This window comes from Mytilus trossulus, chromosome 6, assembly GCF_036588685.1.
Source record: "Mytilus trossulus isolate FHL-02 chromosome 6, PNRI_Mtr1.1.1.hap1, whole genome shotgun sequence".
Taxonomy (NCBI): domain Eukaryota; kingdom Metazoa; phylum Mollusca; class Bivalvia; order Mytilida; family Mytilidae; genus Mytilus; species Mytilus trossulus.
In genome coordinates this window covers 10,534,547-10,664,978 of record NC_086378.1, presented here as the reverse complement: position 1 = coordinate 10,664,978, position 130,432 = coordinate 10,534,547, and the positions used below count along the sequence as shown (strand labels likewise).

The 130,432-nt window shown below is 32.2% G+C and overlaps 3 protein-coding genes and 1 long non-coding RNA gene across 4 annotated transcripts; 1 reads left to right on the top strand and 3 right to left on the bottom strand.

Annotated features, from left to right (window-relative positions):
* Positions 1-8,003: 8,003 nt before the first annotated feature.
* LOC134720772 (adenosylhomocysteinase B-like) lies at positions 8,004-15,517 on the bottom strand. The gene is made up of 8 exons (XM_063583256.1): positions 15,380-15,517; positions 13,946-14,265; positions 13,354-13,453; positions 11,747-11,859; positions 10,446-10,653; positions 9,732-9,937; positions 9,026-9,220; positions 8,004-8,549 (listed from the first exon to the last, which is right to left on the bottom strand). The coding sequence occupies exons 1-8, from the start codon at positions 15,405-15,407 to the stop codon at positions 8,418-8,420; spliced, it is 1,302 nt and encodes a 433-aa protein (XP_063439326.1). The 5' UTR covers positions 15,408-15,517; the 3' UTR covers positions 8,004-8,417.
* Positions 15,518-25,810: 10,293 nt separating this feature from the next.
* Positions 25,811-29,151, bottom strand: LOC134720771 (uncharacterized). Its single transcript, XM_063583255.1, has one exon. It carries the CDS (start codon positions 29,147-29,149, stop codon positions 25,988-25,990), a length of 3,162 nt encoding a protein of 1,053 aa, XP_063439325.1. The 5' UTR covers positions 29,150-29,151; the 3' UTR covers positions 25,811-25,987.
* A 9,140-nt stretch (positions 29,152-38,291) lies between these two features.
* Positions 38,292-121,628, bottom strand: LOC134720769 (uncharacterized). The gene is made up of 6 exons (XM_063583254.1): positions 121,346-121,628; positions 121,197-121,229; positions 85,728-86,153; positions 79,347-79,460; positions 56,996-57,168; positions 38,292-45,549 (listed from the first exon to the last, which is right to left on the bottom strand). Exons 1-6 carry the CDS (start codon positions 121,368-121,370, stop codon positions 44,983-44,985), a joined length of 1,338 nt encoding a protein of 445 aa, XP_063439324.1. The 5' UTR covers positions 121,371-121,628; the 3' UTR covers positions 38,292-44,982.
* LOC134720770 (uncharacterized) lies at positions 100,944-105,421 on the top strand. The gene is made up of 2 exons (XR_010107792.1): positions 100,944-101,007; positions 105,196-105,421. It is a non-coding gene; the product is annotated as an uncharacterized LOC134720770 (long non-coding RNA).
* Positions 121,629-130,432: the final 8,804 nt, after the last annotated feature.

The window sequence follows — 130,432 nt, the reverse complement described above, 5'->3', positions numbered from 1 at the left end:
TGCGATGCATTTGGTACAGTTTAGGTACATTGATCACGTGGTACTAGTTGTACTGTTATTATTTCTTACTCGGAGATTCAGTCTGATTTTCAGGCGCCAACATTACATGCTCATGGTAGTAAGTCGCCAGACATTTCATCTTAATCATTTTATCGGAGAAACGCAGAAACGCGTTGGTTCGTAAAATGGATATATATATCACTATATACCTAAAAAAATTATTTCTCGGTTTTAACTTTACATTTCGTCTTCAATTTGGTTGGTCAACAATCTTGTAATGTGTATATACGATCATCTTTTATTAAACATACAAGTGTGGACACAGATGAGTGTGGATAGTATGTTTGGATGTTCGACTGTGTCTTATGACAATAAAGTTCTATGTTTTTCCTATATTGTGTTAATAACTGTGTTGCACGGTGATAACTGATCTGAGCATTAGGAGTGTTATTTATTTGATATTTTTTTATGTTCAATACAGACATGGGGAGACAGTAATTACATTAGTTATCAAATGATAATGATAGAACATGTTCTACATCTTTGGTTTTGAATACATTTTGTAGCTGGGAATTGTTAATTTCTGTGTCGATTTGGTCTCTTGTGGAGAATTGTCTCATTGGCAATCATACCTCATCTTTTTTTATATGTATTTGCTTACTATTGGTATGGTTCTATTTACATTACTTTGTGGTGGATCGTCAGTATCATTAGTAAAATTTTTTGTTAAAATGTCGAATTTCTTCCTCAGATTAGAATACATTTATTGGTTTTAAGTAATGACAATGGCTTATGTCTGACATGATTATTGGGGCTAAATAAGATAGGAAGTAAACCTTTGTGCTGATTTATATCAATTCTTTATATCTCCTCCAAAGCTGGTCCAAGCAAAGACAAATTTTGTTAAACATAATACGGTTTATATTAATTTAAAATAGTACATTTCTACTGACAGAATTGTTTGCAGGCGATGTAAATCCGGATTTATGTTTAAATTATTGAATGCATTAGTAAACCGCTGTTTTGTACAACGGTAAAATATAGAATTAGAGCCTATAATTAACTTGATCAGTAATGGAATGATCACATTCGTTACTTTTGTTATAAAAAAAATATGTATTATACTATAAACAGTGTTGATTCGACCGATAATGCGAAAACAAAACCCAAAAGACATCTAGTGATCAAATGATATGATTCATAGGTGGATCCAGGGATGGGGGCCTGGGCTCCCCTTACGTTGGAAATATTTGGTTGATTATATAGGGAATCACTGAAGCATAACTGGAGCGCCCCCTCCCTTTAGGTCAGGCAGAGGGCCCCCTTAGGAAAAGTTCTGAATCCGCCACTGTGATTTCCAATCGGAGACATACATTTTGTACCAAAGGACAAGGCTGTAAATAACAAACAGGTACTTGTAACCAAAAACATCTATGTTGAGTCATTGTGGTGAATTGTATGTATATTTATAAACTAGAGAGTAATGCGTGCGGCTAGCGCGGGTACGAAGGACTTTAAGTAAAGAATACAACTGAGTCATCTTATCTTCTCTGAATTTTACCGAAAATGAATTTACCAGTTTAATATAAAAAATCTTTACTTGTATTGAGAGATAATATTATGAAAATTGAATTTTCCCGCCAGTCTATAATGGGTCTAATTGGGGTCTAAGCGTGGCGCGGAAGCGATGTGACACGTGAAAGTAAAATATTTTTGCGCGAAAACGGTTGAGTAAGTTGGGCGAGACAAGACAGTTACGAGCGCCATTATTGCAACAAACAATCAACGATCATAAACATGACCCAACATCACACCCACTCTATAGTATATTGACGCAAAGGTGGACAATACTAATAACAAATGATTATATAGGAAATGACTACAGCATGACTGGAGCACCCCTCTCCCTTTTAGGTCAGTCAATGGCCACCCTTAAGAAAAGTGCTGTGGTAAATTTACACCGACCGTATACTATAGTAGTAGGTCTCTCTATAATGAGCGAACGCAGTCTATCAGTTCCAAAACAATGGTCCTTGAATTGGAAATCGGTAGCGGTTTTACTATCATCTCGGCAGCTATATACATATCTATTGGGTTTGTACGGTCTCTACATATGCTTTCTCTAAGTAAGTGGCGTATAAAGAATAAAATTGGCAATGCTGCAATCATTTTATAAATACTTAAGATAATCGTAGGAGTGGTCGTAAGTATTTTTTTGACACTTAAGGAGACTCGCGGGTATAAAATTTTCAGAAAAAAAATAAACGTTTATTTTTTCATTACAAATTTTATTAATTACTTTGTCATATGGTACAAAAATTATTCCAAAAAATCAATACGTGTTGGCCCAAGGTAACTTTTAAAATGTAGATATCATTGAAAAAGCTCCAAATTATCTGCCTTTGGTGCAAAAATACCATTTTTTGGCATTAAAATTTAAATATCATTTTTAACTCATCGGTAACCTATATTTTTTATTGTTATTTTCGAAAAAGCTGTACATAAACTTAATAATTGTAAAATTTTAGCCATTTCTGTAATTTAGTTCTTTTTTAATTTCTATATTACCGCTTTTTCTCCTATTAGTTCAACAGAAAAAAAGGACATTAGCAAAAATGTATGCTTTTTTCGAAGGCAGATTGTGAGCGTAAATGAACGGTGACCCCATTTTTTTATTTCATTTTTCTCTTAGGTATAAGATAAAGTTAATTTATAGAAAAATATAGCGAAATCTTATATTAAATAAACAAATTGATTTAGACCCGCGAGCCCCCTTAAGTGTGGATAGAGACACTCTTAACTTTACGACCAAAGTTGGTCGTAAGTTTTGACGTAAGTTCTTTTGTGAAATTATAGATTACACGGAATACCAACGGAAAAGGATGATCAAGGATATAACAGAAATATCAAAATTCTTCATCGTTAACTGAAAAAACAACAGATTGTTCATCGTTAAAAAAAGAAGTAGAAAAATGTACCTTCTATATAAACTAGCTGTTGCTAAGGCTATAATGTGATAATTCATCTTTTTTGCTTAACAACTATATACAATTTAATGCTAATTGAAGCGGATATTGAAATTCAGTTTTTCTTCGTAACGAAAACCCTTAAAAGTCTTAAAATCGTTTGAATTAGATAATATTTTGTACTTTGAAATCTACCACGGAATGTCCTGAATTGTAATGATTTTTTTCAGATTGAATCTTTCCTTCAAAATTTATCTGTTTTTGTATGTATTAACTAAGCTGATTTTTAGTTTTTCCGTGGAGGTTATCCTTAGTTTCCCCTACATATATTTTGTCTATGCAACTGAGCGATTCTAGGATTTACAAGACACATTTTTAATAATCATGTTTAGAAACATATGGAAAATTTGCATAGGAGGAAATTGTATATAGTTTATATATATATATTTATATATGTCTGGTAAATCTTTATGATTTCTATGTCGATATCCATTATTTGGAAATAGATTACTAGGTCAAATTCTTCCTGTAAGTAAATCATATCATTTTGCTGGAGGTGACATTTTTAGAAGAACAGATTAAACACCTCTATTCGTCTTACTTAAGATAGTTAGGTGTTGAAATTCCGCCAATCTGTCTACAAAATATTTCGGAAGTTATAGCGTTTTCTGATGACTTAATTTGCACTATTCAAATGCCTATATTTGTAGAAATAAAGGTATATTGCGATGCATATTTCATGCAAGGAAAAGAAACATCTTGTAACAGTATTGATTTATGACCATGATCGAATGAATCACCCGTAGCTGAATATTTCGATATATTAGATTCTTGAATATATCATTTAGTATTGATATGTTCAGTAAAGCAGGGAGAAGATACAAATGGTACAATATGATCTTGTCGAATTAAGACCACGTCCAAAGGGAAAAGAACGAACAGACAAATATCGATTCACAACTTTACGCAGGTTACGTATATATTTTATTAAAAAAAACTGTTTTACAACCCCCTCTAAAAAACTAAAAAAACGGGGTTTGACTATTTGATTATAAGCAAGGTGAAATTTATTATTATTAAATAAACATTAAAACTCCAAGAAGAAAATAATTGATCCAAATGATTCAATACTAAGCTAAAAACTTTTAAAAGTCGTATAAAACAAATTGTATAAAATTTCATATACATTGTAAGGGATCAATTGACGATTTTTGTCATTAACTTTTTTATAAATCTTACTTTGCCAATAATATTCAAGATAATAACCAAAAACTGCAAAACTTCCTTTAATAATTTACCAGTGGCAGCAACCCAACAATGGGTTCTTCAGTCAAGTTGTCTGTAAATTTCAGGGCTGATGGAACTTGATCTATTTACATTTCTACCCCGTCAGATTTAATCTAAATGCTTTAAATTTTTAGTGAAACAAGTCAAAGACTGAATTTGATCTCAATGTTCTATTTTTAGCCATGGTGGTCAGGATTGTTGAAAGGATAAACAAACCAGTCAGGGAGGATTTTGTTTTGTCCATCCACCCACAGTGGGAGTGGGCATGCAATTTGTTTGGTTGAATCAAAAGACTTACAAGTACATTTAATTGAAACCAGATGCTTCGCAGGGCGCAGCTTTATACGACCGCAGATGTCGAACCCTGAACGGTTGGGGCTAGTATGGACACAACATTCAAATTGGATACAGCTCTGAATATGGATTGTGATTAAATAGTTGACACAGCATAGGTTTCTGACACAGAATGAATGTGGTCTAATGAACTTAAAATGTTTTGTTTTTTTGTTTTTGGGCAATTCAGTATGCCTTTGAATATTAATCCTTTGATATTTGAAGAAATTTTCTTTTTCATTTCTGAAATCTGAAATAAGAAAAATTGAACCCCAACAATTTTTTTCACCTCCCCTTTCCTTTATTCCAAAAATGATCTCAATTCAAATTTCTCATGGAGTTTTCAACAATAACTACTCATTTAAATACATCATTAATCATAAAATGTCATAGTCATGATTTAAGTTAATTTATCTACTATTCAAAAAATGCGACACAGTTATAAACGCAATAATTTAAACTCGCATTTTGAAATATTTTATATAAATTAATCAGAACTTTTCTCAAAATCGTAAAAATTAAAATTGCATTTAAGTCTAAAATGACAAAATCGCAATAATAAATGCACGCAATAAATTCTGAATTTACAGTACATAATTTATTAAATAGCAGTTTAGGTGAAACCCCAACATTTTTTTCCACCTCCCCCTTTCCCTTATTCCAAAAATGATCTCAATTCAAATTTCTTATGGAGTTTTCAACAATAACTACTCATTAAAATACATCATAAATCATAAAATGTCATAGTCATGATTTAAGTTAATTTATCTACTATTCTGGACAAAGAAAGATAACTCCAATGCAACATTTTATATTGGCAAATTTCCAATGAAGTTCATCAACCTAAAGTTTTTGGCAAATTTCCAATGGAATTTATTAATAATAAAGTTTTTGGCAAATTTCCAATATACATAATTTATTAAAGAGCAGTTTAGGTGAGATATTAAAATGAGTATCAATTTCCATCCTTACACTGCTTTTAAATTATGTTTGTAATTGTCAATTAACCTGCATGGAAACCCTTTTCTCCCCTTATTCCTTAACGGTTAGAGCCATAAGTCCCAAAGACAATTCTTACCATCCCTTTGTGGTATTCCAATATCCAAAATCTATATACATGGTTAGATTCATCATATCAAAGAACCCCAAGTATTCAATTTTTGATGAAATCAAATAAAGTTCAATTTTGGACCCTTCAGACCTCAATGTGAACCAATTAAATAACTGGTCCTAAATATTGAAAATGTAAATGCATGGTTAGATTCGAAGAACCCTATAAATTGAATTTTTGTTGAAATCAAACAAAGTTTAATTTTGGACCCTGAATTGGACCAACTTGAAAACTGGGCCCATAATAAAAAAACTGAGTACATGTTTAGATTCAGCATATCAAAGAATCCAAAGAATTCAATTTTTGTTAAAATCAAACTAAGTTTAATTTTGGACCCTTTAGACATAAATGTAGACCAATTTGAAAAAGGGACCAAAAGTTAAGAATCTAAATACCTGTTTAGATTTGGTATATCCGAGAACCCAAATAGTTCAATTTTTGATGAAATCAAACTAAGTTTAATTTTGGCCCCTTTTGGCACCTAATTAGATGGAATCAAAACTCCTGAAATCAATCCCAACCTTCCTCTTATGGTCATAAACCTTGTGTTTAAATTTCATAGATTTTTATTTACTTATACTAAAGTTATGGTGTGAACACCAAAAAAAATGCATATTTGGGCCCCTTTTCCCTAAACTGATGGGACTTCAACTCCCAACCTTTCTTATGGGGCCATAAACCTTGTGTTTAAATTTTATTGATTTCAATTGACTTATACTCAAGTTATTGTGTGAAAACCAAGAATAATGCTTATTTGAGCCCTTTTTTTGCACCTTATTCCTAAACTGTTGGGAACAAAACTCCTAAAATCAATCCCAACCTTCCTTTTGTAGTCATAAACCTTGTGTCAAAATTTCATACTTTTCTATTGCCTTAAACTAAAGTTATAGTGCGAAAACAAAGAAAATGCCATATTGGGCCCTTTTTGGCCCCTAATTCCTAAACTGTTGGGACCAAAACTTGCAAAATCAATCCTAACCTTCCTTTAGTGGTCATAAACCTTGTGTTCAAATTTCATTTTTTCTATCGACTTATACTTAAGTTAGAGTGCGAAAACTAGAAGTATTCAGACGCCACAAAGACGACAACGCAGGCGTGATACCAATATACAACCAAAAAAATTTCAAGAGATTAAAGCTTGAGTGGGGATGTGGAAAAAGTAAAATCTACATGGCCTGTTGTGTACCTGTACAATGTACATGATGATTTTTTTGGCTGAATACCTCCTCGCAGTTGGAATAAACTAGATATCCTAACATTCAGTTAAAAGTTTGAAGGTATTTGGTCCAGAAGTTTAAGAGAAGTTTCTGGAAATAGTTTACAACTAGAGACACCAAGTGATGGCATAAGATAACTTGGCCCTGTGGGCGGTGAACTAAAAACCAATAACAGCTTTTAAAATGAAAATAAAGCTTATTATCGCTATTTTGTGCATTTTCCTTTGATGTTTTTTTGTGATAATTTTCATATCATGCTTCTCGCTTGAGATGGAAAAATTATCGCTAGAAACTAAGGAGACCATGTGGCATTGCTAACAAAATTGACATTGAAATTGACAACGTCGTCATAGGTAAAATAGCGATAAACAGATTATCATTGGTCATCTCAACACGATTGCTTTTCACACTTTTGCTGTCCCAGCTCAAGCGAGAAAATCAATCTTGTTGAGATAATCAACGATAATCTTTAAATCTTGTTCAAACCCGTTGTTTAGTTCCAATTAAAACTGAAAATCCTACTTCTGGGTCAATACTGATGTCCCGTCGGTACCATACTCTATGGTTTAAATGAACCATACTTGGTTAATTTTCAATCGTTTTCAAACTAGGACTCATTCTAAACAAATGATTGTGCACACAAATAGAAATGTAAAATGCAGTTAGTGACAAAGCTTACAGCAAATTGTAAATTCTACAATTTTAGCAATGTTCTTTTTTAGAGAAAAAAAAACATTGATGTTGTGTTTTAAACACATTACAAGATGATATGCGAGATTTCAGCTTTGTATTACAGGTTGTTTTATATGTCAAAATGCACTGTTTTTATGTTATTTCTATGTTTTTATATTCGGCCAAAAGCTCCTTAGAGCTTGTGTTGCTTATTTGTACTTATGTTATGTTAAAGTTTTCTTATCTTATCGCTGTTGCAAAAATAACTTGCACTTTGAATTTTGAGAGCATTACTTGTATGCAGCATATCCTAAAATCTCAATAATAATTTTCACATTGTTGTCCTTTGTTCAGCAATCTCATTCATCAATTTACACCTTTAAAGTACTTGGTACTAATTGAGAAAATAACTAAAAATCCATACATTTTTTTTTAATCTCTATAACGGGTGAAAACAGCAATTTTCTATAGGAATGAATACAGCTTTTTGTAAATACAAATTTGACCATAATCAATCTTAAAAATCAAATATCAATTAAGTATGTAGCATGATTGACCTTCATAAAACATGACCTTGAGCAATAAATATGAAATGTAAGACATTAATAATTGATATCTAACAAAGCAAAACATAATGGTCAAATAAATTAACAATTAGAGACAAAACCATTTGTCTGCTGATAAAAGTTCTTTCATAAGTTCCACCATTTTTGATGGTTGTATTATTCCCATATAAATCTCAACTGTTCATCACTATTGTCCCCAACTAATGATTGATACAACAATAAAAAATCCCATGTAAAAAAATGTCCCCCATGGTAGCTGGATTTCTCAATATCTGTAAATGTCTGGTTTGAATGGTCCATCTTTAGGTAAACCTAGATAGCTGGCTTGTTCGTCTGTAAGCTTGGTCAATTTGACTCCAAGATGGTCTAAATGAGCTGCAGCAACAGCCTCGTCCAACTGAAAAACAATAAAAGGAGTTACTTAATGAATAGAAAAGGTTTTGAAATAGAATAAGCAATATAAAACATTACTAAAAAAAAATATTTTAATGTGGTAAAAAATTATGATGCACTTTTAATAGTCTTTTTTTAATCTACAAATGTACATGTAATGTAATTATGCACTTTCAATTTTTTCTTTTTAATCTTAAGGTATATGTAATTTTTATTCAAATTAAGTTACTTTAAGAATTACATTCTTTTATTTCATCTTGCCAATCATAGAAGAAATTGATCATATAATTTCTGTGAAAAAAAAAATGATTACGAATAGCATTTAATTCGACATTGAGCAAAGATTTGCTTCGCAATAAGCTTAATTAGGTAAATCATTAAAAACTTGTAAACTTTTGAATTAACTGGTAACACAAAGCAGCATTTACATATGTACATGTCATAATATTAGTTTGAAGTATAAACTTATATAAAACATACCTTCTTGGGTAATACTTCAACACCAATCTTATGTTGTCCTTTTTTGGTCCACAGTTCAATTTGTGCAAGTACTTGATTTGTAAATGAATTACTCATGACAAAACTAGGATGTCCATGTGCACACCCAAGGTTAACCAAACGACCTTCAGCTAACAGAATTACATGTCTACCATTCTTCATTGTGTATCTGTCAACCTAAAAATTAAAACATGGAATAAGTAGGAGTCTACAAATTATTTAAAAATCAAATGAAATGGGATGTCTAGTTTTGGACTTAACGACTTCTTTTAAACTGAATTAAACGGTGCATTCTGCTGTGTGTATGTTAATTCAACATTGGCCAGAGATACACGAGATAGGGGGTGTGTTGTTTGAGAACACACAAAACATGTTCAACCCTGCAGCATTTGTGCACATCCCAAGTCAGGAACCTCTAGCAATTGTTAGACTTATTGTTTTTTTTTAAATTTGGGTTCATTTGTATGTTTTTGAGTTAAGTGTGGCGTCCACTTTGTTTAACTAAGATTGAAAAAATGCCCTTGATGTTGTCTGCAATTAAAGGTGGATGTGCCAAAACTAATGGAATTTTTTTTATCAACAATGTAAACCTAATTGATCAATGCGTTGAATATTGTACAAGAAGGCAAAGTCCAGTGGTAACTAATCCTGTGTGGCTTTCATGGACACAGGTAAAAATAAAAAGTACCTGTGGTTTGATTTGTTCTTTCTTTGCACAGTTTTCATTAATCCATTTGACCTCTAATTCACAATCAAAATGTCCAATATTGCACACAATAGAATCTTCCAACATCTGCTCAAACATGTTACCATGGATAATTGAGGCACATCCTGTGGCTGTTACAAATATTCTACATTTGGGTATACATTCCTCTACTGTTGTTACTTCAAAACCTGAAATATGTGTAAATGGTTAAACTATTATATGAACTAATTTTTACTACAAGTCCTTAAAGATGATATCAGCTAATTTCTCTTACAAAACCTACAAGATGTGTGGAGGGTTAAAATATTCTTTCAACTATTTCTATTGCAATATAAAATATATTTTTTCTTTTCAATTCTTGTAAAAGTAAAGATGTGAAAATGTAATGATTGATTGTTGGCTAGGGACAGTAATTGTGCCTTGTAACCTACCGACCGAAGGGCAACATTTTAAGTTTACGGCTAGGGACATTAATTGTGACTATCAAAATATCTATTCAAACTTAAATAAATTACGTAAACCCTGCTTTTTTACTCTTTTAAAAACGACTATAATACTGCCTTATATTGAAGCAGAGTTTATAATCTTGGACATATTTCTCAAAGAGAAATGAGATTTATAGATCCCTCTCAAAAAGTCCATGAATATTTGTTCAGTTTAATACGTTTTCTGAGATACAAAGCTTATGATATATACCTTCCATAGCTGCTTGCAGAGCAGTGATTGGATCAATTTCTACGATCATGACACGGCAACCGAAGGCTCGGAGAGCATGTGCACAACCTTTTCCTACATCTCCGTATCCGGCTACCATGGCAACTTTACCGGCTAACATGACGTCTGTTGCTCTTTTGATTCCGTCAACTAATGACTCTCTGCATCCATATAAATTATCAAATTTACTCTGAAAAAAGAAAAATTACTTCAAGGTGTTAATTAAACATATTTATAAATACATCTGCTTCCTCAGTCAAGTGTTTTATAATTTCATTACACTATCATTTTCTACAGCAAAGAGATAGCCAGATATCAAATGTATCTCTATTCCACAGGATCTGATTATGTCTGCTCGAAGAGTTGACACTTGTGAAAAAAATCCAAACATTTGAAAAGTTTTAAAATGCTGCACAAAAAAGTAAACAATATCATATACAATTGTATAGGTGTTTAAAGAAAAAGAACAAAAAATCATCAAAATTGAAAATTAAATCTACATTCCCAAAGATGCAATAGATAAATAATTTGGTAACAAGACAGAAATGGGAAGGCGATTTCTAACATCTACAAACTAGTAACCTCTTATTCTTTGATATTCTGTATATCCCGAGTCCTTAATATCAGTTATTTTAAACCCAACATATGATTACCATAAATATGATAGAAAATATGTTCAACCACACTCTCTTTGTAACAATTAAGAATAATCTAAATTTCCAATGGTTACTGGAACAACCAATAAAATACTAGATTTGGTGGTTCTTTCACAAATAGTCTAGTCTTATGATTTAAAGGGCAGTACAAATTGTTGTTTTCCAATTATTTAATTTAATTATGCAATAGTTGTGTTATTAAATAATCTACTTTAAGTAAGTCATTGTGTTATACCTTTGTGACTGTAGTAGTTATACCTATAAAATATTCTGCTCTAAGTGACTAAGTCATTATATTATACCTTTGAGATTAAGTCATTATGTTATACCTTTGTGACAGTCATAATGTTATACCTTTGTGACAGTCATTATGTTATACCTTTGTGACTAAGTCATTATGTTATACCTTTGTGACTGAGTCATTATGTTATATGTTTGTGACTAAGTCATTATGTTATACCTTTGTGACTAAGTCATTATGTTATACCTTTGTGACTAAGTCATTATGTTATACCTTTGTGACTGTAGTAGTTATACATATAAAATATTCTACTCTAAGTCATTATGTTATACCTTTGAGATTAAGTCATTATGTTATACCTTTGTGACTAAGTCATTATGTTATACCTTTGTGACTGAGTCATTGACATTAATTGCTGGCATCTTCAGTTTTCCGTCTTTCAACATTTTGTGCAAGTTATGTACACCAGTTGTTGTTTCTTCTGATAAACCAGCAATTCCTGTAAAATTAACAAACTCATTTCAAAAACTGCACATTTATTAAATATTGTTTAGGCCACACCAATTTGATTCCTTGTTCGACGGACCCGCCCGCACCTATTTTTTTCAAAACAGAATTTTTATATTTTTATTATATTCCCTCTTCCCGCATCCGGAAATGAAATCATGTCCATTTCCCGCACCGTTTTTTTGTAAATATTATAAAAAGATAGCAACATTTGTTTATAAAATCTCAGTCTAGCCTTTCTATAATGATTTAAAACCTATCAGTACCCCCACAACACTGTAAATATCTGCGAGAATATTTGTTTCAGCATGAAACCAATTTATTTCACCTGGAGTGCTCCGATATAACCGGAAATACCAGTACAGATCAAAACGTTAATTTCTTTCCCCCTAACTTGTATTCCCTATAAAAAATGTTTGTTGTTAAAATAAAGTACAAAGAACTTCTGAAGGATTTGCCTTCAACTGCAATTATAATGTATGGTGACGATCATACCCGCTGCAGGTTTGTGCACCTGTCCAGGTTTATTCAAGGACCTGTCGTTCAGCCGTTATCGTTTGTTGATGTGGTTCATTGGTATTTTACCGTTTGGAAATATAAATTGGTTTTCCTGTTCGAATTGTGTACAAAACTAAGTTGTGGTCCCTTAAAGGTTGCTGATTGGTCGGGATAAAAGCTCTGTGTAAAAGGCCGTACTTTGACATATGTTTGTTATTATTTACAAAAAAAATATATTATAACTTATATAATGACCCCTCATAAAAGGGATATTCATAACATTAAGGGGTTGTTCTGAACCTGATTATGACTTGGATGAAGAATTGTCTCATTGTCAGTCACACCATGGAAGTAAATATTACTTCCATGCACATACATAGACCAGATTTAATTATTCAATTATTTCTTGTTGAACAGCATGAACAGGGGAAAAATATTTCATAAATTAAAGAAATGTCAAGGTACAAGTGATAAATCAAGTTTTAATATAGTCAAAACCTACTATTTTATGTTTACAAAAAAAAATTATAATCGCTCGCCTCTACTTTTTAAGCTTCGCCTCAAAAATTGGCAAATTAAATATTTTTTTATTAAAATTTTCAAATCGCTCGCTCGCCCCAATTTTTGAAGTCCAAAAATCCGTAGAACAAGAAATTAAATTGGTGTGGCCTTATTCTAAAATACTATATTACCTAAGACCATGGCAAAATAAACATTCAGTCTTTCAGTCAAAGGGAACTAACTCAAATAACTTAAAGGTGGAAGTACAGAAATGACTTATTTACTTTCTTTAGATACAAGAAATTAATTTCCATCTGACCAAAAGTGCAACTTTCTTTTAAAATTGACTTGCCCTCAATGGAATTAACTTGCTCTATAGATAGTATAGCTACATTAATTTCACTGGCCATTCAAGAGAGACCTCTTTTTTGACCCCAGTAAATTCAGACAGAGAATGATTATGTAGTCCTGAAGCTGTTTATATTACCTGGTAAGTATTGTGGGAAACGTTCATGGACCAAGTTTGTTAGATCACCACCATCATCTAAGATTAAGTTTAATGGTTGTCCATCTGGGAAGACTAATGTCTGCAAAAAACAAATAATCAATTATTTATTATTGCTTGAAGGATAAAAGACGAGCCACAATTATATATTTTACTACCTTTATATATTCTTTTTCTTTTGCAGGACAATGCTATGTTAGGCTAGTTGCATGCATTTATATCATAAAGAGTGTAGAAATGCCCTTTACAGTTAAGTGACCATTTAGTTAAGTGTCAGACAGACATATGGTCACTTTGTCTACCATTAGGATCAAATTGGTTAAAATTTATTGTGATTGCCGATTGGCAATTATACCACATACATCATTTGGCAAGAAATATTACCATTATTCGTTATAAAGGTATCAACATACCCCACTTACTCTTACAAACGGTGACTTCGTTAGAGAGTTGGCTCATACCACATCTTCTTATATCTATAGAGTGTGACTTGAATGGAGAGTTGTCTCATTGGCACTCGTACCTTATTTTTTTATATCTACTAATAAGTCTTAAAAATCATAATATCAGTTACCTGTTCAATACACCAGATGTATTCCTCATCAGTTTCTCCTTTCCATGCATAAACAGGCACACCTGTCTTGGCAATGGCTGCTGCTGCAAAATCTTGGGTGGAGAAAATGTTACAACTGCTCCACTGGACCTGAGCCCCTAGTGCTGTGAGGGTCTCGATCAGAACAGCTGTTTGTGTGGTCATGTGTAAACATCCTGTGATACGTGCTCCCTTCAAAGGTTTGGATTCTCCATACATTTTTCTCATCTGCATGAGACCGGGCATTTCATTTTCAGCAATTTCAATGCATTTTCTGCCCCAATCGGCCAAACCGATGTCAGCTACAAAATAATTAATAACCATAAGGTTTCAACGAATATTGATGTCAATTGTTAGAGCAATTTTCCAGTCCCTATTTTATTTATAAACAAAATTGGTTTTTTTTTAAATTAAGATATATACGTACACTTGGTATATTCAATCAACTGAATTTACCAACAACCTCACAGCTTTTCAACCATTCACTTTATTCAAGTTAAGTTGAATTACCAGGTATAATCCATCAATACTTTAAGGCCGATTAAAAAATTCATAGAATCCGGTAATTTTTTTATCATTTGCAGAGGGAGTGGCTTGAGGGTGAATTTAATTGTTTCTAATTTGGGTTTTTTTCCCTGCTCAACTCTAGCAAAATACAACAGCCTGAAATTAAATTGTTTTACTTTAAATTTTTAGCACTATGACATTTATATATTCTCATCCATTCCATTGCTTAATTGAAATATTTGTTACTGGACATTTAGCCAGCAAGAATCAATAAGTCAAATAAATTTGGACTAAGGAAAATTACATATTTTTAAAAATCATGACAATTGGTATAAATATCAATTTACAATATTAGATACATGTACTTGATACTACAGTATGTGCACAAATAAAAAGTGATGTGCCACAGCATCTAAAAAAAATCTGCATCACATAAATGTTAAAGATTAAACAGGTGCTCTTACAACCTGCCAACATGCATATAATGGACACTTGTTTAACAAACTACATGTATGTCATTATATATAATTCTATTTTAAACCTAGAGATAAATTAAAGCTTGAAATGAAAGTTCTGTAAGCTTGAGATAATTTTATAACTCCAGTCCCATATAACCACTTTCTTTCACTGCAGTTGTAAAATATTAGCTTACAGTAATGGTTAAAAGGGGAGTAAATCATGTTTGCTTTTTTATCAGCCTTCTTATTCACAAAGGTTCAGATGATCAGCATCATTTACAAAAATATATTTAAAAATTAGGGTCATTATCTAGGACCAGCCGGCATCCACTGTTTCAATGCTTGATCTTTTATATAATCACCATTATCAGGGGAAATTAAAAAAAGACAGCCTGCAAATATCTCTCATACAATGGTTGTTTAAATATATTAGCCTTAGGTTTATACTTACCAACTTTGTATGTAGGTTTAGCTGTCATGTTGATTTTGTTTGTTAATTTGACACACGTTCGTTTACTACGACCACGTTTTAAAAAAGAGACCGATTATCGACATCACTTTATATTTATGCAAAATTTAAACCAATCATATAACCTCTTAAAACAGAGCTTTCCATTTGTCATGAGTGATGAAAGTAAACCAATCAAATTTAGAGTAACATTTTCATCTGAAAGAAAGTATGATAGCCCAACCGGATCATTATTAATCTGATAAAATACTCTCAGGTTGATTTTGTAATATCACACAAGTCAATTGTCAATTATCTATAAGTCTTTTTATCCAGGAAGGATTAAACAGACCAATATGTACTAGATTTTTATCTCTATACTAATGTAATTTGGTTTGTTGAGAAATAAAGATATACAGAACAGATCTAGAAGACAATAAAATAATTACTGAAAAGCTATTTAGGAGGGGGGGATAATACTGCTTTGAAGCTGAGACAACTATGAAACATAATATAATAGCTCAAAAAAAGGGGTGGGAGTTACAATACTGCTTTGAAGCTGAGACAGCTATGAAATACAATGTAGTAGCTCGGAAAAGGGGTGGGTGGGTTGGAGTTGCAATACTGCTTTGACTGAGCTGAGACAACTACGAAACATAATATAGTAGCTCGGAAAAGGGGGGGGGGGGGTACAATACTGTTTTGTAGCTGAGACAACTATGGCATATAATATAGTAGCTTGGAAGTGGGGGGTTACAATACTGCTTTGTTACTAAGACAACTTTGGCATATAATATAGTAGCTTTGAAGTGGGGGGTTACAATACTGTTTTGTTACTGAGACAAATATGGCATATAATATAGTAGCTTGGAAGTGGGGGTTACAATACTGCTTTGTAGCTGAGACAACTATGGCAAATACTATAGTAGTCTCAGTGTGTATATAGTACACCATTTGATGACTTGACTTTATTCCAAATTATAATAAAAAAAAAAAATTTAAATATCGTAAAAGTACCTTCAAAGTAAACATTATCATAACTTCTGGAAAACTCTAGACTACACTACGTTCATCGGGGCCCAACATAAAAAAGACAAAATGCATGCATATATAATTTGATTAACATATAAAATTATAGTCAATTAGCTATTTACAGACGACCATTTACTGTTTGTAGAAGGTCAAATCGAATCTAGTGATATGATATGAAATAGTAGTAAACTGACATGTCAAGGCTCCGTCTTGAAGGCCGTACTGACATAAAATTGTTCACTTTTTATACATTGTGACTTGGAAATGATACTAAGTTGTCTCATTTGCACCCATACCATACATTTTATTAATTGATCAATTCGGGGCATACAAATCTTTCAATAGAACTGGCATGTTCTAAAGATATGGAGTGAACCGTATTTAGAAGTTTTGCATAAAAAAAGAAACTCATTGGGTCCACTAAATCATAGTATTTTTATTTAGTTTTAATCTTGGAAAGGAGTTGAAGACCGTACTTTGACCTATTATGGTTTACTTTTACAAATTGTGACTTGAATGGAGAGTTGTCTCATTGCCACATCTTCTTATATCTACATACATACAATGTATGTTGCAGTACGTGTCAATATAATTATAGATCTATGATTTGTCATCCTCGTACGAGCACGCGTGTTGATAAAGATGTGAATTTTAATTAGATATCATTTTGGTAGGTTTAAATTAGTTTTTAAAGATAACAATCCGGTACCTTTTTAATCTAAAAAATGTTTGTATCCTTAATTATTGTGATGTGTGTGTGCTTGCAGGACAATAGAAATGTCAAAACAATTACAGTTATCCTATTTATTTAACAGATATTGGTTTTACAAATCCAAATATATCCTTCTAAAGTCAATTTTCAACCCGGTTGTTGTCTCGCATTATCCTTTTTAATCCTGAGTACCCAAAACAACTGTACACCACTGCTTTCCGGATATCGTATACTTACACTGATAATATCTAAGTCGAATTAAAAAATAAAATGTGAAAACGTTACGACAAGAAATACATACACAACCAAATGAATAATAATAATAAAATGTTTTTTTTTTTTTAAATATAACTAAAGGAGTAGGTCCGTTAAGGACGGATTTTTGCCTCAACTGATTTCAAGTTCATCTGACGAAACTTGATTTTGAACACTTTTTAAACACTTAAGTGTCTATTTGATTTTCATTTGATTCAATTAGTTCATAAGAAAGATTTTAACTAATTGAGTCATTAAAAACGATCCAATTTAGGCTCAAATATGAAAAATCTACAAAATATGCGGCGAAAAATGTAACTTTTCACTGATGGTTTTTGAACAGATATATCATGTTATGGAGGGGTATTTGCGAAAAATACAAGTCGAGGGACTTAAATTTCTCGAGCCGAATAGATTTTAATTTAAACCGTGCTCTCTGTACTAGGAAAAGGAAATGTTTATTTGAGGACATGCAAGTATATCCTGGTCCCCGGGACTACGTTCCAGGTATTAGCTATTAGCATACTCTCTCACGAGGTATTGGTATATGTGTAACATACTTAATATTGCGATCGGGAACCAGTCTAATGCAAGTACTATCATAAAATATACCGCGGGAACTATACATGTACTTATATGAGTCTTTATGTAACGTCATATCAGAAAAAAAAATTGGCGGGAAGATGCTCGCGAGGGTAAAAAAGGAATATCCAAAATGGCAAATACCATGGTATTTGAGGCATATTCACCGGCAGTGGTGAAAACCCGTCAGATTTGTTTGAAATGAGAAAAAATGTAAGAATATTCCCAATAAGCGAAAAATACACTGGCTATCAGCCAATCAAAAGCTGGCATTCTTATATAAGGTGTAATTATGTCAAAAATGAAAGTGGCCGCATCCGTGTTCATCCTCAACCTTTATATATGTTATGTATTATCATCAAATACAACTTACATTTCAATATTAAGGATGAACACGTTTTACACGGAACCGTCTAAAATTTAACTAAAATGCTAGAATTGTGAAGATTTCAGTAATCTAGCATGACTTTATGGTCACGGTGCTAGTACCCGATATATGTGCATTGATTGTCAAAATGATAGCACATATTTATGTAGCAGAAGCATTCTACTGTTAAGAAATAACTAAAAGTTTACATTTAAACAATTTTGTAAAACTGCTATATTTTGGGCCAAAAAGGGGTCTTACTGGACCTACTCCTTTATCTATCAAATGCATTATTAATATCATGTATTTATATGCATATGCATCATGATTCATAATCATGGATATTTTGAGCAATGTACGTATATCATTCAGTTTGTCTGTTTTCAGGGAAGTTTGTTTACATCAGGTTGTAGATTGTGCAAGGATATGTCCTGAGCAGATCGTCATGTGTAAACGAAAATTTAAACAAAAACCCATAGATAAAAAAAAAGCAAGAGTACAAACGCTTTTACAAACTTCTAGCCTTCTTTACTAATCATTGATATTATATTGATAGTCTTAACTATGCAGTTTTATTACAACTGTCACATAAACTTAACATTAACCAAGAAAACTATACATTGACCAATGAACCAGGAAAATGAGGTCAAGGTCAGATTAACCATGCCAGGCAAGCATATACAGCTAACAATTCTTCCATACAACGAATCTAGTTGACATATTGCTTATAGTTTAAGAAAAACAGACCAAAACGCGACAACCAGAGCAATGAACCATGAAAATATAAAATATATTTAGCTTTTAAGAAGTTAGCTTACGCCGCCGCCGGATCACTATCCCTATGTCGAGCTTTTCGCAACAAAAGTCGCAGGCTCGACAAAAAATCATACAATTTTAATGCCTGTTAATTATCACGAAAGATTCTAAATTCTATGTTTTCCTCACTCACTGGTATTTCTAATGATAACTTTACAGCTTAAATCGGTATGCAACGTGAACAGCTGAAAAACATGAAAACATATATCATGAGTAACGAGAAAGGAGGGATACAAATCATGACAAAAAATCTCCTACTGATATTTATCACATGCACATCATACAATAACAATTGCACGTTCTATATATATAATGTCGTTTCCATCTCAATTCAAGATATAATTATACCAAACAATTGAAAAAACACATCATATATAGAGAACATTAATATTATTTATAAGACAGTTTTGGAGTCCCATACTTATTAGTGTTACGTATGCGGGTATAGAAATAGAAAATTGAAGATAGCAAACATTTTGAGAATTGAAAACCCACAAACGGATATGATATAGAAACCCCAAAGGAAAGACATCAGAATCGCTGTTTATACTGAAAGTACACCAAGAACACAATTAAGTTGAAAATTAACAGAAATTTTGATTTAAAAAATTAAACGCCAAACATGAAGTGGGTCAATTTCTTTAACTCCTGTGATAAATTATATAAATGCATATAGTCTATATAGATATATCAAAGATCAAGGACACCGTCAAAATGAACTGTTATGTAATAAATATAATCTCTTGCTCATATATATCTAAAGTAATTAAGATACCAGTAGAAATAATTTAAAAGTACTTTTGTTACTTCCGCTACATGTATAACATATACTTATTAATTTATCAGTAATAGTTCATTTCCCATCATTCCGTTCATGTATTTGGCTCTACCATTGACTTCTTCATGTTAAACCCCACCCGCGGTGATGATGCCAATGAAACAACTGTCAACCAAAGTTCAAATCGACTTGATGATGTAAGCAATTAATCATGATAGGCAATCGTACGGCCTTCAACAATGAGAAAAGCCAAAGCGCATAGAGGCCTTTAAAAGGCCCCGACATGAAACTGTGAAAAAAATCAAGTGATGAAAACTAACGGCATGATTTATAACAAAACACGCATTTTTCGAAAAACAAATATGGCAGACATGAACCCACGACATCCACTGATCGAAACTACAGGCTGCTGTCTCAATTAGAATAGACACATACACATACACATACAGAATGCATCAATGTGGCGGGGGTAAGCAATACTTGTGGGCGCTCAATCCTCCAGTTGGAATGGTGATGCTAAACCGATATAAGTGCCACATATGCTCTCTGTACGCAAAATAATTATATATATATATATATCAGGATTGCAGCACCTCTCTGCATGAGTGGTACGTATGTGGCAATACAATGTACAAAACTTCCATGATCCATCATATTCCAAAAGCCGAATCCAAATGCCAATACCTTATACTTCCGTCCTGTCGACCTACTTAGTACCTTGCGCTATACCCACTTATTTGATTCATTGCTATTTAAAAAAAAACAGTAAAAAAATCCATTCAAGTAAGATGGTTATTTTAAATACGTGCATTTTAACGTTTTTATGTTGGCTACCGTCTGTAGGTGCATGTGTAACGTTAGCTGACACCAGTATCGTGCGACGTTTCTCTGAAGATGCCATCTATACAGAATTTATTTATCCAGTATTTATCTCATTTGCACTAATCTTTATTCCTCAAATCTTTTAAAACTTCATTCTCTGAGGTTGGAAAACACTGACATTCAAACCAATGCAAACTAACAGCTACCATCTCGAATCTATACTATTAAACGAGAAGACCTCATTTTTGGTGTCGCTTCTCTTCCTTCCACAAAAAATCAATCATCATGCCTCTGTGTCCTATAGGTAACATGCTTAGTCGCATTTGTCATCCATGCTTATGATTATTCAGATTGAGTTATTTTGGGAGAAAAACGACAAAAAAGGAGTCCGGAAATGATTCCGTCATCAGACTGACTTTTAGTCATAGATAAGACTTCCTGTTTGAAACATGCACAAATACAACAAATCGTATGATAGATAACAAAACAGAAAAATAGATAAGCCAATCAGAGCGTTCTCCATTTCATGGTGTTTATATTGCAAGAACCACAACTATTATACCTCCTTAGAGAGGACAATTATTGTTCGCGTTTATCTACATGTAAACTACGATTATACTTCTTTAATATATATAAAGAATCCGTCTGTATTCTGTCTACTATTTTTTTTTAAATGTTTACTATTCAGGGGTCATACCAGTTGCATTTATATTAGAATAGTAAAACATGTGACACAAGTACAACCAATCGTAGAGCGTTCTCCATCATGTCACGGTGTTTAGATCGCAAAAATCACAACTATTATATTCTTTAGAGAGGACAAATATTTTCGCGTTTACGATTATACTACTTTAATATATAGAGACTATATATATTTCTACATATAATTTATTGTTAAAAGGGGAAATAGTGATTTGGCAAAAAAGAAAGTAAGGTAGAGATTAATGGAGGAGGCAGGACCTTTTTCGGGGCGTCAGGATCTGGTGTTTTTAAGCTCGGGATTATATTTTTCGATTTCTGGATATGAATTCCTTTAAATTCTGCATCTCGGAATTTCATGGTTTTAAGCCCGGGATTTCGGGATCAGGACCCCTCCGATCGACAATCCCTCAAATTAGCCTTAGTCGGTATTAATCATTTATACTTGATTCCGTTTGAAATCCTACCATTGGCACATTAATAAGGCTCTAAAAAAGCACTGATGGATTGTCATAGAAGCATATTTTTTAGACTAATAATGGTCTATATATTAGCAGTTACATTTATTTCATGTTTGAAACGGTGCAATTTTTTTATATGATTTGACTTTTACCAAAAGAATCATGTAGCAAAGGAGAAGAATAATTGTGGTCGTAAACTTGAAACACGAATATAATTGAATTTAACAGCTAGAAAGGAAACAAATATCGGACTTTGGAAAAAGGGAGATACCTTTTTTGTAATTTTCAATACATAATATATTTGACAAAAAATCATCCTACAACAGTTCACAAGCTTTATATGCCCGCGATTTCGCGGGTGTTTTCTAGTACTAATAAAATTGAGAATGGAAATGGTGAATGTTTCAAATAGACTACAACCCGACCAAAGAGCAGACGAAGGGCGCCAATGGATCTTTAATGCAACGAGAAACTCCTGCATCGGGAGGCGTGCTTCAGCTGGCCCCTTAACAAAAAAATATACAACGGTTCAGTGATAATGGACGTCAAAATTAACTCCGAAGTATACACAAGAAACTTAAAATTAAAAATCATACAATTAGGACTATCAAAGGCCAGATTCCTGACTTAGTATTTCAAGTCGCAAACTTTTCAGACCGGTTCGTATTGAAAAAGAAGAAAAAGAGAAAATATCCTTTCTTAAACTCTTCTTTGCTGATAAAAGTATCAATGACATCAATATTGGCAATATCCTTCTTCAAAAATCTGTTTACTCGAAGATACATTCCTATACTTTAAAGATCAGTCTGTACCTATCATCTCTAATACTTATACAAAACCAATCGCAACGTTAATATTCCATTACAAACTTGCTGCAGGATCTCAATATTAATGATGTTAGGTCTCAACCTCCTATTCAAATATGACCCAGTTGGTCACGTTAAATCTGATGATAATGAATATAGTAAATAACACTTTTCTGTGAAATATGTTATCCCAAGGCCCGAAATATACTAGCGAGCCTAAATCCAAAAGTTGCAGATTTGTTTATTTTGCTATCTTCTGCAGACTGGAAAAAAATGCACATCAAAATGCAGGTAAGTTTTTAATTTTCTGAAACGTAGACTTCATATAACTTTTATATATCTAGTTCCTGCCATGCCTTAAAACTTAAAGGATGTGGATTTTCTATAAAAATCTTTGTTTATTTGCCACAAAGTCCTCTTTTTCTATTAAATGCAATGAAAGAGTACATGATAATGGTTTGCATCAAGTTTCCCCTTGGTATATTGCAGAATGGCCTATCGCTATTATTCATTATATCTGTAGTTTTGTTACAATTGAAGTTTGAAAAGTTCGTACAAAAATGGCCACAGGAGGGGTCATAAACCTTAACGGACACCATTGCGGCTTAGCTAGCCGTCATGGAATATTTGTTTCACTGACGTTTCAAGTGTCGTAAACACAATCCCGTATTCTTTTCCTCGAACGTGACCTGACCTACCGAATAAGACTTATCACTGGGTTTGTACAGTCGGAAACCAGGTTGAAATAGAACAAAAGAATCGAAGCTCTTTGTTAGAGAAGGCGATAAATCTGTACTGTTTACTATAGTGACAAATTTTTAAAAAGTAAATAGAAACAAACAAAATTTTCTTCTCAATTACGAGGTGTTTTATTTTAAAAATACCATTTGCATAAGTTTTCAATTTATCTAGTATATAGTTAAGCAAAACAACGACATGGGTATCTTTCAAATTGGATGAAGAAAATGGATAACCTCCGATTTTTTTTGAAAAAATTACCACGGACGGAAAACATCAATCTTTTAGTTCAGTAATTTTTGTGTCTGCCCTTCCATTATGTGACTGAAGAAAAAAATCCAAAAAAATAGGTAACAATTGTATCGAAAAGAGAAAATCGTGTGCACCTTTTTTTTGTTAGGGCGTGTTTGAGTTGAGTGTTTTGTCTTGATATCGTACTAAGTAAGAATATTTCATACATCGTTTCGCTTCAGATTCTATCATTTTTATATATTAAAGCTGCAGGTTGACTTTATAACACAGAAAAATAACCGTACTAAAAGATGAAATATATGGGTCAAGAAAAAAACCTATCTAATGAATCACAAAAACAGAGACAGTGTGTTTTTACTGAAAGTACTTGACGACAGACTTTCTAGTTGGATGATGAAAATGCATATCTTCGAAAAATTCTATTTTTTTGTTTGTGATAATTAGGGTTTATAGTCTTTATACACTAAAAAAATCTAGTCTGCACTTCCATGAAATATTCAATTATAATTTATTTATATGTTTATGAATTTTCGAAAATTCCACCTGAGAACTGATCAGACAATAGTTTTAATTTGAATCAATGCAGACAAGATCATTAACTGATGCTCATTAGCTAGTTGATACATTTGTCTTTTAAAATATAACTGACATATAAGGATCGTAATGGTGCAATGTGGATAAACTTATCGGTTTCTACGATTGTGAAAATGAACTGGCGTAATGGGGAGATAATTTTGACGAAGTAGTATCCTGACTGTGTACCTCCATCAGCAACATGACGGTACCACACGTAGAGCAGGATAAGCTTACCCTTCTGAGGCACCATATAATACCCCGGTTTTTGGCGGGGTTCTTGTTCGTCAATCTTTAAGTTTCTGTGTTGATGTTTTGTATACTGTTCGTCTCTCCTTTAAGCTTTTTTGCCATTGCGTTGTCAGTTTTATTTCCACCTATGAGTTTGAATGTCCCTTTGGTACATTTCGCCTCTTTTCTTCGGCTTTTCGTCTCTGGGTGAGAGTTGTCTCATTGGCAATCATACCACTTCTTATTTTTATATTTGTTGTTATTTTAAAATCTTGTCTTAATTAGCACTTCAACCTCATTTGGTGAAACCAGGTACATGACACATTCATCTCTATAAATACTTTTTATGATAAAACACTCCATGTTCTAAAACTGAGGTGGTTTTGCAGACAGCACACACATGAACATTTTCTTTCTTGTGTTTTAAAAAAAAAATCCAAACATGCATTGTCCTGATAAGATTGTCTTGCATCTTCTGGATTATCAGAGTATTAAAGAGGCTTATAAGCAGATTATTGCCTGTCTGGTGGTGCATGCATAGTAGGAGCATCTTATTGAGTTGGATGCTATGAATGCTCCCCCCCATTTTATTTGGTCCATTTTTCTGCAACCAGTAAACCCTATTCAGATCCTCTTTTGTTAAATTTATGTTTGCTGTGTCCATGCATAATAAACTATCATCTACTCTTCAAAATGTATAATGTCGATTTCGTTACGTATGAGACATGTTCGCTATGCTACAATTCACATTAAATTACAGCTGTGCAACGAGCATTTGATGCGACAGTCTTTGACAATGTCATGGCCTTGGGTGAAACAGTTGCGAAGTTCTCGCCACGCTCACCTGACACGGAGAATATTTATTCGTGGGGGAAATACTATTGTTGATAACAGACAACAACCAAAATCGAATATTTATTATCTTGTTAATTTATACGTTCATATCATTTTGCTCTGGAAATCTGGTATATGCGAAACCTTAATAAACTATAGAGTGAAACCCCGAAATTTGATTGGTAACATTGACAGGGGATAGAACCCATATACCCTGTGAATACCAAAATGATAATTAATTCCAAAACCAGGGTACTCCAGTATTATACAATTGTAATTCGGGCTACACATTGTATATATATGGGTCATATTTCCTGTTTGTGTCCTATATCCAACTAGTTTTACGACTCAAAGGACCAAGCTTGACACACACAGTACACGAAGAAATTTTGTTATAAATATATGTGTTCAATGTATGCAAGTAACTTGAGGGATCTATTGCTGAAGCCTTTCAAAAAAAAATATGGACAAACAAATGATAATAAATGATATTTTTTCCGAATGATACACCAGATATATTTTTTAACGATTATGGAAAACCCTTACATGCACACACCTCTGAGGTGATATGGGTTTCTTATTTCCGGTTAGTGCTTTCCATTCCATGAGTAGTACTAGAAAGATGCAACATTATAATGTCATCAGATTAAGTCTTAAGAAGTAACCGGCTTAGGTGGTTTATAATCTGCGACAGGAGTAAAGTTAACAGGATATCCAAAAGCATGTGGTCCAACTACTTCCAAAGCTCTTGGTGTCTTCATGATATCTGCTACTGGCAGCACCAAAACAGAGCATCTAAGCCCATAACGAACCATTTCGGTAGTAATTGGTTCGGCAGTATCGTTGTCTACAATTGTAATCAAATCAGGAGTACATGCAACGACATCTGGTGTGTTATTCTTTTCTTCGGAACTTTTACGTGCAATTAGATTCTCATTTTGAAATTCAATGAAGAGAAATTGTCCAGAAAAACTTTCAGTTCCAGTTACATCCACAAAACCTTTGCTGAAACCTCCTGTTGTCTCGCGTCTAACGTCTGTTATTTTTCCCGATATCAACTTTTTACCGTCCTCATGGTTTATTATTGCTTCTATTGGATCTTTTTTCTCCTTCCGTGACGTAACTATTATGTTTCCAAGATTCCATGCCCTGCTGTATGATAACAAAATTGTTTTATTTAAAACTTCACTTTTTGTGAGTGTTGAAAAAATTATTCCCGCCATGCAACCCATTTCGATCGTCTCCTGTCTGAAAAAAGTTTCTAGGTCTTTAGCAGTATCCATATGTAATGCTACAGCTCTTCTACCTTTATCGTCTGATAGTGTGGCAGGATACGGTTTGGCACCATAAATAAAAGGACAAAACATCTGTAGTTCAGGGAAAGCCCTGCCCATCCCATCGCAATCAAGAACAGGCAATCCCAACTCTGCTCCAACCAATAAAGGTTCAATGGCATTCAGTCCTCCTATTTCAGCACCCATTAGGCCAACTATGTTCTTTTTACCTTCTAAGTTAGTGATCGACCCACTGTTTCCTTTTGAGTTCTTCGCGTAGTCCTTAATGTATGTACAACCATTGCCTGTTTCAATATCAACGCCGTCTTTGGTATGAAGATCGCCATCCTGGTATTGTCCTACTTCATATAGATCCTTCATACATTGGAGAGCAGTTAATATTTCACCACTCACTAATTTCTCAGAAACAACATACGGAGCACCCATGAAGGCAGGCAGAGCAATCAAATCGTTATTTTCACTTCTGTTCCTAAAGAAATTATCTGGATTCACAATTTTTATTTCCTTGCCATCGATTACTGCACGTTTTGCTAAGACTTTACCAAGGTTTGGCGATCCGCCACCGCCGCAACCCAATATTCCCGCTCCTATTCCTATACATTCAATATCGTATACTGAAAGAATCCATTCGTTATTTTCATTAATGAAAGGAACACTTTGCTCTATAATTCCATCCTGCTTTTCGGTATTTATTATATGTTTAGTCTGTTCTTTCTCGAATGTACTAGAATTTTCAAACGTCTGTTCTGATGGAAGGATAAAATCTTTGTCAATGATTACAGTAGAAGCCTGATTAACCGACTTCATGTCACCTACTACCTTACAGTTGATTCTGGTAGCATCTCCAGGTAAATAAGTTATCGGATTGTCTGATTTTTCTAATATGATTATACTTTTTTTGTCGGCACCACCTTTCACTGCTACGTCTGTTGCACATTTAATCCCGTCTTCTTTTGCTTTCCGTATCGCCTCCTCCATGATGGCTTTTCTAATTCTTTTCTTGACATCGTCATAATTTTCTCTAGGATTAAGATCCATTTCAGTTGTAGTTTTGGCATTAATATTTTCTTCGCTGATTTCCTCACCTAAATGAACAACATATTCTACTGATCCAGACATCTGACTCAAGGCTGCACCAACGGCATTTGCAACTTCGAAATGACTGGGGAAAAGGAGTTCTGATGCTCCTAATAATCCTTTCTTTATATCTAAAATTATTCCGCCACCACCGACTAATATAATCGGAAGCGGTTCTGCTGACAGTTTAACGCTGTCAATAGCAATTTCTACCATAGATTTTATTTTCTGAATCCCTTTCTCCACCAGGTCACTTGACAAATGAGAAACATTAGCCGAGTTACCCAAGGTGGAATGTCCAGCAGCAACCGCTAAATCTGTGGCGGTCAAACAATCCATTTTGCACGATGATGTATCGTCTTGAAATATAAATGCCTCGTTCATTATGTTATATCCAGCACTCCTTGGTCCAACTGTAACTACACATCTGTCATCTTCCTTATGTTGTCCTACATAAGAACCACCTCCAAGACCTATACTGTGCACATCAGGCATTCGGAAGTTTGTTCTTACACCGCCGATCTTTATTTCTGTGGATGCTTCTCTTGGAAATCCTTTCCTGAGAATTCCTACATCTGTTGTTGTTCCACCTATATCAACAACAACACCATCTTTGATTCCTGACAGGAATGCGGCTCCTCTCATGCTGTTTGTCGGTCCAGATGCAAATGTACAAACTGGATGTGTTAAAGCGTATTCTTCTCCGACTACAGTGCCATCATTCTGAGTTAGGTACAATGGACATGTAAGTTTTAAACTTAACAAAGCGTCTTTAAACCCCTTGATTGTTTTTTTGCACAATGGTTTCAAGCTCTCATTTAGAATAGCGGCATTTTCCCTTTCTATCAGACTTGTTTGACCTATTTCATGCGATAAGGTAATGCTTGCGTCTGGAAATTTAGATAGGATTATAGTCTTCACTTCTTCTTCCTGTTCTTTTCGTAACGGAGAGAATATCCCACAAATCACAAAATTTGTAACGCCATCTTGGTATGACTCTGAAACTATCTTCAATATTTCAAGTCTATCAATAGGTGAAATTTCACGTCCATCAACCTGGTAACCTCCACTGACGAAGTGCGTCCCACCATTTAAGTATGAAGCTAAATCAGGAGGAAAATCAGAAAATGGCGGCACTTGTCGTGATGCTGTTCCGCATAATCTAATAACTGTGACTTTTGTTAGTTCTTTTCGCTGGACAACTGCGTTTACGAAATGTGTTGTTCCAATATTGACGCGTTGTATTGCCAGTTCCTGTTGTTTGTTTCTCTGACTGATCGCGAGAAGGATAGCATGTGATATACCGGTAGTGACATCTTTGGTTGTAATTGATTTAGCAGACGACAAGACTCTTGGTTGTTTATAATCAATTTGTAAAATGACAGCATCGGTATTGGTACCTCCGACATCTACACCAATGACACATTGCAACATATTATCCATTTAAGTCTGAAATAAAATTTGTAATTATTATATACAGTTGATTACACACCTAAGTCCGCCTTTTTAAATTGTCCTTTACAAGAAAGAAGGTTTATCTGAATTTTGATAATACCAATTTATGGAAAAGGATCAGAAAATGGACAAAAGTTCGGTTTTCACTAAATTTGAGAAATGTATAACATTAGTTCTCTATAAAATCTTTGCTTTTTTTTTTTTAGGTTTTTAGAAGTGCATTTATGTTGTCTTTATAGAGCACTTCCTACATGACTGTCTGGACCAAGTCCACAGGTTACACATACAGTTTATATCAATGCACTATTATCATAATAATGAACAAGCATAAGTATTTCATTTACTTTTTGTCACATTTTTTTAAGTTTTTTTTTCTCCTTATTACTTTTTAAATTCTGTCTGCGTTTTTTCTGTTGTTTAATTTGGCCAAGCTCATTTTTTTAAGAGGGCTCTATTTTTTGAAGAGGAACGAATTACAGACATCATAATTAAGGTGTATTTTTTCAAGCTAGGGTAATAATTTTGAAAAAGGTCTAAATCTGAAAGTCTCAGTTTTCATTTATAGTCACGCGGAAAATGTCTTTTGATTCTTAATAAGATTTCCTGTCCTTGTTTATATTTCTAATTTGACCTGCTCATGATGTACTCAACAGAGCCCTTTAATTATTTCTCTATTGACAAATCGCAATACGAACGTATAATATTTCTCAAATCTGCAATGCTGGTTATCCAAGTTTACAATGAAGACTAAATGTTGGTACCAAGGGTTTGTATTTCTAATTTGTAATCCTAATACTATTATACTTTGAGTGATAGTATGATGATCTATGATTACTATGCGTGTTGTCATCACTACAAACTATAAACTGATAAAATGTAGTCTTAAACAGATTGATTGGCGATAATTGGATTCAAAATTATTTGATAAATGCTTAACGGAAATACATTAACATACATGTTTAAAAATTAGTTAGGTTTGACCTATCAGTCGCATCTGTCATTGGCGTATTTTGAACAACTTATGCATATTTCTGCCGATAGCCGGCATTGCGTAAATTGTTCACTGTGACTTGCCATGCATGGACGATCAAATTTTACAATGCTTTAGGATTTAATGTAATTAGATCACAAACCTAGCTTTTTTTTCTAGTATCAGTGGTCGATACGCAGCTGTCGGCTAGGAGGTCCACAATTTTCACAATGCAATGTTTGATTGGGCCCTGTAAAGAGGACGAACTTTTGAACTTTATCTTTTGTCACTATAAATAAATAAATTCCCACATGGTTGTACGTGGACCTAGATAGAGTTATCTCGCATACCCCAGCGTTTAGTTTTATTAAAGTAATAAAACATTACAATAATACATTATTATTATTATGGAGGAATTAATTCCCATTTAATATAATATCAAGGATTAGATTGCCCCTTTGGCTATCTTTAATACAACAATGCCGCATGTTTACAGGAACTTACATAAAGTTCATAAGCACGTATTTATCCAGGCAAAAGTAGACCCGATTTGTCCAAATTGTAGATACATAACCATGATAACGGAAGATCTATGTTATGTGTCAACAACTTGTCCCCTGTATATGATGAACACTAGGAAAGCATTATATAGTACTCTCATCAAAAACTTTATTTTGAATATTATAATTCAAATAGATAAAGACAACAGTAGTATACCGGTGTCCAAAAGTAATAAATCGATTGAGAGAAAGCTAACAAAGCCGGGTTACACATTATAACCGCTACTAGTACTAGAGGTAAACAACGAAACAAGAGAACACTGAAGAGCAAACAAAAAATATTGTATTAGACAGCAAAGCCGGGTTACACATTATAACCGCTACTAGTATTAGAGGTAATCAACGAAACAAGAGAACACTGAAGAGCAAACAAAAAATATTGTATTAGACAGCAAAGCCGGGTTGCACATTATAACCGCTACTAGTACTGTGAAAGTACTTTTATTCGTGGGGTACCAATTTTCGTGGTTTTCGTGGATGACTTTATCCACTTTCACAGTATTAGAGGTAAGCAACGAAACAAGAGAACACTGAAGAGCAACCAAAACATATTGTATTAGATACCAACCGACATACTCCTGACTTGGTACAGGACATTTTAAGAAAACAACCAATTCACTTCAGAAACCGTGATGCACTATGCAAGATATTAGTAGACTGTCCGTACTGTGCAATTTCAGGAATCATACCGAACAACCGGGAAATTTTTGGAAAAGTTTACAAATAAAGGCAACAGTAGTATACCGCTGTTCAAAATACATAAATCGACTGAGAAAAACTACAGTTACAAACTAAAACTGAGGGAAACACAACAACTGTCAAGGGAGAACAACGACACAACTTTAAAATGTAACACAATCAGAAACGAACTAAGCATTAGAAACAATCCGATGAGTAAAACTTTATTTTTAGTATTATAATTGAAACAAATAAAGAAAACAGTGGTATAACGGTGTTCAAATAACATAAATCGATTGAGACCAAGCAAATCCGGGTTACAAATTAAATCCGCTAATAGTCTAAGAGGAAAATAACGAAACAAAAGATCACAGAAGTGCAACAAAAAATAAACGACAATCATCAACATACATAGAAACGAACTACATTGTATTAGATAACAACCGTCATATTCCTGGCTTTATACAGGACATTTTAAGAAAAACAAATGGACAACTCACTTCAGACATCTGAGAAATTCTTGGAGACTGATTAAAAATTTGTCCAGAATATACTGTCATGAAATGCACAAAAAAGAGAATATCTGGAACAAAATATGATGTGTCCCTCGGTTTCACAGCTACTCATAAAAACGGCAACCCTGAGGGTATCACAAGCCCAGCAGTCAACATTTCGGTGTTGACATGAATATCAATAATGTGGTCATTTTTATAAATTTCCTGTTTACAAAACTTTGAATTTTTCGAAAAAACTAAGGATTTTCTTATCCCAGGTATGGATTACCTTAGCCGTATTTGGCCCAACTATTTGGAATTTTGGATCATCAATGCTCTTCAACTTTGTACTTGTTTGGCTTTATAAATATTTTGATTTGAGCGTCACTGATGAGTCTTATGTAGACGAAACGCGCGTCTGGCGTACTAAATTATAATCCTGGTACCTTTGATAACTATTAACAGGGATGTCAACAGAGCTAACAATCATCCCCGGATTACATGTGCGTAATGGAGATTCTTTATAGACACACTTTATTCGACTTTATTTGTGAATGATGAATTTTAGATGTTATCTAGCTCAAGCTATACATTGCTTTTCTGCTGGTGGAGATTTATTTCCCCGAGGGTATCACAAGCCCAGTAGTCAGCACTGTTTGTGACATGAATTATCAGTGATATATAAATTAACTGTTTACAAAATTTTGAATTTTTTGAAATACTAAGGCTTTTCTACCTCAGGCATATAATACGTTAGCTATATTTGTTAAAACTTTTAGGAATTTTGGTCCTCAATGCTCTTCAACTTCGTACTTTATTTGACCCTTTAAACTTTTTTGGATTTGAGCGTCATTGGTGAGTCATTTGTAGACAAAACGCGCGTCTGGCGTATATATAAAATTTAGTCCTGGTATCTATGATGAGTTTATATTCAATATACAATTTAGATATTTGCGATCGTATAAGAGCTTCTTGTATATAACATTTACATTCCTGAAGATACACTTTGTGCATCTGCAAAAAGTAAAATCACAAAAATGCTCAACTCCGAGGAGAATCCGAAAAGGAAAGTACCCAGTTAAATGGCAAACTCAAAAGCTTAAACACACCAAACGAATGAATAACAACTGACATATTCATGACTTGTTACCAGCATTTTCTTATGTAGAAACGTTCCGGCGGAGGAACATTTCAACTTTGTAAATGTTTTATTTAAATACAAAAGCCTTTTTAAACTAATGAGTTACGGGAAAACAACTTGCAAGCAGATGTCTGGTCATTTAAGATTCTTATTTGATTAACTGAATGCATATTGTAGATATTCATATTTCGAAAACAATTTACATTTTAACTAGGAGCTATAGAGAGATCTAAAAGTACAACGACGTTGCCATTCGTCTGGATATGTGTGCATCTTTCACAATGCACTCTCTCAAACGCTTTATAGAGGGGGCAAGGGGTTTAGCTGTTATGATGTTATGGGGCATTTGAATTCTTTGTTATCTGTTATTCTGAAAATATATTTGCTGTTAGCTGTTATTGCCCTATTCTTTGTTAGCTGTTATAGGGCTTTTATTTTTTTTGTTAACTGTTTAAATGGTTCAATTGCATAATAGTTATCAAATGTACCAGGCTTATAATTTTTAAAATACGCCAGACGCGCGTTACGTCTACATAAGACTCATCAGTAATGCTCAGATCAAAACAGTTTTAAAGCAAAACAAGTACAAAGTTGAAGAGCATTGAGGACCCATATTCCAAAAATATGTGCCAAATACGGCCTGGGATAAGAAAATCCTTAGTATTTCGAAAAATTCATACTTTTGTAATCAAACAAAATAACTAGGAATCCGAGGGAATATATGGAAATGAAAAAATATCTTAAAAAACAGAATTGCAAGATGCATTTCGATGGATTCATGGAAGTTTGAAACACACATAGTACTACCACAGGCCTTTTGTTAACTCATACTCTCTTCAATATCTACATAAATTAGTTTCTAAATCACATCAAAGGTGAAAATACAAAATTTGTAGATGATATGACGATGAGGCAATCCAGACGACCAGAGAAAATTGGTAAACTGAAAGAGGATACGGTACAAGACATCTCATGAGCAATAGAATGGACCAGAAAATGAAGAGTTAAAATCAGCATTGAAAAGACAGAAGTGTGTCTGTTCACACAAAAATCAGTGAAGATGACAAAACCATCAAATTAAGGGAAAGGCCAAAATTATAGCTCAAACCCCAAGTTACTAGGAAATGGACGAGAAAATGTCGTTTGGAAAACATATGTAAACACCAGAAAATAAAGTACTGTGGATTCATCATTATTATTTCGTGGGAACAATTGAACCACGAAATTAAATGGTCAACGAATGACAAATTTTCTGATGGCTTGTATGCAGACTTCGGCAAAACCATGAAATCAAATATCCACGAACATGTAAGTTTTCCTCAATCCACGAAAATTGGTACAAACGAAAATAAATGAATCCACAGTAAATAGAAATATATCAATACTAACAGGAGTAATACAAAGCAGTAAGATGAAGACCCAGAAACTGCTACAACTGATTACTCCTGTCTAGTAAGATCTGCTACAACTGTACTTCTGTGTAGTAAGATCTGTTACAACTGTAGTCCTGTTTAGTAAGATCTGCTACAACTGTACTCCTGTTTAGTTAGATCTGCTACAACTGTACTTCTGTTTAGTAAGATCTGCAACAACTGTACTCATGTCTAGTAAGATCTGCTACAACTGTACTCTTGTCTAGTAAGATCTGCTACAACTGTACTTCTGTCTAGTAAGATCTGCTGTAGAATATAGATGCCCAGCATGGCAAGTTGCTGAAAAAAAAGGAACCATAAAGACTGGACAGGTTACAGAAGAAAGGGCTGACATTGTGTCTGGACATGCCACCAACATCGGGTAGAGAATCATTAGAAATTGAGGCAGGAGTTATAACAATTGACCTGAGGATTTAAGAGAAATAGTGAAATATCAGAATCCAATCATAGTCAATAAATGATCCAATTAAACAACAACTGATAATTAAAAGGAATCATATCATGACATCCAGATAAAACCAATGAGCAAAGCTCTACGCCAATTAGTTGAGATGAGAAAAGAAACTGGCATACACATCAAATTAATCAATAGATATAGGAAGATGTGGTGTGAGTGCCAATGAGACAACTCTCCATCCAAATAACAATTTAAAAATTAAACCATTATAGGTTAAAGTACGGCCTTCAACACGGAGCCTTGGCTCACACCGAACAACAAGCTATAAAGGGCCCCAAAATTACTAGTGTAAAACCATTCAAACGGGAAAACCAACGGTCTAATCTATATAAACAAAACGAGAAACGAGAAACACGTATATATTACATAAACAAACGATAACTACTGTACATCAGATTCCTGACTTAGGACAGGTCAAACATGAATTAACAAAGACAAGGAGAAACTTTAATGAAAAAGATGACACCTTCATATTGGAACAGACTTGAAAGTTCAAAATCTCGAGCAGCAGAACGAAACAACTATGAAAAGAAGTCATGAGTAAGCTAATAGGCAACAAAGCAGATTACCAAGCAAATGCATTCACTGATGGGTCATATATTTTATATATGCGGTGAAGATATTTTCTGATAGTCAAAGTGCATAGGGACTTCTGACAATAAATGTGGTACCAAAATCATATATTGATGTGATTCGAGGACATCAGACCTAAAGGGTTGTAAATTTGCATCCTATGGACTTCAGGACAGGCAAATATACAAAGAAATGATGAAGCAGATTAATTGTCAAAGCAAGCAGTAAAACTGTCACCAAATAACAAGGTCACACACAAGTGTCAAGATGAAGTGGCAAAGGAGATGAGAAATAAGTGACAAAGGAAGATATATATTTCAAAAGACACTTTAAGTAAAAAATACTCCAATCTACGGCGAACAAAGAAAGATTTCAGTATCTTCTCACAGCTAAGAGCAGAATATACCGCCCTAAATTACCATACTCATTGAAACACCGCATCAAGCAAAACACCACCGAATTGTGCAGCTATGAAACACCTAAAACATATTAACACTATATCTTGAGTGTTCCAACTACGGAGATTAAAGAGAAGTTATGTACCATCAACTCACAAAAGAGCTAGGGATACACATTATCAACACAGTCACCCTACTTACATGACTAGATTATGAAAGTATACAGACGAAGTTAAAATATCGTTTCCACCTTTATAATGCAAACATGACGTTTTGAAGCACCAAAACATCCTCAGCCTAAATAACAGTAAAAAACAAATTAACGTACAAGGAGAAAATTATACAGAGCCAGAGGAAGATTCTCAGTTCATAAGATGCACCATATTAGAAAAGTTGTGCGATAATACGCCATTAGATTAAGGGTTGAGAATAAGATGAACACAACATAACAAAACAAAAATCACTGAACTGCATGTGGGTCAACTGAACGCTTGTCCTTAGCAAATAACAACTTATGAAGCAATCGTGTTCTCCAAAACTACCAACAGATAGAGTGAAAGTAAATAACAACTTATGAAGCAATCATGTTCTCCAAAACTACCAACAGATTTAGTGAAAGTAAATTACAACTTATGAAGCAATCATTTTCTCCAAAACTACCAACAGATTTAGTGAAAGTAAATAACAACTTATGAAGCAATCATGTTCTCCAAAACTACCAACAGATTTAGTGAAAGTAAATAACAACTTATGAAGCAATCATGTTCTCCAAAACTACCAACAGATTTAGTGAAAGTAAATAACAACTCATGAAGCAATCATGTTCTCCAAAACTACCAACAGATTTAGTGAAAGTAAATAACAACTCATGAAGCAATCATGTTCTCCAAAACTACCAACAGATTTAGTGAAAGTAAATAACAACTCATGAAGCAATCATGTTCTCCAAAACTACCAACAGATTTAGTGAAAGTAAATAACAACTTATGAAGCAATCATGTTCTCCAAAACTACCAACAGATTTAGTGAAAGTAATACAACATGAACAGCTTTACAAGTTATTTGCCAAGGACAAGCTTTCAGTAATACACATTCTTTGAAATCGGGACTTTGTTTTCATGTTAGTTGTTTTATTTTGCTTAGTGCCAATTGTTTGTCCCAGGTAATGGTAATGTTCAGAGTACTAATAACAAAGTTAAACTCAACCACATTCCATATGTTCTGTAATTCCGTGGCTGTTGCTTTTCTCTTATTTTTTTTATCATTAATTAGGTAATGTTTTTTTCTTTGTCTGAATTAAAAATATCTTAGGTCAAGTGACTTGAAAATCAATCAGTCTTCATTGTCATCCTCTTTAAGTCACCACATATCAAAATCGGGTTGTAATCCAATAAAATGCATCCTAAAACCGTTTTTATGCACAATATCAGTCATTTTTTTTAAGGTAACTTTCATTTCTGACAGAGTAAAATTAAAATCTGTAGAGAAATTCGTCTTTATATATGTGACAATATGAATATTTCCAATCAAGGGTGTAATCTCTTGTGTAGTATTTGATTTAGCATCCAGAAACCACTTTTTTGCACAAGTTTACGCCTGAAGATCATGTGAGATTTTCTTTTCAATATGTGTGAAAATATTTAATATCCAAGTTAGGTTGCAGTCCAATACTTCAATATAAAGTATTTGAGTTAACTTCCAGAAATGAAAGTTGACTGATAAACGGACTTCGTAGTTAGAGGTATAAATATTAGAAAAAAGCTCATATCAGAATAAAAATTTGGGTCAGAACTCACACGACTTGTTTGCTTGCTGCAAAACAAATATGTAAATTTACTACACATATATTTCATAGTTATCTAAGTGAACTCCCCTTGAATGGATAAGTTAAAATTTATTATGTGTAGGTTACACATAATTTTTCTTCATATAGATGAAACTCTTCTTGTATATTTTGAGACTGATTGCTTACTGCTATTTCACAATCTGAGAAGGCAAAACAACCAATCAATTCCAAGGCACCTGCATACAAGATACAAAATTATGAAGCTTTTTACAAAGAGCTATATTAGTATTCATATGTCTAAAAGTTGCAGGCCAGACAAAAAGTCGACGTATCCTCAATCAGGAAGGGACAATCCAGACAATCTGAATCAAAGTACAAGATCAAATCAAAAGAGTTTGAAATCCTAGCAAAAACGGTGTAAAAATATGCCAAACTCTACCATCGCAGTAGAGCTTCTCTCAAAGAGAGAAGCGACAGGAATGCAATGTATTCAGAAGAGGGACTGAGACAGACAATGGCATTGTGGTATACCAACTCTACACAAGTCAGGTATAATAATAACAAGTTTAGTTTTATAATGTATAGCTTTTTTATATTCAGCACTTTTTCTCAAATACAACACAAGTGAAACAGATGAGAATAAGCATTATCTTTTATACTTTTCATAAACAGTTGATAAGACTGTTAAAAACAAACATACACGACTGCAATTGACAATGAAATGTTGACAGTTTTCATGCACATTTTCACAAACATAAATCTCTTTTTATTCATATTGTAAAGAAAAAAATCATTTCATTTCATATAATACAGCTCTGACTGATACTAATTTTTATAATGTTAATAACTCCTACTGTGGAAAACCTTCCAAGTAGGTGCATTACTCTGACCATCAATCATCTGTTAAATATATTAACTTTCATAACAAAAAGAGTCTTCTGAATAAGGTATATTATAATAATTGCTTAAAAATGCTTACGATAACAAAAAACTTCAATGCTTATTCTTACTTTTTCAAATATTTTTTTCATAGTCAAAACATGTAACAGATTTCTATGATTGATTTAAGATGGTGGATGACTTAAATATCTACATTGCTAAAGTGATCTGTAATTTAAAAATTAAAATACACAGAAATAAGTACAGCTACTTAATTGAAAAAAAAACCCAAATTTTGCAGGTGTTATGGCCTATTTTGTGTTGTTGTGATGTTAACCCATTAACGCCCACTTATTAAAAAAAAAAACCTTTTTACAACCTTGTTTTAAACATGAGCAAATTAAATATATTTTAGTACTGTATTGTTGATAAGCCATTCCAATCTGAGATACAAATTTACTTTAATTTTTGCATTAGGACATATTTTTTCTTCTTAAATTAGTTGAAGTTAATATATCCCATAATTATCTGAAGCACTAACAACTAATGTTACATTAAAGAAAATAAATATAAGTTGCAACTTATTTCAGTGACTTTGAAACGAGTTCCATTGAAAACCATGAACAAAATGCCAATTGAATTAATATATAACAGTTAAAATCTTGCTTGTTTAACAAGTTGTGGAGAACATCAATAAGCAGACTTACTAATTGCATTGACTGTAAATCAAATCTTCCATTATCATGCTGAAAGATGGACAAAGCATGAATTAGGGAACAAAAGTATATGTCAAATGAAATACAAGTATACAATACATACTACACCCATTGCAAAATATCCAGACACATACTCTCTCTTGTTTACAATGCTCACATATAAATAAATAAATTTTCTTTTTGGCAAAACAGTAGAAATTATTAATTTATTAGATTCCAACTAATAAATAAGATTAAATTAAGTGAAATCACCCCAAAACCCACATGTAAAAACTGGACATAGTTTTGAACTATATGTATAGGTTGGTTGTTTTATCTAAGGGTTGTTTGTTTTACGTTCAGTGGCAGATATTTTTATACATATTCCTGATGCAGGTTATGACGAAAGCTAAATTATAACAAATTTTATTGTCAAACAAATGGGTGTTAAATGTTTTTTTATTATATATACATTAGTTATATCTTATTTAAATGAATAAAGAATTTTACCACTGAATCAAAGTTCTACAAAAAGTAAAGGAAAATAGGCCAGTTGCTACTATTTTGATAGTTGCCCTGGTTGAATGACGTTTGCACTAGGAGAGGTCAACATGTAGGACATACCTTTGTGTACTCTGAACTCCCACTATACATATAACATACGACCAGAAAGTGATGAGAGAAATCACACATAGAGACTATACACATAAACCAAATTACATCTATATCAGCACACCTCTACTTATTTAACTGACCAATGGTCAACTTTGTTTGGAAATTAAATTAAACATTTATCAACATCTTCATTCTATCTTTTACTTAACATTACATGTAAATAAACATATATATATCTTTCATACAAACTAACATAAAAATATATTTTTTCCTTTTAAAAAACACAAAAACACATAATAATAACATATAAACTACACATATGAGAATAAACATTGTCATTGCATTGTTTGCTCTGCTAGATCTATTTGACTGCATTATTTGATAACAGTATAAGAAAAGTGCTGTATGGGAGGGGTAAAATTACTTAAAGGATTTTTACAAACATATCAGTAAAACCTTCAAAATGGATAAGGAGATAGTACATAAATTTAGCAACTTTATAGTTCAAATAGGCAAGTAATTATTGAAAATACTCATAATAACATGATCTGTTTACCAAACTAAAACAAATGTAGATTTCTCACAAAAGTCATGTCAAATTACATTTTTTCATATTAAAATGAACTGGTCTTCACTCATGATGTTCTGTGAAAAATAATATAGTTAATCAATGTATCTTTATTTCACTGCAACATTGCATGTGTAGAATACTGTGCATGAAAACTACCAACAATCAAGTAAAAATATAAACCTATTCTGGTAATGTGTAACAAAAAAAAACAAAAATGAAGATCTTTATACAAAGCACCTTAGGTACTTACAAAGGAGATACATACATATAACAGACATACTTAGAGTATGCCTGTTTCACGTTCTGCCCAATATCAGGCAACCATTTATAACTGACATTTATTCTCAACAAAATCTGCACTCTGGAATCACAGTTAAATGTACTGGGATAATAAAGGCAAATAGTGTCGTTACTATGGCAATATCATTTGTTTCAAAAAATGGGAAGCATTTTGAATTGAAAAAATATGTATTAGGGTACTTATCAGGTAGAATATCTTACAGGTATGAATAACAATATTACAGAAGCTAATTATTAGTCCTGCAAAAAATTAGTTTGCCCATTTGATCAACATAGTGTAATATATATTCAAGTTATTTGCGTATTTTTCATAGAAACCAACATTAAAAAAAACAAAGTTATAAAGGTACATGCTTTGGGAAGTTTAGTTCAGAAATGTCATTTAAAAACAAGTGAAATGGCATCCAGGCAAATTTCCTTACAAATCTTAGATATATTTATTCTTGATCTTGGTTGAAAATGGTAGCATCAGTGTTTTTATATAATTGAACCCAATATTTTAATAATAAACTGGTAAGAATCTTAATAAAAATATGTATTTTTTCTCTCAATGATTTTTGTTTTTAAGAATAGCAGTTCGACAGTCTAGTTTTAGAACTAAACATTTTTTTAAAGCCAAGAATTTCAAAATAAATAGAGTTACCTCTCTTTGTACAAAAAATAGGCTGAACATTTTTAAATCTGGACAGTTCATTCATATTGGTTTTTGAAGTATTAATATCCCAAATATAATCTATCGTCATGCTACTTTGAAACAAAAATAAATACAAAAAATATAAATATTACCAAATTAGTTCTGATTAAACTTGTTTGGTTTTTGAAATTATTACTTTTTTGTCTTTAAAAAAATATAGAATAAAATACTGATATAGTGACTGGGTTACACAGTAGGGAATCAGACATTTTAATTTCTCATTTAAACTTAAAAGAAGGAAAAGGCATGTAAAATGTTGGGACCAGACTAACAGTTCATTTCTATCTGATAAGATATTCTTCTATATGAATAAATCAACACAAGGGAAAGTCACAATTATCTTTTTGAACATGGAATAAAACTATGCTGAAATCATGTTAATCCAGTATTTTATAACAAGTGATAAACAAATTATTTTACACAAAAAAATAACATGATATTTTGTAAGCAAAGTAATTCTATCACTTAAAATTGTCACAAAAACTATGAAATTTCTACATGCACAAAGGTCATTTCTCTTTAAAAACAGAAAAGGTGTATATAATTGAGAAACAAGATGGAGAGAGAGAGAGAGATAGAGAGGGAGAGAGAGTAACATATAGACAAGAATTGTTTGCTCCGATGAGATCATATGAATCATAATATTGAAGTCTGATATATAGCAGACAATTATTTTATTGATAGGAACATACTGGTAGTCGCCTAGATATGTCAGACACAGCAGACAGTTATTATGCAATTTACTACACACACAGTGTGTAAATATGTAGTTTTTTACATGTGTATGATACAACAGACAATTAGTGTTTATTTGACTTGAAATGGTAAGAGTTTTGTTTATGTGTCTTACACTAGAGTAAACAGCTAGGATTTTAATACAAGGGACAAAAATTAAGCCACCCCAACCCCTCATCCAATATGGTAGTTATTGTTAAATCCCAATTTACAAGGAAAATTCATCTAAATAAATTAAAGAAATTTAATGGAATAAGACATAAAGTTAGCAAGGCCCTTCTTACCAATAAGCATTCACATGCATGCACGAAGATTTCCTACTAGAAAATATAATCCTTCCATTTCTTATTTTTTTTTTAAAGTATTAGGAAATATAATATAAAATGTAGATTTAAAAAAATAAGTGAAGAACTTGAGACTAAAGCTGGTTCACAATAAAATCTGTGCAGTGAAATAGTGCCTATTTATCCCATCTTCTGTCTTTAGCAGTTTCCAAACATATTCCATAAGAAATATTTAATGCCTTATTTAATATCTTATTTATCATCACAACTGAAACCATATCAAATCACTCTATAAAAACTTCTTTTAAACAAGGATATGTGTCCACAGGACATCATGCCTCATTGTGCCATTTTCATTGAACTGTAGAATCTGGTTCAAACCTTATTTTGTCCTATTTTTTTTTTTAACTGTCATCATTTTAAGGATACTCAGTTTGAAGTTGATGTGACTACACCTTCATGGTCAATTATTTTGAATTTAAACGAGACATAGGACAGACAGACACAAAGATTTTGTAGGCTGAGAGATCAAAATGTGCTGAAACCTGAATTGCTTGAATACAACTTCATTGAAAAAATATTGACTTAATAATTTTTTTTAAAGCTCCAGATTAAATTAAAATGAGATGACCATATTAAAATGAAAATGGTTTCGGTTGTGAAAAATTATAAAGTGGTAACATGAAATAATCCCCTATCCAAAATTCATTCATTAGGCACACAAAAATGGTCCCATTAACATTAATAAAGTCATCAAAGTAGGTAAGATAGTAATGAAATGCCTGTCGTGAGAAAACAGTTTTTAGAACCAGTAAGACATAATATTTATAAAACACAGAATTTGCCACTTCAGAATCAAAAGTAAAGATATAAGACATTTGTTACTCATCCTAACAATTGTTTTCTATAATTTGAACATTTTAGCAAGAAATGCAATAGATTTTAAAAGAGTGATTGGCTCCTGATATTTTAAATATTTAATGTAAATATAGGTACATGTATTATCATTCTCTGAAACAATTAATGCATTTTTACATAATACTGAAAAAAAATATTCAATTTATTAATTTCACAAGACAAAGTCTTGCATGACCAGAAATGAGTAATAATAGTTTTAATAATATGAAATTTATGGGGATTGATTCATCTTAAACAATCTCTGGTATCTTTAGAACAATTCAATATAACAATTCCATCTTCTTTAAAAATAACTGTCACCATTTCTCTTTCTTTTAAAATTATTGCATTTTTCCTTAATTGAAAACCTATAAATTATTAATGACAAAACTGAATGTTGAAGTTTTCAATTCTGCAAATGTCATTTCCCTCGGAACAGAAATTTTCTCTTTTGAGTTGAAGTTTTAATTTCCTGTCATTTTGTATATTTCTGTATAAATGTCACAATTTGGTTTAGTTCAAAGTGTCACTACAATATTAACAATGATGTCATATTGGGTTTTATTCCTTTACCAGCCTAGTTTCAAATCATTTTTAATAAAAAAAATTATAACAATTATCTTGTTTCTAAAAATAAATTTTGAATGAACTCCCTTATTATTAGAAATATAAATAGATATTAACCAATGTTATATTTGAGGTTAAAAATAAAAAGATTTTATATTGAATAACAGACTTTTTATCAAATTCAAGGTTCAAATAATTTTGAAAATAAATATGTATAAATATATATAATAACGAAACTCAGTTCTTAGAACGAAAATTAACATGGAAAAATATTTCTTTTCATAAACACTTTTTACAGTATTAATTTTGTTTGTTTGCATGGAAAATCAGTAAAATAAATAACCAATTTCCTCATTTCCTAAATTTCTATTTAATATTCTGACTTTAAGCAATCATAATCTGACAGGGAATTACATTTATTAACTGACTTGTTTTTCATTTTAGTGTAAATTCAGAAATTATTGCAGTGTTTATATTATTGCAAAAATCATCGCAATAATTTAGTCTCGCATTTTGAACTTTTTTATATAAATTAAACAGGACTTTTCTCAATATCGCAAAAATTAAAATCGCATTTTAGTCTAAAATGACAAAATCGCAATAATAATAAACGCACACAATAATTTCTGAATTTACAGTAGCAATGTATTACAGTTTCCAGTTCTTAAAACAACCTGACTTATAATTTTGGCACAACCAGATAGCAACAGATTTAGATAAAACAAATACATGTATCAACTTTCCAGGTTCAAGAAAAAAAAAGGGTTTCCATTTGAAATGAAGTTAAGACTACCAATGTACTGGCCTACATCAACATCAATATTGAAATTAGAACAAAATAACTAAAAACTATTCAGTAAAGCCACAAAGAATAACAATGATAATAAGTGCTGCTTTGCATTTCAACATAAAATGCTTAATTAGGAGCAGGGACAATCAAGTTCTATAACTCTCTCATAAAGATATGTATCACAAAAATGGCATGCCCTTTGTCAAATGATAGACCTAACCAAAAGAATATCACAATAGCTTCATCTCCGTTCAAATAATTTAATAAGCACATGGAAGGAGATAAAATGGCTGCCAACCGACAATCATACAGAATTTTTTGCTGGCGCTGCACTGTTATGATAAACGTTTGATCCTAAGACTCCTCCTGGATAATCGGGAGGTCGGTCCATATTTACTCCAGTATTACTAGTAGTTTGCCTAAGTTGTCTTGAGGACACAGAAGTTCTATTAAACTGCTGCGGTTGTTGAAAGCACGAATGATTGTTATTGTCTGACATACTGTAACAACGCAACACAGGGCATCCACTATTATTGTCTGTTACTAAACTATTTTTGGCTTGGCCAATGCTATCTATGGAGGACGTAGACCGAGAACTATAAGGAGGGGGACTGTCCTTATCGTATACAGTTTTATTTGGTGGTGGTCGAAAGCATATTTGATAATCACTCCTTCGATGACGTTCCAATTTGTTCTGACTTTCTATATAACCCTCCTCCCCATCCTTGGATATAGGGATGTGGGGGGGTAATTGAACAGAAGTTTGTGCTGATTGCATTATGATATTGCGTTCACGTAATAAAGCGGTCTGATGCTCGATATTATCCTGATTAGTTGATCCAGTTGATGATGTGGATGGCACATAGACAACCTGGAACGAACAAAAAAAAGAGTAGTTTTTAACATATACATGATAGTATTACAAAATAACTATAACTTGGCAGACACAAATGTTCATTGCTGGAAAACTAATCCCTAAAAAAAATTAGAAATCAAAAATAATTACATTCATTGCTGGAAATCTAGTAAAAAAAAATAAATTCATTACTAATCCCTAAAAAAAATAGAAATAAAAAATAATTACATTCATTGCTCGAAATCTAGTAAAAAAAAATTATATTCATTGCTGGAAAACAAGTCTCTAAATAAATTGGAGAACAAAATATAATCATACATTCCTTCCCATCATACTGTCCGTGGAATGCAAATAAATAGATCTACAATCTGTGATTTTTTACACCTTTCTTCGCTTTTGGAAAAAGCATTGCATTAGTTAATTTATTATAGTTCAAAAGAATATCTTTTATTTCTACATACAGTAAAGTTCTGACCATTTGGATAAATTTGAAGAAAAAAACATTTGTCATATGAAATATCCCATTGAAACTAATTCAAAATATCCTCTACCCTTTTAGATACTGTAAATTCAGAAACAATTGCATCCATTTATTGTGATTTTGTCATCATAAACTAAAATGTGATTTTTATTTTTGCAAAATAATTAATATCATTGAGAATATCTCTGTTGCAATTTCGCAATAATAAATACATTGCAATAATTTATAAATTTACAGTAGTACTCACAATTTTTGCATCAAATCATTAGAAAAACAGATTCTATTACATTATCCCATAAGTTGTACAGTTATCTAATCTAGAAAGTTTAATTTTCAAATTTTTATCTATTTCATACAGCTGTGTTAAAAAAATTAAATTATAACTGTTTATTGTGATACAATCTATTTTATATATTCTACATTCATTTATTGTAATACAATGGTAAAATCCAAAATCCCAAATACTCTCCAATATCATATTCAACTGTAGAAACCCATACCTTAAGAGAAACCAGCAAGAATAGTGCTATGCATTCTGCAAATTAACAACAAAATCATGAATTTAGAACAAACCTAAAGAAGATGTCCGTTATTCTGTAAACACCTCACAAAATTTCAATTTTTCATTCTTACATCAAAAATAAAAATAATATAATAACAGCTATATTATTTGTATAATTGCTAAAGGTATTTTAAACCAATGAGAAAATTAGAAAATATTACCCAGAAAGCCCTATTTTAGAACAGCCAATCATATCATACAAACACTGCACCCTTGTTTTGTTTAGATACTATTTTATGAGGTATTATGTCTATAGTACTATTAACACCTATCCAGACATCTTAAGTCCTGGCAGGTGAATTATTCTAATTTTTACATCATTGTCTCTGGAAGATAAATGCACATCAAAAGTCAAAAGTATCCCACACAAATTGAGAACTCTGGTCTCTTATTTTCTATTAGTATATCTATGATGACGCCAGAATGTATTACTTTACATATTATACATATTTTGTATTGCATATTTGATTTTGAGTATTTATCACCTTTGGACCATGGATCAGACATTCTTCCTGGACACTTATGTTTTTACAGTTATCTTTGTGACCAGTTTCGTTAGTTATTCTTTAAATTGTCTCTGACCCTTCAGGCGCGTAGCTGCCTTTACGCAAAAAATCATTTGCTTGCACATGTTTTTCCCAAAAAAAATTTAAAAAATCCTGAAATCGAATTTCGGATAGTCTTTAGTCTTTCCGGATTATCGTGTCTGACTAATAAGGAGCTATATCCTTCAATATTTGCAATTTTCGCAATCCTGGTTACAATGCCAGTAACTACGTCAACTACCGAACGGTCATTTAGTTCATTGCGCCGACTGAAAACTTATCTCCGTTGGCGTTCAACCATGGTACAGGACAGACTATCTTCGTTGGCCTTCATACATGCTCACAGAGAAATGGATATTGACACCGAGAGAGTTCTGAGATCATTTGCCTTGGCAAAAAATAGATATATGGACTTTGGACATTAACTAGTCTATACTTTAGTTTAAGTTTTACATGCAGTATTAACATTTAATTATACAGGCTCAATAAAATCACCTTGAAAACATCTTAAGATTTATTTCCCTTACTTATAAGTCACGACTTAGAAGTAGCCGTTCGATTTCGTATTCTCATTGTCATTTCGTCCAAAAGACTATTGATTCACCTAGGGTATCTGTGTTACAAATGACCTTCTACCGTTGTCGTAGAAACCTCTCATTTGATTTTAAAATGACCCTCGTGAGAAACACCACGGGTGTCTTGCAAGAAGCAGGACCTGCTTACCTTCGGAGCACCGGAGATCGCCACATATTTTCGGGGTCCGTGTTTTTCATCTGTAGTTAGTTTTCAATGTTGAAAGTTTTTGCTCGTCATTTTGTGTCTTATCTGTTCTCGGGTTTCCAAATTACGAAACCCACTAGGATGTTACTATCGTTTCTTGAAATATGGTATAGTAAGAAACAGATAGGGTATTTATCATTTTCATCATAAAATGGTCCAAAAATGCTTGCACTTTATTCTAACTCAGCTACGCCCCTGCCCTTTACACTGATATTCTGTATATTGAGACAGTCTGCACAGTTAGCCACTATTCCGATGCCCAAGACTAGTAAAATTTCATTCGGACTAGTAATTTTTTGCAAAATTTTGTTTAGCCCAATAAGAAAATGTCAGAATATCGGTCTTCGGACTAGAAGTTGAAAAAAGTTTTTGGTGCTGACGGTTGAGATTATGGACTACCCAAGTTGTGTCATAGAAAGAAAGAACAAGGAACAATAGTATATTTATCACAGAGCTGAGACATAACAAAGAGGAAAGATGGAATAGAACACATTGGCCAGCTAGACATACCCACCTGTAATTCATAGACAAGCCTGAACATATAGGAAAACAGAAAAAGGTGTCAGACTGGTTTAAAAAAAAATGCTTCCATATTACAACTCATCACTGCTAAGATGTTGACTAAATATAAGGTCATTCTGTTCAATAGTACTTTAGAAAAGTGTAAAATAAAACATGTTAATTTCATTCAAAATATTGAAAAATTTAAAAGTATTTATAAGTATATGCCAGTTCCAGGACACAATAGTTAGTTGAATGTGTCATATGTGATCCTCCATAACCACCTGACCAAAATGTAGCCATTGTCACTATCAACACATGTTGAGAGAACAGATGGAAAAGTTTGATTTTATTCTGCATAAAATAATTTTTGAAATTAAAATTTAAAGTTGGTCACCCTCCCTTCTGACAGTCAATTGGGAAATAAGATTACATACTTACAGAACATAAATGATTACCCTGCACAATGAAGATTTTGAATGTGCTTAGTACTTAAATAGAGCAGGTGCTATATTATATTTATTGTGTTTTCTATTATTTTGTTTATAGTATTTTACAGGTTCATGTAACTGGTGTGTTTTGTTTATAGATAAGTAAAGACATTAGATTAGACATTAGACTTTGTGTTGAAGCCAAATATAGTCATTTAACAATAGTAGCAGAGCTAATAAAGATGGCAACAACACCTAGTTACAAGAACTTTTTCCAGTTATCCAGTTCTGCCTCTTTAACCTCATTAAAATCAATATCACTTAAAAGTACATCTTCAGCAGGAATACAGGTGCGCCTTTTATCTGGTTAATGAGGTCATAAAGATGTGCGAAATTTGTGATCTTTTCCAGTGAAGACCTGATTCCAGAAATAGAATGTGCATGTTCTGATAGCAGAAAAAAAGTGTGAACTTATTACAATTCATAACTGCAAGGTTGGTGACAAAACGTGAGATCTTTCTGTTCATTAGTAACTAGAGAAGTGTGACTGAAATGTGTTAAAAGAACGGACAAATGGAATAATGGACAAGGTGAATGGATTAGTTTAGGTACATGTAAAAACTTAAATCTGACAATCAAAGTCCCACAACTCTGGAGAATGTATTAGTTAAGGTACATGTAAAAACTTAAATCTGAAAATCAAGTCCCACAACTCTGGAGAATGTATTAGTTAAGGTACATCTGAAAACTTAAATCTGACAATCAAAGTCCCACAACTCAGAAATCAGAAAATAAGAAAAAAAATCCAAACAATAATACTAAGTTTTGAGGAAAAATTGGAGTCAATGTGTGATATTTGTTGAATCTTAATTAAGGTATTGAAAAGGCACTGTTTGGCAGCAGCCTACTGACCAATCGAAAACAGACATTTTCCTTTGGAAATGGCCCTATAAGCTATAAATTCTTACATGTTACAACCATTTTTCTATAAAAGAGTTTCCAATTTTCTAGGCAAACAAGAGTATTTATGAAGGTTTCTGGTACCCATCCTGAAAATCTATGACATTAGATTATTTAACCCTAAAAACGAATAATTCTGGCTGAAGTGCTTGAAAAAACTGTGTTCCATTAAACTCTGACTTTTTCTGACACGTTATTAGTTTGATTTATTATGTATGTATATTAAATGAAAAAGAATGTTTACACTAAATTTCAGGACAATCTTAATTTACATATTACTTAAGTTTCTTCTAAAAAACAAAACTTAAATTGAGAATGGAAATTGGGAATGTGTTTAAAAGAGACAACCACCAAACTAAAGTGGAAAAAAAGGTGAAGGTCACCAATGGGTCATCAATACAGCAACAAAATCCTGCACCTGGAGGTGTGTATAGATACCAAAAATAAGAAAGGTTGGAAAATGCAGATACTTTTATTGAAAAGTACACAAAACTGCAATTCTGAGTGAGCAGATGTAAAATGCACAAGTCTCAAGCCTATGACCTTTCACAAATTGTGATATTATGGTGATGAAAGTCCCTTATCAAGAGAGGAAAGGGACTAGCAAATGATAATTTATCAAAACATAACTCTATATCAGTATGATGTTTATAATATTCAAGATTGATTACTCATCAAATAGGGTCCACCTCTGATAGTATCACCTCTCAGAAAATGACCTCTAAAGAAGTAATGAAACCTTTAAATACCTGCCACTATTCATAATAATATTGACCTTCTGTCTACAATATTGACCTTCTGTCTACAATATTGACCTTCTGTCTACAATATTGACCTTCTGTCTATAATATTGACCTTGTGTCTATCAAGTCCGATTCTATACATAAAATAGTTTCAATAAAATCTAAATATTACGTAGACAAGGACCACCTGAAAGAATCATTCATATGATCATCATACAAAGGACAGGGACCTTATACCAACTGCTACTACCATATTTTGACAACCTAAATGTCTTAGCCAACATTTCTTTTTAAAAACTTAATATTATGCTTAATTTTTAATATAACTTCACACAACATATTGGCAATCATACCGCATCTTCTTTTTATATCCATGGCAAAAATGCTCTAGGTAGACAAATGTTATTGATGAAGGGACAAACTTTGTGTAAAATTTAAAATGTCAGACTTGTTGTCATACAAATGACATCAAAGTCTAGACAACCAATCAGTGCTCAGACAATAACAAGTCTATGCAAAATTAAATGTAAATTCTTTCTAATTTTTTTATTATTGAAATTTATGCCTGGTCATTACCAAAATGACCTTTTGAGGTGGAAGATGTTTAGAAAATCAATCTGACCATCATTTAAAAAAATAAAAAAAAATAAAATGTAGAATGAACAATTCTTGTATGGAACCTTTTTGTGATGTCCTGCTTAACAATACCTTTACCTTAAAACTGATTTCAAATTTTCAAGTATATAAAGATGTGGTATGATTGCTTGCCAGTGAGACAATTCGTCACAAGAGACCAATTTAAAACAAGTATAGGTCACCATACGACCTTCAATAATGAGCAAAGCCCATAAGTAGGCTGAATTTCAGATGGGTTACTAAGGAAGACATCATCAAACAACTTACAATTATCTTTTTTGCCCAATGTTGACACTACACGTTAAACAACTAACACCTTCTAGATTATTAAGTAAGATGGCCTATATTTCTCCGACAGAAAACATTAAAAAATTAAATGTTAAAAAAAAAATGTTTTATATATAGTTTATGTAATTTGTATTTTGTTTGCCACAAGTTGTTATTAATATGCTTTACAACAAGAAAGATTATTATAATTAAAATACAAGTATTTTACAACATATTTTGGGATCTTTGTATTGAACAAGCGAAAACAAAACAAGTAAATAACCAAATGTGTACATATCTTCGTTTGATATTTATATTTTTAGTCTGTTACATACTGCATCAAACCAGCTGTCACTGTGATTATACGTCACATACAGTTTTAATGGATAAACACAATAATATATCTTCACAAAACAGGAAACAAATAAAAAAAACCAATAATATCTTATAAAGCAGAAAATCTCATTTTTCAGAAGATCAGTTTTTAAGTATGTAATAGAAAAAGGAAAATATGGCAATCACCTGACATTACTTTCCTACTTATTTCAACTCTAATTGTCAGAAATTTAAGAAGACATTTTCATTTCTTACTAAGGAAAATTAAAAAAAATATACAAGTATAGTAAATTGTAAGATTTTAACCTAAACTGATTTTTTCCCACACAGATTTCAACAATTACTCAATAGTCACTGTAGAAATGGGCCTGAATGCAAGATTTAATATAAGCAGGGGTATAATTAGCTAAAACAGATCTTCTGTACCAAGGTGCCCACAAATATATTTCATCATCTAGTATAGAGTAAGCAGGGAGGCGGCATTCAATGTGTAGCTACAACGATTTTGTCTATTGAACGTGTAGCTAACCTTTAGTTTCTACATATATATTGATAGCAGCTACGATGTTGAATAGAACCTATGTATTTGTTTGCCAACAGTGTAACCAAGTATTTTGATGTCAACAGTGTAACCAGGTATTTGGATGTCTACAGTGTCACTATGTATTTGGATCTCTTCAGTGTCACCATGTATTTGGATGTCTACAGTGTAACCAGGTATTTGGATGTCTACAGTTTCACCAGGTATTTGGATGTCTACAGTGTCACCATGTATTTGGATGTCTACAGTGTCACCATGTATTTGGATGTCTACAGTGTCACCATGTTTTTGGATGTCTACAGTGTCACCATGTATTTGGATGTCTACAGTGTCACCATGTATTTGGATGTCTACAGTGTCACCATGTATTTGGATGTCTACAGTGTCACCATGTATTTGGATGTCTACAGTGTAACCAGGTATTTGGATGTTTTCAGTGTAACCAGGTATTTGGATGTCTACAGTGTAACCAGGTATTTGGATGTTTTCAGTGTAACCAGGTATTTGGATGTCTACAGTGTAACCAGGTATTTGGATGTCTTCAGTGTCACCAGGTATTTGGATGTCTACAGTGTAACCAGGTATTTATATGTCTACAGTGTAACCAGGTATTTGGATGTCTGCAGTGTCACCAGGTATTTGGATGTCTACAGTTTCACCAGGTATTTGGATGTCTACAGTGTCACCATGTATTTGGATGTCTACAGTGTCACCATGTATTTGGATGTCTACAGTGTCACCATGTTTTTGGATGTCTACAGTGTCACCATGTATTTGGATGTCTACAGTGTCACCATGTATTTGGATGTCTACAGTGTCACCATGTATTTGGATGTCTACAGTGTCACCATGTATTTGGATGTCTACAGTGTAACCAGGTATTTGGATGTTTTCAGTGTAACCAGGTATTTGGATGTCTACAGTGTAACCAGGTATTTGGATGTTTTCAGTGTAACCAGGTATTTGGATGTCTACAGTGTAACCAGGTATTTGGATGTCTTCAGTGTCACCAGGTATTTGGATGTCTACAGTGTAACCAGGTATTTATATGTCTACAGTGTAACCAGGTATTTGGATGTCTGCAGTGTCACCAGGTATTTGGATGTCTTCAGTGTAACCAGGTATTTGGATGTCTACAGTGTAACACAGGTATTTGGATGTCTGCGGTGTAACCAGGTATTTGGATTACAGTGTGCTTACTAGGTTGGACAGACTCTTTTCAAACCTTCTCCAGTAAATGTAATAAACAGTCACATACAAATAAGGAGGTTCAAAGCAAAGTCTGGGGGAATGACCTGTTTTTTTTTATTTTCTGCTCTAGTTTAAATCCATTGCAAGATTTATTTTTGAGACAGATGTCCAATTTTTATCTTTAAATGAGAGGCAATTTATTACATCATTTATTTTTTGAGACAAAATGTTAAAAAAATTATTCAAGTGAAAAACATAAATAACAAATGAGAATTCTATACCTGCTGATTTAAACATATTTCTTTATAAATATATTTCACAGTGTAATTTGAATGAAAAAGCTGTTGCCTTTTAGACTAACAGCTCTACGTAATGTAGACCAAGGAACGATTCATTTTAAAAAAGGATATCATTTATTTAATGTTCAAATAATGCTACTTTATTTGTGAAAATTACAATGAAAAAATATCTGGCTTTAGAAGTCTTTCACCTATACACATGCACCATGGGCCAAGAAAAAAATTGTACATTGAAACTGGGAAAAAATTTTAATTGTGAACCACATGTAGAAATATTATGAAACACAGACATCCATCCACTTTCATTACTGGAATTCAATGACTGAAAGGATGACGTTTTGAAATATTTGCCAGTTAAAGAAAAGCTAATTTAGAAGTGTTCTTTATCATATGACTAACAAACCAAATTGGGTCCTTCCATTGAGGCACATTTATAGGTAATATTGACTCACTTTACAATTAAAGAATTTTTAGCATGTTCATGATGGTGTTAACCATTTAAATTTTTGTTCAATTTCTATTTTTAGAAATGGTTGTAGCCATTGTAAATGATTGCAGTCATCAACAATATTCTTATCACACCTCAATATAAGGATCAATAACGTTATATAAGCTAAAGGTCTGCATCATTTACACCTTGTTTTATATCTTTCTTAAAATAAATATTTAATTTAACAGAATTTATAAACTTTTAATATAGAAAAGCCAAATTGGTAGATAAGTGGTAATATATATCAAATATAAAATTAAAACTATAATTAAACTAGACATGTATTTATTAATAAGAATTGTCTGTCACTTTATTTCTCGTTGATCTTAGACCTGTACACCTTGCAATCATTCCACACACCTGATATAGCTGACCTATTGCATATATAGTACTTGAAAAACAGACCAAAACACAATAACTTAACATTGACCAATGAACCATGAAAATGAGGTCAAGGTCAGTTTTAATATAGGGTTTCAGGTTTATGCTCTTATAATATACTAGATTATGGAGTATGTGTCCGAGCAAGAACTGCTCTAGTTCATTACTTTAGGAATATTTATCAAAAAGTAGTATTTCCCCATTTCCATTCTCAATTTTATTTCAGGTTTCATTTACATGTTTAAGCCTTTCCTGCTATGATAGAAAAACACATTGATCTCCCAAAGGGTTATTTGTACCTAAAACTTTGTATTAAACTCCAAAAGGGAGCATTGAATGTGATATTCATTAAGGGAAAAACTGAACAGCAACATATTCGGTTTATAGTACATCTTATAATTAATAAAAATATCATCTATTTAAAATAGAAATCCCAATTTAAAGGTGAACTTCAAACAATGTTTAATGTAACCTTTTTTTTTATAATTACAGAGAAAACTTACGAAAGATTAAACACATACCCTAAACATTTTTGCTACACTTCAAAACAATATATTCTCCTTTGATTTGAGGTTTGACAAATTGCTTTCTTCCTTTAGTGTACAAATAACATTTGATCCACTGAATTAAATTTTCAATTCTTCCATAAGGAAGTTCCGCAACTGAAGTTTATGTAATTTACATATTAAACAGACTTTTATTTAATGACCGCAGAAAAATGGGAAATTGCGTAATAATTTATCATTTGATAGCGTTACAACCAACAACTCAAGTGATTATGTACTTATGCATAATCTGGTCCATTTACATTAAATTAGACGAAAAAGATTGTCATATAAAAAGAGCTTTGTATACCACATTATTCTACCATATTTTCAACAGACTAAGAATCTGAAACAACTGAAATTAATAGACATTGGTTTATAATTGTTATAAAGATTAACACACATATTTTCCAAAGTTCATGGCAAATAGAGGATTAAGTGAAAGCCATATTTATGTTTTTAATCTGGTTTTAATAGTTCTGTGGTAATCAAACCATACATTAACCTGTATGCTGGAAAATATACAAGACTTATAGTCTACAATGGCAAATTATCAAAAAAAAAATCATAAATCTTTTTTATGATAAATTATAGTGTCTGAAAATTCTTGAATAGAAATTATTTTTTTTCAAAAATATTTTAAAGTATTTGTTTTAACATAAGATAGACCAAACTTTGTCAATGTTGAGCAAAAATTTTCAATATTTCTCATTTTGTATCCAAAATAACCTGAACAGAACTGATGATTACTACAAATCTCAAATACTTTTGGTTCTCAAATCAACGCATTTTTAGTTATCTTTTAGTCAACTAGTGTTAATGATTTACCATGCTTATAGAGCTGAAGTGAAGAGACTTTACCCTTTCAAAATACCCATGAGCTGAAACACCCTTTTAAGTAGCATTATAAAATGATTTCTTCAAAATGTGAAAAAAATCCATTGCCAAAGAGCAATATTTGTACGTACAAACTCAGTGTTATGTAACAAAAATGTTTGTACAATCCATCAACAATGACCGAATTTCTGTTTCATAAAAAGCTCGGATAAATCTAACACCTAGTTATCAAGTTTTCCAGTATAAAAAATTTGACGTGCTGCTATAGCTTTGTATACAACAGCGTGATCAAATTCTCGATAGTTCTACATTTAGAACAGACTCACTGTTGAATGTATTGATGGCTGTTGCAGTTTACCTTCCGAGATTGTATGATTCTTAACCAACGTGCAAACATTATGTTGATTTCACTGTGTTAAAGTAAAAATTTCAAAAAAGTTCATGACTGGGTTTCTATTCTAACGCATAACAAATTCAATTAATTCATTAGAGCTTGGAAAATGTATAAAATTAAAAGAAAAGAAAAGAAGAAACTCAATAAATGATTTTGGCCTATTAACATCATACAAAAGCATTTAGATCTGAGGTTATCAATATTAACAATATTTTCTGTAAGAAAATCCTTAGATAATTTTTCTTTCTTATTCAGTATATTGTTAAAAAAAATATTTTGTGAAAAGCGTACCGGGTAATTTTAATTATGCAAATCTATTTTAAATCGAAGACCATGTGGTATGGACTGTGCTCATTGTCGAAGGTAGTACAGTGACCTATAGACAGGCTATAGTTGTTAATTTCTGTGTCATTTGCTCTGTGATGAAAACCGTACTTTGACCTACAATGGTTTACTTTTAGAAATAGTGACTTGGTTGGAGAGTGGTCTCATTGACACTCATACCACTTCTTCTTATTTTTATATACACAACAAAACCCACCTCTGATCCTTGAGATTGAGGTCTTAATTGTCGATGTTCCACTCCTCGATCACGACTGCGCCACCTACGTAACATACGAGCTGTAGATCGACAGGGACACACAACACAGATAAACACAGCCAGTACGGGCATCAAAACAACAATCACTATAATCACAACTATCTTTGATATAGCTGAAATAACAAAATACAATCATCTTAGACATCTGAAATAATTATAAAGTTATCACATACAGACGACAAACATAAGTGTCTTCAAAGCGAAACATATCTATATCCCCCCCCCACCTTTAGGAAGTACAAATTTTTTGTAGGCTTGTATGCAGACTAGTTAAGCCACGAAAATCCCAAATTTTCTCAATCCATGAAAATTGGTACCCACGAAAATGAATGAATCCACAGTAGCTTGATCATTCTAAAAATTAATAACATTCTTACAGTAATGATAGACATGATAATTCAGATCTATTCTAAACTATTCATCAATATAAAATAACATCGCATAAAAGGATCAGAGCAAGATGTCACAGAACAGCTGATGAAACATGTTGGATGAGTTGTGTCTAGTCAAAGAGTTTACTAAACAGCATGAAAAATTCGCTTGTCATATCTTGCCAACTCAATCGAATAGAGGGATACATGTAGAGTTGCCGATTCATGTGAGGATTGCCGATTGTCTGCAATTGATTTTTTTAAAGGAGCAGGATGCCTTGTCATTTAACGATAAGATCAAGATGACTACTACCATCTTCATGTTAGGAGTTTTCATGAACATTTGATACAGTAAATTTTACAGTCCAGGGGAGATAATGCAGGAAATACTCAATGGAGCGAAAATCTTCTGTTGCATTGCAAAGTTAACACATCGAAAGTTGGTAATTGTACTATGTTTGGTTTACATTAAACAAATGGACATAAATATCAACTTTTTAACAGACTGACAGAGTGATCCCTTTACTTTCCAGGGGATAGCTTTACCATAGTTACTATGGTAGGAAAATGCCAGCCATTATTCCGTGCAATTTAACATATTCCTGTTTGGAACAGCCCAGCACGTCATTACTAAATACTTGTTTTTGAGGGACGATATATATGGGAAATTACATAAAATAAAACATCTCATCTCATATCAAATAGATATAAGAGATGTGGTATGAGTGTCAATGAGACAACTCAGTCTTACATCTAAGCCCTCTAAACTTGTCATCCAAGTCACAATTTGTAAAAGTAAACCATTGTAGGTCAAAGTACAGATTTCTACAGGGAGCCTTTGCTCACCCCGAAACAGCAAGCTTAATTTTAAATCGGCCCTGATTATAAACCCTTGAGCAAGTTTGGTAAGTTCAGACAAAATAAGCTGCAGCACTTATCATAAAGTTTTTACATGTGTCTATACTTGTTGCTGTGGTTGGGCTTGAAGAGACCACTGAGAAATTATTCTATTTTAGGTGGACATCATTAAATCATCTCTAAAGGTTTTTTTCTTTTCCTGTATTCAAGGACAAAATGGCTTTAGTCAGATGTACATACCCTGTTAAAACTAATCAGTTGATTATCTTTTCTTAAAGAGTTATTGAGATTGTTATTTTTCAAGTGGCAACATGTCATATTCATACCAGTTGGAGTGCTGGTTTTATTCCACATGCTTCTCTAATAATGTTTTTATTAGTCACTATAATTATTACAATATGACAGATATCAATGTTTATTTATGAAAACATGAGGTTGATGTGTGCACTCACAAATTATCAAATTTGAGTACATATGCACTGCCTTGAGAGTGAAGAGAGACCATTCAAATCCATTGGTTTTATGAGCCACGTGTCTTGGCACCCTTGAATAAGATATTTCATCTCTCTTCTCTGTGTCAAGAAACATTTAGCACCTTAGTCTAAGTTATATCTCCTTTGTAAAGAATGTCATCCAACAATTACCACTCTCAAGTTTGAGCTATATATTTTACTTGGAAAATGATCATCACTTACATCTGAAAAATTTTCAATGCATTCATTTTGAATGATTTCAAAACTTCTAAAAATCATATTTTTCAAAAATACAGCTTGATGTTTCTCTATTTTTTACAAAATTAAATTTGTTATGGAAAATCTATGGGGACTAGACTAATGTGTAGTTATAATGGTTCCTTGTTTTTGATTATTGTAAAATTAAAAGAAAATAAATGTTATTTTACACCTATGAAACGTTCCATAATCATCAGATGTTAAATGAAATCTTCCTATTAAAAAAAAGCTTCCTTTTTTTCATATTTATAAAGGTTAGCAGGTAATCATTTTAAATTTTTGCAAGCTTTCATATTTTTTTACCTGAATCATCAAAATTCAAACAGGGACAGCAGATGTGAAAGGTATTTAAATAATTAATGGTCATTTCCATATAAAAAATAAATCTTTCAGTGGACATTGCTCACAGTTTCAAAGAACTGTACCAATTATCATATACTAAGTTAAGTTGATAAAATTAACAAGTTTTGTTTTGTTTGACATATTTAATATGTTTTAGCTTTACTATGTGGCTTATCCCTAAATGACCTTGTGACACACTTTTAAAGGTCAAGATATTTTGGCTAGACAGACAATGCTATGCAAATGAGACAAATATAAATACATGTTCATAGTTTATGGAGGGTAGACATTTCTTTTTTTTTTGTATTAACCATCCTTCCTTAATGACATGGAAAAAGCATTCATAGTATTTTGCCTTTAGTTGAGAACAATCAGTAAGATGAAAGGCAACCCACCTGGCCTTCATGTATGTGGTCTAGTCAAATTTACCTGTGTCCGAAAATGAGATCAATATAAGATCATGGTCAAACCACAGAACCTCAATATAAATATAATCCAGGAGGACGCCTACACAGTTACATAACCCAGGAGGAAACACAAATTACTATTTTCCTGTTGGTGTACAATGTGTGTCTCGTTTTACTTCTATTATCCGTAATATTCATCATACACACATAAATGATTAACTACTTTCAAATATATAAATATGATTTTATCATAAATGATTAATAATATAATGTCTGACTGACAGATGTCTTCTCTTTACTAGATTTAATCTTAAATGGAAACCAGGTACAACTGGCAGACAGGGAGGAAAGGGACTTTGTTACTGATGGAAATTGTTCCTTGTTCAACTGAGACATTTTACTTTCGATAAACTGATTTCATCATGTGAGGTTAGACTAAGGGATCCTCATAATAGCTGACAACATAGAAAACTAAATACTGAGCAACATGAACCTAACAACGAACTGGTGCTGATGTCAAGTGCCTTGGAAGGGTATGCAGATCATGATGGGGTTTGTAAAATTAACAAAGGGGTGATTTCAACTTCACCACTTGGAATTAGCTACTCTTTTGCTTGCTAGCTGTAAACCTCAATGGTCATGTGATAATGTTATTCTAACAAACAAATATGGGATAACCCATTCCCAGCCTCTTTCAAAAACCATACTGACAAAGCATTCACACAAACAATGGGTGCAGTTATTGACTAGAAATTCTCTTTTAGACTGACATTATGTAATGAGCAGCCCGAAACAACACATTATTACATAACAGAAATTATGTATGATTTCCGTGTTAATTTGAGGTAAATTAAAGAAGACTGTCATTGATTACCCTATCCTTAGATCTGTTCAAGTCTAAACCAGATAAAAGACATGAAAACCGGTCTTAAATTGAGAATGGAAATAGGGGAATGTGCAAAAGAAACAACAATCTGACCAAAGAGCAGAAAATAGCCGAAGGCCATTAATGGGTCTTCAATGCAGCTGGAAAATAACACACCCAGAGGCAGCTTCATCTGGCCACTTAACAAAAATGTGTAGTAGTTCAGTGATAATGGACGTTATACTTAGCTCTAAAATATATAGAAGAAAATAAATTTAAACAAGTTAAGTCCAAACCATCTGAACCATATTTGAAAAGGTAATTTTTTTGGCTTTACTGAGTTTACAACTTCACTTTATTTTTATCAGATTCTGTTCAGATATTGTTAGACTCCCAATGTATTCTGGGAGTACTAGATTGGAGATGCGCTTCCCCTTGTAAGGTCTAAACAAACATTGTTTTTCTATTTTTCTCTCACTCTCAAATTCCCATCAAAGTTTCGTTCAGAACCGTCTATATATTTTAAGATGATATCACAATGGTACCATAAGGTATCATAACTAATGATATGACAATATTATTTATCATAAACCATCAGGCGACAGCATTCTACAGTTTCATACAGTTGCTTTGATAAAACAAAAATACAACTTATGTGTCATCTTTGCAATACACAAAATTTATCATGAAACTAGATGTCTAGTGATAACATTGTACTATTATACAGACAGATTACCCGACAGCAATTTACGAAACCTGAACTACTCTCATGCAGGAAATAAAACTTCGGCACTTCCAAATATGTTATATTAGGTCCGTTTGATTTCAGCGTTTTATTAGGTTCATGGGATTTGAGCTGAAATCGAAAGTGGACATATCACTGTAGTCCATAAATTTTCTGAAGTAAGTTCCATAGAAACTTTAAGGATCTTTGGTTGGGCACCTCTATTTCTGGAGCATTCTTTATTCACACGCGGACATCTATTACATAAAGTATGCAAGAAAATAGTCAGTTGTGGAAGTGGTGAAAGACTCATGTAATAGTTACGATTTGCTTATTAGATACCATTGAGTCAGACTGAAGCAAATGCAACTGTGTGTAACAACTAAATGATTTCTAGGTTTTAAAATGACTAACTGTTAGGGCTTCAATTTTTGTGGATTGAGAAAAACTTGCTTTTTTGTGAACATTTACAATTTCTGTATACAGAGCTTACAAAAAAAAATGTTTTGTATTGAATGTTTAAATTTGTGGTTCACATGTACCCATGAAAATTGGTATCCAAGGAATATTAATGAAATACAGTAAATAGATAGGAAAGCCAGTTCAAATTACAGTATGTGGTATTCAAAAGCTTGTTTGAAAACTTTAACAAATGACTATTATATCTGATATTCAACATGTTTAATTTTTTTTTAAAGCTACAATACAAATGTCCCATTATTAAACAGCTAATAAATTAAAAAGAAAATTGTGCCCTTGGGCTACACAGTTAGCACGTCATCAGATATGTTTTGATGGATTGTGTGTTATTCAAGAATTATATGTTAACAAGTCTCACCTGTCTTTATACAAAAAGCAAAGATAGGTGCAGATCAGTGTATAGCTATGGCATATTTATATACAGTGAAACCTGCTCAAAATTCAACTCTAATAAGTATTTTTGCAAGTTATACTTCAATATAAAACAGAAGATGTGGTATGATGGCCAATGAAACAACTCTCCACAAGATACCAAATGACACAGAAATTAACAACTATAGGTCACTGTACAGCCTTTAACAATGAGCAGAGTCCTAGGTAGTATATTTTACTAAATTTGCATTTTACATCTCCAATTAAAAGTTAGCACAGTTATCCAGTCAGTTTTCTTTGGTCCCAAGGCTAACCTCTATGTGCAGACTTTACAAAAAAAGCATAGAGATGAGAAATGGTTGCAATGATCCATGAAAGGACCTGAGAGCCAATATTTACACAATAAAATGTCTGCATATGGCCATAACCAACAATGAGTAAGGACTCATATCCATGGTCAGGTCAGCATACTCAGGCCTGTAGTTAAAAGCCAAATTATAAAGAGACATGATAGGATCTAACTTTAGTCAAAATAAATATAAAGATAAAATGACAACCATCTGACAACATGCTTTGGATAATAACCTACAACATGTTACCATTGTCCTGTATCTGGGAAAGTAACAGCTCAAGATTGGAACCTGTTGTAAAAATCAGCAGATTGGACCTTATGCAAAGACAAATCCAATAACCTACAACATGTTACCATTGTCCTATATCTGGGAAAGTGATGTAGCAGCAAAACACTAGAAAAAGTGGTAAAAATCAACAGATTGGACCTTCTGAAATAGATTGATTGATTGTTGGTTGCTTTACATTGTGTTTATATGGAGAAGACATATCTAATCTGTATTTTTGATAACATTGCAAGCAATGATAGAAAACATGAAACATTGTACTAACTGAAATCTAGTTCAGCTGATAAATAGATTACTTTTTTCTGAACTAGGTTATACATATGTGTAAATTAAATGTCTGAATGAAAAATCATCACTGTAACATTTAAAAAATTTAAAACCTGTCCTTTTTGCACTTTTCATATATAACTTTTGGTGAGATGATGTCAACCACACAAGTTGAAAATGAAATGTACTTTTCTATTAGTTAACTTTTCAATGAGTAATCAGACTTATCCATATATATGTTTTATTTTCATAAAATGAAAGCAAATTTATGGTCTGATTCTTTAATTTATTAAGCTTTTCCCATATTTAGATTGTATTAATGTCTCCCATTATAAGGGAAGGGTATAACAGTTCAATGAACTATAATGCAAATAAATGATGCACGTCTGCTAGTTGTTAACTTTCAAACCTTTCATTCTGTTGATCTCCATGGGAGTTTTACCACAACCTTTTTATACTTGCTTCTGTATAAGAGTTTGTGTTAATGAGATTATAGACTGAGTAACATAATTCCCATTTAGACCACAAAAACCTCAAGGTTCAAGTCAAATAGCTAACAGACATTTAATGACTAATATGTCTGAAAAATTTCTCCATTTTTCAAGAAAGTCATATAAATTTAAGGAACCACAATTGGAAGGAAGTTGGTTGCATCCATGATGGCCAGTTCAAATAGGCACAGACAGTAAGATTATCTCTGGGGAGCAACAGAACTTTGGCATGAAGACTGGCAATTCTAATCAGTTAGTCACTGAGGCCAGACCTTACAGACCTTACTTCATATTTCCTTTTCAAACTAACATTAGAATTTAGTTGTCATCCTGCCTTTATAGTACTCAAAACTCCTGTCCTGCCTTTGTAAGTTTTTTTCTTAAATATTCACCCCCCCCCCCCCCCCCCTTAGTTGGAAGAGCCTATCATTTGGGGATAATTTTCAAAAATAAACTGAATCAATCTTCAAGTGAGAGTTTTATTCTTTTATAACAACTGTCTTAATTAGACTGTATAAGGTCAGTGAAGTGTTTAAGGACACATTACAAACTGAATGGTCCACTAAACTCCGTAAGAACATGGATTTAGAGAGAATACGGTAATGACCTACATAACTGTGTCTATATTTATACTATTCTTTACAATTGGAGATTTTTATCTACAAAATCTTATAAACTACTCTGACAAGAAGACAATCTTTATTTAAATACACTGTAGACTGTTCAAGGTCATATCGGGTGAATAAATTGTCTCATGAATAAAAATTCAAAGACAATTTCCTACTGTGTAGATTGATTGAAATAAATATCTTGTCATTCAGCATCAAATTAATCTTCGATTACATCAAGAAAAGTCTTTTTAGACAGCTTAAAACAGTAGCAAATTATACTGATAATTACTAGAAGAAAGACCCCAGCAAAGGTAATTTTGGAGTATTGCAAACAATGCTAAAACAGAAGTAGCTATTATCTGATATCTAGCACAAACACATGCGAGGAACATTCTTGTTTAATGGAAGGTGATAAAACAATTTGCATCATTATAGTGGTTTTTTATGGCACATCAAAAATCCAAATGTAAAAAGAGAATTCAATAGTGAATTACATGAGGTCATTGACCTTACACACTGATATTTTTATTCAGTATTATGATTGTGATCAAACATGTAGGCCTCACACAAAGATATGCATCCATTATTGCTTCAGGTGACATTAATGTAAATGTGTAGTTTTGTTTGAAAGGTGAATTAAATAAGGTGACTTTAATAAAGGAGTAAAAAAAACCTGTCTTACGGCAAATTTGATATCCGTCTTTTCCTCAACTTGTGGTTTTGTTTTAGGGAAAAAAATAAATGCTTTTAATTTAATGACGTACATCCTTCAAAGTTAAGCTGGTATTCACTTTTCTACTATTGATGTGTTTGAGCTTTTGATTTTGCCATTTGATGAGTGACTTTCCGTTTTGAATTTTCCTCATAGTTCTGTATTTTTGTTATTTTACTTTTTCGTTATGAACAATTTTAAGAGGTCCTGAATCCTTTCATCCCAGCATTGATAAAGTGACTAAAACTACAAAGATGAGACTAATAGCAGAAATTGTACCCAGGTTATACTGCAGCAGATGTCAATAATAATGACAAGCCATATCTCTTTGGTGATGCTTTGAGGATCAATCATTTGACAAAAACCTTAACCTAAAACAAACCTTGATAAAGTCATAGAACCAACATTAAAGCCACACTCAGACAAAGAATCCAGCCAGAAATAAAGGATCCTGCTTGACTCATTCTCAACTCATCAAAAAAATATTAATCAGCTCTGTAATGTATATTTGGATAATTATGAACATGTAACAGACTTGCATCTTGCAACTTCTCCAGATATTTTCAATAAAAAGCATTTTGTTTCTTCTTTTGGACGCCTAAGCTAGTATGACTCACAAACAATCCAAAGTGATATTTTCCTAAAATCTACAAAAGGAGCCATTAATGGTATATAAAACACATGTCTTTTTGAAGTGATACGAATCAAACAAAAAATTGATATAATTACAGGAAAAATTCATCAGACATGGGACATTTTTGTTAGCACTTATCTACGCTTTGGTAACAGTAGAAGAATCAATAGTTGGAATAAGCATGGCTCGTTTATTTGTCTTGAAAGCGATCTCCGATACAAGCATACATAGCCAGACTGGTGGATGATTACCATCAGACAATTGCCATTATTATTTTCCACAAAAAGACATTACCAATATGACTGATGAAGATCAAAAGAAGCACTTGGCCAAGCCTAAAAGAGGATTACTAAACCATTCCCAAGGCTTATTGTATTTGTCTGCAGTCCTAAAATTAACTTCAAGTCTCTATAGCTCCATATTAAATTTGTCTGCTTTTTGTGATGACACAGATAAAAAAATTAACTGTGTTGGCATCATGCAAACAAAGATTTCTGGATAGCAAATTAATTCTGTATTTGCCTACTAATGGAATTAAACATCCCCGCAAAAAATACAGGTTTTTCCAAGTAAATGCATGAACAATAAATAAAAGTCTATGTTCCAAGAGAACAGTTAAAACAACTGTTAGATAATCAACTAGTCATTATAACTCAACTCCAAGTTATTGATGTTTTAATTTTATTTCTAAACACTTTCATTAAACTGAAATCAACCATGCTCAAAACATCAATTAAAGGTCTCTTTTAATTGTTGCCTAGAAGTTTTGTTACATCAGCATTTATTTCTATTCATCATCTGCATTGACAAAAGTTATTTGAAGGCGGTTTAGTTTGAAGCAGTAATGTTGTACTGAATGAACAAACTGAAAAAGTAATGGGAGGGTTCTTTTTCAAACTGTTGCTTGAAATTATGTTGTTTTATTAATTATGATTTGTCATAGATCCAATCTTTGAAAGAGATCAAAGAATTGGGATATGCTTCAATTCTATCATATAACAATAAAGTATTCCCATTATACAATGAATGCATAGAAAACAAAACAGAAAAAGATGCACAATTTTGGAAAAAAGGGAGGAAGGCTGTTGGCCACAAACAAGGCAATGTTCGGATTAGAAATTGTTAGAAAATATGCATTGTTTAAATATTAAACTCGACAAGGGTTCCCCTCTAGATCTGATTTTAAGAAATAACGTTTCTTGACAAATCTTTTTATTCCTCTTTTATACTTTGTGTGTGCCACTTGATGTTAGGCCATACTTTGTGTGTGCCACTTGATGTTAGGCTATACTTTGAGTGTGCCACTTGATGTTAAGCAATACTTTGTGTGTGCCACTTGATGTTAGACCATACTTTGTGTGTGCCACTTGATGTTAAGCAATACTTTGTGTGTGGCACTTGATGTTAGGCCATACTTTGTGTGTGCCACTTGATGTTAGGCCAACTTACAAACAATCAATCTAGCATTGTATTGAACTAACCCACATCAGCTTTAAGAATGTAAGTCCAATTGGTGCTGTCTGGCAATTTTTTAACAAAATTTTGTTAGATGCAAGCTTAGTTAATAAGTGTAACACATGTGACACTGAGTACCCTTTTTAACAAAGCATTTCAAAATTCTGTCTTGCTGCTCATTGTTGAAATTCCACGATTTTGTCAAAAACATTTTTTTATCTGTATGTTTCAATATCTACAACTTTTCAAAAGAAATCTTTTTAGAAATTGATGAAGTCTCTTAGTTTCATACATCTCCACATTTTTATAAGTTCCTAGATTACACCCAATTCTAACATTTATCAAGTTATATATTCCCAACACAAAGATTAGGTTCAGTTTTAAATCAATATATGCAGGGTGTATATCAAACAATCCACATTCCAGCAGACAGGAATTTCATCCTTTGACTTTTAATGATCACAGACATCTTAACATCAATACAACAGAGAGAACCTATCACTGAAGAAGAAAACACAAGCTTTGATTTTTTTAATGCAATTTAGTGAATGCAGCTGACATGATATTCATAGACCAATAATGTATCTGACTAAGCAGTTTCAAACTGATTTGCGTTATTCTATATTGAAAAGATTTTTTATAAATCATGATATAAATGCAAATATATAGATGTGCAAAGAAATGATATAGAGATAAATATATTAACATGGAGAATGTATATGTCATGCCTTTTTTATAATGATGTTAATATACTGAAACTTTATCAAACATCAGTATTGATAATGGAAATACAAAAAAACTGTTTTGTAAAGAAAGTTTTAGGTTTTCCCCACCTGATCAACTGTTACACATACAGTATACTTTTATTTAAAACTTTCTTTGTCTTTTACATGAAGCTCATTGTAATAAGGCCTAAAACAAACTTCAACAGTTTCCAATAACACTATCAAAGTGATACCATTTCCTTGTTTAAAACTTTTTGAAAATAAAAATTATTTGCATACCATAATTTTGTCAGCATGGTAGCAAAATCATAGGTCTAAAAGCAATATACTGCTTACGAAGATATGCATTACCAGTGTGCAATATACTGCTTACGAAGATATGCATTACCAGTGTGCAATAAAAACAGCATCCTTCAGTGCATAGTTCCTTTGTATTACTTTAAATATTGGCAGGTGCACCCCCCCTTTTTTTTTCAAAACTCTGTGATCCACACACCTTAGGTATGGGAGATCCTCCCAGACTTTAAACTGCACATCTTGTGGAAACTCTGACTGTCATGGTATTGGTCTAGTTTTAGCAGACTTTCTCTAGACCATAGGGGATGATTTTATCAAGGTTAATTTTGTTATATTCCAGGTTAAGTAAGTGAAACAGACAGTTGTACTGCAAGTAAATCTATATTTATAAATATCTAAGCAGTGGGCATATGGCAGAGGTAATTAATTCACAGGTGCACATATATACTGCCAGATTACACATGTTGCTATGCCAATCAACATTTTTTTGTAAATTTTGTAAATTTTGATCTTTTTGTTGATCATATTTCAAATTAGTATGTAAAACTTCCTTTAAAATTTATAGAATTTTATAAAAAAATGCTTCCAATTTTTTCAATTTAACACAAGCATGTCTTTCGTATTTCAACACAATTTGATGAAAATGATCAACCCATGGGTGGAAAAAGAAAATTCTACAAAAAATTTCCATAAAAGCAGTTGTAAATTTTCTACGTGTGTGCAATCTTTCAGCACAGTTTTAGGGATAGGAACATATTGGTTAGAAAACTGTAATACTGTAAATTCAGAAATTATTGGAACTTTGTCATTTTAGACAAAATTCTGATTATTATTTTTTCCAAGTTGAGTAAAATCCTGTTAAATTCATATTAAAATTTTTAAAATGCCAGTTTAAATTATTGCAATCATAACCCTGTCACATTTTTGGCATTAATAAAAACATTGCAATAATTTCTGAATACACAGCAGATGATTACACAAAATAAGTACATGTACATATAAACTTCACTACCCGCCCACCATACTTTAAATAATTATATCCTGGTTTTGGACTCTATTCAACCGTGCCAAAAATATGTAACAGGATTTGGATATTGCTTTATAGTCAAGTAGCTTTTCTGTACTTGAGTGTCAGTAAAGTTCATACTAAATCAAATAAAATGACGTTGCAAATTTTTCTCTGATCAAACAGAATACATAAAGGTATTCGTACTGCGCAAAATACAGGAGATGCTTTAATTCTATGCAGTATTCTTTTTTTTTGCTGGTTTTCAATATTCCATAATAAGTCATGAATATTAAAACGCACTTAAAACTGTAAATTATAACATAAAGGATTAATCTTTTATAACCCTTGCATTTGTTGATGCATCACTAACTAAAAGTTGGCTGAACTATTCTTAAGTTCCTGTGTGATAAACTGTCTTCACTAGAGTTCAATTACATATTTCATCAATTAAAACAGGAGAAAATGGATGTCTATCAGATTCAAAGATCAATTTTTTAATTGTCAGTACAACCTTTTTTTTTTTTTGGGGGGGGGGGGGGTGAAAGGAGTGATGGTAAATTTCAAATATTCTTTTGGAGAAATACTCCTAATTAGATTTTCATACTTGCAACAAAATTTTAAGAAACAGAACAGCAAATTTTGTTCACCTAATTTTCAAATCAAAGAAAGTCAATAGTTGAAACACAGAAAAAATACATTTGTTTTTATCTATGGATTTTATCATACAATTTTCACTATTTTGTGAACAATTAGCAGCATATTATGTTTGTTGAAGATAAGCTATCTCCACATAAATACTACCTGTAGATAAACAAAATTTGACATATTATGTTACAAATGACAGCAGTGTCCTTGAGAAATCACAATCCAATAACCAGAGGTATGATAATGTGTTCTCCTATTGCCTATTAAATAATGTGATACCAAGTGGCAACAATCAAAAAGTAAACAGTCATATTACAACAGATTGGAACAAAATGGATCAGGGAAGGGAATATTTATTACCAGAAAAAACAATCTTTCTGAATACCCTGTTTCTATGGAAGTTTGCTTGGCTTGGTCTCTTTTCTACATTAGGCTCAGTGGAGACCTGATTAAACAGGATAAAAGGTAAACCACTATCTCTCCCCACAACACACACAACTTTTGTACATGATGAGATTTATTGTTACTTGATAAAAGATTTTAATGTAACCCACAGACCCCCCTCCCCCTTTTTGTACAGGTTGTACGATTTATAGGAACAGGATAACGTTTCCAGATAACCCACAGAAGATGCTGATCCAAGATTTTTGTAAGGGGGGGGGGGGGGGGGGGGGGTTAATAAAAAATTAGTTAAAAACTAAGTTCACAAATGTTTAAAATTGGACAAATTATCAAATCAAGTGGAAAAAAATTAGTTGATTATATAGGGAATCATTGAAGCATGACTTGAGCTGCCCCCCACCCCCCCTTTTTAGGAAAAGTTCTTGATTGGCCACAGACTGTTTTTATTAGTTCTGTTGACATTTTAATTGCACATATTTCAGTCAGACTAAAACTTTAACAATGCTTTTAAAAATAAACAATGATTACATTATATATAACACCAATTTACTGTAGCTAAATAATTATCTATAAACTACCATTAATACCAAAGTCAATATTTAGAATCAAAGTAACTTTTTGTTCAGATTTGTGACTAAAAATTAAGGACTTACTTATTTGTCTGTCTCTAACTAGTTATAATTTCACAATACTCAGGTTATCTTTACATAGGGTTCATGCCTATTCCACCAAGTATAGTATTTCCATGTCCACTTAGAATATAATATACAGTCATTTTCTATAAATTTTTAATGACCCCTGTCTATGGTATTGTTTGATCGGAACCTTTTTGCACTGTCTATCAATAAGTTTAAAGTCTGTAATCCAACTCGAAAAACAAGTGTAACAAAATACTATCAATTTTAAGAGTTTTTGAGTGACTCTTCATACATAGATACACACATTCAAATATCAAATTTCATTGTTCCATGTAAAAATAAAATTCAACTATCCGTTTGTTTTATAATGGTAGTACACCAAGCCAAGATAAACTTCAACTATCCGTTTGTTTAATAATTCTAGTACACCAAGATAAACTTCAACTATCCGTTTGTTTTATAATTCTAGTACACCAAGACAACATTCAACTATAAAACTGGGTTGTAAGCTACCCCATCAAAAGGCAAATCAATCACATGTCTTAACTTCCTTAAACTATATTGCTCTACTTAATAAAAATTGATTAAAGTATCCATATTCCTTCTTATAGATATAGTATAACAGATATTTCCACACGTAAATTTATCATTTCCTTAAATAATTCCTCACAGTTACACACATTTATTTTTGATTTAAAAAAAATAATATTTCCTACGCCTTGTGTATTCTTGGTAGCTCCAAGTTTAACTTCCTTCAAATTCTTAAAACTGTTAATTTATTTCCCAAAATAAACCTTCCATCAATTCTCTAGTCTAGAGGGTGCAACTATCATTACAATGTAAAGGTTGTCTGTGAAGCTTACAGACAGTCATATCAATTCTAATCAACAGAAAACAAACAATTTCTAGTATCTTACCTATGACCTTCTGGTGATTAAATTGTGGACTCTACCTTTTGTCAAAATTTATCAATTTAGAACAGACTGTGTATAATTATGTAAGATGTCTGTGTTAGCCTTCATGTCTTTTCTGTGCTAGATCTGACAGCTGTTTCTCTGAGATAAACCAATCATATCCATACAACAATTATCAACTTTTAATTTTCATGTTATTGGTATTTTTTGACAATCATCAGGAATTGTTCACCTAAATGATACAGTTTACATGTCTAGACGGAGTAATTTTATACCAGATATTTTTTTTTAGACTTCCTGACTACCTTTTTATTGGACCTATGTTAATTTACCTCATATGGAATGAATTCAGAATTTCATACTAATTTCCATTTCAGTTTGGAATAAATCTGTTTTTCTACACTACTGATGAGAATGACTTGACACAATTATACAGTGGGATGCTGAGTGGGGAAAAACCCATTCTCTGGTACACCTAACACATCAGACATTACTCAGTGTTGTCAAACAGACGTATGTCTAGATTGTACACACCTGTGGTATTATCCCTGGCAAGTTATATTTTGTTCAAATTACCTGTAGGTAATGATATAAGTTAAACAGTAATTATTTTAACAAAAACATATCTTGTCTTTACACAAACACATCATTTTTTTTTAAATTACAAATTTCTCAGACAGCACACCTTTATGACTGACTTTTTATATGGCTGATTATCTAGCCTGATGAAATGGTTTTGACTACACAATCCATTATGCACTTTAAGACCAGAAAAAATAAGTCTGATTAGTTAGTCAAATAAATTTTAGTATGTCTGACAATATTGTAAAGATGTGTTATTTCTTACAGTTATAATAACTGGGTGTTACCTAACCCAAGCTGAGCCAGATAAAGATTAAATGAAACTGCACTAAATTTTTTTTAAATTGTCAATTTTTGTTTGAGAAGCAAAGAAAGTATGATTTATTGTATAAAATGTCTGTTAATGATTGTGTACATTTGTGTGTCAGTCAGTTTAACATTTATGATAGCATGCAGACAGGATCAATATATGGTTTTCCATTGATTAGGAAGTACAGGCTAGGTCAGACAACCTACTGATTTATAGGAAAATCAGTCTATATAAAGGCAGGCAAAACTAAAAATCAGTCTAAAACAAGGCAGCCAAAACTTACAAATAAGGGAACTTAAATTAGGCAGGTAAATATGAAAAGATCAATATATGGTTTCCTATTGATTATGAAGTACAAACTAGGTCAGACAACCTTCTCATTTATAGGAAAATCAGTCTATAACATTAGGCAGGCAAGATTTACATATAGGGAAACTTAAATTAGGCAGGTAAATTGTACATGTAACGGAACTAATTAGGTCGGTAAATCTTACATGTAAGGGAACAAATTGGGCAGGTAAATCTGATATGTAATGATGTATGATTTACCTGCCTAAGTTTTTTCTTTTACATTTAACAGGCTATTATTTGAACTTGGAATTATTTTTAATTATGGAATTTGCTTGATTTCTTGTTATTGATTTTTTTTTAATAAATTCCATGATTTTTATGTACAGAAATGTTCTGTGCTACGCACAACACTTTTTATTACAAAGAAAATAGTATATTTTCAATAGAATGTACTATGTCGCACACAACACTATCTAACCAAAATTCATTGTATGGAAAGTGTTATTTACTGCTCAAAGGATTATAATATCAAATAAACATGGAATTTATTAAAAAAATTAAACACAAGAAATTATGCAAATTCCATAATTAAAAATAATTCCAAGTTCAAATAATGTAAAAGAAAAAACTTAGGCAGGTAAATCATACATGTAAGGTAACAAATTAGCAGGTAAATCATGCATGAAAGGAAACTATTAAGGCAGGTAAAACACAGATTGCAGATCTATGTAATGGGAACTTGTTTGTAGGTAGGCAGGTCCTTAAACAGAATTGCAGATCTATGTAATGGGAACTGATAAGTTGGCAAGTTCTAAAAAACATAAGTATGAAACTGATTAGACAGAAAAATCTTTTAAATTAAGCCTAACAGACAAGATTTAAATCAAATTTAAAGAATACAAAATAATGCAAAACATAATATAATAAAACTTGTCATATGAATTTAAAGAGGAAGCAGATTGTATGTACGAGATTTGTAAGATTTTTTTTGTACTTTTGTTTAGAAGCTATAGACTTTCAGACATATAACTGATTGAAAGGATAAGGAAATAAATTGTAAAACTTTTTCCATAATTGGCAAGGATTATCAACTAAACACCTCAAGTGCTGAAATATGGCACACCAGTTAATGGGAAGCTACGATCATACAACCAGAGACAAACATTTTGTTAAATGAGTATTACAGTTCATTGATTTCGTCTGAGAATGGTCCCATTTTTGACTTGGTTGGATTAAATATAAAACATAAAGACTTAGGAGCATTGACATGTGAAATTATAGTGGATGTATTAAAAATGACAAGAGACTCTAGCAGTGTCTGACTGTCCTATAATAGTTCTTATATGAATCATTGGATAATGAGAATAAAGTTATTACGGGAAGACTGATGCAACTGTGTTATGTAATAATATATCTCAACAATTGTGTTAGTACTTTATCAGTTTGTCAAAAATGCTCAAACACATTAACAGCATTTTATAACAATTTCCCTAAGGTTTCTAACACAAAAAAGGCAATGCACTTGGCTTTGAAATGACACCAGCATTTGTAAGAAGTACAGAATCCCTGAAGACAGCTGTCAAAATATAGGTTAACACCATATCAGACTGTTTTGTATTGGCTTTGAAGAACAAATTATCCTTATCTCACCATCAGATAAGGTTAATCCAGTAAACGTTTTGAAGGCAATAAAGAATTGTCTGTTTCCCTATTTACATCAATTATACCTCAACTTTTAAAGTGGGCTATACTGCAATCATCTTGCCTTGTTTCAAAAATACTTCATTCACCCTAAGTTTCACTGATTCTAGGGAGTAGAATAATTTCAAATGACAACAAAATCCTCATACAAACGGTAGAAAAATTAATGAAACGAAAAATTCAGAAGAACAGAAATTTCCTGCATAGTGTCTGATTCTTGTCTCAGTCTTACAGTAGCATATATTATGATACCATTCTGAAACTTATTAAATTTAAACATGACAGACTCACTTTTGCAGATAAAAATTTGAAATGTGACAACAGCAATTCATTGTTGATTAAATAATGAGGAAGGACTAGCTGACATTTTCATTCTAACCTTGTTATTTAACTACAATTCAATGTTTTATTACAAGATCTGTCTCCTATCCAACATATTTGGAGAATTGATAATATCATTTCCATTTGGTCTATTCTACAGTAGCCAGACCCAGACAACAAATAAATAGTTTAATAACTTCTCCTATGTAATCAGACATCTTGAAGATGTATTACCTTTCAGACAAGACTGGATGATCCTTGAGATATTCATTCAATATTTATGTTTTACATTCTGACAATATGAAAAAAGCTATTGACCGCTATGTGAACTCAGCCTGGCTTGTTATCCTTGTCCTTAAATATGCAAGCCATTACATGGGGATTAATCATAGACCTGTTTATACCTCTATAAGACATTAATACAATAAAATGTGGTAATTTTATCTTTTTCACAAACCTATGTCTCTCGAGCTTAAAACACATTGAAACAGAGTTTGTTTTTTATTTGATTATCACTTATCATTGAAAACATCTTGTAATCATTTAGTTAAGTAAACAGAAAATTAGAATTTACATAAAATTTCCATTTAAATAGGATTACTGTGGGTTTTTAGAACTTGGTGATGGCATTTTTCAGAAAAAGGAAGTTATTTTTTTTGGGCAAATTCTTCATATAAAAACCTAACCAACACTAGATACCTTTCGTCTTACACAGTAAGATATCTGTCTGCAAAATGAGATCAATTATTATTTTATTTGAATAATTTTATTCCTTTTTTCAAGGTGTAACACATTATTTATGCAAAATTCATGTTCTACACATGTACAAGTTTGTAAAAGAATTATTATTTTACTTGCTGTGTAATAATATCTTAACATGACATGTGTTCAGATCATGATGTTGATTTCAATGGGGATGCCTTTACTCAGACTAGCAATAAATTTGTCTAAATTAAATTAAATGATAAAATGTATGAAAGTTCATCTCCACAAGTAAAATGATATAGATCAAATGAAAGATGCATTATACAACTAAGACATGCAATGATAGACATCTAGTGTTGGCATGTACTAAAAGGTGGAGTGGAGTGCTGGATTCTTGGAATGTAGTGAATAGAGTAAAAATATGGCGTTAGGAAATGGAGTGTTGTTGAGTTTTAAAATCAAACCTATTTACAAGATATGTTTGTTTATCTTTAAAATGGTAACAAGAATCTGAATGTTTGGTCTCAATGACATCCAACTGTGTATAAAAACATTGTGTAAAAGTGACACCAAACATCCACGCATCCCAACATCAATCCGAATTATCTTATTCAAATATTATTTTATTACAAAATAATGATCTAATGATCTAATGATTTTTGTATTGCTTTACATCAATCCAATTTTGTTATTATAAAAAACACCCATGCAAGCACACACTCTGCAACTCCGTTCCACTCTATTCCCCTCTACCCCACTCCACATTCTAGAACATGCCTCTTGTGTGCTGGATGTAACCAGGTAAAGGGTTCTACTATTTAAATTCTTTATCAACCTAGTTATGTAATGTTTGAAATGTTGGCACTGTAATTTATTGGACTTATCAATAAACAAATTATGTAACTCAGGTATATTCAGTTCAAATATGTAACGAGTATTCATCATTCTTTTATTAATGTCTTTTTTTAGAAACTTAAAAGTGAACCTCAATGGAAACAAAGTGATGCCACCTGCAAGAGGTATTCAGGAAATGCAACACTTGAATAAATGTTATCCAATATTAATGGAATAGACAAATCCCTAGATGAAACCGTAGAAATGGAATGATCAATTTGTAATAGTATATTCTATGCAAGTCTTATATAGCTATTGTCAGAGGAGATACAGACTCATACAGTGCATACCTGGTATATATATATTATTCTGCAAATCACATGCTTCCTGAATGATACTCCCCAGTATAAATATTCACCAAAGTTCATACAAATCCCTAGGTGAAACCATAGAAATTGAAAGATCATACTAAAATAGTATATTCTATGCAAGTCTTATATAGTAACTCAGTCATTAGGGAGATTCAGTGCATACCAGGTATATATATTATTCTGCAAATCAAATGCTTCCTGAATCTACTCCCTAAGTTAAAATGTTCACTAAAGTTTGTACAAACTAATACAAGTTATGTGTTTTTCTATTTCAAGTTTCTCTCATCTCGTTTTATTGAAGGTTTCATAATATGCCAAAAAATAGTAAAAATTATCTTTTAAGGGCTGCTATAACTTTAGTCAATAGGTTTTGACATTCTAAACATTTCTCTATCTTTATTAGTTTTAACTACAATGTACTGGTATTTTACCCCTTTGTTCTATCTTTAGGGTTGTGGCGTTAAGTTGGTATGCATGCCCGATAATGAGAGGGATCAAATTTTCAAAATATGGATACCCTAAGCATCATGGGGGCAAAAGGTTTATTTCAATTGGAGGAGTAGTTTCAGAAAAGAAGATTTTTGTAAAAGTTAACAGACAACAATGTCGGACAGACCACAAATGATGGTAATAGCTTGCTGTGGCCTGTAAAACAAGCAAGCTGAAATGAAACATTTCACCTATGTACATCTAACCCATCTAATGTAGTATAATGTAGATTATGCCTGGGAAAACTTTCTCATTTGCACATCTCATTCACCTGGCCATACGGTAAAGACTATATCAGTTTTACCTTAAATTTAATGTCTGGAAGAATCTTCTTATATCTAAGCTGCAATTGTTTACCAACAGAATTTTCTGACGTAAGTTAACAAGTGCATTAGAATTTGGCATTCCATATGTTGTCTGTAGTTATAAGCGGATCTTTGTTTTCGTTTTACCTGTTTATTCAGATAGAATTACACAAGCCTTTCCTTGCTAAATGTTCTCATTAAATGTTTTTTAAACTAACAGAAGGCTAATGCTAATAAATCGAATATTGTAAATTTTTGAAGCTGGCATTCCTTTATAAAGTTTGGGGGAACTGCAAAAGGTACTTTTGTTGCAAGAAACAATTGTTCTTCTAAACAGCAACTCTTTTTTTACTATAAACATGTACTAAAACCATTATATGATCTTACATGAACGAGCATAAATTCACAAAATTAATTTCGTTTAATTTACATTTCTTTTTTTTTTTTTACTGCTGTTGGACACTTAAAACAGCCCTTCAATAATGTGGTTTTAAAACTGTCTAGCCAATAGATGAGAAACATTTTGTCAATTTCTGCTACAATGTCAATGATCGTCAATGACACAGCAAAAAGCATACTGGGAAAAAGTCAAATTGAAAGTCATATATTACGCCAGAGTGTTGTGAACATGTATTTTGTACTTTTTTCACACAAGTGCACTTGTCGCTAACACAAACAGTGCAAACTATAACACGCATCTACATTAAATGCATTTGTTTCTAGCAATAACCTGTCAACTTTGTCTAAGTTTACAGGGTCATTAAGGGATGTTTGTAACAGACACTTCAGTGTTGAACAAACTATATGAAGTGCAGATAAAGTTGTGGTTAGACGATAGAACCTTTGATATGGATATTGTCCCTGTTACATGTATGTACAGTGGTATCAATAACTTTAGATCACTTTAAGTAGGTGCATCCTATGCACATGTCACATGTACCAATGATTTCTTTAAACGCTGTCTACAATAGTAAGTAAATGGTAGTATGATATCCAGGGCGTTTCAAACCTCAAAGAGATTCAAATTTCCAAGGCTTCTCAAGGACTATAGCCCTAGAAGTATCATTCATGCTCAGATACTGAAATTCAGTCGGTTCAAGTCTTTTTTGTAAAGTAATGAAACAATCAAACAGAAAAAGACATAGAACAATTGAACATAGTCTTGAATTTTACAACAAACTGATCTTCAAAAGAAAGAAATAATTACTTTCTATCAAAATCAGGTCTACAATGTATTTATTCCTTTCAAATGAATAAAACAAAAAGTAGATGACACAGCGACTCATGATAACGTCTTAAGACAACCCCATTTTATTTTCGACTAGTTTAGTATGTCATAATACTCAAAGTCTTTACACAACACTGTTTTGCTTAGGCCTAGGGAATCAATATGACGAAGAGTCTTTTGACAACCCGGCTTTATTTCTGACAAGTGTAATAGTGGTTATACGACACAGTCTTTATAAAACCCTGGATTCATTAAGTATGGCTAGGTTACTACAGTATATATACTTACAAGTAGAAGGAGAAGCACCTAGACTTTGTACATCATTTAATGACGGGGCACTTGTTGTTTTACTACACAGTCTTTATAAAGACCTGGATTCATTAAGTATGGCTAGGTTACTACAGTATATATACTTAAGAGTAGAAGGAGAAGCACCTAGACTTTGTAAATCATTTAATGACGGGGCACTTGTTGTTTTACAGACAAGGGAGTCTTAATACGACACAGTCTTTATAAAGACCTGGATTCATTAAGTATGGCTAGGTTACTACAGTATATATACTTACGAGTAGAAGGAGAAGCACCTAGACTTTGTACATCATTTAATGACGGGGCACTTGTTGTTTTACAGACTAGGGAGTCTAAACACTTGGACTCATCACAGTATATCTCACACTCATCTGAAAAGAATAACAAATGAAAACATGTGGACAACAAAAGGAACACATTCTTAAAACAAATTCAGTTTACATATTATTATACCAGTATTTTTCTGATATGTACAGGAACCTGTTGTTCAGTGGTTGTTGTTTGTTGATGTGGTTCATTGTTCAGTGGTTGTCGTTTGTTGATGTGGTTCATAAATGTTTTTGTTTCTCGTTTTTTATATAAAAACAAACAACAACCACTGAACATATTCATCCGTATTTATTTTGGTCTGTCAAACTTCCAGTTTTCATTTGAGTCGAACTACATGTATCTCGAAATAATTCTCTGGTCCAACTGACTTTAAGGGCCCCAGTCCTTCATAGCTTGCTGCTTGGTTTAAGCCAAGGCTTTGTGTTGAAGGCCTTACTTTGACTTTTAATGGTTTACTTTTTACAAATTGTGACTTGGATGGAGAGTTCATTGGCACTCATACCACATCTTCTAGTATCTTCATTTTTTTCATAAGGCTTGGGAAGCTGAGTGAATATAACTATACAGCATGATTAAAATATGCCTTTAGTTATAAATATAAAAAAAAAATAGCAATCTGCTGAAATTTTAGGAGGACATATAATGCATTGTACTTATACTAAGTTTCTATTGATCTCACTTTTGGACAAAACTTTCACTCATTATATATCCTTTAAGGTGAACAACCCCATATGGAACCATATCATGTTACTATTTCTGTCATATCAGGTCAAACATTCATAATGTCTGGCAAATGGAGATGTCATATTTAAAGTCCATTGATGTCAGATTGGAAGCAAAATGGAGATGTCATGTTTGTCTAGAAGCAATTTAAGGAATAGTACCCATAGTATGGGAATATTGTGACTTGTTGTCAAAGTATCCAAATAATTGGAACTCACTTTACATCTGATCGCATTTCTGTTCATTTTTACAAATCACAATAATAAATACATGCAATTATTTCTGAATCAAAAGTATTTAGAAGTGGCCCTGTTGCTACTGTTAGATAGAAAAGTTTAATGATTTTCGAGTTGTAAAATCTGTAAAATTCTGCATTTTGACAAAATTTTCCTGTTTCATGAGATCCTCTTCAATAAAACTTTATAACATTCTATGTCCATTTTAAAGTCAACAGTGAGATCAAATCTTCATGCAGCAACTGGCTGTAGGGTAAATGGGTAAATAAATGGTTCCATAAAACAATTGAGATCAGGTAAAATAGGTCAGCACTTTGCCTAATATAAGTTTTTTCGTGGACACAAAATATTCTTTTATTCTCTTGTATGTCTCTAAATAATTGATGAAACATGGTCATTAAAAAATTTCTTCATCTGTTACCTAATTGTTTCTTATAAAAAAATAATCAGCCAGTATCAGAATATCCTAACATGTACCTAACTTGTTTTAATATATGAATGTACTTTAATTTTAATCTATTAATTTGTTCTTAATTGTTCAACTTGTGATTTTGTTAGATATGCAAAAAAAAATCTAATTTATCATGATCAACAAGCAATGAATATGCATGGGTTTGGGAATGTACCAAGTGACCCAACTAATTCTGATCAAAGTGTATACAGTACAGCCAAAGTATTCTCCTTACATCATTGATGGCTACAAATGTCCATGGAGGAGTTACCTAAATTACTTTCTCTTTAAAATAACAATCCAAAGTCTGGGTTTTAGTCTCCCCAACAACAGACCCCTTTAGTATATATAAGTTATGTCAGTATTTCAGCTATTATCATATAGTAGACTTGATTTTCTATTTTTATCGCCACTTTCAAGCACTGAATTTTGGCTCTTTCAGTGTGGCAGCCAGTTTTTATTGGTGGATGAAGATGGAGTGTACAGAGAAAACCATGGGCCTACGATAGTAAAACTGACAATCTAAGTCAATTAAGATATGAGGGAGTGCTCCAACAGTAGTGTGGTTTGAAACTCACAACCTCAGCGTTGACTTACAGGCTAGTGATTACAGTAGTACTTTCTTAGACCAATCAGTCACCTGAAGGACACATTATCATACAGGGATACACTCTCCAGTCTTTAAGGTTTAAAAACAAAATTTGAGCCAGGAAGGTATAAAGAAAGTAGTGGTCATCTCATTGATATTTACCTCTTCCTCAAACTATTCAAGTTCTACCATTTACCCCTTTCTGATGGAATCAGTTGTCAAAAATTCAGAAGAATGCAAAAACCAAGAAAAGCTGTAATTCCATATTTTATTTTCATATGGTGTGCTATTTCTTAATGAAAGGTGCTTGAAGTCTACAATTTGGTGTTTTACGCCCTCTTAATGATGGCTAGCTTTCAGTCTAAAACTTGGTATTTACTGCTTAAAATGAAAGGCTCCAAGTCTATAATTTGTTTTAATACTTTCTCTTCAAGATAGTCTCTAATTTGGAGTTCTCGCTACCTCTTAATAAAAGGATCTAATTTGGTGTACTGCTGATTAACTGGGACTTAGTGAAAGGCTCAAAGTCCAATAAAAAGTGTACTACTGCCTCTTTATGAAAAGCTAACAAAACTGTAGATAATAGTAGGGGCAACATACATTTGCCTCCCCATACCCTACCCCCCCCCCCCCCCCCCGCAAAAAAAACCCAAACTCTGAAAAAAGGTATTATTCTATATATGGGAAAAAAATATTTGTTCTTACCCTTCCACAAAATATTCAAATAACTCTTTTTTTTGGTGTTTTTTTTTATCTTTTGAAAATTCAGACAATATTTTGAAGTTGATAAAATGTGTAAAAGTACATTAAATGATGCTTTATAACTAGTAGATAGTTGTATTTTAAAACACAACTGTCATGTAAGGATTGTAATATCATGCCTGATGTGGATATACATTTATTATAATGGTCTTCAAGAGCTAAAATGACAGTGCATCATTCAAACAATGGTTTCCATTTTCATGATAAACAAATTAGGTTGTGCAATCTAGAGGTAATTTTGAGGAAATAGAATTCGGACTGTTATATGTTATATCTTATTTTAAAAAAAACCCAACAAAAATGGTGGTAGAATTTACAGTTATGCAGTGTAAAAACTTTGTATACAATGCTTTGTGTCTGTTACTGACTTAGCTCTGATAAAACCCTACCAAATCAACATATGTAACATTGTGTGCCAGGCATAGCCAGGTGTAGAGGCAATAACTCATTGGAAATTGAAACTTAAAAAAGAAAATTATTTTATCACTCATGATATTTGAACACGATTTCTGTACCAGAGTCAAAGTTAACACAAAAAATAACTAATATCTTGTCAGAAAATTGAAAACCTTTTACAACATAAACTTATCAGTGAAAAACATATCAAATCTTTTCTGTATAATTTTCTTTACATAGAAAGATAATCTGAAAACTCATAAATCTGTGCAGAGAATGATCTTATGAAATCTTGATTATGACAAGAAACACACATAATGATCATCTATTTCCTTTTAGGTAATATCGGGGAGAAAATAATTATGTTGTTAATGGGACTGCATTGTTATTACGGACACAGATGAAAATATAATTGCTGAAAAAATCTACTTCTTGACAGTGATATATTATAAAAAAAAAACTGATTCCAATTATGTAATATGATTATTGTGCTCTTAGACTCGATCATGTGACAGAAGGTGTGTCACCGTGTGTGTGAGAACAAATAGTCAGAGCCAATCTTACAACATGTAAATCAGGAAATAATGAGAACTCTTTGATACAGTCAGGAAAACTTTACCCTTAAGGATGCCAGTTTCCTATTCGTTTTTGTCATGGCTTTTCTCTGTGAAACAATATTAACTTGTCTTTAAAATTAAACAGCCCATATGGATAAGGTAGAAAATACTCTTTTGTATTAATCTTTGGGAATAGGCCTGTAAATTGACCAATGCACCATGAAAATAAGGTCAAGGTCATGACACATGCCAGACAAACATATATACCTTAAAATCAAATAGTCAGAGCCAATCTCCCATCATAGTAATCAGGAAATAATGAGAACCCTTAGATATAGTCATGAAAACTTTACACTTAAGGATTCCAGTTTCCTAGTTATTTCAATTACGACTTAGTGAAATAATAACTACAGTAGTCTTTGAGTACGTAACAGCCCACATGACAGAAAATAGAAGATCACCTTTGGTTGATTTTTTTGGGGACATTTTTGTGATAACTTTGGGAATAGACCTGTTAATTGACTAATGCACCATGAATATGAGGTCAGGGTCATTTGACACATGCCAGACAGACATGTACACCTTAAAATCATTCCATAAACCAAATATAGGTCACCTGCTGCTTATAGTATCTAAGAAACAGACCATTGACAAATGAACCATGAAAGTCAGACATATATAAACTTTATAATCGCATTCCATAAACCATATATAGTTGACCTACTGTGTAACAACATAAACTTGAAACTTGATTACTGATCCATAAGTATGAGGTCAAGGTCAGGTGAACACTTTCTGATTGATATATATATATATATATAGATCTTGTAATGATCCCATATACTATGCAACATAACATATCAATATATGAAACTTAGTATCATAACACATCTGTATACATTGTATGAAGAATCCAGGTCTTGTACTTCCTGAAATAAAAAGCTTTATACAAATAGTTTACAACCTCATTGTGGAATTATAATCCCTATGTCTCACTTTATGTGATTTTCATTGCAGGAAAGACAAAAATTATCTACATACAGTCATATAAAAGGTCAATTATTTTACAGCAAAAATATTTCTTACTAAAATGTATTTTTCATGATGAAAAAAAATTACCCAAATATACAGCAACAAGTATGAGTACTGAATATAGGTAGGGTTACTTTTCAACATGAGTATAATTCAGGTCTCAGACAGGATAGTGACATTTCCTTAACTTAGGTAGACTTTAAGAAGATGTGTTATGATATGAGACAACTCTCCATAAGGAATATGAACCATATGCTGGGATTGTAACATTATATACTGAGACTGTCTAAAAACTGAAAAAAACCTCATGTCATACAGTGTTCTCCCCAGGCCGTTTTAGCGCCGCGATTTTCAGCGCTATTTCAATTTCCCGCTGTCCTATTGCACTGACCGCGTCGCTATCCCGCTCAACCGCGTTGCTATATTTTTTTAAAATTTTTTATCGTATTTTTTCAAATTTCCCGCTTATTTTTCTCTTCGGATCACGTGATTGACTGGTTTACAATTTTTGAATGAATTATTTCCGTTGTAATTAAGTAACTCCGCGGGACCAGTCTAATAAATTTTACAAAATGGCGTTTTTGAAAGATCATAATAAACAAAGATTTCAACATTGACATCAATTTTTTTAATTTAAAGAAAATATAGAGGCATATATGAATGAAATGTGAAGAAATGAATTGACCGCATTTCTCGACGTCACTCACAAACTTGTTTTACGAACTTTGAACAAACGATGATTTTAAAAACGATCAAACACAGGAGTTTACCATCCATACGAACTCCGAAAATGAGCAAGTCTTTTAGTATTAATTATCCCCTATTCGAACTTATAATTGTTTGGTCAGAAATTCTACCATTTGATAACAATTTGAGAGGATATGATTAGAAAAAACAAACCCCAAGCTGATACGACTTGAGAAATTTTACTTTCTCGATGTCCAGCTTGGATGAGGCCATCTAAATATTATAAAACGTTTAGCCTTTAGGTCATAAAAATGAGAAATCTTTATGCTAAAAAATGTCAATTCCTGTCAAACGGCGTAAGGTAACAGAACACTGCTACAGTTGGTTACAAAACCAAACAAGCTTACAACGACTTTATTGTTGGTCCTTCAAGTTCTGCAAAATTACCTGATGGTGCTAAGAAATCTTGGCACAGGCAGTCTGGTGTAGATCCATCATGGAAAAAGACTTCTCCTTCAGTTTTATACATAGATAGTTTGAGGATTTAATATATGAATTTACAATGGAGATTCACAAAAAAAAACTCTTCTTCTATATCCAGACAATAACATTAACAAACAAAGCCTCATTAAGGGGTACATGTAACTTCCATGAGCATGACAAGGACATCATAACAAGAGGAAACATCAAGGCATGATATAATAAAAACACATAACAAATCAATTACAAACAAACCGCGCGCCGCGATAAAGTTGCTGAGAATTGTCGAAAATTACGCGCTTACCACAGCGCTATCCAAAAATCCTGGGGAGAACACTGTCATATATATATATCTGTTTCCTGAATTTATGAATAATATTAAACTGTGTACTTACTACTTTTTTGAAAGTCGATATCTAATTTAAATCCACTCCTTGCATTCTTTACCCAAACAAAAATAATTTTCACAAAGTTTGACTTGTAATGAAAGACTTGCGGTAGTTTGTAATCGTAATTACAAATAGTTCTACTTTTAATTTCTATTCCTTTTAACGTTCTTTCCTTAATTATTAATTCAGGGGGAAGACAGTTTTTCCCCTCCTGAACAGTGTCTGACCGAGTCAATTCCTCGGCAGGAGTAAAAGACGTGGAACTCCGAGGAGTTTTAAATCCAACGAGATCAGTGAAATTGAGTTGAATAATATAACTATTTTTTGGTGCTGTTATTACATATTCACATTTTCTTTCATATCCTTTTTGTTGATAATCTGATGATATTGCGTTGATCTTATCTTTCTTGGAGTATGTGAAACTGCACACTGCTGCAAAAGAGAGACAAAACAATGTTATTACATAGGCAATAGTTTTGTTGTAATAGACAAAACAAAATATCTGTCTACAGTTTCATGAAAAGTTGTCAAATATAAATGAACCCTGTAAAGAATCTTAGTGTGCACCTGACGTCTGCCACGTTTTGCACTAATTGACCTCTCTTTGCAATGCTGCAATAAACCCAGAATTACTTGGAAGCCTTCTCTTGAAAGGAAATTCCTTCCTTAAAATAACTAAGAAAACATAAAAGTTTCTCTTTGATGATTTTGATTTGTCCCCCAATCTTTAAAGGAACCAATGAAAACTGTTCTCCCATTATTGTGGGATTATTGAAGCATCCTCCTATTTTTAAAGGAACTATAGAAAAATGTTCTCTCACAATGGTTGGCTTGTTGGAGTATCTCTCAATCTATAAATAACTTTCAAAAACTGTTCAGTGTTCCCACAAATTTGTGAAAATTCATATCCAGATGAAGGATAGCAATAAAATCTTAATCATTTGATAAAACTAGTACTAGATATTTCATATTCTAATATAAGGTGCTGAAAACTTCATTGACTATAAAGTCTTGAAAAAATATTCAATAAACAATGTAATTTAATCTATGTCATTTAAACAGGGGAGGCTATTGTAAATTGTTCCTTTTCTGGATCTCAGGGTGATTTTTTTTTTATATATAAATAGGGCATTATTCAACAATAAACAAACAAATGACTGCCATAAATTATTTCTAGCTTTTTTTGCTGCTATAATCACTAAATTATAAAAACAGTAGTTTTATTGTAACTTCAGAGTTGGCAAATAATATCTGAAGTGTTAAATTGAATTACAAACACTTATCCTTTAAAATAAGAACAACAGTCCTCAATTTTTTTTTTAAATCACTTTAGTTGTATAACTACAAAAAGTGTCTTCTTTTTTATCAATACATTTGTGACGTTTCTTATTTTCAGTCTACTGGTATACAAAAGACTGAAGTTCAAACGCTCATAAAGAATACCCATCAGACTTTATTACAAAGGCTTTAAGATGAATAATGGTGAGATATATCAGCCACTTAAGGACATCAGGACTTTTAAAAATGAAAACATAAAAGTTTGAAAAGCATGCAAGACACATGTAATGTAATGTTTGATTTTTGTTTCTAGTTGCATGTACCCACTCAGTTAATGCATTCATGCAGACCTAAAGAAGTTAAACAAATTACATGAACTAAATGTTTGTCTATTTACAGGTGGGTGGTTTTCAAATCAATCTATAAAACTACAAGTGCATCCTAAAAGTCAAGGTCAGATTATTACTTTTACGTATTAGGTGTAACTGAAATCTAGAATATTGCTTTTACGTATTAGTTGTAACTGAAATCTGGCAAGTACAGCAGGTTCTTATAGACCTTTTAAATACACCTACGACTTACAACTACACTGACACATAAAGGGCTGTCTTAAACTAGTAATTCCCAGGCCAGCACATTTGGACTTTGATTATCTAACCTTAGCTGCACTGTGTTGGTTTTTATTTGTGCACTTTAGTTTTTTAAACTTTAAACTGATTGAACCTCAACACATTATGTTCCCTGCAAAAACAAGTTTTTCTTGATTTTGTGTTGTGTGTCTGTCTGTCTGGTTTGACTATGTATTGTCTGTCTGGTTTGATTAAGTGTTGTTTGTCTGTCTGGTTTGACTATGTGTTGTTTGTCTGTCTGGTTTGATTAAGTGTTGTTTGTCTGTCTGGTTTGACTAAGTGTTGTTTGTCTGTCTGGTTTGACTAAGTGTTGTTCATCTGTCTGGTTTGACTAAGTGTTGTTTGTCTGTCTGGTTTGATTAAGTGTTGTTTGTCTGTCTGGTTTGACTATGTGTTGTTTGTCTGTCTGGTTTGACTAAGTGTTGTTTGTCTGTCTGGTTTGATTAAGTGTTGTTTGTCTGTCTGGTTTGACTAAGTGTTGTTTGTCTGTCTGGTTTGATTAAGTGTTGTTTGTCTGTCTGGTTTGACTAAGTGTTGCTCCTCTGTCTGGTTTGACTAAGTGTTGCTCGTCTGTCTGGTTTGACTAAGTGTTGTTTGTCTGTCTGGTTTGACTAAGTGTTGCTCGTCTGTCTGGTTTGACTAAGTGTTGTTTGCCTGTCTGGTTTGATTAAGTGTTGTTTGTCTGTCTGGTTTGATTAAGTGTTGTTTGTCTGTCTGGTTTAACTATGTGTTGTTGGTCTGTCTGGTTTGATTAAGTGTTCTTTGTCTGGTTTGACTTAATTTTGTTGGTCTGTCTGCTTTGACTAAGTGTTGTTCATCTGTCTGGTTTGACTATGTGTTGATTGACTGTATATTGTTTGTCTTTCTGGTGTGACTTATGTTGCTCGTTTGTCTATATGTGCTGTCCGTCTGTCTTGTTACCTCTTGAACGGACACAAACTTAAACATGCAAGCTATTCAAAAGTTTCAAAATTAATAGACCATGACTTAAGGGGAAGGGCCAAATAATTTCCATGGAAACAAGATGTGCTTATGCATATACAACTGCCGTGATGCATCAAGGCTAGACATATAAACCTGATAGGGTTGCAGTATATTGTTACTTAAAAGAAAAAAAATATGCAAATAGGTATTTGCATCCTATTATAAATACTTCTTCAAAATACCGGAAGTCTAATGACACCGTTTTAATTGAAGATGAATATTTATAAACCGTACGTGTCATTATTTCGTGTCGAGAGTTATTCATATTTTGAAAATATCGAATAAAACTATTTCAGTGTTGTGTCTAGATTAGAAACAAGACAAAACATAAACATGGGAAAACCCAAATCATATTCATAATACTAGACATTTAGAAATAAAAAATTATCAATACATTAATTATGTAATAACCTAATAAAGCATTGTTAATACTTGAACATTTGAATTCAGTGTCATATTCCTTCGTGTTCCCTGTAAATATTTTACATGAATCATGTTATTTTGTAGGCAGCTAACAATAACTACAGGAAATACTATTCAATAATAAATATTTATCATCAATATCATAAAAAATATCTTTATCATCCATATCATAACAAAACCTTTATTATCATCAATATTATGAAACTTATTCTTTATCATTATTAATATTATATTATTATGATCTGAACTGACCCAGACAACTAATAGAACTGAAAGAAGAGTGCAGTAAACGTCAACTCGAAAATAACCCATTGGCACTAAAAAAACTTAAAAGATTTTTTTTCTTGTATTCAACTGGGACTTGGTATTGTTCTGAAAGGCATTAATACAAATTGGTTTTTACATACATTCAACTGAGAGCTCGGTGGCTTCCTGATATCTTTAAATTTTTGTCCTTTTTTATATGTGACATTGTTTACATTTGTACTGTTAATGAACTTCTTTACATACCCTGAATTCACCATTAGTGAAAATAACCTTTTACCCTGAATTAACCCTTAGTGAAAATAACCTTTTACCCTGAATTCACCCTTAGTGAAAATAACCTTTTACCCTGAATTCACCCTTAGTGAAAATAACCTTTTACCCTGAATTCACCCTTAGTGAAAATAACCTTTTACCCTGATTTCACCCTTAGTGAAAATAACCTTTTATCAGTTCATCAATTGTTACATAAATATTTTCAACAGTGATACTGTTTGGCTTCTCTTTTTCAAGTGTTTTATATTATGTGGTTGAGTTTTAGGTACATAAATTATTTCCCATTATTGAAAAAATGCACTTGCATATATAGAGTCTGTGCACCTACTTAAAGACAGTAGTTTTAGTTATCTGCAAGTGCACAGTAGTTTGTGAAATGTTTTGTTATTCAAATTCTTCATATTCCATACATTTGTATGCATAATGTACATACAACATTGATTGGTACTGAATCTTTAACAGGTATAAACTATAAACTGACATATAGAATTGATATAAAAAAAAACCTAACATTTGAATAGTTAGCAGACTTTACCTGCCATCTTAGTATTCAATATATATACAGATTACAGATTTGTGCCTGCTGTTTAGATGATGCTAAACAATAACAAACTACTACCTTAACATCATACCAGCTTAAAGTCTCAGACATAATGTCTACACACAATTTCAAATCTATCAAGTATTAAAACAAAAATAGGCTATTAACACAACATTGGTAAATGCAGTACTTTTCATCCATTTTTAATTTGAAATTATCAATACAAGGTACTATAAAATATGGGCTTCCTCCACGTGTTACAAGATAACAGACTCCACAACAATATGGGCTTCCTCCACGTGTTACAAGATAACAGACTCCACAACAATATGGGCTTCCTCCACGTGTTACAAGATAACAGACTCCACAACAATATGGGCTTCCTCCACGTGTTACAAGATAACAGACTCCACAACAATATGGGCTTCCTCCATGTGTTACAAGATAACAGACTCCACAACATTTGATGGAGACAATAACTGATGCATTAAGTCCCTTTAGAAAGTTTTACTGCCATATTATAAAATCTTGAAGAACTTATCATTTTAAAGCACTTCAGAAAGAATCAGTGTCAATGCTCTTTTTTGAAAGAAGTAGTATTGATGGCTTTAAAACTGACAATATACTTTGGACCCACTTAACGAATCTCTCTTTTGTAATCCCTAGTAAATCTGATTTGAAACATGAAAACATAGAAGAAATATAGATAACCACTGCAACTAGTGTGTTACAATATCTCAAGACAGTTAGATTTTATTGTTTAAAGCGACATAAATCAGCATGATATAGTCAATTTAGCAAAGCTCTATTGAAAACAACAACAGACAAACATATATCTTTATTTTTAAAACTATTTATTACAAAAAATAAGAGATTTAGAAAACTGAAACCAGTACAATTTCAACATGTTTAAAAATAAAAATTTTGAAAAACCCAGTCATGAGACTTGTCTCAGACAATTGTCCTGATGAAGGAAACGAGCCTTTAATTCTAAGGTGTTGGAAGGGCAATTAATTACATGAAACAATTTTTCTGTCATGTCAATATTTTAATTACATCACTTTTCAGTCTTTCTCATCCATTCAGCAAAAACCCAGAACTATCACGAAAAAGTAAGACAAATATGTCATCTGAATGTATGTCCTCTTAAAAAACACACGACAAACAAGAATTTCAGCTGGAGTTGTTAAATTGAATTTAATATTTGTCTTGTCACTTGATTATGAACAAATGAAACAAGATTTTCAGCTGCACCAGTATAATTGATTTCATTGTACTGTTAATTGTAAGTTTTATATGAACATGGATCATGTGCATGTATTATTGTTGCTCTTTGACCATTGACATGTAAAATGCCAGATTTATACCTTTACTGTAAATTTTGAAAAATTGATACTTATTCAAGATATATTTTATCTGCATTAACAATTGTAAAGTAAAACAAAATAAAATGCATTCATATCAAAAATTGGACAAGAAACATACCTGAAAGGCCAGTTCAGATTTACGCTTTAACTTGTGATATGTATCAGAAATGCAGTACAAAATACTTGTGTTCTCAGGCCAAATATCAGGGGACTATTAGCGACCATTATTAAATAAGTACCATAAAAAACATCTATACCAATTTGGAGTGATATGCATGTCTAGTCTAAGTCTATAAAAAAATCGGTAGACTAGTTGTATCCTGTTAACTTACATAATACACACCTTCAATCAGATATAATTTAACACATGACTGGCATGTATTAAATGTTAATTACCGTACAATAATTTCAAATGCAGAATGTTAATAAGACTTCTAATTTATTCTTTTTATTGGTATCTACCGGTAGTGACTTTCAGGTTTGTGTAAATGTCACCAGCGAACAACTCTAACCTTTAAATTCAAAAAAGAAAATTGTAATTATTGAACAGTTTTCCATCTTGTTCAAAATTGTGCAGGCAGATCCTCTGAATAAATAAATCCACCTAATTTTACCATAAAAATCTTTTAACATGAAAATTCAGAATACCTACGTTAAAACTTTAATGTTAAAGCATAAAAGTTTTAACAATTGATTTCAAAATCGGTGAAACCTGTCTAAGCAGAACCTGGTTTAACAGAAACCTGTGTAATCTGAACTATATCAAACCATACAGTAAATATTCTTAGGTAATTTAATCTGTATATAGCAAACTGATACACCTGTCTAAAAGTAAGTGCTCACCTGGAAACAATATGCCAATGCTTAAAACAAGTGCTAACCTGGAAACAATAATTATATGCCAATGTGATATTTTATTTAAAGCTTTATTGCGTTAAGTTATCTTGATTTCAGAGAACTTAATATGTAAACGTATTGCTGATAATTTGAATTTGCACAGTTTCTACCTAGCTCCTTTATTCAAAACCACAATAAAAAGGTCGATAATTGTTTATACAAAAATAATTCTGTAGGATGTCCTTCAAAGTTTTCAGTCATATTCACATTGTTGTACAGATCTTGATTCCTGGATCATTTTTGCCTTAAACAGGTAATCTGAACTGAAAACTGAATATAATTTTTGAGTCAAATGACAAAACAAAGGAGCAGAGAAGATCTTTGACAAATTTTATGACACTAGCTGACATGGCTTTAATCATTAGTGGCAGGTGAGCTAAAATCAGAAGTCTTTACTCCCAAAAGGGCTTCTGTTAAGATAGGTTTCACTGTTTCGGTAGGTACATAACATTAGAAAACACTCTACTACTAGTAAAAATTTTGATTTGTTTTGTGTATTGAATCTAACAATAAATTTGTAATCTATGCTAGGTAAATCATATGTTTTTCATAGCAACTACAACCAAACAAAAAATTTAAGGAACTTGCACTCTAACCACAGAATTATTTATAAACACCTGGTTAACTAAATCAACATGTATAATATTTTTAAATTTTTTATCTGTCCTTCAGTCAACAAAGTTTTTGCCTACTCATGGAACCCTATTGTCTACCTGTGTTTTTATTTTAAATTTAAAATTTGTAAGGGAAACACACCAGACTGGACTTAAGGGCAAGAAAATATTTGTGGTGATGAAGCAAAACCGCAATATAATCTTTTAAACCATTGAGGTTATCATTAATAATAATTATTATTTAAATCTCCAAGGATGTATTTAATGATTAGCATTAGATCCAGGTAGAGTCTTGACATTATATTGATATCTCTAAAGTCAATACCAGGTTTTCCACCACCTAGAAATGGTTTAAGTCTGTCTGGTTACATAATATCACTTCTTTACCATCAAGTATTTTAGCACAATCTGTCTGATGACCTTTAAAGGATATATTTGAAGTGCAGTAGGAAATTATCCTTAGAATATGGCTAAATCAAAGTCAGACAGAGGCTGGTTTTTTTTTGTGCAATCTCGTTCATACCGAGTTCTGATGTTTTTATTTTCATTTAAATCAACAGACTGATTTATCAATAAAAGTATAAATGTACCCTGTATGATTTTAACATTTCCCTAAATTAATAAGGCATCATGCTTGCTACTGCACAAAACAATTAACACAATGAAAGTTCTGAAAGTTGCAAAATTACATGCATATTATCAAATGCAGATCCTGGACTTTCTGGCAAGTAAACATTGCCTATACAATTAATCATATATAAAGCTCTGTGCCCCCTTTTAAATCCACCTCTGATTAAGGTAAACATCAATTTAGTTATAATAAAACTATACAGTATAAATATGGATAATGCTCCATACCCCCTTTCAAATCCACCTCTGATTAAGGTAGACAACATCAATTTAGTTATAATAAAACTATACAGTATAAATATGGATAATTCTTAAGTCTTGAAACTGAATCCTATTCAGAAAAGGGGGGTGTTCTATCACCAGTAATTGATTTTCTGTGTGTCAAAAAATTCCAGGTGGCTAAATGTACAGATGGGTTCCAATTTTACAATTAATAATTATGTAGAAGTAGAGTGGGAAAAGTTCCCCTTCCCTCATGAGAACTGCCAACACTAAGTTTCTACACCTATGTAAATCTGTCCTTATACTAAGGCTTTGTGTAAATGTGTTCAAATTTCAAAAGTGAATTCTAATATCATGTATTTTTTTACAGATACAATGTTGTACAACAGAAAAGTATACATGTACCAGTATAAGGAAGTTGGATAAAATTATGATCTATAATTATGGATAGGCATGAAACAGCTGTTATACAATCTAATTCAGACATGTATCAAGTCAAATTTAGCCATTATTTAAGACTTACAAAATTCTCAATACATTGGAAACCTCTTCTTATCAATCATTTAATTCTATGCCAACAAAAGACACAAATGTATCTGTCCAACTGAAACTAACCATTACAGACCAGACAAACTCAAGGTCAATGTCCTTAAGTCTTTTGTATTCAAGGTCAGACAAATATTAAAATTGTGAATTTTATCCAGAAAATAAAGACTTTAGTAGAAATCCTGCAAGCATAATAAACTGTAGGCTAATATTGTAATTATATTATCTATTTTAGTTTGGAGAGATTTAATCAATTGTATAAACCCACGATTCACAGTAATAATAAAGACTTAGTTAAAGCATTTTTTTTGTAATTCGGTTTTTCGAACAAAGAGTGTATAGTAAAAATTGTCTGTGGTAAGAATATTTCTGGCAATCTTCCAATAATTAATGCCAAACCCCATATAGGTAAAGACTTGTCTGATATAAGTCTGGCTTGACAAGACTTTCAGAAGGAAATAATGTTCTTCGATCCAATACTAAATTTAGTCATCTCTTCCTGTTCCGTATTGGAAATTAGGAATGAATACAAAAGTTATATATTCCAATCCATGGCATACTAAATATTATCCCAAAGTGGACCAATATGTGGTATTAGATTTCATGGAAAAAGTTTGGCATCTTCAGACATGTAAGGTATCATTGACAATAACATTAAGTTAATTGCACCTATTTTCAGTTAGTAAATGACATACTTGTGTCAAGGCCTATTACTGCTGTGGACTTCAATTTCATGTCAGGGATGAACTATTAGTACCTTTATAAATTCCTTACTGTACCATATCAATAGAAATCAATCCTAGAGTACCCCACAAATAATATGGAAATCAACAGTGTTTGAGTGTTTGAGTCTTAGTTATGCTCTGGAAACCTGACCATGGTTTGCCATGGTTGACCATGCTTAACCATGGTCAACATGGGTTATAAGACCTATGGTTGACTATGTTAAAAAGCCTGGATAACCATTATCAACCATGCCTTGACCATAGTCAAACATGGTTATCCATGCTTGGTTATCTGCTGTTGTTTTTTATTTGGTCGGGTTGTTGTCTCTTTGACACATTCCCCATTTCCATTCTCAATTTTATTACATGATCACAATTCACAGAGACATAAGAGACAAAAGTTGTTTCCCAGAGACAAAAGTCTAAGACTGTCTTGAGATGATTTTTCAGAAGCAATGTTAAATTTTTCTTCAAATATCATATATATTTGCAACCATCAACTACAGACCAAAAAAAACCAGCTAGTAAGTCAGTTTATAGTGGTAATAGTCTTTCAAGTTGTTTATTGCACTTAGATTGCATTTAAATCAGATACTCTTATTCTTGTTCTGTTTAAAAAGACCTTATGCCCAATGTTACAACAATGATTTGAGTTGAGACTTTATTCTACCACTGTGATTTGCAATATTAACAACTAAGTGGAACAACTCAAATATCACAATGGTACGTTTACAAATTATGAAACTTGTTAATTTTACCTATCTAATACGAGTTCGAGACTAAATTTTACTAATATGATACGAGTTTGAGACTTAATTTTACTTATATGATACGAGTTTGAGACTTAATTTTACCTGATTATGACACGAGTTTGAGACTTAATTTTACCTGATTATGATACAAGTTTGAGACTTAGTTTTACTTATATGATACGAGTTTGAGACTTAATTTTACCAATATGATAGGAGTTTGAGACTTAGTTTTACTGATATGATACGAGTTTGAGACTTAGTTTTACTTATATGATACGAGTTTGAGACTTAATTTTACCAATATGATAGGAGTTTGAGACTTAGTTTTACTTATATGATACGAGTTTGAGACTTAATTTTACCTGATTATGATACCAGTTTGAGACTTAATTTTACCAATATGATAGGAGTTTGAGACTTAATTTTACCAATATGATACGAGTTTGAGACTTAATTTTACCTGATTATGATACGAGTTTGAGACTTAATTTTACTTATATGATCTAGGAGTTTGAGACTTAATTTTACTGATATGATACGAGTTTGAGACTTAATTTTACTTATATGATAGGAGTTTGAGACTTAATTTTACTTATATGATACGGGTTTGAGACTTAATTTTACACTATGATACAAGTTTGAGACCTAATTTAACACTATGATACGAGTTTGAGACTTAATTACACAGTAACACTATGATACGAGTTTGAGACTTAATTAAACTATGATACAAGTTTGAGACTTAATTTCACTTATATGAAACGAGTTTGAGACTTAATTTCACTTATATGATATGAGTTTGAGAATTAATTTTACTTATATATGATACAAGTTTGAGACTTAATTTCACCAATATGATACAAGTTTGAGACTTAATTTTACTTATATGATACGAGTTTGAGACTTAATTTTACTTATATGATACATGTTTGAGACTTAATTTTACTTATATGATACAAGTTTGAGACTTAATTTCACCAATATGATACAAGTTTGAGACTTAGTTTTACTTATATGATACGAGTTTGAGACTTAATTTAACACTATCATACGAGTTTGAGACTTAATTTTACTTATATGAATGATATGAGTTTGAGACTTAATTTTACTTATATGATTTGAGTTTGAGACTGAATTTTACACTATGATACGAGTTTGAGACTTAATTACACTATGATACGAGTTTGAGACTGATTTTACACTATGATACAAGTTTGAGACTGAATTTTACACTATGATATGAGTTTGAGACTGAATTTTACACTATGATACAAGTTTGAGACTTAATTACACTATGATACAAGTTTGAGACTGTATGAGATCAAGGCACAATATTACCACCTAGGAGTATATAAGTTCAATACAGTCTCATTAAATCCAGCCCCCACTATCCACTTGTACCTACCATCGAAAGTGGATAGTGGGGGCTGGTTTTAATCAGACTGGGTTCAATATAACCACATTTATAATAGTTTCAGATTGTCATAGACATTTTCATTGAATTTTCAATCGTTTATCCATGTTTTACAAATGCTTCAAGGTTATGTTCACACTGGCAGCGACAGCAACATCTTTAACAAACCTTATTTTTTCATAATTTTGAACCAGTGTAACCTTATAGCAAATAAATGAAAATTCTCAGGAAAAAATATGAAATCCATACATGCACTGCACATTATAAACCATTGTGCAACAACACCACAAATCACAATAAAAAAAAATCTTGTATGCAGTGACTGTTAGTCTAGAATGTTAACAAAGGAAACATATGCAGACTAAAATTTCAGACAATATGGCATGTCTACAAAGTATGGATTATCAAACTCAACTACCTATTGAAATATTAAACTTTATACTAATAGTTTATGCAGTCACCAGATGAGCATCCCAATATCTCATATTCTGCCACAGTTATAATAGGTGAGACAAAAAAGTATGTCACTTCCAGTGGGAAGACATTAAATTAAATAATACTATATATCTTTATTTTCCTTTTTTTTGCCATAATTCTTTTAATTTCTAGGTTTTAGGAAAATAAATGTTATATATTCACAGACAAAAAATTGGTAATTTTTACATCTATAAAACATTCAAATAAAAACTTATAAACGTAATCATATATTATTTATGTATTTAATGTAAGTTCATTTATTTTCATTGATTGAGGAACATTTTCATGAAGATTTAATTTTGTGGTTTTGCCTTAGTCTGCATGCATTTCTATTTATAACAGTTGTAATTTGTTAGAAATTGAAATTCATGGTTCCCCCCCCCCCCCCAAAATTTTTTTTTTGTATCCAACGAATAATGACATGAATGTACAGTATTAATCAGTTATGGTCCAAACAATAAACCAGACATTCATTGTTTTTAGTCTTTGTTGGTTCTGGATTTTTAAGAAGCTGGTCAGGACCTCAGGTGTCTTGTCGACAATTGTTTTGTCCTAAATAAAGATTAAATGCATAATGTAGACTACGAACAACTACATTGTTTAGAAGAAGAAACAATTTCATATTTTGACTTCCTGCAATCAATAGACCAAAAAAGAATATTTAAAAGACAATCTAATGGCAAATCAATATTTGAAATGTTTACATTAGAACTAATATTGGAGTGTATGATTTTGCAATAATTTCAAATGCATTTAGGCAAACAGAAAGTTACGTAACTTAGAAGGATTCAATTTTCTTGAATAGATCAAAGCATCTCCCGTTCTTTGTTGTACTCCAATGAATACTTATCAAAAGTTCAGTCATTGCAAACATTCAAGGATTTTTCCAATAGTTTAAAACATAATATTTGTTTTTGACATGATATTTGTTTTCACAAGTTGAAAAGTTGAACAAATACTTTTCAAAATGACTTTCAAATTTCATATTGAAAAAAAAATCCTTGGAAGATATGATCAACCTAACAATGTTCATTTGTACTACTTTAAATAGATGTCAACACTGACTTAAAAGCCAGACAAAAACATGACTGTTACATGTTTTAAATATAATACATTACCAAAATAAATCTATTGATCACCTGCTGGCCAAATTGCGTAATAGCCGCAAAGGACTGCATCAAACAAAACTGCAATTAAATCCCAACCAACTGTTTCCCTCATGCAATGTTAAAAATTTTCAAGCCATGATTTGAAATAAGGTTATTGGCTTCTACATTGTATTACTAAATAAGTTGTGGCGCGGCTTTTACTAAGTGTACTGTAATTTACCCTTATATAGATACTTTCTGACTTTCGGATATAATGAGGAGGGTCAATAACATCTGACAAAACAGTTTCACTCCACAATATTTTTTGCACCTGTTCCAAGTTAGGAGCTTCTGGTCTTTGAAAGTCTTGGGTTTTTTTTTTTTTCTGTATTTGTTCATTTGAATGTTTGAGTTAATTAGCATGGCATCCATTTCATAACAGTTAGTATATATATGCAAAATTGTTTATTGGTTAGTTGAAGGCCGTCTTTGGGTGCTGCACAGGATTTATTTAACTCAAATTTTCATTGCTTTCAGATAATTTTTTTAATAAAAGTGAAATTTCATGCTTGAGTAGAAATAATAGATAGTGTAATTTCAAACTTTTAACTTACTTGCAGTTTGTAAAGAATATAAACTATATCTTTAACAAAGGCATTGAAATGTGAATGGAATTACATGTTTAATACCACATGTATTGACAAAATATTTAACGCTTTTAATAGGCTCTTTCTACATGTAAGTCAACTGATATACATGTAGTATACCATTCAGTGGCGGATCTAGGGAAGGTTCCCCAATTAGAAGCTATTCCTTTTTTATTATGATCAATGCTTTTGAATATCATTTAGTTGGGAGTCCTCTGCTTCATCCTGGGTTGGAACACACCCCCCCCCCCCTTTTTCCTTTTTTAAATTGCAGGATCAGCCCCTGCCAATACATTTGATTTTCTACATTTTCTTATTCACAAGTTCCACTATCAATCTGACCTTGTATCAAACTAACAAGATTATGACAAGTAGTTAAGATTACTAGATTAATAAAAAATTGTGGGATACCAATTTTCAATTTGACTTGATGGGCAAAGGTAAACCACAAATTTAAATCTTCCTTGAAGAAAGAATTTCAGATAATCTTGTTTGAAGACTTTTACTAACCACAAAATAAAATATCCCGGGAAGTACATTTTTAACTCAAACCAAGAAAATAGGTACCAAGAATAAATTAATACATTTACACAGTACATTGTACTGGTAGTTTCTTCAAAAATGGTTCAGATTTTTTTTAATCTGTGTTCTTCAACTACAATCAACCTATTTCTCGAGCACTGACAACAAAATGAGGTACAATGTAGCTTGATTTTTACTCTGGGGATTTTTATCTTCATCTGGAAAGATTATCAGACTGGACTTCTACATTGGCGGATCCAGGGGGTGGGGGGTTCCGGTGGTTGGAACCCCCCTTTTTTTGGGACGATGAATGCATTTGAATGGGAGCATGTTGGACCCCCCTCCCTTTACTCTGGGTTGGGAACCCCCCTTTTTAAAATGGCTGGATCTGCCACAGTTCTAAATTATGCAATGAATACAGGAAGGATAACTGAAGGACCCTTGAAGTCTATCTTGTATAGTAGGCCTGTTTTACAATTCATTTTCAAGCCCATATTCTTCTACCAAGATCCAAAATCCAAATAGTTTTCCAAATTGTACTTGATTTGCTTTGAGCGGAATAGTATCTCCTGTTAGTACCTAGAATAATATAAATTGCTGAAACCCCAGCAATAGTTTATATTCAGTTGTAAATAGTACAGAATAAAACACTTGGGGAAACTATTAAGACATTCAACTATACTACAACATAAACTGTTGTTATTTAACAGTGAAATGGCCGTAAAATGATAAACATAGCCTTACCTTAACAACTTTGCATTAAAGTACAAACATTCCATAAATCTCAAATTTCTCTTCTAATTTACCTGCCCAGGTAAAACCATTGTTCAAAACCCAATCCTTTGCAGACAGGTGGGACATTCCATTACAATAAATAGGGAGAAAAGACTGACTCACATGTCTATACTAAACTAAAATTACGTATTTTTCTCATTACCAGCTGTCAGAATTGAAGTACTGAATAACATGTATTTAAATTCAAATGATTTTGTAAGTATAAAGTGATAATAAGCTAGCAGGCTTGAATCTGATAACTGTATTAATTATCAATACACACCATTGAAAGACATTGATCGCTTGTCTGTCTTGTATTTCAGACAATCGTCAATACGATCTCAATAGTATGTCAGTAGACACTCAACAAATCTAGACAAAACTTTCAGGCATACAATATTCATTTCATGATAAAACATTTAAAAAATCAACTGGTTTTATAAACAAATTTTTAACAATTGTACTATATGTTCTAATTGTAATTTCTAAGGGATCTGTTAAAAAATCTCACCGACAAATTATAAGTGAAAAATAGTTAGACTAGCAGTATATAAAGGTCAACCTTGGACCCTTGAAAGCTATCCTTTTAAATGGGGGAACTTTGGATTGAAAGTCAAACCCAATAGATATTATAACAGTAAAAAAAACATTAGAAGAGGGTGACCTGAAAACAAACCAGGTATATCAAGTTTCATGCAAATCAGGTATATATGAACAATTTTGAAATCCAATTATTCAGAATATACACTTAAACAATAAACAAATATCAAATAATGTATCATTTGGGTGTCCATTTTTTATGGTTCAGTTGTTGGTGGGGAAACTGCCATTTTTAATGTTTAACTCCTACATGATTTTTTAAATGCAGGATTAATGTTGTTATGCAGAAATGAATGGATTAAAATTTACATGGTTTTTTTTTCTAATTCATTTTGGCAATGGTATCAGAGCTGAATTATAAAAGAACAGGAAAATTGCTAAGTTATTATAAAATTTTCAAATATTTAATGACAAAAAGATGCTAATTGCTGAGTCTCTGAGGGCAGTATTCATACTTCTTTTAGAAGAGACTGAGGACTGACTGACAAAATTGATATGAATCAATCATACCTCTTTAATTCATCAATACCATAATGCTTAGAGGAATTGTCAACAAAATTTGTCTAAATCATCAACCATTACTCTTGATGTCAGTTATTGTAAATATTTCTTAGGGTATCTTGCATTGCAGTAGATTAAAGTCCTTAGTATCAATTTTTGAATTTTACAAAAGTTAACCCCTCAAACTTAAAGAACTCAGAAAAAACTAATATGATACATCTTGGAAAAATATTAAGCCGATCAACAAAATATGTACCTTGACAATGCACAGCACTCATTGCTTTAAAAAAAACCAAGAATGTGTCCCCAGTACAAGAATGTACCAATGTACTATTATCGTAGGTGGGGCATAAAAATCCTATCATTATCAATATGACAGGAGGCCAATATTTAATATATGGAGAAAACTACTATGTACTGCAAATGAACTCATCATGGATACTTCAGACTTAAAATTTCCATGCCAGACGCCTGTTTTGTCTAGGAGGGCTCATCAGTGACACTTATACTAGTATTATATTACATACTGTACTGTTTCCATTCATATACCATCTGCATATTGAGAAATAAGTGTACCATATAACAATGATCCATTTATTTAACAATGTTATATCACTTAAACATGTAATTAAATTCATCATCTATCTAGCATGTCTAGAGAGAGAGAGCAGCACATGCAACACATGGTTAGATCATTCATGCCATGTTATTGATATTATCAAAATTAAATACAAACTTTTATGTCAGAAAGATAAAATTTCAAACCAAAAGAATATATGATCAAAATATATCTGTTTGAGCAACTGTTTCAAACATAAATATTTTTCCTTTCAAATTTTTCTGAGTTGGCAGATCAATGACCACGAGCTAGACAGACAATTATTTTCAGACCAGATGTCGAGCAGACGACAATTAATATCTTTAATTCTGTTACTTCCATCACCTGTTACTTACGTACTTTATTAAAATGTATGTAAAAAAATAATACATGTACATGTACTGTGAATTCATTAATTTCGTAATCACCAATTGTTGTGAATTGATGAAAAAATTGTACTTTTGTGGTTTCATGGTTTAGCCAAAGTCTGTATAGTCTATTCAGGGGCGGATCCAGCCATTTTAAAAAGGGGGGTTCCTAACCCAGGACAAAGGGGGGGTTCCAATCAAATGTTCCCATTCAAATACATTGATTGTCCAAAAAAAAGGGGGGTTCCACCCCCTGAACCCCCCCTTGGGAAACGCGCCAGTTATGGAAACTAAAGTGCTATATAAACTGCTCTTGTACAATACAAATGTACAAGATTCATACTTCTAGGTAGTGTTCACAACACGGACAGCTGCGTGTGAGAATCAAAATGTTGTGGATTTTTTTAATTTACTTATTTTAATTGTCAACTACGATTGTTTACCTCTGCATTATGAAGATAGAAAATGAATATCAAAGCCTAAAGTCTTTCTCTCCATTTACCATTTACATTAATATTTGTGTCCAAACTAAACTAATGGTGCCCTACTTGCACTAGTAATAATATTCCATTTCCAAGTTCAGTGAACCATGAAATCTTGATGGAAACCTCAACTTGACCTACATTTTTAGTTCATATCATTAGAACATGTGTACTTATACTTAAGCTTCAGGTTGATATGACCACAAATTTATGGTATTCAACCAAAACTTTAACCTGTTCAATCAACCACAAATTAAGGGTCAAAGCCGAATTTGGCTTATATATAATTTTATAAGTTCAAATCATAATGTTGCAAGTTGACAGATTTGACCACAACTTCATAAATCATGGTATAAAACAAACTAAAACCAAAACTTTAACCTGATGTTGTATGGACCTATAGAACAGCATAAGAAACAGATGCACTGATAGAATAGTAACAATGAAACAAAAATTTCTAATCACATTGTCTTTGTCGGATCCAGGGAATGGTTCAGGGAGTTGTAATGCCCCTTTTTTTCTATGATCAATGCATTTGAATAGGAACAAATGGTTGGAAACCCCCACTTTCGAAGAAAAAAAAATACTGGATTAGCCCCTGCATTTCAATGCTGTTTAATTCAATGCCTCAACAGAAGAAAAAAAACACTGTGGCAAGACCCTCATAGGAAGTCAAGGTTGCTAAAAAAAATCAAAGCGCTGTAAGCACTGTAGGCAGTTAACCAAAAACCAAGGCAAACATAATTATGAAAACTGTGGCAATGTTGCTTCAACTTTTTTAAAGATTTATAAGAAAAAAAATTTAACATTCATATATAATTGTACATTTATGTTCATTTAATGAATTAATCATTAAGGCAAATAATTCATATTTTATCAAGGTTTTCAATAGCAACACACATGACCATGAATGGTCATGAGTCTTTCATGAGTCAGCAGTGGTACAAATTTGCAATGATTGCAGTTCTTCCAGTTGATCGTAATTGTTCATATTAGTTGACTGTTAGTACCAGCTTGTAAAAGTATGAATGGACTTGCTTCCAGAATCGGATATAATATTGTATTGTCTTCTCGCTGCAGCCATTTTGTTTCAATGTTGTTTTTGACAGATAGTGAGATATGAATTTGCTCGGATTTACACATTATTGATCGGCGATTTTCTGTATAAAGCTAGCGGTTGAACAAATTGAATATCGCTGTCATGAAAAGTAATGATGAAAATAAGTTTGAGATCGTTTATTAGAAAACTTTGGTAAAAATGTTTGCAAAGTTATTTTTTTATTTTCTTTCAAGGTCCGTCGGGCATGTCTGGCGTAGCTAGTAACCAAGTAGAAAGTCCGACTGCAAAAGTGGAAGGTTGCAGACCTCGGACCACCGCTAATTTAAACCCCTGGGTCCAAATTGAAAAGATACGAAAATTTCATCTTCTAATTCAAAATTGCCGCCAACAGCGTGATCAGTTGAACTTATATTAATAGACTAATGATGTATATATACGTAGTTGACTACGTATTGACGACAACAATATTCCTACGACTTTTGCAATTTGGAAAATCTTAACTACTTGACTTAAGAGATTTTCGGCGATTAAATATTTCATACATTTGTTCTTTGACATCTTAGCCAAAAGCTCAGGGGATAATAAACTACATAAGGATTCCTAATGTGCTCTACTTCCTAGTAGCACACAAATCCAGGTCTTAACTGCCTAAAAACGTCTTGTAGTGTAACAGCAGACATTTCATTTTTCTTTCACCTCTCCTAGCTGCTTTGCTGGGGACTTATAAAATATATATTATGAAATACAACAAGAAAGTTTATCTGTGAAAGATTAATGTGTTTTATATATTTATAGATAACTGCTGCAAGGTTCCCTTTGAAGATTGGAGCAACTATTGTTGAAATGAGAAAGTCAATTCAATTTACAATGACAATTATTCCACATCTCCTTTATATTGATGATGTGTTCACCTTTTAGTTCATCTTTGAAGATCTTCCAACAGTTGTCAAGATGAAGAACAGCAATGTTTATCCTTTAATGTAGTGACTGCATCCTAGTAAATAAATGGACTGATTTCTAGCACCATAATATCCTTCTTTCCCAATATCCAATCAATAGTTGTGTCAGTTCCATGGACAGATATGTGTTGATGCCAACATTTTCATTTCTCTTATTTCATCTTAATAAACATTATTTTTTTCTAATATAAACTAACTACCCACATGATCTTATTTCATTCCAAATCTAACGTTACGTTTCCTGCATAAAGGTATGTCTGTATATTTTACATGCAAACAAATGCATAAAATAGCATGTGGGTGTTTAGTTAAAACATTTCTCCTTGATAATTATACTACCTATCAAACACAGCTGATTTTGACTTTGCATGGTCTATAAATAGATTCTATCATAATATAAAACATTTAAGCTTTTAGAAAAGTATTTGGTGGGACATACTACAACATTGAGTGTTATTTGGAATGGACATGTTAGAAAAACAAAAATAATGAAATGAAGCTAGTAAAAATATTTTCTGCATTCCTGAACTCTTTCCAACTGAAAACAGTACATAAAAAAAGACTGAGGACGACTGGTCATGTGTATAAATTGGACTTGTGCAAGCAATAATAATCAGTTGTACATTTTAAACTGATGCATTCTGTGCCTTAATTTTTGTGGGTACAAATTTTTATCAATAGAGAAAAAAAATCCGCGTATTTTCATTGAACAATTAAATTGTCATTAATTCCCAAATATAACTCAATCCAACTAAAAATAATGAATCCACAGTTTAATGTAAAGAATAATGTTCTCAGTGCCTCAAACTGAGGCAGAAAAGTTATTAACATATATAAGGACATCAAAATGCCACAGTTGAAATAAAGATTCAGGCTTAATAAACAATGATAGCTGGAAAACCACAAGACTTTTTCAAAAATATGAAAGGGAAAAAAACAAAACCAAAACCAAGACCAAGACAAGGATGTCTGAAGGATTCAACAATACAACTTGTTTTTCTGTTGTCTTTTTACATCAATATACTTTCTACCTGTCCAGTTCCCTATTGCATTCCAGATTTTAGTATAGGCCATTATTTTCCTGTCTGCTTGATAAGAGTAACAGGTCTTTTTGATTATCAAATCTGCATGTACTTAAAACTTGTGCATTGCACAACTGACTGAGTTTCAATGGTAATTTACATAAAAGATTTGACATTCATACATACATATATAACACAGACAATATAATACAGGTAAATCACAAACCAGAGATTGTTTAATTTGAATAATAGAAAGGTTACATCCTAAAATGGGAATTATCATGACCGAATTTGGTCAAATCATGGCATTGTCCATTAGGTGAATTTATTCAGAGTGGCATTAGAAGAGGTCACTATACCACTCATGCTAAAAGAAGAAAATGAAAATAGATAAAAAAAAATAACCAATTTCACAAATGGATTGTAAGATTTTTTTAACAGTTTAACATGAAAGTCATCAAAAATTATTTCATTAATATAGTGATTTCTTCAAAAATCTTAATTTGTAAATCAGTAAAACCATTAAAACAGATACAACAATCACTTTAAATGTTTGCATTGCAAAATCCATCTGTTTATGTATTTTTTCTCTGCAATTTGAATTTTACATTTATACCACTTAAAATTTTGTTCGCCAATTTTTTTATATTTTTCTTTTCTGCATTTTGAATTTTACATTTATACCACTTAAAATTTTGTTCGCCAATTTTTTTATATTTTTCTTTTCTGCATTTTGAATTTTACATTTATACCACTTAAAATTTTGTTCGCCAATTTTTTTATATTTTTCTTTTCTGCATTTTGAATTTTACATTTATACCACTTAAAATTTTGTTCGCCAATTTTTTTATATTTTTCTTTTCTGCATTTTGAATTTTACATTTATACCACTTAAAATTTTGTTCGCCAAATTTTTTTTTATACAAAACCTTGAACAGTCCATAAATCAACATCTTTTACAAAAAAAGAATGTTCTTCATTTTAAACTTTTGTGAGCATTTATATGACATCATCCTTTTCACTATTTATCCCATGTCTAGAATATTTGATTCAAAGGATTGATTTTTTTGTAACTTATGTGCACTCTTTTACTGTGAATGAAATTTTAAATACCTTATATTTTATGATCTCATTCAATAATTAACCAATACACACCTTGGATCAGGTATATAATTCAGATAAAAGCTTAACAGACATAACAATCTATAAATACCCAATGATCATTAAATAATAAGCTGTATACATCTGACAAAGGTAAATCATTGATAATTAGGATTAGCAAGGCAGACAGGTTGACCTTTATCTAGATCAATCTCCTGTCTGGTCAATGGTCAGACCACCAGACTGCATTAATATTTCATCTATAAAGTCTCTTCTATTTAAATATTAATACTTTCCACATTAATAAAATTAAAGTTATTTTTACACATAAATCTAACCACAAATATTCAATCTGAATAATCCTTTTAGTAAAATGTGACCTTGGCACTTTTAAAAATACACCAGGTTAATTCTTTTCCAATTAAATTAATAGGTTATTCCTGGCTGAAAAGCCAAATCTAGTCAAACATAAACAGCAGTTTCCTTACTTTTTTATAGTCTGCTTAATAACCTTCTATTTCATCATTTTGGTTAACTAATTTCCGTCATTATGCAAATCATCACTATAACTTTGATATCCTGCCTTCTTCTTTAAAAAATCTACCTTCTCCTTAAAAATTCCTATACCTGAACTTCTTGTGTAATTCCCCCCCCCCCCCCCCCAAACAAAGGTAAACTTGTAGACAGATGTGTTTCAAACTGCCCTAAAACCACCTTTTGTCTCAGGAAAATCTGTCAAGTTGTGTGTATAAAAAATATCAACAGAATAAAAGATTCTCAAGGCATGGATAAAAAAGATTTTCAAGGCGTTAGATCTTATGAAAACTTAGCTCACCTTTTCATGAAACAACATCATCTTAAAATATGTAATAATGAGTAAACATCTGACAGACAAGGTCTAAATCTCCATGAATATATCGGTAAAATGCTTATCAGTCTACAGACAGGGAGTATCAGTATCAACGTGGATGTGGGTTTATAAACAGAATTGGTCACACAAAGACTAATCAAGCAGATTAATGTGTCAGACAGAGAATGCTAAGCCTCTGAGCGAAATCTTTATCCTCAGACAAGTAATAAGGAAGACAAGACTTTGTCTAATTGTAGTTCGTCTGGCGCAAAAATATGGGGAAAATTGGAAAATGAATCAATTTATTTCATCAATTTTTCTCATTTCAACATGCCTTCTTATGAAGTATTATCAAATCAATTCTAACCAGTTGTCTAGCCATACAATCAGATCTTGAAAGTAGAAATAATTTTTACAATTAAAGCTTATTGCCTCTTCTTTCACCTTCTCAAGTTGCAGTAAATGTACTGATGGCAGTTATAAAACTAAATAATAGGAATGAGAAATCATTCTATTCTAGAAGTATGAGTCAGGTTTCATTCAAATTGTAGACACCATTGATGATTAGTATTATATCAGAGCAGTTTATTACATAATGTATTCTCATCAAACTATTTATGCAAAAACAGCAATCTGGAATCTCTCTGTGTTATAAAACATGTCATACAAATCAACACTCTATTATGTTTTATAAAATGAATGCAATTTTATCTTCAAACATGCTGACAATAAACACATGCATTTTTTTCTCTCCATCAGCATTGTGAAAGTCAAATATGCATACCTCCAACCAGATACCAGTGCATTTTTAATTTCAATGTTGAGGAAACTTCAAATTCTATTTTTTTGGCTACTTTTTGTTTTGTACAGTTGTTGTCTCATTATTATTCATGTAAATATCACATATCCTTTTACTCAAAACATTAAAATATAAATAGAACTGTATTTATACTGAAATTTTCATTCCCAACAACTTAAGGCACCCTACATGCAAAGCTAAAATTGTCCTTCATAATATATCCTATTCAAACATATCGTGATTAGAATATTAATTACAGGATAGATAATCCTTCTGTACTGAAACATCTTTAACAAATTAAAATTCCTGTCCTAAGCTTCCCTTTTAATATCTGGAAAGTGTCCAAACTTTGTAAATTCCTAAGACAAGCACTATAGCAATTGCTGCAAGTTTAAAGGTAGAAGCAGCTGTCAATTTCAAATCCCAAGGCCCAAGAAATTGGAGGAAAATTTGATAGAATCGTTATATAGGCAGTGTGCTACTCCAGCGTACAACTGTATAACCATGAAAACTGGAAACAAATTTCCAAAGAAGATCATAGACCAAGTTAAATAATTGAATTTACACTACCACTGCCAATTCTTTGAAGAATTCAATTATACAATCTTTATCAAGTAAAGATCAAGTTTAATATTGGAATGAACCCATAATTCAATTATTATATGATAGATGATAATTATCAAATGCATCTCACAATTCAAAATTTAAAGAAAAAAATATTGCAATAGTCATTTATTTACAACTAAAGGAGAATTCAAGCGTCAGTCCAACTTGAACTATGACACACATTTGGGAAAGTAAAATCACAAGTCCAACTGGAACTAATTTTTTGACACATTTGTGTAAGTAAAATCACAAGTCTAACTGGAACTATGACACACATTTGTGTAAGTAAAATCACAAGTCCAACTGGAACTATGACACACATTTGTCCAACATTTTCACTCTTTGTATTAGAACTGCTTCAATCTTAAATTTTGACAAAAAAAGTAAAATACAATATAGCCAAATTTAGCCCAAACTGGCCCAGGTTTATTATTATTCTAATTTTCCTTGTTTTTTTTTCTGGAGCTTTTTCTTTATATCAACAAAGAAATGATTGTAAGTTATCTGAAATGTTCAGGACTTCAAGGATTTTGTTTCCTTAAGATTTTAAGTGGAATGATTGGCTATTTTGTTTATTTATACTAAATATACATTTATACCAAATTAAGGAAGAATTGCAGGAAATATTTACAAACTGTATGATCGCTTGTTAATAGATAAAGATCATGATCACTTAATATCTCTATTGTTGGCTTACTGTTCCATTGACCTTTTTCCCTCCATCTCCTTTTATGTATATGTACAGTAGGAATTACAAGTTTGTGTGTAACTGTATAACAATATTGATTGTAGGATACAAAATATATAAATTATAAAAATAAATCTGTCTAGACACAATACACTGACTGACTTAAGGAACATGTTTAGCCAAATTTCTGGATTAAAACCTAACTTTACTCCCACGAATGCCAAGGAAAATAGTAAAATTTAGCTACACCTGTGTATTTGAAACTGAAACTCACGTCCTGAATACTAGAAAGAATAAGCATGATTTCAACTGTGAGAAAGATGTCTAAATTTTTAAATATAACATTTTATTGATCGAAGTACCACCATTTTACTGACAGCTTGAAACACCCATACCTTCACAGGCTTTGGGGTTTCCAAGTGTTTTTGGTATAAATTCCAAATAATTGTTATTCCAATCCAGTACAGCATATATTTTATTGCAGTTTCAGTAGCCATTGCAATAGTGACCAGCTGATTTGAATCTGTATAAAACTGGTCCCCTATTCTATATTACATTCCACACCAAAGGTGTGAACACAACAGAGGTCCAGTTTTGTGCAAGTGCTGATTGCTCAAAGACAAAGTCAAGGAAGAACTAACATAAATAAACTTATCAGAGATACATGGACCAGGGTTGATGAAATTTTATATTTGCACAAGATGCCCCATGTTGTCTACAAAAGACTCATCAGCTGTGACCCTCGAAACCAACAAAAAAGTTAAAAAGGCCAAATAAAGTAGGAAGCTGGAAGAGCATTTTAAGGGTTGTAATCAGGCCTTTAATTTTAACTACTGGGATTTCATTATTGTTTGTTGGTTACAATTTTCATGGGTACAGAGGTAAACCACAAATTAAATGTTCAACTAATTATAAATATTTCATAGGCTTGTAAGCGTTGGCAAAACAATGAAATCAACAAAAAATGCAAGTTTTCCTGAAACCATAAAAATTGGTAACCCAAAAAATAAATAAATTCACCAATATGCCAAAATTTGAGAACAATTAAAATGTCATTTTAAAAGAATGAACCAGTTGAAAAAGTATAAAATTTATATAACTAAATTCAATTCCAAGGTTTTCGTTTAAATCTTTAAAATATTTTCAAGATTTCATCAAATCTGAAGCTATATAACAACTACCATTTTAACGAAACAAAAAACTCAGCAAAGGAGGTAAAAAAGAGAAATACATAGTAATCTGATTAAATACAGGTGTATAAGTATAAAGTTGGAATCTAATTTACTGCCTTTTCATTGAAATGTTTACTTAATGGTAAACATTAATGTTGGCACCTGTACTGTGAGGCATAGTCTTGGATTATGCCAAATTTTCAGTAAAAGCTTCTTTTTATAAAGAATGTGTCAAAATATGATTAATGATTGGTGTTTTCAAGGTAGAAGTCAGTCACAGCATTTACATATTTAAGCCATTAACAAAATGTAGAACTCTTTTAACAAAGACAGATACATATTTTTAAATATTTTCTTGAATCTTTCAGCAGACAGTTTATTCATCGGCTGAGTGACAAAATGATCAATGGAAGTGAATTATGTGCTAGTGCAAAAAGGTCTAACTATATTTGAAGGTTTCAAACATATATTGTATGTCTTGGAAATTCTTGGCACCAAATCACAAATGTAAATTTTAATCAAATGAAGAAGAATCATCCATTAATTCATTCTTCTTACTGTAGATACCTTTAAAGCAGCCAGAATATTTCCTGTTTAAAAGGAAACTTGCTGTATGACAAATCAGGGATAACTCTACAAAAGATAATCTTTATGCAGAGTAGATTTGTTCCTTAAACTGCTAAAATATTTAAAGTCATTCATGTGTAAAATGTAGGTCATCTTGGCCTACTTTGAGAATATAATTTCATTGCTTAATATGATTCTAAGATTAGCTAATTTGATTATAATTCTGATTAGATCTAGACTTAACTATAACCAGTGATATTTTTAGCCTCAAATTACCCCCAATATTTGGCTTTTTCCCCTACAGAAAATTCCCAATTTCAAAATAAATGGCTTAAAATTCATCCCAACAAGTTGTACATTTTTTCCCAAACAGTGATGGCATCGGTAGTAATGATATGTAAATTTGGTATTCATGTTAATATTTTAATTTAATGAAAGTGTTTTTGAGATCAGGGATTCTGATTCGAATCATCGGGGTGTTTGTAACACACATGGTTTTTAATGTTTTATACACCGTCATTTTATTTGTTTCTTTCTCCTCCACCAAATGTTCCTTTCCGTTTAAATTAAATATGTCTCAAAATTTTCCAATTTTCACAAAAAACGATGCATTCCATCCCCCCCCCCCCCAAAAAAAAAGGGTAGAGGTAGTTTTGAAGAAAAGACAACAATATCACTGACAGATAAACAGATAAAGAAACAAACAGAATTTTTTTCTTAACCTTTCAAGTATATACAAATTTTAAATCTAGAAGCTATCTAAATTCTCTTTTTTTTTAGTTTAAACATATTTATTTATAGTGGATTGGGAAACAAGTTTTGCAACTTATATTAATCCCTTTCCACTTTGCGGGTGCAAGTGCTGCCTTGTAGCGAAATTAGCCTACTCTTTTTCGAAATCTACAAGCCGAAGGGTGTCTTTAACGTGCAAGAGATATTGCTCTCTCTCTTTTTTTTATTATAATTCAGGAAAAAAGTTTGCAGTAGATGTTAAAATGGTGCTTATACTTCTTGCAAGTCATCTATATGTCATATAAGATATACTTTGTTGCATGATATATATGCCTTCAATTCAAATTTGCACCTCCTGAGTGATGACATACATACGGTTGCATCAAAAAGAACATTTTTGTCATTTGGGAATTAATTTTTGAATAGCATATCATACATCATCTTCGCTAGCCAAGGGTTACGATCCACTCCCGCTCTCTTCAGTGAAGAGAGCGGGAGTAGATCGTGAAGAGAGCGGGAGTGGATCGTCACCCTTGGCTAGCGAAGATGATCATACATTGTCTAATTTTTTTTTAAATTCTAGCACAAAATTGTGTTTCCTGAAAAATAGTTTTAAACAAAACAACCTTTCTACAAGTTTGAATTCAAATTCCACAAAAAAGACAACTCAGGGATTTTTCTTCTATAGTATAAACATTGTACATAAATATTTTGAAGATCTGTTAAGGCAATCTTAACTTATAAACATGATAAATGACATGACAACAGTGCACCATGGAGAAATGAAAAACTCAAAAAGGTCACATTTTAAGCAATTCAAATAAACCTATGGTACTTTTTACCATAATAAATGCTTCCAGTAAATCTTAAAAAAAAACAAATTACTGGCTTCCGGAATTATTTTTTTGAATCAATGGTTTTCTTTATACAAACTTGAAGTTGGGGTAGATTTGATTGCAAGAAATTTTCAATGAAAAAAAACTTAAATTTGGCAAGTGTGTGATGATTATTTATCAGTTATTACACACAGATGAAGTCTGATGGCTGCTTTATCAGTTGATGTAAGGCAGAATGTATGATGTCAAGGTCAAAAGGTGAAAATTATAAATTCTTATTTATTCACATAAAAGTTTTCAACAGTAAGATATTTTTTCATAAAAGTCAGAATAAATCTGCTGTTTAACTGTGTTAATGATGTGCTTGAACTGTTGGTAAGGATTAAGAAGTTGCAATTTATTTGAATTCTTAATCCCTGAAATCATAAGCTAGCCTATATAACCATTGAAAAAAGCTTACATTGAACAATGTTTCTATGGTTAAAAATGGTAATCATCTTTATTCTATAACAATTAATCAGAATGGGAGGCTGAGCCAGTGAGGGCACAAAAGTATACAAACAGAATCAGAAAAACTTTTAAAACAATGAACCTTAGATCTCCAGATACATTCAAATACAGTTCTTATTTCCGCAAATGTCATCAGGTCTGTCAGCTTTCATAAAAGTTATTTATTTATAATTTGTAGGTAAAACAAAAATCTGGATATCAGAAAGAAAACAAGGAGCTGCATTTACAATCCACATTCTAACAGTGGCGGATACAGAAGGGGGTTCCTAGAGTTTGGAACCCCCCCCCCATTTTTTAACAATCAATGCATTTAAATGGAGACGTATCATATGGTTGGAAACCCCCTTTCCAAAATGGCTGGATCTGCCCTGTTCTTATATGCTTTAATTGTGTATATAAGAGGGTCTGGAATGGGGGGAGGGGGGGGGGTCTGTTATTTTGTAAACATTTAATTTTCACCTCTTTTTTCTCTAATCTTCATTTTTTTTGCCATGCAGTTATTCTCTAATCTTCATTTTTTAAGGGCATTATTCTTTAATCATTTAACCCAATCCAAACCCTCATATAACAAATATGTTGACAAATCAGATTCAAAACCTCAATGAAACAAATAATCTACCAATGGTCAAGAGGCTGCCAACTTGGCTGCAAACTTAAAAAGTTTGGTGGCACCCACAATCTATCAATGGTCAAGAGGCTGCAAACTTAAAATGTTTGGTGGCACCCACAATCTATCAATGGTCAAGAGGCTGCAAACTTAAAAAGTTTGGTGGCACCCACAATCTATCAATGGTCAAGAGGCTGCAAACTTAAAATGTTTGGTGGTACCCACAATCTATCAATGGTCAAGAGGCTGCAAACTTAAAATGTTTGGTGGCACCCACAATCTATCAATGGTCAAGAGGCTGCAAACTTAAAAAGTTTGGTGGCACCGACAATCTATCAATGGTCAAGAGGCTGCAAACTTAAAAAGTTTGGTGGCACCCACAACTTGTACATTTTGAGGCTGCAAACTTAAAGAGTTTGGTGGCACCCACAACTTGTACATTTTGAGGCTGCAAACTTAAAAAGATTGGTGGCACCCACAACTTGTACATTTTGAGGCTGCAAACTTAAAAAGTTTGGTGGCACCCACAACTTGTACATTTTATATAAGGAGATGTAGTATGATTGTCAATGACTGAGACAACTATTCATCACATGGTGTAGATGAAAGCAACTATAGGTCACCACAAACGTACACAGTTTTGCAGTTAGCATACACATTATACACATACAGATTTTTTAATCAAATTGAGAATGGAAATTGAGAATGGAAATTGAGAATGGAAATGGGGAATGTGTCAAGGCCTCCAGGGGGTCTTCAATAAAATCCTGTTAAAGCATACTTAGCTTAGTACATAAAGCATGTAAGTTAGCTTACACGTGCGGTGGTAAAAAGTATGTCAAATTAAAGTATTTAAGGTTACGAACTTTCACATTATGTATCTCATATACGACTTTTTTGTTGCATACTAAATAGCCTGTAATAGATCTGTCTGTTATAAATGATGTCAATATTTTTTTCCTACAAATTCCAAAATGAACATTAAAACTTCTACATTAATCAATTGCTTCATTCTTAAAAACAGTTGGCTCTCCTTCAGTGCTAATTAACTCTACATACAATTCATCCTACCATTGTAATAGCCTTCACTCTATGCCAGCTATTCCTGGCATGCAGAAACTAAACACACCACTTTTTCTTTTTTCAGCTAAATGAAATACCCTAGTTCACATTAACAAAGAATTTTACTTATTTATATCAGCACTTCAATCAAGATTTCAAAACTTATTTTTCTTCTTTTAACAGAAATGACGTTTACTTGTTACTAAGTGGTTTACAACTGTTCTATTCCTCAAAATGAAATTTTGTTGATAACATTTCTTGTTGATCATGGCCAGTTAGAAGTCCTCCAAGCAGAAATGTTAATGTTCATGCCTTACATTTTAGTCAATACAGTTTTAAAATATGTGTTGCCTAATAACCATCATGACAGAAGAAATGTTTTAACCACCTAGCATGTGGCATAGATACAAGCATGTTTGTTTTCATCTTTCAAAAAACCCAACTGCCTGAACTACAGAGACCAACTTGTACTTCTATGGGAACCTAATAGGTTATTCAAGATTTTTTTTTAAAGTAAAATTTTGATTCTTCACAAGATATCCTAGTTTTAGAATCCCATTTATGTCTAATACAAATTAATATTTATACGAAAATATCAATAGCAAAAAAGTTTCTGTTAACTGGACTCTTCAGCAGTGTGTACAGACTTAAAAATAAAATTATGGAGGGGGGAAGAGGAGGAGGCACCGACTTTTTGAGAAGGGATGTTCCTGCTCTAGTCACGCTTCATTGATTCTCTAAATTATCAACCAAAATCTTTTCACTAAAAGGGGGTGGGGCTCAGGTCCCTTAAATCTGCCTTTGCTCTTTCTTTTTTGCTCTCCACTTACACAATTATATTACAGATGAAGATCAGATTACACTTTGACTTTTTTGCATTACCTCTAGTTAAACTGCAAATTCATATCTGAATTTACCAGATACAATTATCCTATTTTTAAACCAAAGGGAAAGCAGTGTGCTCACACATATTTCTGGAAAATCCAATAGAATAAATAAGATATGAACATTATCAACCATTATCAAAGTTTCATTCTATGATGAAAATGGCAAAGCAAAAACTGAAAGATATCTTTAAACTAACATGTAACAGATCTACTGAAAAAACAGCTTTTCAAATGGTAAAATTTAAGTTCCTAAGCCCTAAATAACCTTGTGACACATATTGATTGAATTTAACATTAATAATTCATTCTTCCTGGTTTCTGGCATTTCATTCTGTCTGTGATTTCAGTAAGGTGTCTTAGACTTATAAATATCATTCTGTAACATGTTGTGTGATTTCAGTACGGTCACTACACTACGTATACGGTGTCTCAGACTTATAAATATCTGTTACATGTTTTGTAACAATAGTATAGGATTCTCATTTACTATCACATCCTGGTTTCAACAGAAATAAATATCATTATGTCTGAAAATGCAGTAAAAAAATAAAGATATAAAATGGATATGCTTTATAATGGCACATATTAATTTTTCTATATAAACTCAGGGTGACTGACTTGGAATTCTGCAAACTTATTCCTGGACAAGTGTTTTTCTTGCACAGGCACTTGTCTTAGAATTTGTTATCCCTATATAACTTACTTTAACATTTGTTTTATAAAGGTATATAGATAGGAAAACAAATTTCTGAGACAAGTCAGTGCCTGCGTTTACTTGAGACTGTATATTGCCCTATAGATGTATTCTGAGTATTTTTGTTGGGTTGATGTTGCCTTGATGCATATGCGATATCTTTTTTGTTTAGCTCTTAGGTCTGTATTGATGTAAACAGATGTATTCCTTACTCAACATTTTATAATTTAATCTAATTTGAAGGGAACATTTATGTCAATAATTAAATGTCCCCATTCAGCTGCTTTAGAAAATAAGATGCAATCCAAGATCACAAACCTCAACATTAAGAAAGGAACTATGAGAATAAAGGGGTTGTGGATTCCCAATTTTCAGAATCTTAGAAGTGGTATGGATGCATTAATGATTCTGCTTATAGGAATAACTTTTTCAGTTTTAATTATGCATTAATAGTAATACACAACTTTACTTTAAGGTAGGAACATATGCATTTCAGAATGATATTAGCATTAATGCATAATATAGTATACACCTGATCCTGAATATTCATACATGGCCTTTCACCAGAAACAAATGCATTTTTTAACAGGGATAACCTTTGTTCAATGTAAATAGTTTACATGCAAAGGTAGGTCAAAATAACCTAACCAATCACTATGTTTGCCTGCAGGCTGTGGCCATTCACCTGTCTGGGACAGGTCAGGATTTTATTACTCCTTTACAAAATATGTTAAATACCATTAAAAGTATGTCTCAATATTATCCATTTTTAATTGTTCTATTAAACAGTTGATATAATGAATAACTTTTAATTCTTAAGGTACTTGCAAAGCATAATTTACAGTTTAATATATTTGAAAAAGTAATGTCAGCAATAAAGCATACCTTAATATGTATTAAACTATAGTATATGTATTCTCATACATACAAATCCTTCTATAATTTTTGACTGACTGAAATCTGGATCTAATTTGATCTTATCAGACCTTTATTATTGAGTCAGAAGAAATCATTCATGTAATCCTGTAATGCTCAAACAAGGAAATGATTTTTTCTTTCATTGTAATTTGTTTAAAATTTTCTAACAGAATGTTTAGGATTCATAATCAAATTTAAAAAAAAATTGTTTGTCATGTTTGTATATATCCCTCTGAACTCTTTCACAAAATTTTAAATCTTCCCCTTCTATATATATATATTTATTTAAATATCAAATGGGTCTGGTTACCATAACACACAAAAAATTTACTTGGATCCAATTTATAGAATTGCAAGTCACATCAACTTTTGCATCACAAGTCAAAGATCTTGCATTATAAATAACTTTTTAAGTCTGCTGTCTGGCTCAAGCGCATATCAATAACAGTTATGATTTTATTTAAATCATTAATGGTGGAATACTATGGCTCCCATGCCTCTTTTAGTCAATGGCTTTCTCATTTCTAACCATGCCAAAAGACTGATTAAAAAAATAGAAAATTCTTGTAAAATCAATGTTTTAGTCTGGACCAACTGAATCAATCATCCTTACAACTATAAAAAGTTTGATGGTGTAATATTTTACATTCTGCAGTATCCAACAAATAAAATCATTCATGAATATGTACTTTTATTAACATCTAACTTTTTACGATGTTTCAGTCTCAAGTGATATTTTAAATCCTCACATACTGACTGGCAAACTGTTAATAGATAAAGGAAGATGTGGTGCGAGTGCCAATGAGACAACTCTCCGTCTATTTGTATATGTGATAATATACAATTTAATATATTGCATATATTTAGTATTTAAAATCTATATATATATATATGTATTGAGCTAAATTTAAGACAAAGTATAAATCATCTTTTATCTGTGGATAGATTTCTTTTCTTTTCTATTGAAAGGTGAGGGATAGAAGAGTTTTCTTCTTGTTGAAGTAGGGGATGTTTGAATGCAGATTCACAAAAGGACTAACACATGTACAGAGTATAGCAAACATAAAAAAAATTATAATAATCATAAAAAAATCTTTAAAATACACCATCTAAGTTATTAGATCATTTGCCACACAATTTCACTTCAGCAACTGAAAATGTTAATTAAGTATGTCTGCTATTAATATGGGATCCAAAATTGCAGGCTATTAGCTACTACAATTTTGTATACGCAAATTTAGTATACAGGGAAATATCTATCAAAAGCTGCTTGTTATATATTTCAAATTCCTCCTTGATTGAACTCCAGCTAGTCCAAACACAGACTGTCAAGAGAAGAGACAAATCTCAGATAATTGATATTTATTGCTACTTATTAGTCTGTGGTGTAAGAACAATATTTTCACCAGCTCAGACTCTTTATGATATCATTCTTATAACATGTCCTCACTCTTTACTGAATAAATTTAGAATTCAATTTTCCACTCTAAATCAACAAAATGAAAAACTCACTGGTAACACTTTAGTCATATATACATGTATATGTAATATAATTTACCAGACTTCCTGAAAATCATCAAAGGATTGTCAATTATTTAATAAGACAAAATGCAATGATTCATCTGGTCAGCAAAAAAAAATAAGAAAAAAAGGGACCTGGCTGTTCTATGATGTCATGAAAATAAGCAGATTCAGATGTTTCCTATAATTACAGTTGTCAAAATTGACCACATGCTCACCTGCCCATGAAACCCTTTATATATCCTTTAATTTTTTTTTTACTATAAATGCTGTAAAAAGAAAAAGATATTTGACTGATAGTTTGGCTGAAGGCCAGAACATATTTCATGATGACTGTAATTGACAGCTTTGTCTGACCCATATTGCATACATGTACTGTAAATTCGGAAATTATTGTCAGGTTTTTATTAATTTAATGTGAATAAAGCAACTTGGTGAGAAATGTAAAAATGAAAAATCCAATTTGGATACATGTACCTGATACCAATATCTAGATGCAGATTTGATTAAATTGCAATATTAAATTCATCTTGCATATTTTTCTTTTACTGTAATAATATAAATTCTGGATTTAAAGAATTTTTGGAAATCTGACCATTTGACCACCTAAGATGTAAATAAAAAAAACATATAATAACAAAATTACTTCAATAAACTCAGGAATTTCGTCTGAAAAAAGCACCAAAATTTTGCTTATGAATTAGTATAGTAAAAAAACTGTCTATGAAACTGTCTATATATATATATATGACGTTTTTCTTAGGGTACAGATCTAGAAATTTTATACAAATATGTACAATGACATTTTTCTTCAACTTTTGCATACATTCTTTTCTAAATTCACATTTTCGAAATTTTTAATTTTATATACAAATATTTCATCTTTTGTGATCTTTTGTTTCTATTGTTTACAAAGTTAAGTTATCAATATACACGACCAACACCTAAATATATAAATAACTTTTCACCTGTCATTTGTCCAGACTAATTCTACATATTTTAATTCACTACTGCATATATAATTTAGCATAATTTCGATACAATGAAATAATATATGCAAAGCATTGTCGTGCAATGAATAAATATGCAGTCTACCTTGCTTAAACTTTGCCCCGTCTGCGGTTACGTAAGAGTAGCTCACTAATCAAACATTCAGCTTTGTTGATTGTCAATTCGTCTACCGACTGTCTGGGGCTGATAACCCTTCCAATACACTAAATGACATCACATGTAAACATAAGTAGAAAATGCAAAAATAAACTTACCGTTAGCAACGACCGTGTTGTACAAAAGTAATGCTGCAAAAGAAGAGAAAATTAAATAAATTTGCAGGAAGTTAATTGCACCTACAGACCGGAAGTCCACATGGAACCTAAGACACCGTGATTCCAAAGACTATAAAATAAATACTTACCAAAAAGACCAAAACAAAATAGCATGTCTAGGTGAACAGAGACCCTCCCACTCCGACGGGATGATGCATAGAGTCTCGGTTCCCCTTGCAGTGGTCATATATCCTGTTTATTGTGCAGACTTAACTCTCAGACGATATACACAGACCCGCCATCACTTTTGATGATTTGCGCATTCGACTGTCTGCGCACTTGCACAATTCTCTGACTGACGTCAAAAAGGATGTTTTTTTCTTATATTTTTCTAATATTTTAAAGTAACATATTGTCCTGTTAAAACTGCGTGTTAGTAGATTACGTAAAAATACATTTGAAGCGACTGAACTGACATTTTTTTACCGTTGACCTACATTTTTTGTTGGTCTAATATTAGATTGTGAACGGCCAGTGAACATGTGTAGTTTTTTTACTCTGACTGACTACAAAAAGAGAACCTCACAAGGATTCGTTTGTACTGTAACGATATCACATCAAAATTTGTCTCTGCTGGTATGCAAATTCTTGGCGAACGTAAAGTTCAAAAATAAATTAAATCTAGATGAAATGTCAATTAATAAACAGATAATTAATTTTCTAGACTACAGCTGTTGGATGTATTATCAAGCAACTTTACTCGTTCCAAAGTTTAAGTTTTAATGTCTATAATATACACATGTATGATCGAGTACAAAGTGTCTCTTGTTGACAGGCATGCTACTACCATTTATATCAAAGCGAGAATAATTTCCAGACAAAAGTTTCATGTTTTTATATATCAGACATATCAGAGAGAAAGAAAAAGGAAATAAAAGTATAACAAAAAAATCGGAATGCTCGGAAAGCACGCACCTGTTGTATTTAGACATGACGTCGAAATCGATTTTTTAGATACTTATAGATCCTTAATATTTTCCTAATCATACATAACAGTGGCGGATCCAGAATTTTTCATAAGTGGGGACCCACTACCTGCCTATAAAGAGGGGCCCGCTCCAGTCACGCTTTAGTGATTCCCTATATAAGCAAAAGTTTCACTTAAAGGGGGGTCGGGCCCCCTGGCCCCCCTAAATCCGCCTTTGCAAAATCAAGCAAATACAGACGATGCAATAACATTATGATTGATTGGTATTTGCTTGCTTAACGCCCAGTGGAAAAAAATGGCATGCATTCAATTTCAGGACGAAAAACTCAAGATAAAAACGATGTATAACTGAGGCAGAGTCGGATTTAGGGGGGGGGGGGTGATTTTTTTTATTATATGGTGCATTACTGAAGAGTGACGGGAGCAGGGCCCCTCTTAGGCAGGCAGTGGCCCCACTTATGAAAAGTTCTAGATCCGCCACTGTAAGGGGGCGAACATTTGATTTGCTTAGGATGTGGGCAAGAGGATTGTGGCAGGAAAATAAAGAAAGGTTATACCATTATAGCGAAAATGTTCATAGCAATATCATATCATTAAAAAAAAAATTGATTTGTTTTCGAAAAATGTCGAATAAAAGGGGGGGGGGGGAAACTTTTTTGTCGCATTCACGTCTATTTTGTGTAATTTGTTTTAGATCTTTTACAAACATGTCTTGAAATTTTTTGAATGAACATTTATAGCATGGCTAATGTGTCTGGCTGCATTGACTGAAATGTAAAAGTAAGAAGATAAGATCAGACAATGTGACAACTCTCCACCAGAGATCAAATGATATAGAATTAAGCACTGAACTATAGGTCATCACACGGCCCTCAACAATAAGCAAATCCTTAACTGCATAGCCAGCTTTTAAGACACAGACATGCCAAATATAAATCTATTCAAACGAGAAAGCTAACGGCTTGATTAATGAAAAAATCAACGGACGAAATACAAATATGATATAAAGCAACAAATGACAACCACGAATTACTTAACTTTGAACAGGCAGACATTGAAAGACTTATGATGTGGCTGGGTTAATCATAGGGTGTCGAAGTAATCAATGTTTTTGGCCAAAATAATCACAGTCATTAATTCTTGTTTTTAACAAAATAATTCAAAAAATCAACAATGCAGTCCTTTAAAAATATCAAATAATCATGAAATACTTGTTCTGGTAATCAAACAATCACTTCTAAAATTGCCAAGTTATCACATAGTAAAACAAAACATGACTGAGGAGGCTCGACATTGGAAATTTATCAAAACAAATAATAGACTTGGGGTCGAAATAGTTAACATTTATTTTTATTTCATATAAGTTAAACACACCTTGAAAAAGCCCAAAACAGGTTAACATAAAAAGGTATTGGGAATTTCTCCGGCATCAATGATATTCGATCATTTGATTGACACAAACAACTGGGCCGGTGGTAATCTCGACCCCGAGGACGAGAAGTCCTCCTGCAGTGGCGTCGAACCAGTTGTAAAAATCAAAGATGCAAGGCTTTTAATTTTGTAAGTTTTGCAATTTATTGTTCGAAAATAAGTAATCGTAGTCATAGATATAGGAAGATGTGGTGTGAGTGCCAATGAGACAACTCTCCATCCAAATAACAATTTTAAAATTAAACCATTATAGGTTAAAGTACGGCCTTCAACACGGAGCCTTGGCTCACACCGAACAACAAGCTATAAAGGGCCCCAAAATTACTAGTGTAAAAATCTCTTGAAGCGGACTTTCTCCCGTTTCAATACATGCTTTTTTTGTTGCTTCCAGGATCAATCGTTTCACCCATGGCAATAAAAAAACAAGTGATCCTCTATGAAAATTATATTTATGCTAAAATATAAATGTGCGCAAATTTGAAGATAGTACTCGCAAATTTAATGGATATGTGCGCAACTATATAATGCTCTGTTGTATTTCTGCTGAACTGGTTATGTCGCATACAATTGACATCAAACTGAGGGAGAAAACTTTATCTTAATTTTGCCCCCGATTTTTAGACCATTAAATGCGTTGGTGCCACCAGTAGACTCCACTGACGTGTTTTGAAACACAGACATCACATGCATATGTGTGTTTTCCCTTACAGAGTAAACTATGCTTTATTTTTATTGCCATTTAACACCATTACTTACTTTTAGCACCAAGGAGGCTTTTTCCCTTAAATTTCATCACCTGTGATTTTTCAACATAAGGAAAAATATTTTAGCATTGAGGTCAGTGTCACGTTTAAGTAACGACGGAATTAGAAAACTTCACAGCCATCTTTTGTACACTGACGGTCACAATTTGCATCAAAACAGATTTAGACACCATTAAATGTTCACCAATGCATATATGGACACCATATAATATGAAACCAGATGCTACGCAGGGCGCAGCTTTACACGACAGTAGAGGCCGAACCCTGAACAGTTGGGGCAAGTTAGGACACAACATTTAGGCTTGATACAGCTCTGAATTTGGATTGTGATTAAATAATTGACACAACATAGGTTTCTGACACAGAATGAATGTGGTCTAAGAACTTAAACTTAAAAACTTAAAAAATTTTAATTGGACATTTACCGCCTTTTATGGTCAAATATCCAAAATCTAAATACATGGTTAGATTCAACATATCAGAGAACCCCAAGAATTCAATTTTTGATGAAAATAAATAATGTTCAATTTTAGACCCTTTAGACCTCAATGTGGGCCAATTTGATAACCGGGCCCAAATATTAAAAATCTAAATACATGCGGTTAGATTCAGCATATTGAAGAACCCCATATATTCAATTTTTGTTCAAATCAAACAAAGTTTAATTTTGGACCCCGATTAAATTTGGACCAACTTAAAAACTGGGCCCATAATAAAAAATCTAAGTATATGTTTAGATTCAGCATATCAAAGAACCCCAAGAATTCATTTTTTGTTAAAATCAAACTAAGTTTAATTTTGGACCTTTTGGACCTTAATGTAGACCAATTTGACAACAGGACCAAAAATTAAGAATCTAAATACACGGTTAGATTTGGCATATCAAAGAACCCCAATAACTCATTTTTGATCAAACAAAGTTTAATTTTGGACCCTTTTGGACCCTAATTTAAATCATTAACTGCTGGGACAAAAACTCCCAAAATCAATCCCAACCTTCCTTTTGTGGTCATAGACCTTATGTTGAAATTTCATAGATTTCTGTTCATTTATACTAAAGTTATTGTGCGAAAACCAAAAAAAATGCTTATTTTGGCCCTTTTGGCCCCTAAATCCTAAACCGTAGGGACCAAAACTCCCGAAATCAATCCAAACCTTCCTTTTATGGTCATAAACCTTGTGTTTAAATTTCATAGATTTCTATTAACTTATACTAAAGTAAAAGTGCGAAAACCAAAGGTCTTCGGACGACGACGACGCCGCCAACGTCATACCAATATACGGTCGTATAAGAAGATGTGGTATGATTGTCAACGAGACAATTCTCAACAATACACTAAATGACATAGAAGTTAACAACAACATGTCACTGTAAGGACTTCAACAATGAGTAAAAAAACACCTAGCTACTTATTAAAGAACCTGAAATGTCAATTGTAAAACAATTCAAATGAGAAAACTAACGACCACTTTTATGTTCAAAACAATTATGGTGTACAGCAAACCATAATATGCGTGGTGTCCGTCGCGGTGTATGATACGGTTTGTGCAGTCCCCCAGATTAGCTTTCAAGGAAACCCTGTGCTTCCAATATATTATGTATGCTCTCTCTTAACATTATACTTTATTTCCTCCTTTAGGAGATTGACAACATGTATATATAAATTGTGTACAATTATAAAGTTTTGAAATCATAAAATAGAATGTCACTACATTTTGGATGGGAAAGTATTGAACAGTCTATACAGCATTTAAGAAAGGAAAATCTCCAAGACTTCCAAATAATGCTCTTGGGTTAAAAAGTCCAAGATTGCCAAGCAGAAATCAAGTGACTTTAGATATGTATACGAAATTGATTCTAGTCATTTCTGATTATCTTTTATTTAGCAAGTGTCTTTGTGTTTAAAATTCTGTGCACATATTAAATTTTTGCATACAGGTATTGCCACAGGAATTAAATCATAGCCATTGTTCTCAGACAATCTTAGGAATCGTATAAAATCGTTGCCACTATACATATTCGTTCTTCTTTTTGAAGACTCAAACTCAGGTTAATCAATGACAATGTTTTCCCCCTGAAATTTAAAGAGCAATATCTTGATAAATGCTAATTACAGCTTGGGTGAATTCATATGGTTTGTTACAGGTACCTCCGAAAAACTGATAAAATCTATAATTGAAAATTCGTTTGGTAATTCCATAAAAAACATATTATACATACTAGTTCCAAATCTGGGAACAGTACTATCAATATATATATTTATCTTACCTCCTATACATTTCTAGAAATATGATTGGTTAAAAGCGACCTCGTGGAGACCGTGTATATTCAATATAAGGTTAGTAGGGAGGCGGGGCTTATTTCAATACACGGTTAGTTGTGGATTTACGACTTCGGCACTGTTTGATTATTTAAAACTAATAAAGTTCTGTTTAATATTGTTGATATCATTAGTTGTTTAGTGCAGATCAATTGAAGAAGGGGCTTAAAATTGAACACTTGAATACTTTAATACAGAAAAAAGAAGATGTGACATGATAGCAAGATAAGATAAATTCATTACATAGTGTGCTAGTGACCTAATATGATATATACAGGGTTAGTAAATTCCATATGGGGGTCGAGCTTCGCTCTCACCCCATATGGAATTTACTGACCCTGTTTATATCATATTAGGTCACTATAACACACTATGTAACTAATAATATATATGTTCCGGACAAATCATCATCAAGCTAGTGTATACTAGATGTCACATTTCTTTTTACATATAGATATAAGAAGATGTGGTATGAGTGCCAGTGAACTTTCAACTCTCCATCCGAGTCACAATTTGTAAGCCAGTGAACTTTCAACTCTCCATCCGAGTCACAATTTGTAAAAGTAAACCATTATAGATCAAAGTACAAAGTGCAGTCTTCAAAATGGAGCCTTGGCTCACTGAACAGCAAGCTATAAAAGACGGACGAAAGATACCAGAGGGACAATTGGTTCCCATTGAAATGCCGAGTCTGTTGAAAAACACGTCCTCCAAACGTAATAAATATGTTGTCGATCAAGAAATCAAGCATCTTGATAATGTCAGTTTCATTAAAAAAAAATCAGAGTGATTTTTTATAAAGTAGGATTTGTTTCTCCCTAAAACAAGATACTCATACCTTGGTCATTTTTATTTTATGAAACAAAGCATAACCAACTCTTTCAATTTGTCTTTTAGTCTGTACTGGCTAATACTTGTGTAAAGTGTATAAACACGCCAATGTTTGAATACTATTGTAAGATGAAAGTCTTAGATTGTATGTACCCTAAAAGATCTTTTGCTTTTTTTTAGTATCCATATCTGATTCTCGCCACCTCTAGAACAGGCAGTCTCACAATAACTTTGAAGCCCGCTTTTAATTGCTGATAAAATAGATGGTAATAATTTAGAAAAGTGTGTAGCACTTGGAATACCCATCAATATACTAGTACCGTTATTTGTAAGGACACTTATGAAGTTTAGGTATCCAGTACCATGATGGATGATCCAGTTCTTCATCTTTGGTTGAGATTACAAAGGAATATAGAAAAGACCTATGATTATCCAGGATTTCCTCTTTGGTAAGTGTCGTAAGGGTATATGTTGAGTTTGACTTTCCAAGTGAATCGTCAACACCTTATTCCTTTGATCAAGCAGTTTATGTAATGAGATTTACACACAAAAGCGATGTTGAGTTGGGCTTTATTTTCGGGAACAACAACATATTTTTCATCAAGGTAGGACAAGTGTTTAGCAATATTTGTGTCTTAAATAAAGATTGATGTAGCATGTGTATTGATAGACCCGTTCAGTTTCTTGATTTTGATTTGTATCAACGACATCACAGCGTTAATCCATTCGGAAATAGTATCTAACATTGTCTGGCGTAATCCTCGACTGACCATCAGAATTTTTTTTTATTTTCAATTGATGGATTTAGGCTCACGATATTTCTGACCTTTGGATAACACATTTCGCAGGGAAGTTATATTGACAATGTTTAGGTCACCTGTAATAACGTGGCCAGCCAGATTATATGTGAATTGGGAACTAGCACATGTGCAATCAAGTGGTTAAGACTTGAAGTCGTCAATATTGAGATCCTATTAACAGGATAGAAGGGCCCCAAAAATTGATTTGAATATTTTTTGATCCAGAAATCTTTACCAAATTGAATTTTTATCATTTCCTACTAATAGATGGCAAGCCACATTCCCTTTTTGGTCACTAGGTCAAAGGACAAGACCAAAGCAGCAATTGAAAGACAGAAATTTTAGCTGATTTTTTGTTTTAAAGTACAAATGTATATTTTGGTACCATATGTCTAAAATCATGAAACTAACTTGAAAACTTCAAAGTGCAAGACTTCTGATGATATTTGTATCACATTAAAAGTCAAGGTCACAATTCCATTAAAAAAAGGTTTTTTTTGGTATCCAGCCAAAGTATTTTGAGCAATAAATCAGATCATTACAAATCTTTGTTGGATTATGTGCTTAGGAGCAAAACAGATCACCATTAGTTTTGAAGTCAGTTGGTCAAAGGATGGGGTTATATCAGCAATTCAAAAACAGGAATGTTAGCAGAATTTTGGAACCATATAGGTCTGCTTTCAAAAGTGCAAGACCTCTATTGATTCCTTTGTCACATCAAAAGCCAAGATCACAGTTCCAATCAATAAAATGAAATTTTTATTCCCAACCAACATATTTTGAGCAATAAATCAGATATTAAGAAGTCTTTGTTAGATTATGGACAATTCGGCAGAACGGAAACATATTAGTTTTAGGTCAGTTGGTCAAAGGTCAGGTTACAATTGCAATAAAGAAACTGAAACTTTTGAACAAAATATTGATTCTTGAAAACATTTTTTACCCAAACATTCCAGCATCACATGACATCCAGAGCACAACCATAATAATCTCATTTCAGATAGCATCCATAGTTTTAGTAATGTCCTTTGCTCTCTTCTGATTTTGAGGTCATTTAGATAAAGGTCAAGGTCATAGCATTAGTCTGATTTTTTTTTTTTACTGGTGAACCATGACATGTCAACTAATGTTTGTGTAAATATTCAGGTTTTTTTTCTAGTGTATTTTTTTTGTAAATACACAATTTATTTGAATGGCACATATTCAGAATTTTTTTTTACAAATTATCCAAGAGATGAATGAACATGATAAGCAGGCTTGGGGGTTATTTCACATAAGCTATTCAACTTTTACCATTTACTATGGAATAAACCCTTAGAAAGAGGACCAACATTATTGACTAACCATGAGTGGTTGGTTCCCCTTATTAATGTGATCTAATGATAAACTTCAACATGTAAACTATGCTAATGCAAATGCATACCAAAGCAAATTTGATTTACTTACTCAAGTTGGATCTCAAACTTTAACATACATGTTGATATTACCCCGCCTTTTGAGAAAAAAAATTGTTTGCTTATATAGGGAATCACTGAAGCGTGACTAGATCGGGCCCCCTCTTAGGCAGCCAATGGACCCCCACTTATGAAAATTTCTGCCACTGAAAGAAGATTCAAAAGTGAAGTCATAGATAGAAAACCATCCATCTTCAGCAAATAAATAACTATCCAAGCAAATGAAGAGTAGAGCTCAAACACACCTTGCTAAAGTAGAGCTCAAACCCACCTTGCTAAAGTAGAGCTCAAACTCACCTCGCTAAAGTAGAGCTCAAACACACCTTGCTAAAGTAGAGCTCAAACTCACCTTGCTATAGTAGAGCTCAAACACACCTTGCTAAAGTAGAGCTCAAACACACCTTGCTAAAGAAGAGCTCAAACTCACCTTGCTTAAGAAGAGCCCAAACACACCTTGCTAAAGTAGAGCTCAAACTCACCGTGCTAAAGTAGAGCTCAAACACACCTTGCTAAAGTAGAGCTCAAACTCACCTTGCTAAAGTAGAGCTCAAACTCACAACCTCAGGTTTGACAGGCTGATGTGGTTCATAAGTATTTCTAGTTTCTTGTTTTCTATATAGATTAGACCATTGGTTTTCCTTTTTGAA

What these genes read in the sequence shown, in the direction of transcription:
- LOC134720771 (XM_063583255.1), bottom strand. Translation starts at nt 29,149, where the DNA reads ATGGATAATATGTTGCAATGTGTCATTGGTGTAGATGTCGGAGGTACC.
- LOC134720769 (XM_063583254.1), bottom strand. Translation starts at nt 121,370, where the DNA reads ATGCTATTTTGTTTTGGTCTTTTTG. An exon ending in ATTTTGTTTTGGTCTTTTTG is followed by an intron (nt 121,230 to 121,345) that starts GTAAGTATTTAT and finishes CTTCTTTTGCAG; the next exon opens with CATTACTTTTGTACAACACG. An exon ending in CTCAATCTCAAGGATCAGAG is followed by an intron (nt 45,550 to 56,995) that starts GTGGGTTTTGTT and finishes TGTTCGTTCCAG; the next exon opens with GTTGTCTATGTGCCATCCAC.
- LOC134720772 (XM_063583256.1), bottom strand. Translation starts at nt 15,407, where the DNA reads ATGACAGCTAAACCTACATACAAAGTTG. An exon ending in TAAACCTACATACAAAGTTG is followed by an intron (nt 14,266 to 15,379) that starts GTAAGTATAAAC and finishes ATTATTTTGTAG; the next exon opens with CTGACATCGGTTTGGCCGAT. An exon ending in TCAATGACTCAGTCACAAAG is followed by an intron (nt 10,654 to 11,746) that starts GTATAACATAAT and finishes TTCTTTTTTCAG; the next exon opens with AGTAAATTTGATAATTTATA.